The sequence below is a fragment of the Citrus clementina genome, unplaced genomic scaffold, assembly GCF_000493195.1.
Source record: "Citrus clementina cultivar Clemenules unplaced genomic scaffold, Citrus_clementina_v1.0 scaffold_7, whole genome shotgun sequence".
NCBI classification, from domain to species: Eukaryota; Viridiplantae; Streptophyta; class Magnoliopsida; order Sapindales; family Rutaceae; genus Citrus; species Citrus x clementina.
Window position 1 is genome coordinate 3,434,546 of NW_006262075.1, and position 140,545 is coordinate 3,575,090.

At 35.9% G+C, this 140,545-nt stretch overlaps 16 protein-coding genes and 1 long non-coding RNA gene across 25 annotated transcripts in view; 8 read left to right on the forward strand and 9 right to left on the reverse strand.

Annotated features, from left to right (window-relative positions):
• Positions 1-12,268: 12,268 nt before the first annotated feature.
• LOC18036985 (polyadenylate-binding protein 2) lies at positions 12,269-17,058 on the reverse strand. 2 transcript variants are annotated; one of them, XM_024180535.1, is made up of 10 exons: positions 16,517-16,900; positions 15,778-15,798; positions 15,573-15,691; positions 14,797-15,453; positions 14,611-14,688; positions 14,383-14,472; positions 13,959-14,078; positions 13,222-13,383; positions 12,870-13,073; positions 12,269-12,711 (listed from the first exon to the last, which is right to left on the reverse strand). In XM_024180535.1, exons 1-10 carry the CDS (start codon positions 16,794-16,796, stop codon positions 12,463-12,465), a joined length of 1,980 nt encoding a protein of 659 aa, XP_024036303.1. In that variant the 5' UTR covers positions 16,797-16,900; the 3' UTR covers positions 12,269-12,462. The 2 variants fall into 2 exon arrangements, with proteins under 2 accessions (XP_024036303.1, XP_006425948.1); XM_006425885.2 differs by lacking the exon at positions 15,778-15,798 and having other exon boundaries at positions 16,517-17,058.
• A 4,498-nt stretch (positions 17,059-21,556) lies between these two features.
• LOC18036340 (CBS domain-containing protein CBSX1, chloroplastic) lies at positions 21,557-25,994 on the forward strand. 2 transcript variants are annotated; one of them, XM_006425890.2, is made up of 8 exons: positions 21,557-21,934; positions 22,366-22,453; positions 22,537-22,601; positions 23,367-23,415; positions 23,966-24,018; positions 25,216-25,331; positions 25,456-25,505; positions 25,618-25,994. In XM_006425890.2, the coding sequence occupies exons 1-8, from the start codon at positions 21,704-21,706 to the stop codon at positions 25,677-25,679; spliced, it is 714 nt and encodes a 237-aa protein (XP_006425953.1). In that variant the 5' UTR covers positions 21,557-21,703; the 3' UTR covers positions 25,680-25,994. The 2 variants fall into 2 exon arrangements, with proteins under 2 accessions (XP_006425953.1, XP_006425954.1); XM_006425891.2 differs by having other exon boundaries at positions 21,560-21,934; positions 25,456-25,513.
• Positions 25,995-27,815: 1,821 nt separating this feature from the next.
• Positions 27,816-28,936, reverse strand: LOC18036471 (ethylene-responsive transcription factor ERF011). The gene has a single exon (XM_006425893.2). The coding sequence runs from the start codon at positions 28,660-28,662 to the stop codon at positions 28,195-28,197; it is 468 nt and encodes a 155-aa protein (XP_006425956.1). The 5' UTR covers positions 28,663-28,936; the 3' UTR covers positions 27,816-28,194.
• Positions 28,937-38,013: 9,077 nt separating this feature from the next.
• LOC18036513 (U2 small nuclear ribonucleoprotein B'') lies at positions 38,014-42,360 on the reverse strand. The gene is made up of 10 exons (XM_006425894.2): positions 41,936-42,360; positions 41,725-41,787; positions 40,828-40,912; positions 40,653-40,724; positions 40,325-40,397; positions 40,054-40,105; positions 39,566-39,678; positions 39,395-39,464; positions 38,416-38,501; positions 38,014-38,309 (listed from the first exon to the last, which is right to left on the reverse strand). The coding sequence occupies exons 1-10, from the start codon at positions 42,245-42,247 to the stop codon at positions 38,267-38,269; spliced, it is 969 nt and encodes a 322-aa protein (XP_006425957.1). The 5' UTR covers positions 42,248-42,360; the 3' UTR covers positions 38,014-38,266.
• A 2,002-nt stretch (positions 42,361-44,362) lies between these two features.
• On the reverse strand, positions 44,363-47,145 carry LOC18035987 (SUMO-conjugating enzyme SCE1). The gene is made up of 5 exons (XM_006425897.2): positions 46,774-47,145; positions 46,613-46,696; positions 45,310-45,462; positions 45,086-45,199; positions 44,363-44,633 (listed from the first exon to the last, which is right to left on the reverse strand). Exons 1-5 carry the CDS (start codon positions 46,840-46,842, stop codon positions 44,571-44,573), a joined length of 483 nt encoding a protein of 160 aa, XP_006425960.1. The 5' UTR covers positions 46,843-47,145; the 3' UTR covers positions 44,363-44,570.
• Positions 47,146-53,376: 6,231 nt separating this feature from the next.
• LOC18035954 (kinesin-like protein KIN-4A) lies at positions 53,377-64,241 on the forward strand. Of its 4 annotated transcripts, none has more exons than XM_024180771.1 (26): positions 53,377-53,885; positions 54,439-54,585; positions 54,662-54,811; positions 55,015-55,268; positions 55,699-55,886; positions 55,969-56,093; positions 56,683-56,719; positions 56,825-56,916; positions 57,046-57,156; positions 57,245-57,358; positions 57,582-57,675; positions 57,977-58,089; positions 58,373-58,471; positions 58,551-58,664; positions 58,751-58,867; positions 58,991-59,071; positions 59,922-59,993; positions 60,325-60,418; positions 60,534-60,568; positions 60,780-60,877; positions 60,963-61,061; positions 61,282-61,503; positions 62,236-62,398; positions 62,724-62,891; positions 62,972-63,286; positions 63,736-64,241. In XM_024180771.1, exons 1-25 carry the CDS (start codon positions 53,766-53,768, stop codon positions 63,182-63,184), a joined length of 3,120 nt encoding a protein of 1,039 aa, XP_024036539.1. In that variant the 5' UTR covers positions 53,377-53,765; the 3' UTR covers positions 63,185-63,286; positions 63,736-64,241. The 4 variants fall into 4 exon arrangements, with proteins under 4 accessions (XP_024036539.1, XP_006425962.1, XP_024036540.1 ...); XM_006425899.2 differs by having other exon boundaries at positions 62,733-62,891; XM_024180772.1 differs by having other exon boundaries at positions 62,736-62,891.
• A 3,046-nt stretch (positions 64,242-67,287) lies between these two features.
• Positions 67,288-72,018, reverse strand: LOC18036318 (probable inactive receptor kinase At5g67200). The gene is made up of 2 exons (XM_006425900.2): positions 70,217-72,018; positions 67,288-68,229 (listed from the first exon to the last, which is right to left on the reverse strand). The coding sequence occupies exons 1-2, from the start codon at positions 71,652-71,654 to the stop codon at positions 67,670-67,672; spliced, it is 1,998 nt and encodes a 665-aa protein (XP_006425963.1). The 5' UTR covers positions 71,655-72,018; the 3' UTR covers positions 67,288-67,669.
• A 7,929-nt stretch (positions 72,019-79,947) lies between these two features.
• Positions 79,948-81,357, forward strand: LOC18035694 (protein IRX15-LIKE). The gene has a single exon (XM_006425901.2). The coding sequence runs from the start codon at positions 80,168-80,170 to the stop codon at positions 81,122-81,124; it is 957 nt and encodes a 318-aa protein (XP_006425964.2). The 5' UTR covers positions 79,948-80,167; the 3' UTR covers positions 81,125-81,357.
• A 9,927-nt stretch (positions 81,358-91,284) lies between these two features.
• On the forward strand, positions 91,285-95,354 carry LOC18037380 (probable 2-oxoglutarate-dependent dioxygenase At3g50210). 3 transcript variants are annotated; one of them, XM_006425902.2, is made up of 12 exons: positions 91,285-91,432; positions 91,760-91,875; positions 92,461-92,579; positions 92,660-92,723; positions 93,409-93,476; positions 93,933-93,991; positions 94,094-94,259; positions 94,398-94,417; positions 94,502-94,548; positions 94,643-94,723; positions 94,816-94,905; positions 95,000-95,354. In XM_006425902.2, exons 1-12 carry the CDS (start codon positions 91,399-91,401, stop codon positions 95,126-95,128), a joined length of 993 nt encoding a protein of 330 aa, XP_006425965.1. In that variant the 5' UTR covers positions 91,285-91,398; the 3' UTR covers positions 95,129-95,354. The 3 variants fall into 3 exon arrangements, 2 of the variants coding, with proteins under 2 accessions (XP_006425965.1, XP_024036788.1); XM_024181020.1 differs by having other exon boundaries at positions 94,094-94,417; XR_002904695.1 differs by lacking the exons at positions 94,816-94,905; positions 95,000-95,354 and having other exon boundaries at positions 94,094-94,548; positions 94,629-94,648.
• Positions 95,355-96,653: 1,299 nt separating this feature from the next.
• On the forward strand, positions 96,654-97,027 carry LOC112096706. The gene is made up of 3 exons (XR_002904557.1): positions 96,654-96,692; positions 96,785-96,849; positions 96,937-97,027. It is a non-coding gene; the product is annotated as an uncharacterized LOC112096706 (long non-coding RNA).
• Positions 97,028-98,363: 1,336 nt separating this feature from the next.
• On the reverse strand, positions 98,364-101,167 carry LOC18037381 (tRNA-dihydrouridine(16/17) synthase [NAD(P)(+)]-like). The gene is made up of 3 exons (XM_006425903.2): positions 100,523-101,167; positions 99,907-100,013; positions 98,364-99,460 (listed from the first exon to the last, which is right to left on the reverse strand). The coding sequence occupies exons 1-3, from the start codon at positions 100,985-100,987 to the stop codon at positions 98,722-98,724; spliced, it is 1,311 nt and encodes a 436-aa protein (XP_006425966.1). The 5' UTR covers positions 100,988-101,167; the 3' UTR covers positions 98,364-98,721.
• Positions 101,168-107,389: 6,222 nt separating this feature from the next.
• Positions 107,390-109,464, reverse strand: LOC18035710 (probable WRKY transcription factor 15). The gene is made up of 3 exons (XM_006425904.2): positions 108,359-109,464; positions 108,066-108,191; positions 107,390-107,958 (listed from the first exon to the last, which is right to left on the reverse strand). The coding sequence occupies exons 1-3, from the start codon at positions 109,162-109,164 to the stop codon at positions 107,799-107,801; spliced, it is 1,092 nt and encodes a 363-aa protein (XP_006425967.1). The 5' UTR covers positions 109,165-109,464; the 3' UTR covers positions 107,390-107,798.
• A 9,453-nt stretch (positions 109,465-118,917) lies between these two features.
• LOC112096704 lies at positions 118,918-122,258 on the reverse strand. Its single transcript, XM_024180042.1, has 3 exons — positions 122,092-122,258; positions 121,130-121,990; positions 118,918-120,073 (listed from the first exon to the last, which is right to left on the reverse strand). The coding sequence occupies exon 3, from the start codon at positions 119,931-119,933 to the stop codon at positions 118,956-118,958; it is 978 nt and encodes a 325-aa protein (XP_024035810.1). The 5' UTR covers positions 119,934-120,073; positions 121,130-121,990; positions 122,092-122,258; the 3' UTR covers positions 118,918-118,955.
• A 3,911-nt stretch (positions 122,259-126,169) lies between these two features.
• Positions 126,170-130,816, forward strand: LOC18035712 (probable beta-1,4-xylosyltransferase IRX14H). The gene is made up of 3 exons (XM_006425905.2): positions 126,170-127,218; positions 127,581-128,138; positions 130,008-130,816. The coding sequence occupies exons 1-3, from the start codon at positions 126,482-126,484 to the stop codon at positions 130,243-130,245; spliced, it is 1,533 nt and encodes a 510-aa protein (XP_006425968.1). The 5' UTR covers positions 126,170-126,481; the 3' UTR covers positions 130,246-130,816.
• Positions 130,817-133,204: 2,388 nt separating this feature from the next.
• On the forward strand, positions 133,205-135,607 carry LOC18035713 (cysteine proteinase COT44). Its single transcript, XM_006425906.2, has 4 exons — positions 133,205-133,783; positions 134,470-134,705; positions 134,816-134,956; positions 135,092-135,607. The coding sequence occupies exons 1-4, from the start codon at positions 133,297-133,299 to the stop codon at positions 135,344-135,346; spliced, it is 1,119 nt and encodes a 372-aa protein (XP_006425969.1). The 5' UTR covers positions 133,205-133,296; the 3' UTR covers positions 135,347-135,607.
• A 1,319-nt stretch (positions 135,608-136,926) lies between these two features.
• LOC18035714 (UPF0481 protein At3g47200) lies at positions 136,927-139,399 on the forward strand. Its single transcript, XM_006425907.2, has one exon. The coding sequence runs from the start codon at positions 137,215-137,217 to the stop codon at positions 138,814-138,816; it is 1,602 nt and encodes a 533-aa protein (XP_006425970.1). The 5' UTR covers positions 136,927-137,214; the 3' UTR covers positions 138,817-139,399.
• Positions 139,400-139,434: 35 nt separating this feature from the next.
• The window catches only part of LOC18035716 (protein RER1A), a 2,509-nt gene continuing 1,398 nt past the window's right edge, over positions 139,435-140,545 (reverse strand). Inside the window, exons 2-4 of one of the 2 annotated variants that reach the window (XM_006425909.2) lie at positions 140,184-140,364; positions 140,012-140,066; positions 139,487-139,916 (exon numbers count right to left, since the gene is read on the reverse strand). In XM_006425909.2, coding sequence (XP_006425972.1) covers positions 140,013-140,066; positions 140,184-140,364 — 235 coding nt within the window. In that variant the 3' untranslated portion in view covers positions 139,487-139,916; position 140,012. Of the gene's footprint in view, positions 140,067-140,183; positions 140,365-140,545 lie in introns of both variants that reach the window. The other variant, XM_006425908.2, reaches the window with a different exon arrangement.

The window sequence follows — 140,545 nt, forward strand, 5'->3', positions numbered from 1 at the left end:
TCACAAAAATTATTATTTCTCAATAAATAAGAACATACACTTTAATAATAAACTTTCACAAACATGACATTAACAATCTAATAATAAATTATTTTTAACATATATTATTTTTCCCCCTTCTGCTTTTATAATGGCCAAAAATCCCTCTAATAGTATAAGTTTACAATATTACCCTTATTTTCAACTACTCTTTTATTTATATTTATTCTAAATTAAATAAATCATATGAATAGAAACTAAATAAAAAATAAAGCATTAAAAATAAGAAATATATGTTTTGATATGAACAAAAAAATTAATAATAAAATTTTTTTATACTTATTTATTTTGTGAAAATTTTCTTATAATAAATATATAAGGAAATTATTAGTCAAATGATAAAAAAATTTTATAAGAAAACTTGAATGACAAATAAAAATTTATTATAAGATAAATAATAAAATATTTTACCTATACTTTTTACATTTAATTTTAAAATATTACAAAATATTTATTATAAGAAAATGTTCACAAAATAAATAATTACGAGAAAAAATTTTATTATTAATTTTTCTGCTCATATCAAAACATATATTTCGTGTTTTAATACTTAATATGGGCATTACATTCAATTATTGACCAAAAATTAGCCGCCATCTAGCATATCGGATGCAGTCCAAGCCGAGTTATTATTGATCATTAGTAGAGTCTCCTGCTCTTTCTATGATGATCCTTCCATGTGGGAGGAATTATTTTTGTAAATAAGAAAAAAAAATTATTTATGTTATTTACAATAATATTTATTTAATTTAAATTTATTTTTACTGTTATTTTCATTTTCTAACTGTTGACAATTGATCACGCCGTAAAAAATTTAATAGTGGTTTTTCACTTATTTGTGTTCATTTATTTTGTTTTCATTTATTTCATTTGAAAAATTTGAGTGTTGGGGTTTTGTCAATAACCCATGGGTAAACCATACCAAAACCATAATGAAATGATTTTTTTACATAAAACTCATATCTAACCCATTTTCATGATTTACCCAACCCAAACCATTTAATTTGGTTTGAGTTTGGATAAACCCATGGGTTGTGGGTTTATGCTCACCCCTAGGTTAGATTAATAATTATGTTAAATTAATAAGATAATATTTTAATCTGAAAACCTTCATATAACTCTATTGTCTCATCGGCGTCATAAATTAAGAATGTGCTAAAATTACAAATGCAATTACCCATTATATTTAGTTAGATAGAATATGACTCAATCATGACTTATTTTTTCTTGAGATTTAAATGTATGTTAGATCCCGTCTCTAATATTTTTATCGCATCTAGAAGTTCTAGAGTTGAATTCTACCACTACAACAAAAAATTATGAAGTGTTTTTAAAGTTTTGTGTGCTTCTTTGTAACATACTCCCAAACTATTATATCATCATTAGATGGGTAAAATACAATAAATTTTTAATTGATTAAGTATATGCTCAATTGAAATATAAATATATCCTTTTATAAATTACTAGAATATTAATTTATTGATTAATTAATACCTCATACAATTAATTGATTTTATATGATTCCAAAACTATTAATTTATATAGTTTATATTGTAATTAACTCCTTACTAACCACTTGAAGAAGGATAAAAAACAAAAAAAAAATGGTTATCATTAACAGTATATATAATATACTTATATTGTCGAATGACTCTTTCATAAATTATGCTCATAATCACTAATAAAAAAAGTTATATTACTTTCCTAAATAATTAAGATCAATATTTCCTCTTTTGGCAATGTACTTTGACCACCAATATAGAAAGTACATAATTATATTTCTTTACATCAACTAGAAAAAGGATGTAAAAATATGTAATTACATTTTTTATATCAACTAACCAAAAAAAAAAATCTTAATATGAACCTTGTGAACACTAGCTTGATTTTTTATTTTCTTTTTCTAGCCAATAATTGTTTTATTCTATTAAACTCAAATTCGATTAGTTTTAAATTTATCCTAAACAAACTTATATTCAAATAATTTTCTATAAAATAAAACCACATTTGATTCATATTTTGCAAAACTAAATAATTATGTCATTTCAAACTCAAATAAATTTGGTTAATTTCAATCTAAATTTTCTTAGGGTTAATAACACCTGGATGACACATTTTGATAAATTTTAAAATGGTGACAAATGTTTTAAAATTATCGACCATGTGACAATTCATTAACTTTTACTGTTAATTTTAATGGACCAAGGGTGAAATTAGAAAAACAAATAGATTTATTTTACGGTTAATTATATCTAGGAAACACATCTTTGACAAACTTCAAAATGGTAACTCATGTTTTAAAAATATTTGGTCAAGTGACAATCTATTAACTTTTACCATTAATTCTAACAAATCAAGGGTAAAATTAAAAAAATAGATTTATTTTATTTATTTACTTTTTTATTTTCCTCTCTCTCTTTCTTCTTTCATCTTCTCCAATTCTTTTTCTCATTCTTTCTTCATCTTCCTCAATTGATTTTCATGTTTTCTCTCTTTTTCTCTTTTTTTTTTCTTCATCTTCTTCGGTCTCTTTCCCCTCGATTTCTCCTTCTTTCTTCATTTTCTCTGGGCTTCATCTTCGCCACAGCCATAAACGATAGTAGCCATGAGTTTGTGGAACTAAAGAAGTAATTTGATTCAATAGGAAATGTTTTTAAAAAAATTAGTTTAATTTAACAAGAAAATCTTTGTTAATTTAGACTTATGCATATATATTAAAAAAATTAAAAATAAGTGGGCAAGGGTGGAAATGTCATTTTATCACTAATTATAGAGGCAAAAAAAATCATTTTGTAGTTAATTGATTACTTTGATTAGAGTTAATGGATTTTCATCTGATCGATTATTTTTAAAACATGTGTCACCTTCTTTAATTATGTCAAAAAAAGTGTCACCTGATGATAATTAACCCTAAAATACTTTTTTCTAATTTTACTTTGTTAGAATTAATGGTAAAAGTTAATAGGTTGTCACATGACCGAGTATTTTTAATACACGTGTCATCATTTTGAAATTTGTCAAAATATGTATCACCTAAGGGTAGTTAACCCTAGTTTTTTTTTTCAATCGAAACAATATTCAATCAATAATAGAGGATAAGAAATAAAGTTAATTCATAAATTTATTATAAAAACTGCAAAGTAATGGTAAGAAACTTTATATTTTTTTATTTTTACAATTCATTGGAATTTTAGATAATATTAATGAAGTAAAAAAAAAATTCAAACTAGTTAATTGTATTGATTCAAAGCAAAAAGTTAATTATGGTTAAAAAGAGTTTACCTTTTTAACCAATTACTCGCATTGGTATACATATGTTTTTATTGAAATTTAACTATTCAAGTATTGTAATTTACTAATTTTAGGAGAATAATAGAATATGAATAACCGCTTGTTTTTTAATTTCACATAAAAAGAAACCTTTTAACAAACATAAAACATATCCAAAACGAAGATTTTATGCGCGTGTTGTGCACGTTCGATGGGGGGAAGAGCGTGGGTCTAGGTTCTGACAAAAATACCGAGGCCAACTCAACAAATGGGCGATAGATTGACGAATAGATTCGTAGATCAAGAGATATCATCATGCTTGACATCATGGACATCAAAATAAACACCAGAAAAAGGAAACAAAATAATGTCATTGTGAAAAACTGCAATAATTTGTAAAGGAGGAAAAAAGAGTGGAGAGAGTTGTGTTTCAGAAGTAAAACAGACATCGTCTTGAATCGGGTCCCACCACAAAAGGAGATTAAAAATTAGAGAGGAGGAAGGGGCGCCACGTCGGAGTCCTCAGAACTTTAAATTTCCGAAAATGCCCAGCATCGGAATGCGGTGTGATGTTGTGACTGGCTGGGAAGAACGAAACCTTCCCAATAATGGAAGTGGGACGAGGCTATCTAAGCCTGAATAGGGTGTTTTCCCCTTGTTCATGTGTATAGTCTAAGTTGGCCTCCTCTATTATGCAAGCCCAGGCCCACCATTCATTTTCACTCATTTTCATTCTTCGCATTTTCTCTCTCCTTTCTGTCCCACGGGGACTACCAGCGTTAGGCCCACTCACTTTATTATCCTTAACTTCTCTCGCTTCTCTCTCCAACCTAACTCTGGCGTTGGCATTTTTGTAACTTTATTATGAGCACCAAGTTGCAAATTCGAAGCTCTAACTTTAATTTCGCAAAGTTGGGTAGTTGGGAGATTCAACTTCATCGTACTCACCAATGGGTCTTTGGTCCAGTGGGAGAGCCCTTGCACTTAAAATAATGAGTGCAGGGGTTCGAGCCTCCATGAAAGTATTTATGGGGCTTATTTATAATCCTTCCTCAATTATCAAATAATTGAGTGGAGCCAGTCTATTCCTCACAAAAGGTGAGTAGAGTGGACAACCCTCGAATATTTGAGAGGGTTTGAAGAATTTGGGCAGCGCTTCAGAGGAGTACATGCCACGATGAAGGTCCCAATTGTAGAATCTGTTTATAAATATTAATTGTAATACATACAGTCCTGTATAACAGTATTAAAAAAAAAACTTCATCGTACTCAGTTCACTCATCCCATGTGTTATTATTTTTCATTCTTTTTTTCTTTTTTTATGATATACAGATATTAGATTCTCTCTCTTTCAATGGCAATCAAATCACCAATTATTTATGCGCATTTTATAATTTTTTTTATTAGGGAAGAAAAATCAAATGCTTCCTTCTTAATTTCAAAAAAGATTTGCTCGAAACATGATTACAGAATAGAAAATTAAAAAAAAAAAATCTATGAAGAGTCACATTAACAACTTTTCTTTGTAAACATTATGCCACCATGATAAAATGTAATGAATCATAAACGCAGATGAATAAAAAGCCACCCATTCGAACTAAAACTTAGAAGAGGAAAAAGAAAAAAAAAATTAAATGTGGCTCATCTGGCCACTCATTTCGAACGACAAAATGCGATGACATTTTACCCAACACATCAATCAACCGCTATTTAAAATGATTAATTATTTACATTATTAAAAGTGGAAAACTTAGGAAAAGATACGTGATAGCTTCTTCATGTTCACTTCCCATAAATGGAAAAAGATCGTATCGGAAAAATCATTTTATATTATTATTTTATTCTTTTGAAGCCTAAAAACACCTGCCAAGGAATCCAATGAGATAATTTCGCATGATTACAAAATTCTTTGTTGGATTTTATCTTATTTATTTATTATTATTATTATTTTAATGATAGGAGTAACGACAATCTGTTAAAAATCTTCTGAAGATCCCCACCAATCCATCAATCATATTAAGAGACGAAGAGAGAGAACGAGAGCTGGGCCGGTTGAATGATTGGGCCGGCCGGTTGAATTTTCGTTTATAACTCACATTACCATATTTGCGGTTGGACAAAGATTAATGACGACCGTGTTCCCAAAAGTTTATCTCAAATTTTATTGTAAATAGTTTGATTTATATCATATCATCTATTATTTAGTTGATGATTTTTTTTTTAAATTTTAAGTAAATTAGTTATATTATCTACTACTATAAATCTATTTAAAATCTTTTAGCTTACTAATATAATCAACAGTTCTGATATTTTCCACTTAAAACAAATTAGATCTACATTAATATTTTAACTATGAACAAATAGTTTATATATTGGGATCTAAAATATAAGATAAATAAATATGTGTTTATTACCAAATCATTTTTTTTTTTTTGCAAGACTGCTGGTCTAATCCGAAAAAAAAAGTAATTAAATTTCTTTTTTGCATAGCTTCCTTCACTTTTACTCTTTTTTCTTTTCAATTTTTATAGCTTGTATAATATTTCTCTATTATGCCGGCCGCGAAATTAAAATCTTGATTCCTTCTCGTGTTTATTTTTATTTTTGTTGTTTATTAAGACATAGTGGAAAAATAAAAGTTTGACCGAACGTAAATTCCTTATTCCTTAGTGGTAGGGCATGAGAATCACACAGGAAAGAAAGAAAGAAAAAACCAAAAAAAAAGTTGATTTTTTTTTAATGTCTTAATTTATGCAAAACAGGAAAATATGAATATGAATAAAATTAGGGACTATTTACGCTAAATGTTCAATTTAGAAATAGAAATAGCAAATGTTAATTAATAGCTTGTTCGAATATACCGTTATAGGCAGCATATGAGAGTGTCGGTAAATTAAATTTAAAAAGAAAAAGAAAAGTAAAAGACAGAAAAGCTCTTCAAACGAATTTCATTCTATTTACTAATTTTTCCATTTCCGTGCTCTGTACTTTTTTAGTTCCCAAACGGAAAGTGTGAAAAAATAAAAATTCATTTCAGTCAAATCAAAGAGCTTAAAATAGATTAGCATGATTGAAATTTGAAAAAGCAAAGGTGAATACAACAGGGACCGATCAGACAGTAACTGACAATTTATACGGTTCTGAATTCTGGCTTAACGAGACTACTTTTTCTAATTCTAGCCTCACCACCCTTCACATTAATTTTTTTTTTTATCTTTAAAATTTTTCACATTAATTAAACCCAACCTGCTCTCAAATAAAATTGAATCTATTCCCAGCCATAATTATGATAAACCAGCTAATAGTTGAACTATATGATAAATAGTAAAAAAAATGTGTTATAATTTTGAGTTTATAATTATAAAAGAATATTTTGTTTTAAAGCAGTTTTAATAGAATCAGACCTTTTATAAAATGTAATGACTATTTTAAAATTACTTTAAGATAGAGTATAAATTACAATTATATATATAAAATAATAAATAATAAAAAATATATTATAACATTGATTTTATGATTATGAAAAAATACTTTACATCAATTCCAACATAATCGAATCCTTCCTAAAATTATATCAACTTTTAATTAGTGATGCACCTGATACTCTTCTTGTTTTTCGTTTTTCTTTTTTAACTTTTTGATTCAGATTGACAACTTTATCTTTATTATAAATTTATAGTCATGTTTATGAGATAGGGAAAATTACTAATTTCGCCTTCCTGGAACACTTGCACTGACACTAAAAAAAAACTTGTTACACTTTCCCCGTCGTATTTTCAAAACATAACACTTTCACCCCTCGTATTAACTTATGACTTCATTACCATAATCCGCTAAATTTTAGAAATAAGTTCATAATGCCCTTGATTAATTTAAGTGACTTTCTTCATCTTGAAACGATGTAAGTAAGAGTTTTACAGATAATTTACTCATCTAACTTGATTTTGGTTTTTTTAAAAAATGAAATTTTAAACATTTTACTCTCTATTTTATGAAAATTTTATGAAAATAAATAACAAATTTTATTAGAAGGAAATATTCAATTTGGCTGAATTAAAAAATGATTTTTTGAAAGAAAAAAAAAAGAAGAATACTCAAAAGGGTCTTGATTTATGCCTTAATGGCCTTTTTTTTTTCTTTTATTTGTCTAACTTTTGTAACGAAAGTTTGCATGGGGAAAAGTATTATGTTTTGAAATCAAGGGCACTCTTAAGTTTGGGTGTAAGTAATTTTTTGTTATTAATAATATAAAATAATATTATTAATAAACTTAATTTTAAGGGAATAACAAAATTACTCGGGTCTTTTTATTCAAGAATGGAAGGTTGAAGGGTAAAATCCATCGTCGACGAAAATCAAAATATATATAGTCTCACACAAAAGCACCATAGAAAAATAGAAACATCATACGTGTGAGAGTGAGAGTAAGAAACAATGAAAGATTTCTGTACGATGATCTTGATCCCCCCCCCCCCCCCCCCCTGCACCTAATATCATATTAGTATTTGACAATCGTGTCATACAACAAAATCGTTTTTGTGATTTTGCGCATCACACTCGCATTTAAAATTCCCTGCAACGTCACCCTCTGGATGAGCTGGACTATATTGATTGATTTTTCATCACTGCCAATAAATGCAGCGTGGAAACATCGGACGGTGTCGATGGCATCTTAGTTAATGATATTTGGCAAATCCAGACAGTCGATTCCGTGAGCCCCACATAGAGTAATATTTTTTTTTCCCTTCTTCTTCTCGACCGTATAAATTATAAAACGTGAGTCATGTGGGCACTGTCCCACTTCTTTTCTTTATTATTTATTATTTATTTTTGCTTTTACTTTTCTTTTTAATAATGCGATTTATTTAAGCATGTGCGTTACGGAATTTGTTGTCAAAATGAGAAGGATTTTAATCGCGAACAAACTGTTCCATTTATAGATAACACGTGGCGAAGTGGGTAGATGGAGATGTCTTATCTTCAGACCCCACCTTGTCTTGTGATGATGATTTTGTTTTTATATTTTTTTTTTGTTTCGTACTCCAATAATTCAATGAAAAATAACTAGAGGATTCGTAGTTTGCTAGCAGGATTAATTTGAAGAAATTAAAGTGGTAAAGGTTATTAATTACTTTAGAAAAGTCATCATGCATGAGATTATTAGGTCGTGAAAAAGGTTGTTTTGGACTTTAACCGCGACCACATGTTTATATGTTTTATTTTACTGGAAAAAAAAAAACCCTAACTGAGCTAGCGATTGAAGTCAATATCTAATACGTGATTAGAGTTAGCTCCAATCAATTTGGTTATTTGTTTAGATTAATTGTCATGTATATAATTCGCATACTCTTGAGTCTTGACACTCTCTTGTTAAATAACTTTTTGATACATGTTGCTAGCACTACCACTCTCTCTGTTTCTTTTTATAAGATATCTATCATTCAATTTAGTCACTTAAATAAGTGAAACGGGGAAAAAAATATTACAAGCTAAAAACAATAATCTTACCAACTAACTAATACTATTCATGCACATTGAATTTTAACATAATTTGTTGATTTTGGACCCATGGCCACAAGCCAATAAAAATCCTTATTGTACTCTAATTTCACTAAAAATTATTTTTTGCTTAATTAGTAGAATTTTTGACCTCACAACTTATGTTGTAGTTGAATTAATCACTATTATCCTTGACTTGAAAATAATTTGTCTATCAAAATTTGGCATTGAACTACTGTCATTTGGAGACAGTCCATATTTTCTATGTAGATTTTGGATTTTTTTTTTTTTTGTTTTTTGCCACATTTAATATCTAAAAGATACATTAAAGAAGTAGACAAGATATTATGATGGAAAAATAATAAGTTACATGACTTCGAATGGGAGACTTGAGAAGCTGCAGGCTGAAGAGGAAAAAGGCCACATATAGGGTTAGTTAATTTTATTGAATAAACTATTGAAGGAATTTATTTATTTATTTTTTGTTTTTTCTGGAATTGTCTTTAACTTTGGTAATATATGTTGTACAATTGTACTGAACCAATACCATTTAAAGGAGAATATTTTTGTGAAGCGAAGGGTTTCACATTGATAAGTTGTAAATATACGACAAGCCAACTAGTTTGTTGGATTTGCTGGAACTAGAGATCCAAAGTTTTCAATTAAATAAACCCAAACAATAAGGGCAACTCTTTGTATGGAACTGGTCCCAGCTCCGAATTTCTTTTCGCATCAATTAATTAAATGGTCCCAAAGGGCAAAATACCTAGAAAAAGATGAATCCAACTCTAGGTTTTTCTAACTTGTAAATTGATCGAAAAAATACAATTTTTTTTTTTATATATAAAAAAATTCAATCAAGCGGCCAAGATTTTCCTAGGAAAAAAAAGTTGATATATACATATCATACTTATTAAGCATAATGGCGACAACCTTCCATTTCTGAATTGGGAAAAGCCAGAAATGTAAGCTGGAGGTTGCTTGTTTTGGTGTGTGTTCTCTCGCGAAAGCACTTCTTGTTTTGTCAACATAGAAAAGCGACGAGAGAAATCTTAGAGGGGACCATAGAGTAGTGGCAAAGCATGCATCAAGGGCCAAAGCTTAGCTTAGATTTTGTGGTGGAAAAGGAAACAGCTTGTGGAGCTAAGAAAATCAATTTCACATGGCCATACATGGCATTTTCAGTTTTTAAAAAGCCTAGAAGCTACTCCTTCCGTGAATCAAAATTTTTATTAGCCTATGCTTTCATATGATTGCACCTTACCTCATACTTGATTCATACGAGGAAATAAGTTGTATGCTTAAATGAGAGAGTCACATGGTGATGGCATAATATTGGGTCCGTAATTCCATTGATCGTCCTTCCCCCTTCACATATCAATCTTATCCCACCTCAGAAACAACTTTTATGGCTCGTCCCATTACTCACCGTTCCTTCCATGGAGACACGGCCATGACTCGACCTAATAACTTCACATTAATTTTGTTTTTTTTTGTTTCTCTTTTTAATTGTGTTTCGCTAGGTATTAATTAATATAATATAATATCTTATGATATAATTTTAGCAATTTAGAGTCATAAGATGGATTTAAAAAAAAAAACTATACACGTCATAATTTTTCAGTACATTCACGTGAAGGCCAAAGTTGGCGTTCTCAAGCGTTGATGGTAATTAGGGTATAGTTTTGTAGTACTTTCCCTTCGGTTAAAGGGTGCATGTCAAGTCGTAATCCCCATTTTAATGATAAAAGAGGGGACAGAATTTGAGGGTGCATCGCTTTTTGAACGCAACAGCCTGGGTGGTGTCCTCATATTCAATGAAAATAGTAGGTGGGTGGCTGTATTCATTGTCTCGTTCGGGAAAGTTTCCCGTTTTGGCAGTGGGAGCTTCTTTAGTTGATAAATATTGGAAATGAGATATGTGAATGATTTAGATGGTAACAGTCATCCATTGCATCAGGCCTAAGCAAATCAAATCAGTGAAAGAAACAGTTCAAACCAATAATCCATATCTAGCAAAGTACGAAATCAGGATATGTTTATAACCATCAATCCGGCCCCAAGCCCTCTAAGAATGTATGTGACTCTCAAACCACTAACATCTCATAATGATAAATGAGATCTTACGAATTAAATTAATAAAATATCCGCGTAAATATTTATCATTAACGATTTTTAAGAGCAGCAAAATAGTCTTTGTTTGATATTATCACTGAGTTTCTTGTGACTCTCTTAAAATGTTTGATAAATATTTATAAATGTAGTTTGAAAATTATAATGGTTTTAATTCACGAATGTTTGATGAAAAATGCGTCCAAATTATTGTTTAAATATTATGACATATAGGCTGTACTTGAAAATTTTCCAAGTACTCGCTTAATGTTTCTCCAACCATTGTTGGTGAAAGGTTTCACCAAAATATTAAAAAAAAAAACAATGTTGGATCATAAGCACTTAAAAACCAACCAAAAAAAATCCAAACACATGTTTATTTTACTTATAAATAAACAAATTGACCAGCCTCGGTGGAAGCCTTGACTTGAAGAGAGCAGTTAGGCTGTGTGTTACATTCAATTCACTATCATGTTCAGTAATCCGTAGACACTGTCGTTTGCAGTAGGCCACTGGTGGACTGGCCTATGGATGGCCCATCAATAGCACTAACCCCGAGGCCCATAAAAGTTCGTTTACGGTGGCCGTAAGGCGCCAATGAATAAAGTTAGTAGCTTAAGCCGTTAAGCGTAAGCTTAATAAAGTATTCAACATGAACATCTTCCAACTCTCGTCCTTCTGTTGAACACGGTCCATGAGTTAAGTTCAAAAATTACATGAGCTGATGGGCATGCGGGCTCTTTTTCTCCCCCAAAGGCCTATATGGGGAATAAAAAGCCCTCCCTGGAGTTCCACAACAATCAATCCAGTAAAAAATTATTTTGGCCCATGACCTTAAACATCTATTTATAAAGTTCAAAATGAGTGGCTACTTATAGCTATTAAAAAATTCATAAAAAATATTTTGGCCATGGCCCCTGGGAATCAATTTTGGTTTTACCTCCGAGGCTCCAATACCTATATGCATGCTAAAAATCAGTTTGAAATTCAACCGCAGAGCTCTCAAGCCTAGTTTGGGTCCAACATCGTATAATGTATTCTTCGGTTCCTATACTAATACTAGGCTCGGGAGCTTCGGCTTTATTTTTCTAGGACTTTCTCCATCAAAACCACATTTAAAGTATTAAGATCTTCTCTACAGTTTCACAACAATTCACAAATATTCTTAATTTTTTGGGAGCTTTTTCGATTTCAAAGTTTCACCAATACCTACTCTGCGTACAAACAGCCACCTTAAAATTCAAGCGCCCAAAGCTCGCGGATCAGTTTATTTAAGCCCAATGCCGTGTGCATTCATGAATTTTAAAAGTAAAGACGACGGTGCACAAACATTTGATGATCAAGCAAATTAAATTAATACTGGCATAACTTGGGCAAAATTGCGCTGATCTTATATGGTCGCGCTACAAAGAAAGTTCAGTACCAAAGTATTCCCCCGACTTTCTCCAGCAAACTATCGCAAATAGACTCAACCCCACACCAAATTTTATTCCAAAATTAAGTGCTTAGGCTATATTACTAGCATAGATGGGTGCCTAAAACTCAAGAAACAATGTTGTCATTCAGCGACAGTGAGGCCACCCGATCAGTTGGGCTTGGGCCGGTGGCCTGCTGCTGAGCTACATTCCTTAATACTTCCATTGCCTCTGCGACTTTCGCTTTCAAGGCTTCTGGCGACTCTAGCAAGTGCAAAACTTCAGTCTGGTCCATCTCTAAAAGCATGCCTGTTACTTTTGCAGCGTTATCATGCTCCAATTGATCTACAAGTGGGTATAGATTTTCTCCCAGTAACTGAACAGAAAATAAAGATTCCCGTGGTCAAGATGGCTACTACATTTGTGACTTGATACATTATCATGATGTTTTCAGTGTAAGATAAAACCTTCTATCGAACTTCATTAAGATCTAAACATGCGCATCTACAAATGCAATCAGCAGCAGTAACTTACCGTCCTCTGTTGCTCAGGAGACGCATTAGCAAGGGCAGATGCCAAAGCCCCTGTTTGCATAGGCTGTGAAAATGCAGCATCTCTGAACGGCATTCCACCAATGTCGTAAGGACCAGGAAGCATGCCTCCAGGAACACCAGCAACGGGAACATCTGGTATGTTGCAACCAGGAGGGTATCGGTAGATGCGACCTCTTGGAAGCATCTGTTGTTAAACAATAAGATTAAACAGACAATAATCTGAGTAAACAATTCAATATGCATTGAAAAGAAATATTTACAAAAGCAGATGACTAGAAATAACGGTGCAAGGAATCAGCATTGGAACATTCTAGACACTATATTACCCCTACCCGCGGCTGCATAAGTGGAATTGGTTGTTGTGCTTGTTGCATGGGGCCAGTTCCAGAACGTCTACCTCCTGGGCGCTGGTTCTGCTGACCTGGCTGGACCATTGGAACAAAATAGTTTGGCCTCATTCCCGGAACCAGCTGCTGCTGGTACCCAAACCCAGGCTGAGAGATCATAGAAAGGTGATTAGACTTTGGTATAAGACCGTGTAATAATAAATGACAGCATAAAACCTTTTATCACATCCAGAAATGGCATTAAGGATTACAATCTCTTACACAACTTGACATCAATTGAATACAATGATTACAGAAATTAAAATGGGGAAATCTAATATCTATGTCGTATAAAATAGATAACCAAGATAATCAATAAGATGAGGAATAGTTATTTAATATTTATAAAGAGAGGAAATGAGCCAAACACAATCAGAGAATGATACTTAGGAATAAGAACTTTAAACTTTCCAAGGATGAACTCCAAGCCTGAAAGGGGAAGGTATTCATTCTTCTTAAAATCTAATAATTAACTGAGGCTGGTGAATTTAGGAATTAAGATCCTCTCCAAGAAATATGACTAAGTGAGCAAAGACCCATGCATTTTAATTCTACGAAAAACTGAGCAAATTTCAGCAATAGAAAAGAGACAGATAAAAGGATTCAAAGGTAAAGGTTATGCATTAAATCATTAACAAAACCAGAGCATTGAAATAATCAATTAATAAGAAAGAATATATTACTTGAGGTGGAATGATAGGAGGGCCTTGACCATAAAATAGTTGCTGTCCAAGACCCGGAGCAACTGGGGGGTACATGGGCATACGAGGGCCAACTGGAGGGCGCATTTGTGAGAACTGTGCCTACACATAAACAAAAACTTTTTAAGTACCACATGGCTACAATCCCTGCCATAAAAAGTATGCATCATGGGTAGATTTGCACTTAAAACTTGTAATATCCCCTGAAGCAGTTTCCTCCAAAGAAACTAGAAAAACTCGTATGATAATACTGCTGCCACGGGATTTTACAGTGTCAAATATAAGCACATGTTCTTCTCAAGATGTTTTCCCACAGTTATGTTTTCCACAGTTCCATTCTATTAAATTTATCACCCCTTCGAATCCTCGTAGGTTATGATGCAGTGTATGGGTTTAATGGAAATACCTGCAACCTCGCTCTTCTTTCTTCTTTTCTCTGAGCAAGAGCAACATAAAGCGGTTTGCTAACTACCATTTTCCCATTCATCTCTGTCAACTATAATAAGTTTTTCAATGGAATGAAAGCAACAAGAAAAGAACATTAAATAAAGAAAACTAAAAAGCAAATCATCCATGACAAGTTACCCAAAAAAAAGGGAAAAAAAGAGAAAGTTTGAAAATAATCTCAGCTTACGGCTTTAGATGCTTCTTCTGCAGTTGAGAAGGCAACAAATCCTGATCCTCTACTTATACCATTAGGGTCACGCATAACCTGTCAAACCTCAGATGGAAAGAGGGTACTGGTTTATAAAACATATGACATAAACAAAACTAGGTTTATTAGCTTATGTCATAATTCAATCCTCTAGCTTCACTGTACCTTGCATGATGTAATTGTACCAAATTCTGAGAATAATTCCTTTAGTTTGTCATCAGAGATGCTGTCATCTAGGTTCTTAACATATAAATTTAGTCCTTCAAATTTATCAGCTGTCTCCTTTAAGCTCTGCTCAAACTTTCCTTTCAATTCCATCTCTCTTTCATATTTCTTCTGTGCTTTCCCAACATACCACTCCTTATCATCAAACTTCTTTCCATTGAGTGCCTCAACAGATCGAGCTGCATCATCAGGATCATCAAAATTGACAAATCCAAAACATTTGGACTTTCCATCTGCATCTCTCATGACTGCAGTACTAGTAATAATTCCGAATTCACCAAAAATTTTCTTGAGGTCATCTTCAGTTGTTGTTTCCGAAAGATTCTTCACATAAACATTGTTGAATCTTGTCTTATCTGCGGTAGACTCTCTTTCCTGCTTGCGGAGGAAGGGTCCAACAAATACTTGTTTGTCATTCAGTAGCATACCATTCAGCTTATCAATGGCACTTTTAGCGGACTCCTCGTTATCAAACTGCACAAAGCCATATCCTCTTGACTGACCCAAAGAATCAGTAGCTACTTTGCAAGATAAAATATTCCCAAATGTTGAGAATGTGTCATGTAGGGCTTTGTTGTCAATTGACTTGTCCAAATTCTTCCACAACAAGGAAACCAAAAATAAAAACATCAAAATCAGATGCAATAGTAAAACGAATAATGGGCATATAAACAGCCAAGGCTAGCTTAATCAAGAATATCATATAATGCCAATACCTTGATAAATATATTGCCCGCTCCACTTTTGCGGATGGTAGGGTCGCGATAAGAATACATTATCCTAATTGGTTTGCCATTCAGAGGAGTAAAGTTCAATTCATCCAACGCCCGTGTTGCTGTTTTCAACAAGAAAAATAAAAAATTTATTAACAGAAAATATGAGAAGATTAGTAGCACATAAAAGAGCAAGTTGTTGCAACACCAATCAGTTGTTTCCTGCAAGCTGAAAAGCAGCAAAGAGAGTCACATCATCAGTGACCGTCAAAAGTTATTTCCATCTATTTCTGGCCATGTTTGTAATAACGTACGGCAGTATTACACATTTAGCACTATGTACTGAGATATTAACACTAAAACAGCTTGGATTAGGCTTGAATCACTCAAGAAACAGACAGGTCAAATTTTTAGGTAAGATCTATCAATAGCAAAGAGAGTGCCTGCCCTATCAAAATCAATAATCAAATTACTTTCACACCAAGTAGATTATAAGTTCTCTCTTCCCATTTCCATTTGTATAGTTCAAATTGCACACAATTTGCTGTAATTGCTTAATTACTAGGTTTAGTTGTTACCTACATAGTTTAAAGGTAAAATGAATTTGACTTTCAGGCCAACTGAATATGCAGTTAACAGCACTCATCAACAGAGAGGGTGGGGTGGCTAACGTTTGGTTTAATGGCCCCACATTGCTCGACCAATTATAAAACAAATCGTTTACAATTAAATCAAAGCATTTGAACATTGAGATTCTGTTCATATATATATGTGTACACACACACACACACACACACACATTAACCATTAGAAATGCATATTATATATAATGCATATAAGTAAAGTTGAAAATGCACGGTCACTTATAGTTGCAAAAACAAAAATCAGACATTGCATTATTCTAGGGGGGGAAAAATCTCAAATTCAGTAAAGGAAAAAGAACAAACCTTCGTGGGCGGCGTTGTAATTGACATAGCCGTAACCGAGAGAGCGTCGGGTGCTCAAATCTCTGCAAACCCGAACGGAAACAACCTGACCCATCTGGTTAAACAAGTCATAAAGCTGAGAATCGTTGACGCTAAGGTCAAGATCTCCGACATAAAGCGAAGTTGATACGAACTGCCGAGCATCACCAACGCCGCCATTGTTAGCAATTCCATTGGTTGCAGGGGAGGGTTGGGCTGCAGCCGCCACTGGAGCCTGTGGCTGGACCTGAACCTGAGCCATTGATTCTTTCTAAAACCAACAAATTATTGAATGAATGAACAAATGAATGAATGAATAAAGAATGGTTGATGGATAGATTGATTTTGGGGGTGGGGGGGGGGGGGGGGGGGTTGTCAATGTTATAGATAAAATGAGATAAAAGAGAATGATGTAGGAGGAGCAAGATGGGCAGCACGGTCGGCACCGCACCGGCTGGTTTAGAGATGGATAGATTATATAGGAAGGTTTGTTGCTGCTGGTGACAACTGACAAACCCTAGTTAAATTTTTATTTGTTGATAGCGGTTAATCCAATTACTGTACCCATTCGATGCTTTTGGAGTACAACCACGTGGCTTCCATGCAGCTCTCTCACATCATTTCGTTACGTTAGATAATACTCTGTAGTAACCAAACAATAAGCATTAGGATTTGTATTAAATTTGTTTTCTAATTATAGTATTTTCACATGTATGTATAGTATATGTACTTTGTCTTTGTAAGGAAACATATATAAATTTCAAAAAAATATACATTTATATATATATTGTTTGATATTATTCTTAATTGTCGGCTTTTACCTGTGATATTACTCTTCTTATGTCTGCATTTTCTAAATCTTCTTTTAAGTATTACCTATTTCAGATTAAAAAATAATTTATTTAGATTTATAGATTTGTTGCTAAAACATCAATATTAATTCAGAAACTCGCTTAAATGACCATTTAAGTAAGCATCTCTTGTGAAATATTAGCAACACCAAAGTCCTCTAAATGCCCAAACCTCTATTTTTCCCTTATTTTATCCCTCTTTGATGAAAGGTGAAAGGCAACTTCTATTGGTGATCCCTATTCAGCATAAAAAAATTAATAGAATAATATTATTATCATTATAAAAAAATTCAAAGTTATTGTAGATATAGACAATCAATAGTTCCCAACCACATGAAGAATGATACTTAATTACAACTTGTTAAATACGTTTAACAAAATTTACATCAAATATTCACATTCTATTATACACACACATATATAAAATGTTATTTTATCACTGTTATAAAATATACCTATCTACCAAATTATTATACGTTCACACTATTGAAGTTTCAAATATATGTGTGTGTGTTTGTGTGTAAATAATAGTATATATCAATGTATATATATATACCAATATTTTACATTAAAATTCTAAATCTATATAGAATTTATAAATGAAACTTTGTGTATACACTCATCCTCCCCCACCCCCCCCCCAAAAAAAAGAACAATTTCTAATAACTAAGTTTTGACGACAAATAATTATAAGAGAAATTATCATTGCACCACCTTTATTTTACCTTATGTTCATCAAACCACTATAAAATTCTAACATGTATTTTGCACCACCTTTATTTTCACATTTGTATCAACTAACCACTTTTACATTAACACTATTAAATAATTTTAATAAAATGACAATTTTACCCCCAAATAAATTAAAAGACTATTTTATCTTATAAAAACTTTTAAAATTAAAAATTATAATAATAAAAATGTCCCTAAATTTAATAAAAAATAAATCCAAAATAGAGGTGCTCAACTGATTTTTACTAAATTTAGATTTTACAAAATTTTAATAATTATTTTTATTAAAAATTATAATTTTACAAAATTTTAATAAAATAAATGAATTTATTTATTAAAAAATGATAATTTTGTAAAATTTTATTAAAATAGCTGAATTTATTTCTTAAAAGAATAAATCCTAAAATTTTAATAATTCATGGGATTTTTATTAAATCCTAAAATTTTGCAATTATTTTTATAATTATAATTTTATATTAAAATAATTTTTATTAAAAATAAAAATTCTAATTTTGGGATTTATTTTTATTAAATTTAGAGATATTTTTATCATTATAATTTTTTTAAAATTTTTATAAAATAAAATGGTCTTTTAATTTATTTGGGGGTAAAATTATCATTTTATTAAAATTATTTAATAGTGTTAATGTAAAAGTAGTTAGTTGATACAAATGTGAAAAGAAAAGGTGGTGTAAAGTACATGTTAAAATTTTGTAGTGGTTGGATGAACATAAGGCAAAATAAAAGTGGTGTAATGATAATTTTCCTAATTATAAATTGATATTATTCAAGTGTATTGATTAAGTTATTAGGATTGACTAATATCGACTTCTACATCACTGGCATCTCAACTTGCTACCCCTTGTTTCTTTATATATATCCTACAATCCTAACTTTTGATTAATTTTAAATATCAAGTCTGGATGGAAGAAACTCCTTTAAAAATTTAGTGATATAATTTTGCCATAACTTAATCATTTTAACCAAATCTCAAATTAATGAATTTTATTCCTCTTAGCTTAAACCGAAAAAAAAAATTACTGATTCTGGTTTTTTTCAAAATATAAAATCATTTGCAATCTGCATTCTTGATTTTCCTCAATTTTATTAATTTCCAACCAGTTGTTGCATTTGTGACGCGCTTAAATGTTATCAACCAAATTGTTGCATTTGCTAAGCTGTTTTTTGATTGTCAGGCTCACGCTCAACCCAGTGGGCTAGTAGTTGGTCTGCAATTTACCTGCCAATTACCGGACAAAGAAGTAAACCTCAATTGTTGCGTGGCTGCTTCCTAAATCGTTGGATTTCAATTAATTCGTATCCAACGTTCAGTTGACTACCGAACAAAATTGGGGACAGATACGTTAGCAACATATATATTAGCGGAGGAAAATGCTACTTTCCCCGGGTCAAACCCCGAAACTCATCCAAACGACGCCGTTTCATCCTTTGTTTTTTTCCTCTTTCATTCTCCCTAAACAACGCCGTTTTGGCTAAGGCAAAACCATTGCTTTCTCGTTCTCTTCCGTCTTCCCCTTCCTCTCACAGCCATTCACGATCCCTTCATATCTCATCGACAAATTCAGTGACATACACTTGGTAGGTGCAATAGCAAAGCATCTGATTTTGTTCCTCTCAATGTTCCCCAACTTGTCCAGATTCTGAACCACAATCAACACCAACAATGCCACCACCCCTGCCCCCAATGAATGCCCAGCAAATGTCAAAGTATAATTTGGGTTCCTGTCAATGAAGCCCCTTAAAATTCACACTCGGCATCGAAAATTCACACTCACCATCAAACTTTGTCTGCCCAAGTTTGTTATCAAGCAAAACTGCATAATCACCTTCTTTTGCTAGGTTAAGCCCCCTAATTGCCAAAACTATATCAGTTTTTTTTTGTAAAACAACCCAATCTGGATTGATTATAGAAGAGAAGAGAACGAGGAGACTATGCAGGCATCCTGTATTTCAGTTCGATGAAGGAAAATGGAATGAGGCAAACGAAGGGGCAGTTGGGTTCTGAAGGATTTGCAGTTGGATTTGTAAACGAATGTGGCTGTCGGTCGATGAAGAGAACGAAGCAATGGGTCTGTAGTTGGGTTAAATGAAGAGTAGAAAGAAATCAGAACAAAGATAAAAAGTAGAAGCAGAACAATGTCGTTTCAAAACAAATGAAAACAAAAAAAATAAGAGCTGAAAATGAAGACCTGTGCTGCCGTTTCAGGGTTTGACCCGGGACAAATAGCAGAACTCATTAGCGGACGCACATATATTGCCAGTAACTATGGCCAATACGGCACGGCCCACCAATTTGGTGGGCCGTGCCGTGCCGTGCTCGTGCCGTGCCCAAAAAAAGCCCACCAACTTTTTTTTTTTTTGCGTGCTTAAAAAAGCCCACGTGCCTGACGTGTTTTTTTAAGCTCACCAACATAATAATAATAATAATAATAATAATAATAATAATATTCAAAATCATAATCATATTAATTTTTATTAAGAGAGCAATTAACATTTTTCTTGTATATAAAATGAAAAATATTTCATTCACAAATGAAACATATCTCTATTAAATATTAATTAAGTTATGATTTAATATTAATATGAAAAATATTTTATTATTAATTTTGTAAAAAAAATTATTTTTTATTTATAATACATAAATTTATGATATTTATAATCTTATTTATTAAAATCATGATATTTAGTTATTTACTTATTCATTTAATAAATTATAAACGTAAATAAATAATTAAATAAATATCATAAATAAAATCAAATAACATTATTCATTTAATAAATATCATAAATAAAATTATGATATTTATAATTTTATTTATTAAAATCATGATATTTACTTATTCATTTAATAAATTATAAACATAAAAGATTAGAATATTTATTTAAACTAAGATTTAATGATTTAAATTAATTTTTAAAAGTCTATGCTAAAAAATATATTAAAACATTTAATTTTAAGATATTGTACTTTAATTTCATAACATTTTATATTTACTTTTTGTTAAAAAAATTTACTTAAATATATTTTGGCCCACGTGTTATTAATGGCTCACGGGCCGCGTGCTAGCTCACTAATGAACCGTACTTATTACGTACTTTTTTGCGTGCCGTGCTTTGGCCCATCTCTTATCGTGCCGTGCTTTAAGGCCCGCGTGCCTAAAATTCTAAGCCCGGCACGGCCCACGTGCGTGCGGTGCCGTGCCTCGTGCCTCACCGAAACGTGCTCGTGCCGTGCCGTGCCGTACGGACATGTGCCATGCCTGTGCCGTACGGACATGTACCGTACCCGTGCCGTACCACGTGCCGCCCGGCCCATTGGCCATCTTTAATTGCCAGTAAGGAAAATCTGTTTTAGGAAAAAAAGAAAAAGGAAAGAAAGAAAGAAAGTCCTAATCAGTAATCATTTTGGATATTTTTATGACAGCAAAGCAAAGCGCAGTCTTAATAACAGTTCACAATTTCACATAAGGCCGGATCGGTATATCTTGTTCAGCTCACAACAAATCCCATCCTCCTCGAGTCCATTAAATTAATTCCCCAAAACGCACCCGGAGTAAAAACAAAAATGGACTCGATTGTACTCCCACACTCAATCTCCGTCGCGCGCCTACGCGCCCCCCCTGCCGGTCGTACCAGTGGTCGTACTTCATTCGCTCTCCAGCTGCCATGCCTACTTCTCTCTCGTCCCGGTTGTAGAGTGTTCTCAGTGTTGGCGACCTCATCCGATCGCGTCTCGGCGCTTCGCAGGTCGTCGGTTGTTTTCGCCAGTGGTACCTTGACGGCCAACTCCGCTGCGGTCTGTCATCTATCTTATCCCCCTCACAATCATATTCATGTATATTGTGAACTTGTTTAATTGTTGCTGTCTGCTGTATGCTTTTTTATTAGCTTTGTTTAATTAATCAGTTCTCGTTTTGCTTTGCTCAGTTACTGTAATTCATGAAGGAATTGGACAATTTTAAAGCTTCTATTCCTTTGACCTTTTCTATTTTCGATTATGTCTGGGATTTGAGATGTTGTCGCTTTTGTCCACAACACAACTTACATAATTTGGAATCACTGCCCCTCAAAGTATAATTTTATGTTTAGTAGACACTTCAGCTGTCGTGCTTTCATTTTTTTTTTTTTTTTTTGTAACCTTGAACACTTCAGCTGTGTCTCGACATGTATATGTTTGTTGTAATTTTTTATATGAACGTGCTTCTTGACCTGTTAATATACCTGCAGCCGAGCAGTGGAGTTTATACGGTTGGTGATTTCATGACAACAAAAGAGGAGTTGCATGTGGTAAAACCTACAACGACTGTAGATGAAGGTATTTGTTATTCCTGCATCAATGTCACCAAATGTGTAATGATGTTTTCTCATTTTCTAATGCATCAGCCTTTGTGCCAACAGCTCTGGAAATTCTTGTAGAGAAGAGAATTACTGGTTTTCCTGTGATTGATGATGACTGGAAATTGGCAAGTTTTCCTTACCTTTGGTTCTGAGTTTGTCTTGAGTGCTTTTGCTGATATTGATATTAGTTTGATAGATATGTTCATTAAACATAAACAATCATCTGTGTGGATTCTTTATGCCTAGAGGTTCACCCGTAGGCCGTAGCTTGCAAAACTTGAAAACAGCCAAATATTGACAAAGTTTGTATTATCATATTTCATTTCTCAATTCCTTCATTGATCTGTTGGAGAACGCTGGATAATTGGAAGTAAAGGGTTTTCACATTGGGCACACTGGGCTTTTAATTAGAGCATTGCTTTCCAGTTCACTGAAACTAACAACAAAGCAGAGAACTCCGTCTTCTAAAACAAGCATGAATAATTCCTTCTTCTGGTTAAGGATATTGTCGCTTATCATTGTCTGGTTTAGCTTTGATAATATAACCCTTCCCTTTGCTTTGAATTAAACATGCGCGTATTTCAAAAGCAATTATTTTTCCAAGACGGTAATGACACCCCCCCTGGTACAACCAATTACCAAATGAGGAAGTTTAGGATGGTGAGGACGAGCCCTTTTCTACATACAATTACCAGATGAAAATTGCTTTATTGTACTGGGGTGTTGTATCAATTTTAGGTGTTTTCTTCTTGATAAATTCTTGCTTATTTATTTATTTTTTTAATGTAAATCTCCATTTCCTGATGTTTGGTTTAAGACTTGTGCCTTCTATATGTTTGATGTGGAGTTAAGTCAACCTTATGTTTTCTGATACTACTTTGGTGCTGCAGGTTGGTCTTGTATCCGATTATGACTTGTTAGCATTGGACTCTATATCAGGTACACAAAATTTATCTAGATAATATTTCTGTTAGTAGTGTCATGAAGTTTTCTGATATTTTCTGCTTTTTATTTGATTGACATTGTCATAAAAACTTTCTGGTACCAGATATTAAAACATGCATTTTAAGTCAGGGATGGATGATTCAGTTTGTCTGATAAACAGATGGGCCTTTCTATGGTTTTGAATTGTGATATGTTTATAATTTTTTCTCAAAGATATATCATGTGAACGCTTTCTTTTAACTGCATTTCATGCCTAATCATTCACAAAATTTGTTTTATAGCAGCTATCTTAGTTTGGCGTACCAAAAGTACTGTTGCATCTTCTTGTCACTCCCTACTTTACCTCAAAATATGTTTTAAATTTTTAATGCACCAATGACACATTGGTATGAATAAATCTTGGGTGTTACTGTGGCATGTAAAAACATCTTTCCTTTTTTGGTGGATTGTGATCCTCATTTATTAAAATAGTATTTTTTTTATCTGTTCATTCTGTTAACCGATTATTCCTTACCTGATTTAAATGTTCCTATATTTTAATTAGGCAGCGGACGAGCTGATAACAGCATGTTTCCCGAAGTTGACAGCACTTGGAAAGTGTGTGAGAAATGTCTCTCCTTTGAAAATTATATCTGTCTTGGTAGTCTGTCTTTAAAGTTTTTAACATTTCTTCTTATTTTTGTTAATGGTTTAAAGGCGCAAAACTTCTCGTGCCCTAGTTGAACTTGACAGGGATAGGCAATGGTTATAATAGATGAAAGCGAAGTTTCCATAATTGCTTTCCATTGGATAGAATAAAGAGGTCTAGTAAACAATTGTTAGGGTTTTGGTTTCCAGAGGAATTGACCTACACTATGGTAGAGATTACTCACCAAAAAGCATTAGAGCATTAGATAATTCCGTCTGTGGCTTCTTGCTGAGATTATTTTCTTCCTTGCAGCTGTAAGTGATTTATGTGAAGCTTAAGTTTACGTTCGATTTGACTTGAACCTGACCTTAGTAATTAAAGCACCGTATTAATCAAGTCATCCTATTATCTGGGGTCTAAGTTTACGTACTTGGAGTTAGCTGCATAAATGAATCAGGCTTCTTGCTTTTTTACCCACATCTACAATTTGTTCTGCCCTCAGCCTTCTGTCGATTTTATGGTTCTTTCAATTTGAATCAAACAACCCTTCCTTATATCTGCATCCATTGGTTTCTACGTCTTTGATTGCACCATCTTGAACAACTTCCACACAACTTGTTGCCATTCTCTCTGGGAGTCTTTGGAGGCATGCTCTCTTTTCCTCTTTCCTTCACCTTCTCCTGATGCATACAAATCTTATGGTTAAATAGCTTTCGTTCTTGTCCATTTTTCTAAGCAACTTACTTCTGGGCTCCAGCTGTTTGTTGTGTTGAACACTAGGCCCTCTCTTGGACCGCTTTTATTTGGCAAAGCTTCATCAACAAAGTCCCTTATTTCCTGAGCAGGTGTTTCTTATGCTAGGATTATTATTGATATTAATGGGTTTTCTAAAAGAAGGATTATGTTGTGCACAACCTGGTCAGAGAATTTATAATTGAAAGCTGTGACTCTTACTGAGTGTTTAGTTCATAAGCGTTCTCTTAGTCTGTACCTTGGGTTAATCTATAATGTCAAATCAGTATTTTATTTATTTATTAATTGATTACAGTCATCAATGTCGACTAGACTGTCAAATTGAAGTGGCAGTGTTGATTTGTTTGTTAAATTGCTCTCTGGCTGTGAGTGCAATTCTCAATTTTTCTTTTTAATTCTCAAAATTACCACAGACATTCAACGAGGTGCAGAAGTTGCTTAGTAAAACCAATGGGAAGATGGTGGGTGACTTAATGACGCCGGCCCCAGTTGTAGTTCGGGAAACGACTAATCTTGAGGATGCTGCTAGGTCCTCTCATAGTTTCTTTTAAAATTTTTTGGAAATAGCTTCTCTATGCTTGCTTTTGTACCAACGATCTAAATTTTTGCAACCTAAATATTGAATATCTGAATTGGTGTCAATCTAATGTCAGATTGTTACTTGAGACAAAATACCGCAGACTTCCAGTCGTGGATGCTGATGGTAAGCTGGTAAGATGGAATTTTTTTTTTTTTGTTCCATCTCCTCAATTTCTTTGTGGTATCTTTGAATCATTGTTGTTTTTCACTTGACCAACCTTTTTTCACTTTAAAAGGTTGGAATTATCACAAGAGGAAATGTAGTAAGGGCGGCTCTTCAAATAAAACATGCGACTGAAATGGGAGCACAATAGCAACAATTTGTTGAAGAAATTTAGGCAGCCTTTGATTCTGCAACCATCTCGGAACTATACAGATAGAGTGGTGGCGGCGTGTACCCCCCTACTGACCCATTTGATTACTGTTTAGAATAATAAGTAACTTTCTGTAATCTTTATATCTCCACTTCTCTGTTAAAATCTTATTTGCAAAAGATAAAAATTCTTTTGCTTATTGTATTAATGTCTACCTTGAAGTTTTGAGTTTAGTTTATGATTAAAAATATTGTATATTGAAATATCGTTGTAAAGCGCCTAAATACTATTCATGGGAAGTCACTGACGTATATAATTTTTCTTTTCTTTGGGGGAAATATATATAATAGATAATCAAAGTCCTGTAGTCTATTAAATGTATTGGCCAATTTTAAAAATATTATCTAAATATTATTGGCAGGGTGCACAGATTATAGATAATGTGCTGTGCTATGTGCCGGTCCTTGTAGGGTACTTCTTGATTCTAAGGTGCTCGTTATGTATGGGCTGTTCTTTCCCCTCCCCACCACACACCCCCCCCCCCCCTTCCCCCAACACCAAGTTGGATTGTTTCCAATTGTCCCTTAAAGAAGTCGTGTTTTGGCCTGTATGGCAGTAAAATCTCCCTCTTTGACGGCCGAATCCCGTTGGGAGATTCTCGCACAAAGTTTGTGCAAAACACAAATACGGGTATCAGCACCTCGGAATGTTGAAGGGCTTGCAGAGTACTATTTTATTTTTGAAGTTCACGTTATGGGCGTATTGAAAAACTCGATGTGAGAAGAAAAATTGTTGGTTTGTTTGATAACCTCTTGCTTAGATCAAATAGACTCAAATTATCAAAATGATGAGTGCCCATGTGTTAATGCCAAAGTGTTTTCATTGATACAAATTGCAAATCAGAAATAGTTGTAAAAATCCTTTGGTGGCTGTTAGAACTTTTGATAAAAGATCTGGTGGTTGATAGATAATTTTCCAGTTTAATTGGTGCCCAAAACTAAAATTATTGACCGGTAAAGACAGGCCTGGACTGTCAGATGGGCCAACGACACCGACAAGGGTTACTGTGGCCCATTGGACGTTGGAGAATATTCAAATAAAATAAATGCTTCTGTCTGTTATTGGCCAAAAAACCCAAGCAGGGTGGTTGAGCTGAAGTTGTTACTGGTTTATATTTCATAAGCAGTGATGGTGATGATTTTAACTCCACTTAAAAACTCGTGAAATTTGAACTCCACCGTCCACAGGTGGGTGCCATCCACATTAAAATAATATAAATATCAGAAGTTGTTCAAATTTCCCCTTAATAACATTAACATTTAATATCTATCACCTTAATAATAAACAAATTTCTTCCGCTAATTGTGGGGCAGAAAGTTGAGTTGTCATCTAGTCCTCCTTTTTAAGTGGCGTACAAGTTGGGAGTTAAAACAAAATAATAATCGGAGTCAAAAAGCTTCTCATTCAGAAATTGGAATGCCGAGAACAGGTTACCGATTTTATCTCCAAGTTATGGAGGACACGGACGGTGATTTGACAAATTTATGGGAAAGTCTGAAAATAGCAAAACCCAACCAAAATGAATCGAAGCAAAGCCACACACACGGACGCCTCTGCCCCCGCGCACACATTTAAGAATAAGATAACAGCACAACGTATTTGTACAAACTCATGCGCGCGCGCGCACTGCACTAAAACAGAAACAGCGGCGGCGAACCATGAAAATACCTAACTCTTTTAAACTCGAAATCGTATTCATCATATTCATATCCATCAAAACCACTTTTTCAGTAGTTATAACTTTAGTGGTTAGAACACCCACTTGCACCAACTGCCAGGATATGTAGGCCATTCCTGTTCCCAAACTCTCTCACTCTTTTCCTTTTCCGTCCATTATCATCTTCTTTTTATAATTTCATTTTTTAGGTTCCATCCCTATCCATCATCCTCTCCCTATTTTATTTATTTACATCACATGAAAATGAAGACTCGGGATTCAGAAGCCACATATCAATCATCAATCTAACACAAATTAAGAAAAGAAAAAAAAAAAACAAAAAACAAATACCCCACTATCTCAAAATTGAGGAGGAGAAACAAAAAAAAAAAAGAGTAGTGCATATGCTGATAATTATAACTAATATAAACTAATATACAATTACCCCCATTTCTTTTTTACACAGTACAAAATTTATACCGCTACTACTACTACTACTACTTCTACTGTTACTAGTACTAAATATTATTACTAATCCACATACAGTATATGGAGATTAAAGAGAAAAGATGTAGAGACGAATACTAACGCCTTCATCATAATTCATTTTCGTTTCTTCGGCCGTCGTCACCGTACACTTAACTCCTCGGCGCACGTTAGCGTCGCCAACCAGTGCTCAGTGAAAGTGAAAACCAATTTTTTTTTTTTCTTTTTCTTTCGGGAAAACGTCTCGTTTCTTTCGCTATCTTAGTGTAGCGGAGCAGAGCAGAGCTAGTTTAATTTTAGTTTGTTTGCCAGTCGGCGCCATCCAAATCCTCCGGGTCGGGTAACTTATTCAAATCGACCCGGTTCAAAAATCCGGAATCATTATGAGGCGGAGGAATCTCTTGGTCCGGGGTGTTGTGGAGGGCGGATTCGATGGCGTCGACCCGGGCGCCGACTTCAGTAGCCTTCTTCCTAATGAAAGCGGCGGACATGTCAGCGGCCCCGACGGCGCCTTCTCCTCTGAGGAGGTCGGGGAAGTTGAGCCTGGCGGAGGGGCCCCGGAGATAAAAGACGGCCGTATCGTAAGCTCGAGCGGCGGCGACAGGGGTGGAGTAAGAGCCGAGCCAGATTCTGGAGCGCTTGTTGGGCTCCCTTATCTCAGCCACCCACTTTCCCCACTTCCTCATCCTAATCCCCTTATAAGGCCTGTCCATCGATCTCTTCCTCGCCGCCGTAGTCTCCGCCACCGCGGGTCCGCCCTGCATGCTGGCTGGCTGGCTCAATCAACTCAACTCCCTTTCTATTTTCCGGAACTGGCCTCCTTTGAAACTGAAAGAATTAATAATATTCTCTAACCATACACTTGATGATGAATACGCACATACATACACGCATACATATGTATGAATTATGATATGATGATTTTCGTAATCTTGAGAGAGCGGGGGATGGGGGTGAGAAAAGAGAGAATCTAAAAGTCACCGACAAAATCTGGGGCAGGAGTTATACAATATAAAGAAAGGAGGCGTGTGCTGCTGTTGTTGTTTGTTGTTTCCAGATATGTAATAAAATTAAATAAATAAATAATTTTTTTTTCAAAAAATAAAATAAACTAAATTAAAAACATTAGGGAAAGAAGAGCCCAAAGAGACGGACGTAGTAGAGCTTAGAGCTTCGAGCCTATTGCTGTTGTGAGAATGTCTTTGGTGCGTCTCTAACGTTGTTTCTTATCCATTCATCATGACCGCCTGCGAAAATTTCCTTTTCGTTTTTCATTTAAGTTCGCAATTTTGGAAACGGAGACAATAAATAAATTTTTTATTTTTAATAAAATGTTTCACAAAAGGGCAGTGGATTCTCTATTTCTTTCCTTAATATTATTATTATTATTATCATCATCATTATTAATTATTGTGATTTTTATGTGATGTGTTTATTTCTCTTTATTTATTTATTTTTTTATATTTACATATTTGCTAAGTGGTGACTGGTCACTAATTATGGGTGGTGGTGACTCCTGAGTGTGTCGTTTGTGGAATTCTAAGGTTTACGAAAGGCCTTGTTCGTTTGTTAGTCGTGGTGACTCATGAAATAGGATGAGAATTGAGAGGGAGAGAGATCAAAATCCACTGTGTCAATGTTCGAGTACCGACGATTTAATATTAATCTATTAAATATTTAAAATAAAGTGATAAATATTTTTTTGTCATTTAAGATTGTTTTGGGATAAGTTTTGAGATGCTTAAAAATAATTTTAAAAAATTAAAGTTAATTTTAATGTTTAGTAAATTTGTTTAAAATCCACATTTTGGCAAAATCACCATATCCTATACCCAATTTTTAAATTTATCTTTATTCAATTAAGAAATAAAATCACTAAATTTAATGACATGATAGTTATAAACAATTGTGTTAGGATAATAAAAAATTAATAAATTAAAATATTTATTTTAATTGTCCATTATCATATATTCACGGTAAAAAAATATAATTGATACATATTTATAAATGTATAAATAAATTTTATTAAATGCTTAACTTAGTATACTTGAAGCTGATTATTCTTACAACATAATTAATAATTATTATTTTAAAAACTACATCATTTAATAAATGATAATTATTTTAAAAATTACGTCGGTACCAATCTAACTTTTAATTAAAAAAGAGGCATCTAACACAAATTTAAAATTTGAAACTTAAATATTGTTATCCTTAACATTAGTGATGACTGCTTCTCCTCTCGTATGACCTTTACTTGGGTTATTACTTAAGTTTATACATGAAATATTTTTTTTTTTTTTTGGGTCTTTCCAAAATTTGTAGAAGACTTTTTATTGGAAACGGTCGGGTAACCCAAAAAGAAATAGAAAACATAATTTATGACCGCGTATATTCTAGGCAAATAATTGGAGACCTTTTCTAAATTTACTCTATTTGTACCGTCCTCTGGGAATTTGTCCTTTTAGTTACGATTCCATAATGGGTTTATTATTATTATTTTTTTGAAAGATTTTTATTGTTCAATAACCCAAAAAAAAAAAAAAAAAAGAAAGAAAGAAAGAAAGTAGGTCGGTGGTCGGTGGATAGATACCGTTATGAATTGACTTTTCCTCCACGCAAGGACAATTCGCATGAATGGACCTTTTTGTCCTCGTCGAATCCATTTGCATCGTCAGAGGTTGGAAGATACTATGGTCATTTAAGGCGGTAATGGCCCACAGAGGGAAGAAGCGTTGGGCAGCTAATGTTTATGATTGATTTAAGGGTCGGCCTAATTGTTTATTTATGGATTAAGTATTGATATTATAAGTAAATTGGTTTCTTAATGATACTCTGTTTGGTGATAACAACCAACAACACCCGCATGTTTTTGTAATGACATTAGATATGTCGATTCGGCTTGTGTTGCGTATATTTAATTAAATATGTCGAAACACTTGCACGTTAAAAATTAAATCAAGGTGTACAAATGTGAAGAGCCATCATTTGTCGACATACTTTGTCACCGCATGTGATTTGCAAAAACACTCGAGAATTAAGAGTAAAATTGGCTAAATCCTATAACAATTTTTATTATATAGTCATTGGTAATCCCGCTTAATTAAGTCAAAAAGTTGAAAGGCAAAATTAATCTATTAATTTTAGCTTTGTTTGATTTTATATTATATACGGTGAAATAAACGTTAATTGTGTTTAATGATAAAAATTGAGCTGAGTTTTTTCAAGATACTATATGTTAATAAAATAAACTTTGTTAATTCTTTATCAAACAATTTTGTGAGATAAGCTTGCTACGATTTACAAATCACAATTACAAATACAATAGGTATCAAATACTCAATAATTTCTAAACAAAAATACTAAATGGAGCCTTAATTACTAGCTTTATGTGTGTAATCTTACGGTCTATATTTATCATACATACATCATCGCAAACGAACTTCTGACTAAATATAAACAATCTAAAACTACTATATAGAGCTAATAAATAAATTTAATATTTTAGGCATGTTTGATACTGAGGTTGGGTACTTGTAACTTAAATGTTACAATATTAAAGGAACTTATAATTAACTGTTGTATCTTGAAAGTTAAGTTAATTTGATTAACCAATTTTATGATCAAAGACTTATAATATTTTTATTATTTTTGTAAAAATTATGTTTATTACACATAATTAACTTTTATTTAACAGTTATAATTTTTTTTTTTATAACAATTGTTACTTGAAAGTTACAGTACATCAATATTAAACACGACCTTCGTTGACAACGTAATAGTCTGCAACGCTGAGAGACTATTGCTGGAAGGAGTTTAGCATTTGTATAGTCCACAAAAAAATTCCTAGTACCACATATTGCATGATGAGAGGCCATTCTTTTTCAGAATGCGAGCCATAATTATACATTTATTTATTTTTTTTTTATTTTTTTATTTTACAGCTGCATGCTTTATTCGCCCACGTGAATGTAATTGAATGGCATTCATTGATGTATTCTGAAATGATGATACGTGGAATCAGCTTCTCGTTATCATTGCAATATGCTAATACTATACGATGGGATCAAATGTAAGTTCTTCTCATGATAAAAACGGCATTATACTCCATTGATATTTATAATCTAAACACCTAGACTCAAAAGAAGCTCGATTGATTTATTTATTTTTTAAAAAATATTTAAAAATAAAACCAACTAATTCACAACGAGACATAATAAAACTCAAACTATTGACCTTGAAAATGATTAAGATAGATAGGTGCCATCAACTCGACCAAACAGTGATTTAGAAATGGGTACATTTGTATGAATTCGCCATTCGATCAATATAACTTCACATGTCTGTGTATGTCGTTTCTTTAGCAACAGAATCGAACATATTTTATGCCTAAGTTTGGACGCAAGTCAATTGTAATAGAATCGTTCCATTGGGTTTTATTTACTACAAGCTAGGGTATCAATAAGATGTTCATTTTTTTTTTTTTGGGTTCCCCTCCCCCGCAGTGGACCTTAGCTGTGAAACAGTTGGCACATGTAAATGCAAGGCACCATCTATAATATATAATTTTGCATATTAAGGGACCACAGCATATGGAACCAAGGTACGCGTCAACTTATGAGAAAATATTGTTCATGAGAAGACAATATATAAAAATATGAACATATAAGATTACCTGCGATCGATATTGTATATGTGGCTGTTGATAAACTTAAAGATCTTGTCTCTTTTGGGAATATTCAACTGCTTCAATCACCTCTTCGATTTTTCCATCAAATTTAAACCGTGTTATGGATACACGTATACACTAATGACCAGATCTTGTTCATAGAAAAAGAGGGCGAAAAAATTTGATAATAACAATAATAAAAATGGCGATTTTATGCCAGCTGCCCGTGGTCGGTCCCTTCTCTAATGCGAAATCAACAATCATAATAAACGACGATTGATCAATAGAGTCCCTTCTCTTATGTGAAATAAATGGCCTTGTTTGAATACTTGTACAAATGTTGTTTGATTCCTGTTTGAATTCGATTCATGTGCGTTTGAGCTATTACGTGGGATAATTGATTGATGATCCTTTAAGGAAATGATCAAATTAAATGGTTTAATTTAGTATTTAGTTGATAGATTGGAGACAAATCACTTGACCCAAAAGCAAAAAAGTATTCGAATAAGGATTTGTTTGTCAATCCTCTCAAGTTTGAAGTTTTATTAATTTCATTTTTTTAAAAATTTTACTTGTTTGTTTTTAATAACTCATGTCCGATTTCAGACGTTTACATTTAAATGAAAATAGTAAACTTTTGTGATTTTTATTTGAATAAAAAAAATTGAATGAGAAATAAATATTATATCCCAAAAATATTTATATCAAATATACTTATTTTTAAAACTATAAAACATAATCACTTCATTAATTTATTTTGACTTATAAGAATATAAATGTCAAATAACAATTTTTAAGATTTTTTTTATAAAACAAACTAGGTGCTGCTTATATTTAGATATTAAAAAAAAAATCATCCAGACTTTTTAGAAAAATTCTAAATCCTTTCAGATTTCAAACAAACAATAAACGCTATCTAAATTATAACATGTATAAATTAAATCATAACTCTGCTTGTTTAATAAATGAATCAAAATTGTCTAATGATCGGAGCTCTTTTTTAACCTTTAAAAGATATAGTGTCATGTGTTTTAATGATTCTAATAACTATTAAGTGCTGTCAAAATTTAAAAAAAAAAAAAAAAAACTATTAAGCATAAGTAAGTAATATAATACAGTGTGATTGGTATGAAAAGTTATCCTCGCACGAAACATAAAATAATAATAATTGAGCATAATGATTGATACCGTCCAGGAATGTAAAGTTGGACGCGGGAGACGCTGCCTAGCTACTAGTGGATAAGAATGAAAAAATAAAAATAAAAAATCTAATCTTGGCTCTATTAATCAAAGAATTTTCCAATCAAATTCATCAGTATTTAGTTATAGAGATAGGAGCCGGCCAGGCTGCAGCAGTTTGGGGGCCGACCAACGCAAATTGCTATTGCTTGGTCAATCTGCCGTCCAAATATTCCACTCGTACCTATCCAACTGGAAACGACCTGAAATCCTTGGGCAAAATTATTGTCGATCGATGATCACTTTTCATTTTCTCGGCGAACTGTTGCCAGATTTTCCAGCTCTGGCTTTTGGCCTTTTTGTTGTTGACGATGATAACAATAATAATATTATTAATAAACTTGGTGTAGAACTTACAATTTCTAATTCGTATTTCATTAGACTAATATGGTAATGGGTTTTGACTATGTAAAGGAAAATGTTGGATTTGATCATAGGGTACTTTTGGAATTGATGTGCTGTAGTTTTTAAACTGTAGTTGCAGTAGAAAAAAAATTGTAAGTACGAAACAAAAATTAATAATATATAGTAAATGTAAATTTTAAATAATAATTTTGATAAAATTATTAAAGATATAATAAATTCACCATTATATAAGTGAAAAATCATATCAACTTAGTTTTCAAATTACAGCAGTTAGTGTTTACCAAACATTTTACTGCTGTAGTTTTACAGCTATTCAACCTCAATTCCAAACGCACTCATAGTGGCATTGAGAGATATTCATTAAAAAGGAAGAAGATTCCCCGAAAATTCATTCATGACTTAACGTTGTCTCGCACATAAAGTAATAGCTTCCACACTCAACAATGGTGTTTGGCATTGTTTGCTGCCATATTGGAGCTTGCTAAACATAGCCGTCTTAGAATTATTAGGGTGACAACGTAACACTCGTTAGTTGTTATGCCTTAAGAGACAATTCACACGCCCTCTCATTCAAAGTAGCCAAGTCTTTCGGTCAAACCAAAGATTTTTCATTATATAGATAGATTTTTAAATAACATACGGTTAAGAGGGTCTTTGATGCTTCAAGAGCATTAACTATTTGCCATATGCATTAAAATATTATCACTGTTGATTGAAGTGTATGCGTGAATGATAAAAGATTAATACTTTTGAAATATCCAAAAAAAGAAATTTCATTCTCAAGTTATTATATTTCATGTTAGTAGAAAAAAAAAAGAAAAAAAAGAAGATTTACTATCTTCAATAATTTTTCTTTTCTAAAAGGTTTTTATTTCGACCAATAAACGAATTCATACTCCATGGTTTTTCTTTTGCTAAAAAAATTTATATCGATCAATTAATAATTAAATTCGTTACATCATATAACATAATAAAAAATTATCATTGAAATGCGACCCTCTATTCAACTTATTTTTTTTTATGTCTTTTTTATTGCCTTATCTTTTAGGTGGGTATTAAATAACTATAAGCAAACAAATCGCAACCATTAAAATTAAAAGGGGACACGTCTAAATAGATCTTAAAAAGGAAATAAAAGACAAGACGTATAAATGATCTGAAAACATCACCCCCATTACACGGCGTCATAATCTCAAGCAATTAGCGTTGCCCAAAGAGAAAAGGGAAATCGATAATCGTCTTCATCGTTATTAATTTATCAACCAAAAATTGAGTAGTCATATGAGAACTCGACACGTTATGGGGCATCCACATTGTCCACTAGTGGTTAAGTGGAAGTCCGAAAATGATTGCAAAAAGATTATTTGTCTCCCGTTCGCCTGTCTTTATGGTCCATTATATTCATCAACAATTGGCCACACACTAATTTAATTTCACACGCAAGTAGAATTAAATGATGATGAAAATGAATACTCATAGGGATCGAAAAATTTTGGTTTCATGTTACAATCTGATATGAAATTATTGATTAGTAATAATTTGATAAATTTTAAATTTTATCTTCATTATTCCTCTAAAATTTAGAACTGAAAAAAAAAATCTTTATATTTTAGAATTATAAAAATTAGAGACAATAAATGTTGCTCTCCCTCTTTATTATCTTATTGAAACCTATTGAAGAGGAAGAAAGTTTTTGTTGATGAAATGATTTTGACAACCTTTTTTTTTTTTCTAAAGCCAAAGTGAATGTTTTGACTACACGAGCGAAGAAGAAAAAAATGTTTTCTGACAACGAAGAAGATGATTATTGAAACATGAGTGGCTGCCATTGTTCTGTTTTTTTTTAATAATAATAATAATAATAATAATAATAATAATAAAATGGGGTTATTTAATCCAGTTTAGAAACAAAAATGAATACATTTTTATATTTCTTGTTTATTTAACTTTAAATAAACAAACAAATATAAAAATGTAGAGCGTGAGCTTTTGAAGGGGGGGTCGGTTGAGAGGAACCCAGATTACACTTTGACATTTGCTGCGCATTCACTGGGGCAGGGTGGTGGCGCTGATTGTGGTTCAGAATCCGGACAAGTTGGGGAACATTGAGTGGAATAAAATCAGATGCTTTGCTGTTATGCCTATTAGGTGTACGTCACTGAATTTGGCTGTGAGATATGCGGATGTCATCAATTCTGTTCTATTCTATTGCGCTTCGGGTAATTTGAAAAATAGCAATAACTAGATTAAAGATGAAGAAATGGAGAGAGAGAGAGAGCGAAAAAAAAAATTATAGTGAAATACTAAAAAGAGAGTGTGATACTCGATTCGAGACTTGAAAATGCAGGTATATTAAATATTTGTTGAAAGAATTTTATCGTCCTAATGGTCTTGTCTAACTTGAATTTGAATTACCAGATTATTTAATATGCCAAAAATAAAAAGAGAGAATGACAATTCTTCTCTTCAATTTTGGCAGGGTAATACAAAGATGGAATTTTTAAAAAAAATTCCAACATATATTATTATGTGTCTAATTATTATTAATCAATGATTCCACATAAAATTATGATGTAGAACCTCCGATATACTATATAATTTCTCCTAAAGAGTAGTTTTGCATGTACTTTGGCAAAACAACATGGATCACCCAATAAAGCATTGCTCCATTGACTTATTCTTATCGCTACAGTTAAATCTCATTGGTTAGCAGGTTTACGGCACCACGAAAATGGAGAGACTAATGGGCCAAATCCACACACCAATCACGTCAGCTCATTAATTTTTCCAATCTAATATTGTTAAAAGTCTAACAAGAATCTAAAGACCATATATATATATAATATAATATCTTGTCGTGCGTAATTAATGTAGTTTCTTCAATTTGTTTTGTTACTGGAAAAAAAAAGGAATGAAACTGTTAAAAAACAAAAAAATAGAAAAAGAAAACAACTTTGTCATATGTATGTGTGTCTTTACTCTGCTAGGTTTTACAATTGTTTCATTTTTTCTTATAAACTTAGGCACAGAGAGTTGAAGACGAGTCATCTGCCTATTTGGCTGATTAATAGTTTTGGTTTTACAAATAAATTACAGAAACAAGTTTATCTGTATGGGGAACTGGACATGTTCCCTGGCTCCTACACCAAATCGGTGAGAGTTCAGATCATTATTTCAGTTGATAGGTGCGACGAAAAGTGGTCAGGTCAGGTCAGCTCAGCTCAGCTGGATCTTAATCACGGACTCTAAGGTCAATTTGACTTTTTGATGGTCACCGGAGTAAAGATATAATTTCCGAAAGGCAAAAGTCAAAACAGGAATCCTAATTTAAAAGGGCACATGACAAATTCAGTCAGGGTAGTAGTATCAACCATCAAGTCCTTTAATGGAAACTGACAGGTTCATAGAATTCTTCTTCTTTAAGCCCTAGAAAAAGATGGTGGCGGTATGCCCGTCTAATTATTGAAGATAAAAGTCAAATTTAGGTAAGATTGCCTCTGGTAAGACCCATTGACTCCAGTGTTGTTGTTGACTACTAGGCTCAATCAATTTTCAGCAGATTTGTGTTGGCTCGAGAGCGGATAAATATCTTGTGAAAAATCAAGACTTTCTCGGCACATTAAAAGACACGGCAACATAGAGGTTGAACAACTTTCTGTTTTTAAAACCTAACAACAAACAATTAATTGGCTATGAAATGTGCGAGTTGGTTTGATATTTGGGCATTGGCTGGGTAAATTCTGCTTTGAAAAGAAAGTTGGTATGTCAGCCCTGTCCATTCCGTGATAAAAAAATCTTACCCAAAAATAAATAAATAAATAAAAATCCATTACTATAGGTCTATAGCTGGAAAAACAATGACTGAACTTTGTTTCCCACTCTGAAAGTTGACATCAATTCATATTTCATTGTTATGAAAAGACACCTAATTCAATAATGCAGTTGGAAATCTGATAATAGCTATAAATTACTTTCAGCCAACCTAATTTCCGGTAACATAATTCTACAACACGTGTCTACAGTAGACAGTAGTGACAGGAGAACGAGCAAAATGATATTTTTCGTATTCCTTTCACTTGTCCACTCCGTTGCAGTTACTTGGCCTTCCGAGGCATTCCCATCCTTGATTTTGCAAATCTAGATTTCTCATTAAGCGAAACCTTCTTAGGGTAAAACCAAATAATGAAATAAAACTATAAATGCATGACTAGGAACAAAAGAAATAAGCAGTACTAAAGGATACTCCAATCGGATGCCATCACTGGTCGGCGACGAGTATAGGATTGTCCCTTGCAGGTTATTTAGGGCTGCAGTTGAAGAAACAGTATCCTGAAAATTTGATTACAACCGCTTGATGAAACATTTATCGTATATTCAGTGATCAGAAAATAAAATTCACTAAGCAGAATGAGGTCAGGGCAGAGGAGTACAACCACACAACACATCCCCTGACATAAATCTCCAAAGAGCAAGGTACTATTCATTGCAAATAATAAAGAATAATTGCTGGTTATCATACAATGGGTTACTAAATTATGCAGCATGGCATCCTAAAGTCAACTAAACATCTCAAAAAGGTGAGCATGTCCCATAAATTGGCCAAATTTAGTAAAATGCAATCCGGGAAAGCAAACAAGAGCTAGAAATTTAAATCTCTCCCTCCTCGCATAATTCATCAAGAACATGAATAAAAATAATGCATCTTCTTCATCCGACACAATGAAGTAAAAATAATGATGATGATGATATTCGAGCATTCAAACATAGAATAAGAAGTGGATCTATTTGAATATGAACAACTATATTGACTGACTATCCATTTTTTGTTTTTGACAGAAATAACCTACATGCAAATGATTAAACTTCACTTTCAAGTTCATTCTCCAGTTACAATTTTGCTGAATTGAAATCTATAATAAAAATCAAATAGTCAATTGATGCATTAGCAATTAGTGCATATCTTCTCTGATATGCTCTAATTGTTCACAAGAGAAGATAAAAAATGTAAGCTAAAAGAGAAATTGATTTGTTAAATTGCTTAGCATTTTTTCTCAAGAAATCATTTTTTTTCCCCTCCTTCCCTACTTCGCAAATTCTACACACTTGAAGGACTGAATCCATGATCTTAGTCTCCATTGATCCCAATTTGATGAAATTCCATCAGATAACTTTTCCTTGAAAAGTAAGGAAAAGAGAATATGGCAAACACAGACACAAGTTACCTGAAAGTCGACAAATGCAACTGGAGGCCCATATGTGCTCTGTATCTTTAATTTCAGAAACCCAGGACATCTGATAGGCAAACAAAAAATAAAAATAAGAAGAACAACAATTAAAAAAAGGATGACTAGAGTCAAAACACCCGTTATATGATAATAACAATAAATCCTTACTTTGAAAAGACTTGAGTTAACTCTTGCTCTGTACAAGTTGGACCCAAATTTGCCACAAATAGTGTTGCACATGGGGTAACATTTTTTGGACCAGAAGGAGCTGAAGAATTATTCTGTCAATGAAAAGGATCGTTATAAATAATAGCCCATTTGAATGCACTACCATAAAACAATATATTTACATCTGCTCAAGAAGCATTGGGGTAATGTAATTTCACCCCCCCCAAAAAATGATAAAACATGATGACCTGATGCATTAGGAAGCATCTTCATGGAGTGATGACTTTTGGTGGCTATGGTCAAAGTTTCATATTAGATAACATAGCCCTTTTTGGCTAAAGAAAATGCGAAATTCATCTTAAAAAAATTGAAGGAAAAGAAATAATTGACAACCACTCATATGAGGAGTCTAGGAGCCAAACGGAAAAAAATGTAAACAACTGCAGTACTAAACTTAAGAATGAGAATCAGCTGGAAAGTAGCCTTACAAATTTAGCAGTTGTTATAAGACTTCCACCTCTTGCATCGAAGTTTTCATGACTGAATGATAAATAACCAACAATTAATTAAGGTTTTAAGGATACACAAAGAAGTGGAACTTAAAAAGGCAGTACTACACTCTGACAGTCCAACTTCCAAGAGCAGGGCCTGTCGTAACAGCTTTTACCATAAGCAATCACTTGAAAGTAAAAATAAGCTAATTAAGTTAGAAGTAATCACATCCAATTAACAAAGATGTGCTTAAGTAGTGCAGATAACCTTTGTGTATGTGGATAACCAATTGTGTTGAAAGCAGAATTACCCATTCCAGGCATGTGAACGCTGCCAATACCTGTTAGTGCCCAAGCGTGCAAAACATGTGCAATGTGAGCTTCTATAAGAATGTGTCCTCCATGTGACTAAGTAATTCATTTGTAGTCCAAGTGAGAGGTCAGACGAGCACCGCTCGGGTAATATCAAGTACATTAATGATAACAACAGAAAGAGTACAAAATAATCAAACGTGTATAGATCCTGGACAGAGTGAAAGAAAATGATTGCACAAAGATCTTTCCATACAGCCTAATCAATTCTACAAGCTACTTACCCAAATCAGCAGTGCCCCTTGAAAACGCAGAAGGTCCTCTAGCTTTCTTATCTGAGCCAGTCCATTCATCATCTAATTGTAATAGCCAACAAGTAAAAATGACAAATTATCAATTAGTCAGATAAAATGAAAACAAAAACAAATTTAGAAGGATGAAATCCAAAAAGAAATAAACCTGTTCTTGAGCGCTTTGATCGGGAATTGGATTTTGCAAGATCAATATATAGGGTTGATCCTTTCTCAAGGTCAAACACCATCCCCTTAAACAAAAAAGGTTGAAAAGCACTCCCAATTAATTTCAAAATATCTGACATTCTACAGCATTCTTGTGAGCAATGGTTTTTGCCCAAAAATTGAAGATAGCATTAAGCATGGAATACATGAAATTTACTGACAAAACATTTCAGATAAAACAGCATTTAACTGCAACTAAATAGCTTTCAGAATGGAATTAGAAAATGGTGCATATCCATTAGTTTCCCATCTATTTTTTGTTCCTCAAGAAAGACATCGTTAGCAGAGGCAAATACATACATTATGGCTAAACAGATAGACAAGAAGCCAGCATAAACAGGCAATGAGCATCCATTATTATGAATTAACTATTATATAGCATTTTCTTTGATACGAGAGGGATTCAACACCAAGACTCATGCACCACCCAATAGTCAATATCAAATAAAACTAATGCAATCGATAGACCACATAAGATAACATGTAAGGCTTGATAGTTGGCAACAGCCCGGTCTAAACTACATGGCCATAGAGTGAGGAAAGAGTAGTGAGCAAGCAGAATCTGATGGAGCAAAATTCTTCAAGCCAAATATGGTACATGTCAAAGATCACATACTAAGGAACTAATACTTGAGCAAGAAACAGCATATCAATTAATAGCTTTTTGAGCATCTGAATACATCTAGTGACTCGGTGCTTTTTAGCCGCCGCATACAATAGCTAGTTAGCTACATTACATGTGCGGAGACATTGTGCAGCATGAATTGCAGGTGAAATAAATGAGAATCCAAGAATAAGATTTTGTAGAAACGGGAAAATTTATGGCAAGATAACTTACATTTAGTGCATACATTGCACCCAGGGCAGACTGCTGATCCGAGAAGACGGCAAAAGCGAACGGCTGTCAACAACCCAAGACCGAATCAGAGGAGAGAACCAACTGATTAACAGATACAATTCTAAACGTGATTTGATTTGAGAAGTGTAACGAACTAGTAATTTAATTTAATTCCTTAGAATTAATAAATAAAAAGTGCCAAAAAGAGTACCTGAGAATTTTGGGTGGAGCTCCGAAGGTGAGAGGATTCGTAGCCCGGAAATTCACGGAACAGGTTATAAATTTCTCTAGGCTTTACGTCTTCCGGGAGACCAGCGACGAATAGTGTCCGGACCTCGTCGTAAGAGCCGTAAGCGGGAAATGAAGCCGAGTAGGAACCGAGAGGTGGTGGCTGTGGCTGCGGCATGTAAGGCTGCGTTGGAGGTGCCACCACCCCTCCCGGCGGAGGCGGAGGTGGAGGCGGAGGCGGCGTTTGGTAGTAGCCGTAGTGGAGACCCGCAGGTGGAGGATAGTACTCGGCCATGCCGACCGTGTTGGGAGGGTTGGACGTTTAAGGAGGCAAACTCAAATTCGTAGCCTGTTCTGTTTACGTATTTGGGTTTAGATGGGCTGAGACTTGGACCTTAAGCATTTACCCTTCTTTTTTAAAAGGCTACTTTTTCTTCTTATTATTTTAAGAGTAATTTAAACCCTGCCCCCAAATGAATTGACGTATAGCACCACGCACAAAAAAAAAAAGATCAGTTTCACCACGCCTCCAATTCTGTTAGTTTTCCAGTTAATGTTAACGAAACTGTTTGAACTTTAATGAAATGATGAAAATGCCCATTTTTTAAAAGTTAGATAAATTAAGTTACAAAAAGCCTAGTATGTTGTTGTGGTATATGACGTTGTTGTCCTTCTACGAAGATTATGTACAAAATTCATTAGGCGAATGAATTACATTTACATGAATGCCTATGTACTGCATTATTTATATTGCCATGTGGCAGCACAAAAACGAAACAACATTCAACCGAAGAGGATGTTCAAGCCTCAATCCAACGGTTATATGTATTTGTTTTTCATAAATTGTATTTGTTTTTAAAAATTTTTTTTATTTAACTAGGATAATTGTGTAAACAAGTGAGATTAATTAAAAAGTGGCAGTTGGTAAGAGAAATCAAGGAATTCAAATATCACTACTCTTTAACGAATAAAATGAGTGTTATTAGTAAAAAAATAATAATAATAATTTTCATTTGTTAATTAATGAGCCCAATCAAAGTAGGGGTTTTACGAGATTATTAGCGGGTGCTTGTAGCTCTACTCAACTGTTATTTTTCGTAATCTAGCAGCTTTAGATATTTATTTAATCCAATCTAGTGATGAATGTATTTTATGTTGGTGCATTAAATGAGTCAATAATCTAAAATAATCAAATCACATTTTAATCTCCAACTGATTCACTATAACTAAAAATGATTCACCCACACTCAGCATAATCAAACATAGAACAAAGCAGTATGGACGCAGCTTTCAATAGCAATGGTAATGGATACTACCCGCAGTCGGTTTGTCATTACCAAATCAGCACCAGCACCAAATTTAAATTAACAAGCCCACTCGTAACCCATTACATGTCTTAAATTTTTTTAAGAAAACTCACCCGCGGTTTTGACAATTACCAAACCTACAATAGTATTTAACGGATTTTTTACAGGTTTCCTCATTTAAAATCACAAATATCCAATATGTAAATTTATAATAATAACCTAAAATTTCACATAACATACTCAATTTTAAATATAACCAATATAAATAAAAACTTAAAATTTCAACATCAATCCAACACAAGTTCTCAAATTTAAGTAAAAAATACACAAATCCATTAAAAAACTACAAATTAGAATCTAAAAAGAACAATAATCATTTTATATTATCATTCAACATAAGTTCCAAATGAATCTTTCCATTTCATTCATCATCATTAACTCCCATCCAACACGATTCCTACAATAATGATTAAGATTAATATTTTGTAAAGGCCAATCCTTTTTAAATACTATTCCGACACAATTCCCTTTAGTTTGGGTTTCGTTTAGTTTAAGTTATAACTTTAGTCAGCCTATTAGGCACATTACAACTTATACACACGTTTACACTTCGATTCAAATATTTTTTTCAATTAAAATTAAATTAAAAAAAAGTTACGTGTTGGCAGGTATTCACCGAATATTTAGCTAATACCCATGCCAGTATGGCAATATCTACCGAAAATTTGACTAATACCAAACCCACCTACAACTTGGTGTGGGTTTCCATTTATAATAGTAAACCCGCCTGCAACCCACGAAATTTCTCACAGTGGGTGGATTTTATCAGGTAAATCTGGACAGGTTTGCGGGTACCATTTCTGCGGCAAAACAAAGATTTGCCAAGCACAATTGCAAACCATAATACACATTGAGCACAATGCCTGAGCTGTCGCATGGGCTAACCTCCCTGCTATCCCATGTCTATGAATCACATTTTTTTTCCTTTCTTTTTTTTGGAGATCAATGGATAGATTGTACTTAAAAATAACACTAAAGAGAATCAAAATAGATGTGAATCAAACAAAGGAAAACAAGTTTTCAAATTATATGAACTCCGAATAAGTAACAATAACTGACTGGCATAATTAACATCCCAACAAGCCTCCACCAAAGAGACTAAAGACAGGTTCAACCAAGCAGTTTAACATAGGCAACAGTTACAAATGGTTACTTTATTTACAAAGCAAGTTTAGCAATGGCATTTTACAAAAGACAGTTCACAATTACCAAGAGTTTAATAAAAGTCCATAAAAAAACCAGAACATAAATTTAGAGGAGTGCAGGGTATTGCTTGGCTTGCTGCCGAACTCTTCTCTTGTACTCTGCAGCATCCTACAAAAAGTTATTATTCATTAGGATTTTGGCATTACAAGACTTGAAATTGCTGAATTGTCATTTAAGCCTGTATTGCCACTAAAAACATTTAAAATTATTCAATGAAGCGTGGTCAATGAGTTTGGGTACATTGAACTGGTACATTTCTGATGACAATGGTTGGCTAATTGAATGAATTTGATGCAGAAAATTCCAATTGCAATAAAACTTCTCTTATAAATAATTAGATCAACCGCTCAAAATGTAGCATTGTCACGCAAAGGACTCTGCAGCCCTTCACTATAAAAACCTTCTTTCCCCTCATAGTCTTCTATAAACACTATCTGATTAACACCTAGCAAAACATAAGAACAGTATTCTTCCTATGGTACAAGGCTTTGTCATTTTTCTGTTAAGATTACACCAAGGCTTCAAATAAATAACTAAAATACTAATAAACTTACACATACCTGAATGAAGAGATGATAACCTTCTGTTTGTGCAGGATCTGCAGGATTTGGCTGGTCCAACAAGTCTTGGATACCGACAAGAATTTGCTTCACTGTGATGGCTGGTCTCCACCCCTACAAATGACAAAAGTGCGCTGAGTAACCTTTGGATTAAGTAAACACTAGACATTAATCACACCAACATAACTCCAATCTTCTTTTCAAAAGCAGCAGAAGGTACTCACATTGTCCTCATTGAGGATTGATAGACAAACAGTTCCAGATGGATAGACATTAGGGTGGAAAAATCCTTGCGGAAACTTGCACTTTGGTGGCTTGCTAGGGTAATCTTCGCTGAAGTGGAGAGTGAGTGGGAAGAAACCACCCTCCCAATCAGTCTAGAAGCATAACATTATCAGAAATTACTTAACAAATTTGTAATCTTCCCCAGAAAGAACTAGTATATTCATTATTAATTTATATATACATATAGATTTTGTGTGTGTGTGTGTGTGTGTTTGTTCCATCTATCTATTCATCATCAAATCAATGACAATGCTAAGTTATTGACAACATATCTATAACGAAAAAAAAAAAAAAAAGGTAGCATAAACAAAGCCGTATCATCATAAACATAGACATAACAAAGATGAAGCAGAAACATATTCTAAGGTGAGGAAAATGGAGGGGAATGGGGAAAAATAGCAAAAGGTATACCATGCGTTATGGCAAGTGAAAATCAAATAACTATTAAATAGACTAATGAAACAAAAATACAACAACAAGATAATATGAAGCTCTTTACAAAAAGGCAATCACTAGTCAAATAACATTACCAACATTTACTAGTCTACAAACCAAACCTAGATTTGTAGCCCAAACCCAAAATCAACATAAGTCCCATTCTGCACAAATTCATACATTATAAGGACAACTGTTAGAATTGTAGAACAAAAATGAGAGAATATATTTAGCACCAAAACCATAATAAGGCAAAATGAAGGGCGAAATTGTTATTGAACATTGTCGTCAACTTGTCTGATTACGCAACAGAAACATGACAACATATAAACGGAACTTGTAGTGCTTATTTAACAATATAGACATCCGATGACTAACCAACATCCCAGCAAATTGCTTAGATGGAGATCTCACAGCATTGACTTCAAAATGACAGAAATGTAAAACCCCCAAAGAAAAAGAAGCATAAATTGAATCCTATACAACCAAAATAGCCTGATGATCCAAACAGTTAATGTTCAAATCCCATTACACCTACACTGAGATTTTAACTGTTCGTCTACTAATGAAATACACGAAACTATAAATCAGAAACTAACCATTCTTCCATTGAAACCTTAAGCACATAAAATAGCTAGCGTTTACGGTAAAAATGAATCAATTCATATTTAACATAAAAACTCCACCAGCCAAAGATTTCATAACTTGAATTGACCAAGCATTCAAATAAAACAGTAAATAAAAAGGAAGTTAATAATAACAATAATAATTGAAACAGCAGGGTTTCCTTTCCAGTCCGTTACTTACTCCGGCTTTTCCGGGAATAGTGCAATGCCACACCATCAGATTCACCGAACCGTCCGGCAACGTCTCAGGCTTTGCCACGAAACCCTAGAATTCACACAGAAACATTCGTCAAAACGCAAAACAAAAGACAAACAAATAACAACAATTTGGTGCGTACGGACATGAGGATGATTTTTACGCCACGACTTTCGCTCCTCAGCCAGCCGACCACGTGCTATGCCTCCCGACATCGCTCTTTCCTTTTCTTTTACTCGCTCTCAAAAACACTAAATAATGAAAATGAATTATTATTCTCCTTTTTTTTTTTTTTTTTGGGCTATAAGTGAAGATGGGGCTGATGGGCAAAGAAGCGTATTGCTGCAGATTGGAAATTGCTATTTTGCGTCTTGATTCTCTTTATTGTCGTCCAATTATGCCCCTGTTCTGTGAGGTCCTGCCTTGTGGTTGCACGGTCCAGATTCGATCGTCGGGGGGGAGGGTCAAGAAACGTTTCGATGGGTCTTGTCCTCTTTATGTTTTTGGATACAAATGACCCTCGAAAGTCAATGGTATTTGCAATTTTCTATTTCCTAGCGTGGAAACTACGCCATTGTGTGCGCCATCACATGATGTTTGCTTTCTCTATTCAAATCACAATTATTTGCGTTGGCCCCATCCTTATTTGAAGCCCATTTTTGGGCTTGTGCCGACTCGCTTTTTCTGAGCCCAATAATGAAGCGTCGTCAAAGTCGCAATGGGCCATTTGACCACTCTTTCAGCTACCACGTCCCTTTTTTTTTTTTTTTTTATGGAAAAGGAGTATTATTTTTCATATTGTGAAATTTAAAATCTATGGGTTTTCCTTATCTAAATCATCATTATTTTTAAGACCACCTAGATAGGGTTTATTATAAGTGGCCCTAATTATCCGATAGTCCTCAGCTGAATCATTTTTAATCAATTGATATCACAGTCAATATGTTAAAGGATCCGTGTTTTTGAGGATAATCAATCACTCTAATGATGTGATGCTCATGTTTAATTAAGTACATTTAACATTTTCTTTTTCTTTCTCGAGACATTTCAGCAATGAATTCAAAAGTCTTTTAGACTAGAGGTAACATCATGTCTCTCTTATTGCTAACCTTCCCAACAAAACAAGAATTTATATGCGTAGGCTCTACATTATTTGATAAAAATTATTGTGACAATAACATATAAATCAAATGTCCGCAGGCCACTTTTTCATTGTTTTCCCACTTTAAATTTGCATAATTCTGTCGTACTAACCTATTAAATCAAAACAACAAGACTTATTAGTCGTATTAGAATTACAACTATAGGAATTATTGATTATTGATTGATTAAGGTCCTACCTTATTTGTCGTATTAAATCAAAAACTACAAGAATTATAGTTATCCAGTGGGAACTAAAAAATCTTTATGTCATTATAATTATGGGTGCGAAAATTTTTAACTATAAATACGGGGAGAAAGGATCAAGGAACAATAATACATTCTCTGAAAAACATGAACACACCCCGAACATGTGTAAAATATGAATTATTAATAATGGATCAATTACAATTTTCTAATTCACCCCTGCGAACAGTTGTTTACAGTATACGTCTTTGAAGAAGTTGATATTGTACCATATTAATTTTATTGTTTAGGTAAAAGAATATGATCCTCTTTTGATCTGAGCTCAACTAAATTTTTTAAAATCTTTTGTCATGTGTCTTTTAGTGATAGTGTATGGATAAGATTTAACTTTATTTATTAACTACTAATTAATAATCAAATTATTTGTTACACAATCAAATCATGAGAGAATCCTCGTCCTAAGTAAAAAGCACATGTGGCTTGTTGATATATCTCTGCAAGTCTTGCAACCAATGACGTTCAGTTGTTTTTTGACTAGGATATGAAAACGATGAAAAGTTTTCCACAATTACAGAATATCTTTATAAATATATAAAGCAGGAATGCATGATGAAAAAAATGCAGCAACGCACATGCATGGTCAAGTTGTCAAATATTCAAAGCTCGGTTGTAAAGAAGAAAAAGAAAGATAAAGTTCTGAGATACATAAAACGATTAAAGACGTTGCTTTGATCTACAAAACAAACTGTGATGATTGATGATTCACAATAAAAAGTAAAACGAAAGTCTTGGCTAACAAGAGGACCGCTATCGTCAAGTGTTATTGTTATTGATCTGAAAACATCATTTATACGTATAGGATTCCCACAATTCCGATTTCCAATGCTGCTTGAAATTGAATTAGCACAGCGCGTTGCAGAATTAATGCAATAATTATAAGTTGAGAAATTAATTAATCATTCATGTTCTTAATTAGTGCACTTCCACTGGATACCAGTTAGAGCTTATGATAGATTATTAGATTTTGTGTAAAAATCACTGGTATTGACAATAAAGCTAATAATTAGTGGATTGTGGGGAACAATGAACAATCTGAAAAGGGTCAGAAAAATAGGTGATCGATGAGATCAAAATGCTTGCATGTGAGCAGAGACCCACATGAGCTGGAACTGAAAGCAAGCACAATGACATTAATTCTTCCTTCCTTTATTTTCTCAGAAAAGAACACATATACTGCATATTGAAAAAGAAGAAAGAGAGATGAGAATAAAGAGAGCTCTCTCTAATTTCTCCACTTCTTGCTCTTTTAGTGGAACAAAAAGTAGACGGTATATCTTAAATTTTTCTTATGTCATCAAAAGTGAAGAGCTTAATCCGGTAAGTGCGTGCTGATATTAAATCATTTACGTAGGTTTACCAGTTAAATGATCAAATTCACCAAAGTTATAGTCCATGCAAAATTATTGATCAAACACTAGATATTCGTGTTAAACACAGAGGTGAGAATGACTGTGGCGCTTTGATCCTTCCCATGTTTCACACATACCTAAGATTACAAAAGAATTTTGCATTGGATACTTTTTTACAGTTGGGACAGAGGGGCTGCACGTGATCTGTCTGCTTGATTCTTAATTCCATTTCAATACTAACATTAATTATGATGCAAATCTCGGAGTCACTGGCACACCAGTCTCCACCCTCGAAGTTGGATTTACATATTCAGGGTCAAAAAGAGGGTAATATTTATTAATTAACGAATGTCACCTAGGTGTACTTCATTGGAAATCAGAAAATAATCAGGCGATTACTCGATGTTGAATTTTCTTCAATATCGAAAAAATATTTTAAAATTTTTTACTTTTTCACATGGATAATTTGAATATTTAACATAGCAACTTTGAAGCTCTTACATATTCTCTTACAATTCTGCTGTAGCCCCTTTTTTAAGAGGTAAAACATTAGAGAATATTAGCCTTTTGGGGTGATTGAGGAATGACAAAAAAAAACTTTATTTCAGGGCATCTATGATGGAGTAGGTGTCTTAACGACTTGAAAAAAGAGAACACCGTTAGAAGTTGGTACTGAATGGTCGGTGATGACACTTCGAGGGTCAAATTAGGTTGGTTTAAGAGTGAAGAGTGATTAGAAATCAATCTTGCAAAGAAGATTAGTTATTAAGAAAATAATCCCTTTTACTTATGAACTTGATTTTTTTATATAGGGAGTCCCTGAGGGTGCCTTTGAGTTCATGTGAACACGTGGGAGAGATCCATTGTCCAACCCCTCATTAGATATGGGCATGATAGTAAAGTGTTCTTAAACTCAAATGTTGGAGCCCTTAATATATTTATCATGGTCGCACACCTGTACTCCTTTGATTGGTGGCTTCTTTGAGTTTGTTAGGAGTTAAGGATACTTTATAAGTGGTATGCCCTTGTTGGATCATAAGTATCTTAAAGAAGTCACGTACTCTCTAATTTTGGAGTTGGTCATACTTATTAGTTTCCTCGAGACCACTAGTTGATGTGATGTCTCTTTCATCAGTAGAGAATCATCTGAGCTTGCCTGGAGAGGAAGGTGATTAGTTGTAGCGTGCCCATTGGTCTATGAGATGAGTTGTCACAAACATATTGAAAGTTCTGTCACATCAAAACTATGAGTCAATTTAGATAGAGAAAGATAAATCCTGAAACCTAATTTTGTCTGGGTCAATTATGATCTCAATTCTCTTTCCTTTTCTATTTGGTGTTTCCTTGAATATTTTCCACACCCTTATAGGCTCCAAAGTCTCGAAGGGCAAATGTAATAGATCCCTCTAAGAAAGGGGATTCTGAAGAGTGAAGATCTTGACTTCTCTCCATTCCGAGACATGTGACACTCCATCATAAGTAATAGAAATTGACCATCAACAAATTCTAATTAATGATCGTACTTCCTTAAATGAAATATGGTTTGACAATATTTGGCCGCAGTCTGAATACAAACATTTAATTAGGAATTTGTGATCTATGAATTCATGAGACGTTGACCGTTGGTGTTGCGTTCTAGTAAAGAAAAAGAATCGGTCGGTGTTAAGTGGATATGTATCATTCCCCTGCAATTTAAGCTAGCCATTCCCCTTTCTTAATGTTTGTAGTTAGTAGCTATCTATTCTATAAACATTCAAACTATGACTTCTCAACTCTCGTGAAAAGCATACACACATTTGAGAGTTTTTTTGCCCAACTATTCTTATCTGATACAAGAATTTTTCATTAATTAATCTTAACGCCAAGCTTTTTCTGGGACAAAATTTAAAAGTTGGTCGGATATGTCGATGAAGATTATGTTATTGTTAACCTAACATCACATCATTAAACTAACAAATTTGAATCAAAATGACATTATTGGAATGTAAAATATTGAGTTGGGGGTGGGGGCTATCAGTTTATGGTTACTTAGATAGCACCGAAGCTAACGGTTGATACTAAGGAAGTGCGAGTTAGGTGTGATAAAAGGTTTGAGTCGTTAGATCTTTACACTTTATCTCTCTTTTGCTACTTCTAATTCTTTATTTGTTTCTTGCAAACAAAGAAGATTGAAGCAAAAGTTATGTAAGCAAGTCAATTTTGTGGGGTAGTTAATTAGCTTCCCTTCAATGTTACCACAATCACATTCAAGCAATGTGATTATATTCATAATTGAAAAAAAAAAAAAAAAGGCATAGCTTTAGAGAATACATCACTTCGAGGCAGTAAAAGTGCAAAGCGCTGCTCGTATTATTAACCATACAAATATTAATTAACTTGACCTTTTTTTTTTTGCCAAATAGAATTAACTTGACTTGACTATGTTTCAATTTACTACAAAAAGAAACCCACACACACACACACACACAGAGACACGTATGCTTTAGAGCCTATGTATATCATTTAAAATTCCATCGAATTAATTGATGATCTGAATATACATAAATAATAATTGATAATTAACTTGAATTGCAAAAGATGCCAAGAATGCAACTGTTGTGGGTTTTGTGATCATTTTATTTCTGGTAACGTTCAGCATGTAAAGTTCTCTTTAACCATTTGTGGCTGAGACAATTAGACAAACAATAAGATAAAAGTGGGAAGAAACTTATAACTTACCAATAACGAAATAGAGGCTTCTGCTGTAATGCTGTTGACGGTGGCGGCGACAGTGAGTGAATGTCTGGGATTGGGACCAGCTCATGATAGAATAGTGAAATTTTAAGGAGCATGTGATATGGGCCCAGCCCAGATTTCTTTTGCGGTTGCTTAATTTATTGTATGATGTATCCTGTACAGATATTCGTTTGTGCTACGTTTTTATGTTCCTTTCGCTTTCGGTTCTTTCCCCTTTTTCCCATATGCAACACTTCCCCTTCCTTCTCTGTGCCTCGTGCCCCTACAGTTACAAAACAAAGCCACTGCCAGCTTCCGAGTGATCTTTTGTGATCTACTAATTATTTCTTGCATTAAAATCTTAATTTTATAAACTCGAATTCATGTGTAAATAAATTGAAATGGATACAGGTTTGATTTAAAGTCTGTGGCAACTTACTCATTCAATATCAACCATTATAAATAACAGAGATTTGGTACCTGCGCTCGCTGAGCAACTGCCATTACGTGATCCATTAACGATAATAACAGCGACAGTTGTTAGACCTCGCTTGACCCAACACCAACCAACCTATTTAGTGTAACAATTAATTGTTATTACCTACCGCGTCATTAATAAGCCCAAAACGAAGTACACGGTAATAAATAAAGAGTCGACCGCCACCATCATCTCTTTCTTGCAATAAACTTTCAATTTTATTTCGATGTAATCGGGTGAGATTTAAATCAAATGAGTACAGTATGTGCATCTATCTAAGCAAGACAACCCATAGCCTCAGCGGAGGTATCTGATAATGACCCTTCCCTACAAGTCCTACGGTACCCATAACTATTTTTATTCACAATTCAGTTTAATTTTCAGCAAAGTTTTGTGTGTGTTTTAGTCAACATGTATTATAAATTAACATAAATGGGTAGGACCAAAAAAAGGCCACAATTTATGCTTCATCATAATTAGTTTGGTATCGCTAGTGCATCCCTAAATTATAATAACCAAACGTCATCAATTAATAACAAAATACGAGCGCAATAATGATATTAGGAAACAACAAAATCTCTCACTTGGAGGATACAAATAAATTAGTAAGCATCCAAGAAAGAAAAAAATGACTGGAGCAATAAGAGGGAGCCAAGAGGGGCTTGGACTTTAGAGGAGTGGATCCCACGGGCACAGACCGCACAGCCGCTAAATAGGGGCAAAACAGTAAAAATAATAATAATAATAACAATAATAATAAAAGACGAAAGGAAGATACCAAAGTACACACCTAACAGGAAGAGTCAGAGAAACGGACAGTGTTAATGAGAGTAGAAAAGTGAGAGCGGAGCAGTGACGAACAAGGAAAATGAATGATGCCATTCTTTTTTTTTTTTTTTTTAGCAACTTGATGCTCTTATTATCGCCTCCTCCAACCTCTTGTTAGAGTTACTCGTTAGTCTTTATAATTAATTACATTTGTTTTTCCTCCACTTTCCCAATCACCAAACGCAAAAACATTTAGTGATTAACCAACCGCTACTTCTCTCTCAGTTAAAAGCACAGCCTATTTGTCTCTTCTCTTCTGTTGCTGCATCATTTTCTTGGATCCTAATCTCAACTGATTAGACGAAGTCATTCTGATTAATTGCAGCATATTAATCGCAGCCCGAATAATTAAAGTTTGTTCATGGATACGGCGTCGGAGAATTGTAGTGTGAAGGTGGCCGTTCATGTACGTCCGTTAATCGGCGATGAACGTGCCCAGGGCTGTAAAGAATGTGTCGCCGTTACTCATGGAAACCCTCAGGTGACTAAACGCACCTTCGGACTTCAGTTAATTAAACGAATCCACTTTGTTAATTTCCGCCTTCGTTCTCTGCTTAGTTGTTGTGAATGTTTACTCTGAATATATATGCATTGTGTGGTCATGAGGTTGAAGAATAAAAGAGGTTCTCTGCATGGTCATTTTCTTTTGTTTCTTTTAATATTTTATTATTTTTAGTACTTAATTTTGCGGTATCGTGCTTGCTTTTACGCAAGTGGAGGAAGTTATCCGCTGAGCTGCTTTTTATGGAAAGTTGGATATTGAATGTTGAGATTTTAAAAATGCGTCAACAATTTATATTTGGTTGAAGCATCCAATTGTTCTGGTTAATACAATTATGGAGGCAAAGCTGGCTCGTTTGAAGCCTTGCTCTTTTTCGGTTTCAAGAATGTCTAGCTCATTTCAGTATGTTGCATGGACGGGTGATTAAACGGATTTTGATGTAGTGTATATTTATGTAATTAGATTTCTGTGGATTTTCTTGCTACTTGTAATGCACAGCTTACTACATTAATGACCGTGGAGCGTGGTGCAGGTACAAATTGGAACACATTCGTTCACATTCGATCATGTCTATGGGAATGGTGGTTCTCCATCATCTGCCATGTTTGGAGAGTGCGTGGCTCCTCTTGTTGATGGTTTATTCCAAGGATATAATGCTACTGTGCTTGCTTACGGTCAGGTAATATCCATCCTGTTCAAAAGCGGTCTTAAGTTTAACAAAGTTTTACATGAGTTGATGTGTAAAAGTCCTACAGACAGGATCTGGCAAAACATACACCATGGGTACTGGCCTCAGAGAAGGCTTCCAGACAGGATTAATTCCGCAAGTTATGAATGCTCTATTCAACAAAATTGAGACATTGAGACATCAAATGGAGTTCCAATTACATGTTTCTTTCATTGAGGTACTTTCATCTTATGGTTTGCTTTTCTATTGTGTGCCAGAGATTCTCTAAGTCACTTGCCGTTTATATTTTTCTTGTTTCTGATCCTATTGGTTTCTTGCTTGAATATGATGGCTTGACCATCTATGTTTTGTCAAAGACTGCTGTTTTGTTGGTTTTATATTTCCTCACCGAGGAATTAATTAGAGGTTTTAAATTTGAAGATTTTGAAGGAAGAAGTGAGGGACTTGCTGGATTCTGTATCTGTAAGCAAGTCAGTGACTGCTAATGGACATGCTGGGAAAGTTTCCATTTCTGGGAGGCCGCCAATACAAATTCGTGAATCATCAAATGGAGTCATAACACTTGCAGGATCAACTGAGGTTGCTGTTAATACGTTACAGGAGATGGCTGCTTGTCTGGAGCAAGGATCTTTGAGCCGTGCAACAGGGAGTACAAATATGAACAACCAGTCGAGGTAGATCATGAAAATCCAAAGTTTTCATCCCCCACTAGTTAAATATTATGCTCAGACTAACGATTGTATACTCATTTAAAAACTTTTTTTTTAATTTCCCCCATAGATCCACTGTAGTGCTGGCTTGAGAATGTTCAATTATGGTCATGTCATAATTGATGTTGTTACTAAGGAAACTTAGCTCTAGCATTGATCATGATACATTTTCCCTTTGTATACTTAGCTCCAGAAATAGCTATTTTTCCCGAAGCAAGAATCTATATCACATTGTCATTGATAAAAATGTAATGTATCCATCCTGTTTTTGGATGAGGAAATGTAGATTCGAATGATACTTTCCAATTGCATGAATGGTTGGTATCTTTGTTATAACTAATCAGTGAATCTTCATAATCTAATAGTATGTGGTTCCTCTGCATGTTTACAAAAGTCGGTCCCATGCAATCTTCACAATCACTTTAGAACAAATGCGCAAACTCCATTCAGTTTCTCCTGATAATGGCACTCCAGATGAGGATATGGATGAAGAATATTTCTGTGCAAAGCTCCATTTGGTTGATCTGGCTGGATCAGAAAGAGCTAAAAGAACAGGTTCTGATGGTCTTCGATTGAAAGAAGGTTGGTGTATCTCTTTTTATCTCTTAATATTCATACATGTTCTAATTATGGTGATAGTTTATTAATTTTATTTTCTGAATAGGTATTCACATTAACAGGGGGCTTCTAGCACTTGGTAATGTCATCAGTGCGCTAGGAGATGAGAAAAAGCGTAGAGAGGGTGTGCATGTTCCTTACCGAGACAGTAAATTGACTCGACTCTTGCAGGCAAGATTCATATTATATTGATATGTATTTCACACATTTATTGAGAGCGAGTGTGTAGGTTTACTGCTAAATTTCATTGCTGGGATTGTCTTATTAAGTGACGACCTGATATCAGAACCATACAAGCGTATATCTACCTCTAGCTATGTCAGTTATATCATTGGTACACAATGCCATGCATATATTTTTCTTCACAATCTAAATGTGGCCATTCATCCTATGTAAATCATATATATCTGGCATCTGGATGACTAAGATGCTTTTATAGATCTTCTGGTATGTTGTTTAATAGCGTATGGTAACTGCTTGTCTTGTATCTGTCACAAATCTACATGAATTATGTATGCAAAATCATTTTGCAATCAGATACAATCAGAGTACTGCTGTGTTTATTGACGGCACAGATAAGGTCTTTTTGTCAATAATGGTCTTCAATTCTGTGTTATGGGCCTTTAGTTAATGAAATATGATCTACTTTTATCTATGAAATGAAGAAGAAACTAAATACTGAGATTCGTTTCTGGTTGATTCATTTTATCATCTTCATTCTGAACTCTCTGATTTATGTTTTACTTGTGCGTTTTGGCAGGATTCACTTGGTGGGAACAGCAAAACTGTTATGATAGGTAAACCTTCAAGAGATTAGTCGGACACTTGATTGGATATAAATATAAGTCCAAATTTTGAAATAAAATAATTCTTTCATTCTGCCTTACTATCACTTCTTTCAGCTTGCATAAGCCCCGCTGATATCAATGCTGAGGAAAGTCTGAACACTCTCAAATATGCAAATCGTGCTCGCAATATTCAGAATAAGCCTGTTGTAAGTTTTTTCATGTGACTTCCATTAGTTTTGACCCTACAATGCTATATGTGGATTGAGAATCTTGATCGTTTCTAGTTCCTATCTCATTTGTAGGATAAGAAAAATTAAACTTAAGTTTTTGTACAGGTCAATAGAGATTTAATATCCAGTGATATGCAAAAGTTGCGCCAGCAGCTAAAATACTTGCAAGCTGAACTTTGTGCTCGTGCTGGAGGAGCTCCGTCAGATGAAGTGCAGGTATTATGCTTTACAGAAAAATATTGTTTGCTCAAAGTTAGTTGTTTGTTTTGATTTGGTGGTGTAAATAACGTCTTTGGTTGAACAGGTTCTAAAGGGAAGAATTGCTTGGCTAGAGGCTACTAATGAGGACCTTTGTCAAGAACTTCATGAATATCGCAGCAGACGTGCTGTTGTGGAGCACTGTGAAACTGATGCTCAAGTATGTCCATTGGAACCCTACTTATTTAGGTTTTGAATGTCAATGAAACTTCTTGTTTTTCCGAAACAATTATTCTCCTCTTGTATGAATTTCAATATTATCCATATTCTTTAATGCTAATAGAATATAGTTGTTTATCTTTATTATATTAGTTAGGTGTCATTTTGGCATAATTTAGGTTTCAGGGTTTATATCATTTTTTTTTCCTTTTGGTACATTCCAGGAAGGTCCAGTCAGTTTTGTCAAAAGTGATGGACTCAAGAGGGGCTTTCAGAGTATAGACTCATCTGATTATCAGATGGATGAAGCTGTATCAGGTAAACCACTAATTTAGTTCTATGAGGAAAAACCACGTACAAAAATTGTATAAGAAGTGAAATTGAATGAGTTTCAACCCAAGCTCCCATTTGTATGTATTGCGTGGCCATTGTTTTGTAGAATCTTTTTATTGATCCCCACATAGGTGCTTTTGTTACACTTTGCCAGTTTGGGTTGCAGAGTAAGTGAGTCAAAGTGTGCCATATTGTCTATCTGTTACTAGTTTGATTTGTTCCACTGTTCGCACTACTTTTCTGTCTTTCTTCTTGTTCTGCTTCTCACCATTGCCTATTTGTGCAGATGGAAATTCCTCAGAAATTGAGGAAGTAGCAAAAGAATGGGAGCATGCACTTTGGCAGAATACCATGGATAAAGAATTGAATGAGTTAAACAAACGTTTGGAGCAGAAAGAGGTTTCATTTATAGTCTTTATTTTAGTCACACTTAGTTGTAGGCATGAAGCCGGAGTACTTGTAACCCCAACCAACATATAAACAGCATCACAATGAAATTTGTTTCTGCTGGGGATTTCACCATGTGATCTGAAATTTGTCTAGAATCAAGCCTATATCATCCTTGTGGCAACCCATAAGATCATTTTACATAAACCAAATCTTGCCTCGTCCTAAACATCCCTTATGTTTTAGTTAACATTTAGATACAAAAGCATCTGCTCTGACCATTTTACTTTTGCAGTCTGAGATGAAACTTTTTGGTGACGTTGATACCGAAGCTCTCAGGCATCACTTCGGGAAGAAAATTATGGAACTTGAAGGAGAGAAAAGGATTGTGCAGGTTAAGTTGTACATTCTAGTATTTTCAGCATCTAGTATGCTTAAATGCTTCTAGCTGATGTTGTAAAGTACCACCGCAGCAAGAGAGAGATCGTTTGCTGGCTGAAATAGAGAACCTTGCGGCAAATTCCGATGGACATACTCAGAAAATGCAAGATGGTCATACTCTGAAATTAAAAGCACTCGAAGCTCAGGTGACATTATGTTTTATTTAGTCTTATTCTGCTGTCATTAATTAGATTTCTTGCTTAACTGTTACACGATATCGTTGCACGAGCAGATTTTAGAGCTTAAGAAAAAACAAGAAAGCCAAGTTGAGCTTTTAAAGCAAAAACATAAAAGTGATGAAGCAGCAAAGCGGCTACAAGCTGAAATTCAGTCTATTAAGGCTCAAAAGGTTAGGTTTTTTTTTCCCTACTTTTTAGGTGCTTATGCCAAGTTCAGATCAGATATGCAGGATATACTGTTATATATTGACAATCCTTGGATCTGTTGGGCCGTTCCACATTTCATGTTGTAGGTTCAGTTGCAGAATAAAATCAAACAGGAGGCAGAACAATTTCGACAGTGGAAGGCCTCCCGAGAAAAGGAATTGCTGCAGGTGATTCTGTAACAATGGTTATGCACTTTTTCCTTTTTAATATTGGCAAAACAAAGAAAGGCTTTTTCTCAAAAATTGTTTCATAAATGTATTTTAATTTATTGCAAACTCAAGATCTTGGGTGAGCGAAAGGGCATTCTCTGTGCCACTAATGCTCTTGTTTGATTGGAGTCTGTTTAGCTGATGCAGAGGTTTATTTTGCATGGCTTGGAAATTTATACTGTCTGATTGAAGTAACACAATGTAATACTTGTTACATGTCCCTGCCAACAAGAGCAGATTTCTTTCTTCATTGGGACTGAAACTTGGAGTTAATATTACTTTGAAGTAAACATATTGTTTTAAATTTTAGGAACTTTCTGACAAAAAAAGGTATATCTGCTGAAACTCGAAATGTAGAAATTTAATCATCAAAAGAAGAATATTTATTATTTTGGTATGGGGATGTTATTGTGTTTTAATGGATCTCATTATGTGATGTCAATATGTGAACTGGCTGCACTTGTCTCCAAATTTTCACATTTTATGGATTTTTTTTGTAATATTTCAAAAGATCATATCATTTAAGGACTTATTTTGGACTAAAAAGAGGGACTTATCACAATCCTAAATCTTTCATTGCTTTCTTCAACCTAATCAAGCCTTTAATATGTTACTTAGTAATACGTTGATGTACTTTTTGCTATATCGATTTTTATACTTATGATTGCTAAAAAAACATTCTATTTTACTTATTCTGGAATATTTTAGCAATCTATTTTTATTATGCTGGCATATCTTTTATTTTGTTTTTTTGCAATTCATACATATAGTTCTTACCATAGTTCTTATTTTCATATCTTCCAAGCAGCTCAAGAAGGAGGGGAGGAAAAATGAGTTTGAGCGACATAAACTTGAAGCACTGAATCAACGCCAGAAAATGGTAATGTGTTTTGTCTGGCAAAAGTTTATGTAGACATTGAAGTATCATTATCTTTTTGTCTTGATGCATGTAAGATGAAAACAACCTTCCATTTGTCTTTAGGAATATCCTGATATTTTCTGAAAAGATGAAAAATTAGAAAAAGAATAAAACAATAAAGCCTTGCTGAAAGAAGAGTGAGGAATAAGATAGAAGCTGATACAGAATAAGTCTGTTTCTGCCAAAATTGTCAAGACTCTCCCCTTTTTTTTTTTTTTTGGTGGTGCATGTGTGTATTAAATATGTTATAGAGATTCATATTATTGCTAATCATCTTACTTTTCTCATGCAGGTTCTTCAAAGAAAGACAGAGGAAGCAGCAATTGCTACCAAAAGGCTAAAAGAGTTGCTGGAAGCTCGCAAGTCATCTGCACGTGAAAACTCAGGTGAATTTCTTTTCTTCTTCTTCTTCCCCCTTTTTTTTTTCCTTTTTTCACTTTCAGGTTTGTAATTATTCATCTTTCTGTATTTTCCTAAATGATTGTTGTGCATTTCTTTCAGTTAATTCCACTGGATATACGACACCAACTGGGCAGGTAGACTATTTGCACTTAACATTAGTGTGTCATCTATCTACTTGAACTATACGCAATATTTGAATTTGTAGTCTTTCTAACCTGATAACTCTTGGACTGGGTTGTTCAACCTAAATGGCAGCCACCTGAAGTTCTCTCATTATAGAATTTAATACTACTTATGCTACAAAGATAACATTAGAACATATTTATTTTTTTGTTTTGTTTTTAGAGCAATGAAAAATCTCTGCAAAAGTGGCTTGAACATGAGCTAGAAGTTTCTGCAAATGTGCATGAAGTTCGTTTCAAATATGAAAAGCAAAGCCAAGTGTATGTTTCAATCCTTTATTTTCCTTGTACTTGCTATCTATTGTGAGCTTTCACGAAATGCTAATTGATTTAAATAAAAATGCAGACAAGCTGCATTGGCAGATGAGTTAACCATACTGAAACAAGTGGACCAGCTATCTTTAAACGGGCATAGTCCACAGAGAGGGAAAAATGGACATTCCAGGTACATAGTATTCCTTTTTCTTTTCCTTTTCCCTAGTCTACTTAACTTTTCCCCATATGCCATGTATGAAAGTGGAAATTCTGAGAAGATACCTTAACCTTGTACTTTATACTGTAAGTAACTGATCACCAATAGAAGTGTATTTCTGATTTTTAAGTGTGTTAATTTCTAAAAAGAATAGATTCTCTTCTTCTGACATGTTTGTTTTCTAATCATTTAGGTTGTCGTCCTTGTCACCAAATGCAAGAATGGAGAGAATAGCTTCTCTGGAGAACATGCTGAACATGTCTTCAAAAGCACTCGTGGAAATGGCTTCTCAACTTTCAGAGGCAGAAGAAAGGGAACGTGCCTTAGTTGGTCGTGGACGTTGGAACCATTTACGCTTTATGGGAGATGCTAAAAATTTGCTTCAATATATGTTCAATGTTGCTGCAGAAACAAGGTATACACACAACCTAGAGGATCTGAATTATTGGACTAGTGAAGTTCTTTCAAAACACCCTCTCATGATCTTCATTAAAGATATTTGATTAGAAAAATTTCAACATTTCTGAGTTAATAAAAACAACAGAAATTGTACAGGTAAGAAACAAGAAATAACACAAGCCTTCTCATAAACTTTTATGTGAATCAGCAAGTCCATTTCTGCTTTATTCCTGTCATGGCCGTTACTGTATCTTATCGGGTCTGTGTTGATTTATTCACACTTACCTAGGTGATAGAATTTAAAATCGAGTTATAATATGACTGCCAGAAGTTAAACTATTAATTCCTAAAATGATTATAAAAAATTCCTGATTTCCAATGTGAATCTACTATGGATAATTTCCGTTCTTCCCCCTTTTTTACACAGTAATACTGGCAATTTATAGTTGCAACTTTCCTGGACCTCTATTTACCTTTAAATTGCCATGTTTTTATGTCGTGCCTGTTAGTTAGAGAACAAGATTTTAGATCTCTCTTGTTTTTGTCTGGGTATTCCACATATACAAAATGTTGACTGTACTGTGAGAACAAATTCATAAATTAAAAAGAGAAAAAAAAACTTGTCTTTCTTAAGTGATGTAACGAATCTTTGGCTTTCGGCATCATTGGTTGGGATCAACTATGTGCATTTTCTATGAGTGTATTCCTTTCATTTATGTTGATGTTTGCTGTGCTCATCTGTTAACAGATTCCAGTTGTGGGAAAAAGATACAGAAATTAAAGAGATCAAAGAGCAACTAAATGACCTCGTAGCTTTACTTAAGCAAAGTGAAGCCCAAAGAAAAGAACTAGTGAAGGAGCAAAGGATGAGAGAGCAGGCTGTTACCATTGCCTTGGCTAGCTCAGCTTCGGTTAGATTTTCTGCTCAACATTTTATGTTTACATCGTTACTTATATTGCACACTGCACCGGTGCACCCTGTTCTCACAATAAGTTGGCACGAGGAAATTTGATATTTCTCTCTCGAGTTAAACAGCAAGGTCAACATGTAGAGCATAATGATGTTTGCAAGATTATCTTCTATTAACTTTATGTCCTTTATTCATCTGGGACAATACACAATGATGTAAAACTAGATGTTTTACGGCTAGAATGAGAATCACCATCACGTTCTGTCTGAATTTTGGATTTTCATCTCCGTATTTTAGTTCTGTTGTTGCTCTTACACTTCTGAAGGGAATCCAGCAGGGAAGCTCATGGAATTCATCGAAGCACTTTGCAGATGACATGAGTGGACCCTTATCTCCTGTGTCACTTCCAGCACCAAAGCAACTCAAATTTACACCTGGGATTGTTAATGGTTCAGTTCGAGAGTCAGCAGCATTTGTAGACCAGACACGAAAGGTAATCTTTTTGCAAAATTTTGTCTTTTCAATTGTAGTCTTTCGTCTTGATCAACAAGCTAGAGATGATTTTTCATGCAGATGGTTCCGGTTGGTCACTTGTCAATGAAGAAACTGGCAACTGTAGGACAACCTGGAAAACTCTGGAGGTGGAAGAGGAGCCATCATCAGTGGCTGCTTCAGTTCAAATGGAAGTGGCAAAAGCCATGGAAACTCTCGGAATGGATCAAGCACAGTGATGAGACAATCATGAAGTCTAGACCTCGCCCACAGGTTCTAGTTGATATGATGTGAGATGATAACCACATATTCACCGGCTCTCTTTTTCCTGTATATACATCTGGACTGTCATATATTATCTGACCTATCAACAAGTGAGAATGGGAAAGGCTGCAGGTAATTTTCTTACTATTTTTTTTTTAATCGAGATTGATAGAGACACTGAAACTCTTTATTCGTGCATACGTAGAGTTGATTATTTTTCTTGAATTCAATGACTTTGAAAATAAGATTTTGGGAAAAAAAAAAAAAAAAGGCTGGTATAACATTCTAGGTTGAAGAACATGATTAAGCTCTTTTTTCCTTGGGTAACTTGGAAGATGTGTTGCTCAAACCTGAATCGACAGAAATCCTTTGACATGTTGATAACTAGTTCTCAAGCTGCCATCTTCGGTTACCAAAATAATGTGGCTTCTAACAGTTGTTTTATAAGTGGGGCAATTATTTATCTAATTATTTTTTGGACGATGGTGGAAGTTGATACTCACTTTTACCACATTTCTATTTAAAATTCAAAAGAAAGCTAAAGCTATGTCTATGAACATTTTTTTCCCTCATGGATGCAGGCAATGCATGTTATGAAATAGGGAAGAGGAGGTTGGTTCTTCCATGGTTGTACGGCAGAGATACGTCAGTGCAAAGTGGGGTATCTCTGCTGACGTTATTACCATGGGTTTGTTTGGTGATCATATCGTATCAAAGCATCTTGTCAAGCTGATGGGCTCGCAAAAGAAACAGGAGGTGATAGTAGGGCATCGTGGCGTACAGTCGTATTGGGCTAGTCCATGTTGTTGTATTCTGTTTTATTTTTTATCCTTTTTTTTCTCCCTTCTCTTGGTGATGATGAAGGTGGTGAAATTTTTTCTGCCAAATCCCAAAGTTTTGTGTATAAACTGTCATTCCAAATTGCATTTTTTGTGTACATAAGATATTTTAAGAGCTTGCCAAATGCTATCTTAGACGTGTAATAATTGTTTTCTAGCTCATAACTATGGCTTTTTTTTTATCCCTTGTATCATGCATCTATGCAAAGATGGTTCTTGTTTACGGTGAAGATTCATGTCCAATGTAATATCTTCAGTCCTACAAGCTCAGTTGGAGATTAAGAGCTGCCCGTGGTGTGTCAATCTCGTCCTTTGAAGAAATGGTTCTAGTTTTACCAATTCTAGAAGACTAGAACGCCTCTACTACCAGTTTTACAATGTTAATCATATCATATGGATCAAATAGCTTCTGTACCCTCTTATGCAAATGGGTAAATTTTAAATTACATATTTCCTAAATTGATTATTTTCAAATAATCTTTTTATTAAAAAAAACCTCCAGTTATTCTTTAAAAAATCGTTATTTTTAGTAGTAAAAAACGTAAAATGGTATCTATACATTCTTTTAATAGTGAATTGACAAAAGGAAAAAAAATAAAATAAAGGTCAAATTTCTATGTGACTGACTTTCATGGGTTTTGAAGCATTTCAAAACACAAATAAATATTTTAAATATTTATAGTATGCACCCATATACTATAAAAAAATTTCGTTTTGCACCTATATAGTTAATTTTTTTGGAACTGATTAAATTTTGTTTTTATTTAAAAATTATTTTTAAAAATAAATAAAGTAATTAATTATAAGCTACAGATAGAAAAATAATAATATTTTATCAATTATTATTATTATTATTATTACAACAACAACAAAGGTATTAGAAAATGAATATGTAAATATAAAAAATTAAGGAACAAAAGAAAAATGCTACAGAGACTTAATCTAAAGCTTCAAAACTCACCAAAATTGACCGTCATCGAATGCAATCCAGAATTCTTCAAAGTCTTTACTTATTCACCCAACCAAAATAATAAACGATAATAAAGTAAAGCCAATCTATTATTACTAATATGATTAATTCAAGATTAAATATTATTCATAATCTTACAATTAGGGGTTGTCACGGGTCGCGTTGATATTCAACCCTCGTATCCTAACCTGACTGCGGATTGGGTCGGGTCGGGTTGATTCGGTTGGGCTTTTGAAAAAATCTATTTTTATAGTCTAATTAAATAGTAAACAAAAATAAATAAATTAATTAAAAATTCAACCCGATCCAACCCACATATAGAACGGGTTGAAATTTTTCAACCCAACCCAACCTGACTGTGGGTTGGGTTGGGCTTTTGAAAAAGTCTATTTTTATAATCTAATTAAGTAGTAAATAAAAATAAATAAATTAATTAAAAAAATATAAATATTAAAATCCTTAGAACAAATTCAACATTTTAAATTTTTTACATTTATATTTTTTTAATTTTTATATAAAATATCATAATTTATATAATAATTTGTATATATATACGAGTTGATGGGTTGGGTTGGGATAAAAATTTTTAACCAAACCCAACTCGTATATTTTATCAGCCCAACCCAATTTATAAAAAATCACACGGATTGAATCCGCTTCATGGGTTGGATGGGTTGATGCCCACCCCTACTTATAATTAAGTAATCTCAAATGTTAAATTACATTGTTTCCTAATTTTCTAATAACAATAGTTCAATTAAACAATCAAAACAAAAATTTGAAATAACAATCCCAAACCTTATAACAATTATGGGTGGCCGGGGTGGCAGAGAGCCATTGGAAGACAATGTCCACGACGAACTACGGTTCCCCGGCTGTCGCAACCCTACAATACTATTGTCGCAGCAAAAGAAGATGGGTCTCACCGCTGAATAGTTGTGATAAGAGGAAGATCAGTGAGGCTTTTGACTGTTGGAGAACAAGAACAATGACAAAGCTCTTAGGGGTGCTATGGCAGTGCTATCGCCTGAGATTGTTGAGTTGATTGGTTGTTCGTACAATGAATAACATGACTAAATCGGCAGGGGTTGGATGGTTCTGCAGCAACGTTAGGGAGGCAGATGATTTAGGTTTTGGTCTCTGCCAACACCCATTTGCAAGCTGTAGATTTTGGCTTTAGGGTTTTTGGATTTTAGTACGTAGAATTTAAGTTTCAATTTTGATTCAAATTAGGATTGGATTTGAATAATAATTGTACGATTATTATGTAGATGAAAGAAAAGAAATTAAATGAAGAAAATGATGAACATGGAGTAAGGAAGATGAAGATGAATTACAGAAGAAGAGAAATTTAATGTATTATTTTTTTTAATATTAATTTTTATTGTACCTGTGGACTTAAATGCATGACATAAGAAAATAAATGGGTGATACTGTGACAGGTATTTTTAAGTGGACGAAGGATATATGTCTTTAGATTGTACAATAGTAGAGGCGTAACGATCTAAATTAACAAATTCTTTTATTAGTGAGGGTATTATTGTACTTCAATAGGTCAACAACGGTCAAATAATAATTTTTAAAGAAATAATTAAGATTTTTAAAAAATAAAATAATAATTTAAAAATAATTAATTTACTGGATATAAATTTCCAAATTAATTACTTCCCCGAGAGGGATGTGACTTACGTTGGGAATTACAATCATAGAGAGAACTGAGAAACTTTTGTGCAGGCTCCATATCAAATTGGCCTCTCTACAATCTATGGGCTGACTCCGTCGTCACAAATGGGCACAAACAAAAGAGTCGAACTTTGACACCACGACCCATCATTCTCAATCCCCCGTTGAGGCACATGCGCAAAGGAGAGCTTTATTCAATACCCACCTTTTAGTCTCTAAGTCAAACAGCAAACCTGACTCCTGCCCGCACCGCTTCTGATCAATCCAATTAACTGTCTGTCAGAAACACCATTGTAGTAGTAGGCATGAACAGTACAAATGGCCATTGCAGACGGGATTGGCCAGCCCATTTGCCCACCAACTCATCGCTACTTCCACCAATTTTAGCATCATCCATCAATCCCTGCAACCGGGGGTGCCGCCGCCGCCACCTTTTTATTTTATCACAATTCACAGCGTTCAACATTCCTTTCCCTTGCCCGGTTTGTGATTTGCCATCATTTATTGATTTATTTAACAATTATCTCTTTAGAGTAATTCAAGTTTGTTTTACAGCAAAGTACTCCATAACGAATATGAATTGATTGTGCATCTATAAGTTGACAGTACATAAAATCATCAACCAGAATCCATCAGTTAGATGGTGCACTTAAATTTAAAGCAGGAGCAAATGACAGAATTGATAACATAAAAGCCAAAAAAACCAAAAAATAAAAGTAAAAAGGATGAAAAACGCCTTCATAAAATTATGATGCATATATGTCACTCCAAGGTGAAATGAAACAATTATTTATAGGAGACCCAAAAAGGGGGGAAAAAAATACCGAAGCCAAGCCTTGTGAGATTAATAAGATTTTCAAATTTTTAGCTCCTCCCTTCTGTTCCACGCCCGACTCCTCTTCATCTTCTGAGCAAATAATAACATTCAAATATACAGTTGAAGGACCCTTCTGACTGTGATTGAAGGACCCTTACTGAGTGTGATTTTCTCCAATGTCCCCAACCTTCCAAATGTATGAAAAGCTATGAATAACCAAAAGCTGCATTATCTTCTGCCATTACACTCTCTTTTATTTCTTGAATCATCTTCAACACTTGCCACATCGCTGGTCTCTGTTCTGGCGATTTCAAGCTACAAACACTAGCAACCTCAGTAAGCATTCCAAGTCGGTTCTCTTCCCTGCCATCGTCTACCCTCATTGTTCTGACCCATTCTAGCATGTCAGGAGGTGCAAGGTATGGATGTTGTGATGGATGTTTACCAGTCAAAAGCTCCAGTAACAGGACACCAAAAGCATATACATCAGACTTGGAAGTGGCTCTTCGGCCAGACTTGCGAGTCTCAGGGGCTTTATAGGCAACAGTATCAGGATCTTCAACAGAAGAGGAGTCAGAGAGGACAGAAAGGCAATAGTCTGTGAGACGAGCCTCAAAGTCAGCCCCAAGGAGGACATTGGAGGACTTCAAGTTGCCATGAATTAGCCATGATGCTCGATGGATATAAGCAAGGCCCTGGGCCACATCTTCGGCTATCTTTAAGCACGATGTCCAGTGAAGAGGCTTTGCCCTTATTGATCTAGAACCTGCCACCATTGCACTTCATCTCAATTATATTATATAAGATATAAAATCAATCTGTAAATTGTTTACGAATGGAAAGCATGCATCCATCACTTGTTCAAACAAAGATGAACTAAGAAAATGACTACTAAACTCATAAGATTGAGATGAGGCCCTCTAACGTAAAATTGAGTTTGTAAAACAAGAGATGAAGAACGAAGGTTGGGATGGGATGGGTGAATTCGGTTCAAGTGTTCATCAATCGGGTGGCTCAAATTGTTTGTTGACACTGAAAAGCCAGAGAAAACCTATAAAATTATTTCAATATTGGACCTTGGGACATATAATAGGTATGCCATCGACAAAAAGATCACCCTAAGATGATCACCTCATGGCTGTTGAGAACAAATCAAATCAGATGGTTTTATTTCTCAATCTTTTCAACCTTGGTTTATAACACGGATTCTTATTTCTCAATGTTATTCCACAATCAAGACAATTGGCTGAATCCTAAGGAACCATTTCATAGAAATCCATTAATATCTTCTTTTTATAAAGCAAACTGACTCCGATTCTAAAATAATCCACATCACTTCCGCTTCTATTGTAACAAAAGATTCACTTTTTACATATGGCCCTCCGTACCAAAAGGAGATGCACTGACCAGTGTTCCAGACCTCGTCTCACCAAAGGCCACCACCCTTGATGTGGTATTCTGAAGGTGTGCACATTCTATATAGGCTACAGAATGCAGATGCATTCATCATCTTGGACAATGATCATCATGTCATCAAACTTACCTTATTCTTCTACAACTTTTATGCAAACTATAGAAGTTATAAGAGTACAATCTGTAACTTGGGCCGTACTGATGATGTTGTAATGGCCTTAGTTACAAATGTAACAACAGTACAATACCAATTCAATAAACAAATTTGAAAATCACAATTTCATGATCACAAATACATAACACATGGTATGCGTCTGTTCAATTACCAATAATATTAAATTTTCTATATTAAAAATGTAAAACAAACACACTTCAAATTTGTCCATAAAAACGTGGGGACAAGAAATTAACGAACTCATTATTGCATATTTAAACTCAAGTGGACAAGATAAGTCTGCTGCCACTAACCCTAAAAAATGTCTTAATGCCGGTTCATACTAAGTTACATATGACGTAATATACATTAACCTAAAATTTAACTTTTTTGTAAAATTCAATTAGTACTTATCAACCAACTAAAGAGTCATAGGAAATTACTTTTGAGTCAAATATAAATTACAAATAATGTAACTTAGCAGCAGCCATGTCTTAAACCACTATTAACAAGAACCAAACTACACAACAGACACCTACACCACACATATAGCGGGTAATTACCCTTATATGGAACAAAGTTTTTGCGCCTTGATATCAGGGAGATTTCAAATTTTGATAAACCATTATAGCGTGTCCCAATGTTTGTAACCTCAATTTTATTGAAAACGGCGCCGTGATTGTCGGCACTAGAAGAGAATCGTTTGGTCCCAAAGTCCACAATCTGAAAAGATGCGACACTCTGCAGGACTCGTCACCATTTAATTTACCCAGGGGTAAAAGACGCCAGCAAGGCACTTCCCCTCGAACAGGGGTTTCTTAATAAAATAAGTAGTGGGAGATTGAATTTTAAATGATTAAAACTGAATTTGGTATTAATAATTAAGTTAATTCATTTTATTTATAATAAACTATTCTTTTTACTAAAAGGACTAGGAGATAGAAACATATCACAAACACACTAAGGCAGAAACGCAACTACACGTGTACTTACTTTTTTTCAGTTTTTCACTAATATTTTTTTCAAAGAAAAATGATCCCCCCCCCCCCCCCCCGCGCCCAAAAAAAAAAAAAAAAGACCGACCGGGATTGGAGAGAAGCCGGCTGAACGAGGAGGGAGCAGAGTAAAAGAACAAAATCGGAAAGGAAAAAAAAAAAGAAAGAAAGAAAAGGAAAAACAGACGTACCATGAATGAGATTGAAGAGACTGCCATTAGGTTGATAATCATAAATAACAAGCCTTTCTCCCTTAGCTTGAAAATAAGCTCTAATGGGCACCAAATTAGGATGGCTAAGCCCACCAACAGCTTCCATATGTTGCTCAAAAGCTTCGGCGCTCGTATCAGCGGTCTTGTTCGCATCAAATCTTTTGACGGTGACAATCAGATGATTATCAAGCACAGCTTTGTACGTAGTTCCTATGCTGCCTCTACCAAGCAACTCGGCCGAAGCTCTCATTAACTGCTCTAAACTGTACACCTCTGATTCCCCCGCACAAAACACTAAGCTACCGCTCCTTTTTATCAGTGTTTGTGATCCTATTGCCATCTCCTCGACTTGAACTTTATTGGCTTTCGTTTCTACTTTAATTTTGCACTCTCCAACTTGCGTTGTGTTTGCAGTTCTTGAGCTTTCGGGTTCAGGGTAGGTAGTTCCTTCGTTAAACGACGCCGTCGACGGTTCTTTCGAGTTCCTTCCTTCGCTGCTTCTCCTAATCAATAAGAAAATGCACACAAGGAACGAAACTAGCACTGCAAAACCAATACTCAACCCGAGAATCAGACCCCTTCTTTTGTGATCATTTCGCGGTGAAGGTGGAGACAAAACTAATATCCCCTGCGACTGTGCGCTTTGTCCGAGCGGTCTAGGCGGTGACGTGGCGTTCGGTGATTCGAAGAACGGTGAGCGGGGCCTGCACGCTTTGTTGATAAGCTTTCCGCATAGGTTCGGGTTCATCGAGAACGACGACGCATCAAACTTCAACAAGGTAGGCGTCTCCGGAACCTGTCCCGTGAGATTGTTACCCGAAACATTGAATACTACAAGAAATGGCTGGTTTAGCGGCGGAACCGTTCCACTAAACCGGTTCCACTCGAGCTTAAGAGAATACAGCCGGTCCAAAGCGGTCAGATTAACCGGAATCAAACCGGTCAGATTATTAAAAGACAGATCAAGAATAGTTAGTCTGTGAAGTGACAAGATGGAAAGCGGGAAGGCTCCAGAGAAAAAGTTGCGACTTAAAGAGAGTGATTTAAGGTTGATGAGTGAAGACAAATCGGGAATGGGACCGGTGAGGGAGTTGTTGTGGAGACTCAGAACTCGGAGCTGGTCAAGCCGAGTTAAAGTGTTGGGAGGGAAAGTGCCACGGAGGCCGAAACTTTGCAACACGAAGCGAACGACCCGGCCTTGGGCGCATTTCACGCCTTGCCACTGGCAGTAGTCGAAACGCTCGTTGAGGGCGTAGAGTAGCTTGTTCTCAGAATCCGCCTTAGATTTGAATGAGAGCAGGGAAACGGCGTCGGATGGGAGAAGCGAGTTTGTTATTGGCGGATACTGGGCGGTGGCTGTGGAGTGTAAGAGGGAGAAGAGGAGGAGGGAGAAGAACGGTGCCGTTTTAGTTGTCATTTGTGTAGTGGCATTTGTTGTGGCTGGCCTTTGGCAGTCGGTTTTACAGCGTTGGGCTTGTGGGGCGGGGATTGAATGTTGCGGAGCAGCTGGAGCTGAATTTTAAGTGGGTCTCGACAGAGTATGAGTCACGTGAAAGTGGGGGATGGCCTGGGGGCATAGTTTTTATTTAAAAGTCTGGCTTTGCCCCAAGGAGCGCGTGTGCTGCATTTCTTTCTTCAGTTTTTAATTGATGGCGAGTTAAAAATCCATCCAATAGCTGCCACAATTTTCTATTTTATATATGCCCCTTTAATTTTTGTGAGACCAAAAAATAAAATGCACGAATTACTACTGCCTTGTCATTTAAGGCCGCACATATACAATAATAACGACAATAGTAATGTGGAAAGCTCTACATGTTACGTGCCTGTCTTATTATGAAGAGTCAAAAGTTTATACTGTAGAATAATTGTTGGGTCCGTTGAAGAAGACAAACTCGAGCACTTTTGCCTAATACATTTGATTACCCACAATGTAACATAATTTCCTTCTTATGTAAGCGAGTAATTCAAATTTCATATCTATCATCTTCACTTGCGAAGGAAATTTTACTAATTAAATTAGGTTGCACTCATAATGTGACTTCCATTTAAATGCAATCAAGTGAAAAAAATCGAAATTGCTGAATTATTGAATAATTCATAACAATAGAAGACGGGTCAAATCATTAAACCCAAATAGTGATAAAGATTTGCTATATTTTAATGAATACGAAGTACTATCTAAATGTGAAAACTTTAGAATTTGTGCTCAATACATAAAAGCATTGGAAATTTGTTGACATAAGTATAATCCACGAGTGCTCTCTATTTATATTCAAAGTCATTGTAAAAATAATTTATATGGGCCATGGCAAATGTGGTGATATGGGAATAGGTAATTACACCGTTGTAAAATTACAACTTGTATGACCACAAAAAAAATACATATTAATTTTAGAAAATAGCATTTTTCTAATATATATTTGCAGCAATGTTTGATATATAAAAAATTTAAAGAGCAAATATCTACCAACCACCTAATGTTTTGCATTTTATTAAAAAATATATGAATATTTTTAATAATTTTTAACCTAAAATTTATAAAATATATCATTTTTCTACTTTTTCATTAATACCATTAGAAGATTTAACAAAATATTAAAAAATAACTATTTTCCCCCTTAATGTAAAAAGACTAGTTATTGATTGTTATTTTGGATACTTTCAAAATATATTATTGTTTTGGATTCATTGGAACAAACTGTAAACTCTAAGTTCCTTATAATTGGTTTTTTATGTTGTTATTTTTTTATTGATGGGAACAAATTGTAATGTTTAAAATTTACAATAATTGGTATTATGGTTATTTTGAATGTATTTTGGATAACTATAACTTTTCTATTTATTATTGTTGATGAAGATATGTTATTTAGAATGGATTATATGAGTAGAGGTTCTTGATTCATGTTGTAAATGAATAACAAATTATTTAGGGTGTTTATTTTTAGTGAATTTATATCTTTAAATTAGCAGATTTAATGAGTTTATATGGTTACTTTTGCGTTCGTTATTGGTCCCAACAACTACAAAAATAATTTTTTTTTGTCATTTAAATATGATTAAATAGTCATTTTATCTTTAGATGATTTTTAATATTTTATTAAATTCGCAAACAATATTAATGAAAAGATGAAAAAGTGATACACTTTATATGTTTCAACGAAATAGCTGTAAGGAAAAAAAAAATAGTATAATTTTGATAAAGTGTGAAACATCGCAAGGTGGTTGAATATTTATCTAAATTTAAAATCTTTTGTGCTGTGCCGAGGAGATATCGAAATACGTAGCATTGTATCATTAATATCGGTCTTTTTCAACGTCAGTGATTACGTGATTAAGCAGTGCACATAATTGTAAACACCAAAAGAAGCCTAAATTTGCGCCCTATATGAGTATGGAACAGTCGATAAATAATATAATAATACAAGAACTTTGTCAGCTTTTACGAAAAAGCTGCGAATCCCACGCCAAAATTCTCCTAATGGACAATGAGACGCGCGCACTCGCGTACATCACAATTCAGAAAATACATAATCGAATCATCGCCAAATTTCTCAATTCAATGGAATTGAAAATTTGATCCACCAGAGCTAAAAAGGATCACGCGCCCGCCGGCGAGCGTATACAATCTTAGACGCATAAGACCCCATGCATTGACAAATTGAAGACCACCACACGGACCGTTTGCGTCTCGACGGCATTTGGTCAAAACCAGCAACAGTTGCTGCCAATTATTTTGGTGATTATTTAGCGAGTAAATTGAGTGGCTCGTGAGTCACTGAGTCGGAAACTAGCGAGCCAGCACGTGAAGAATTATAGGGCCTGGAGAAACGGCTAAGCTCTGTATCTCGTTGGACACGAGTGGAGGTAGAGTCTGTCTGAATTATTAGCCTTCATTTCGACTTCAGTTTCAACTTTCAACATTGCAATTATAACAAACAGATCGACCGTGAGCTTTAAGTGCAAGTTAAGGATCGATCGTAGTGAATCGTAGTGACGTATAAAAGGGGTATAATAATTATATAAGTTTTGATTGATCTAATTATGATTAGTTTACTATAAGTTGAATTATAGATATTTGGTAGAATCAAACAGAACTCTTTATTTTTAAGCGTTAAAAAAATCTTTTTTTTTTTTTTTCATTCAAACTATCTTATTTACTAATTATCAGTGACAACCTCATTGGAAGATTGGGCTGACAAGCACAATACTCATGTCGTCACTAAATCCAAATAAAAATATCGATAAATATATCAAATTTCTTTATTAATTAAAATAAATCATCAATAGTACGTTACTAACTATATGTGACAAATAAGTAATATATTTACTATACTACTAAAGAAACACGTAAATATAATATTATCTAAGAGTTGAAGATATATTTTACGACAGTTATTATATTATGGCCCAATGTCTCTTGTGATGAAAGAAAAAGATAGATTGATTCTCCCCGGCATCAATCTTTAATAGTAGAAATTTTATTGATTTTGTAGCGTGCATGAGCATGGGTGAGATTAATATGTGTATGCATATTGATTTATAGAATAATTAATCAAAGAATGCAACAAGAAAATCTATCGAACGACGTAACGCCTCACTTTCCTTGCAGGCGTGGTATGTATGCAAATCCATCATCTATAGAGAGCCGAAGCTAATGACGGCGACTTGAGTCTTGCGGGACTCGTTACTGCTCCGAAGAAATTTATGTTAAAGGTCGAAAATTCTCGAAAGCTTTGGAAGTTGACGCAAATGCTTGTGCTTTGTGGCGATTAATTTGTCTTTAGTCGCTTTTATTGAGTACTGGGTTGGTGGGCAGCGAATGGTGATGTGCATATTTTGCCAATTCCGAGAGTAATTGAGCACTCGACTCGAAGATAACATCTTGTCATCTTTTAGAAAAGCAATTCCATTCGCTCATCTTTCCAAGCTAATAATGCCCACTAACAAGTAACAAGAAATTTTTGTTTTTTTTCCCTCCCTTCCTCTTTCTTCCTTGCCTGGTTTGCGCATGGCCACTACAAGCGCGCAAAGTTGATATGTTATTGGGACCATAAAAAGTTTATTTAATTTTTATATTTTAAAATTAGTACTCATTTAATTTATATATTTTTTAAAACTATTTTAAAATATTTTTACTGTTAAACTATTATTACTCTTGCAGTTTTATTTCTTTTGGTTTATTTTTGTAACATTACTCTCTTATAATAATTTTTTTTAGATATTAATAAAACAATTAATAATTTAATTTTTTTCTTTTTATTGATGTTAAAAAATTAATATTATTGTAAGAGGATAATATTATAGAAATAAATCAAAAAAAGTAAAGGTAATGACAAAAATATTAATAGTTTAATAACAAATATATTTTGAGATATTTTAAAAAATAAAGAGATTAAATAAATACTAATATCAAAATATAAAGACTAAATAAATTTTTAACGCTTAAAAACATAATAATCATTTGACAGAAGCGTCACGTCTTAGTATTTAATTTTGGAGAATTTTGGATGCTTACTGGGCCACCAAGTATGAACAGGGCCCACAGCACAGGAGGAAAGGCTTGTAACTTCTTTATCTCGAATTTCTTTTTGCAATTTTAGATAAAAAGGCACTCAGAATTTCACTTTTGTGCTATTCGGCGAAACGAAAAGGAAAGGGCATTAGATTAAAACCAAAACTTGCCAAATTTTTTTCTTTTAACCTTCATTGATTTGAAAATTGAAAAATACACATTACACCTGCTGAGAAAGAATCCATCTAAATGATAAGACTTCACAAATTCAAAAGTAAACTTGGCTAGACTGATGAGTCTTAACATTACAAAGTTTAGGAGTGAATTGAACTATACACTCAGTGAACTCATTAATATAATCAAACTACATATCATGCCAATTTAGGCTCTACACGAATAAGCAGCTCGATCTAGGAGAACGCCACATAAAATCACTCAATTGGCTGCGAAGTTAGATATATATCTAACACACAAAACAAACATGGCTAATAAAGAGTCTTCCTAATTGAAAAGAATTCTCCATCATTAATGAGATCTAATGATTGCACAATATAAATTTACGGGTATGTTGGACACACCTCAACTACAATAGATGAAGGTTCATTAAAAAAAAAAAAAGAATTCTCCATAATGTGTCACGCTTGATTTAAGATCGAAAGCACAAAGGATCCCAGATCAAAATCAATGACTATAAGTGACAACAAAAATATTAAAAACAACCACACAACAACAGAAACCAAAAAAGAAAAAGAAAAAAGAACTCACAACTTGAAAATACAAATATTATAAAATAAAAATGAATCATCCATACAAAAACTTATCGCCGGAGAGCCTATACAAAGACTACTATTATTGGACTACCGAAATCTCCACGGACCACCATCAAATTCGACACAACCGCCTCCAGTATGAGCACATTGTCTCCATTCAAACACCGAAAGCGACATTGTTGCAATGTTTACTACGAAAAAGATTAGGATTCTTTCATGATTTGATCATGTCATGAGCAAATAAATTAATTATTGATTGGTTGCTAATAAATAAAAAAGTAAAAAAAAGTTAAATCTTACTCATACACTACTACTAAAAGACACATGGCAGAAGATTATTAAAAGCCCAGTAATGCTGATAAGGAGAGGATCCTATTCACTACGAAAAAGCATCGAGAGAAACTAATAAAACTAAAAAAGAAAAATAAAATAAAAAGGAAAAAAAATTGTCGGCAAGAAGACTACATGTTATTTTTAATACCCATAAATTGGTTTTCGGGTTCTTTAATTAAATTAGAGGAAGACTCGATATAAATTGTTGTCCTATAATAATTTATTGTTGACAGGACCATTAGAACTCAGATTCAATATGTTTAAGCCAATTAACTTATTATAAAACGAATCAATAAAACTTGATCATATTGATCTACATGTTTAAAAGTTCAAGATGACCAAGTCTAATTATCGACTTCTCGTTCCGTTTGGTTATAGAAACAAACTATTTAGTAAATTCTTCTTGTGGGCTGTTTTAGGCCCGTGGATGAGCTGCGTCTCTCCTTCAAATTCGACCCGTTCATAGGAACTTGGCAAATGAAGCATGTGCCAATGCTGTGGGCCTTCTGTTCAATGACTTTTCACAGAAGATTAGAATGTTGAACAATGTTGTAACGACAATGCTATTTCCCCCAAGTCGCGGCCCGAGTCAAATCCCAGAATCAAAACACACCGTTTTGATTAAGCTAAAACCGCACCGTTTGATGTCAAAGCTATTTTCCCTTTTAATTACAGCCACCATCGATCTAGTCAACTCCAACCACAATCCAGAGCCACCATCGATCCACTCAACTCCAGCCACAATTCACAGCCACCATCACCCATAATTCACATCCCCCATCGCCCACAAATGCTCACATTACCCATTATATCAACGGTGCGTTTTGATTAAGCCAAAAAACACACTTATTTTTTATTTCATTGCCACCATCGATCCAGTCAACTCCAGCCGCAATTCATAGCCACCATCGCCCACAAATGCTCGCATTACCCATTATATTATTATTAAGTTAACAACAACGGCAATATCATTTCACAGAATAAGACAACAAAATTCAACTAAAATTCAAGCTTTGCAAATATTCTGTTGCCAAAGGAATCGAAAAGACAATACCTTACCTTATGGCAAAGCTCACGTAAAGCTTTTTCATATTTATCTAAGCTAAATCCAGTTGCCCAAAACGAAGATAATAATTAAGGTGGGTTCTGTTCTTGGGGTTCCGTAGTTGAAACGAAAATTGAAGGAGAAAGCATATGTTCGACACAACGCTCAAATTGAAAAAATTAATCATCAAAATGACGTCGTTTTTTAGAATTTTTGGGGTTTGACTCGGGGTTTGACCCGGCAAACATCAGCGCTAGGAACAATGCTATGGGCCTTCTGTTCAATGACTTTTCAATGTTGAACAATATTGTAATATTAAAATCCCATTGAGTGATGATATACATTCACCGAATGGGTCCGTGCTAGCCTGCTAGGCCCTCCCAAAAAAAAAAAATAAAAAAAAAAAATTGGTCAGAGTCAGTCCGGGGGTTCCATTCTAGGTGAACGTCAAGTTCCACTCTCCTTTCAAAAAACGCTTTCTTAGTGCCAAGACCACTAGATTACCTGCTGATGTAGTGGTATTTGCTAATTGTTTTGCGTCATCTGGCCGCGACACGACAAGCACCTTTTTTTTTTTTTGGTTCGAATGAAATTACTGCATATAATAATGTTGAACGGGATAAACCAAATCTCCTTAACAAATCATAAATAAAACACACCTGAGCCCCACCTGCCGCCATCACCAGACCATTATGATTTCGTATCACTGCTCGATAGCCCATCATACCCTGATTAGCATCCACAGCTGCATCAATACCATTGAGCTCAAACCACCTCTCACAAGGCACCACCATCCGGTGGATATCCATCTGCCCATTTACGCGCTGCAAAACCAGGGTTCTTGATCCATTACTATTGTCTTTGGGGATTCGGCACATCCACAATTACACAAACCAGTCATTATAAAACAAGTCAATGGAACTAAAAGCATCAAATAGTCCTTGTAATTTAGCTACCACACACGAAGGCTGGACAAGAGAATCTTCATGTAAGAACTTCTTGCGAGCCCCACCTTCCAAATGCTCCACATAATCACGATCAGCAACTGAAATCAGAACCCGAGAATACTGAGGCAGCAAACTCAAATAAATCCCAAATTTTCAAAAAAGGACGACGCAGTACAACCTCAAAAAAATAATTTGCTTAATGAAAATTTAATTTGCTGAGCAAAGGCAGATGCAGTCGGCCGGTCCAACTAGGCGAGCCAGCATAAAATTTAGTGTTTTACAAACGTTTCCGTTTTCAAAAGCAGGCTCCGAATCAAGCCAACTTGTTTCGAAGTACCCTAAACGCACGTTTTTCTAAAAAAATTGGTTATAGTTTACACGTATTACATTGAAATGAAATCTACTATCAATCTAAGTATATATGCAATTTGAAAGTTCATCAGACATGTTCAGCATCTCCCACTAATATTTGAGAAGAAAATTATTTTCACTTACATTTGTGTTGTTTGGGGGGGGGGGAATTAGTCTTTATAAAAATTCGAAACAAACCTATTGTTACGCCAAAGCCTTAGTGGCCGCTGAACACATGTTTGGTTCTCAGGATCCACTTAATTACATTTACAATTACAGTCAACGAAAGTTTTTGACAATATTAACTCGACAAAAGTTCTTAGGATCCACTTAATTACGTTTACAATTACAGTCAACGAAAGTTTTTGACAATATTAAATCGACAAAAGCCTAGACATGGAGTGCAGCAGGTAGATTGTCCCCTTCAACTGAAACTAATTATTCAAGAAATCCCGCAACATTATAGAGGTTACTTGAGAACTAAACCTGATACAAAGAAGGAAAAGCGACTTTTGGCTTGTAATTAGTTATCGGGTCGCTGCAACTGTTCCCATCTAACCCTAATTCCCACCAGCTCCAGGCCAACCACCTTGTCTTCTGCTCCCAGTCCACATCAAATTCTGTCACTTCACACCATGTTTGCCAATAAAATAACCACAATTGCCCAAATACATTTGCATGCAAACAACCCGAGTAATTTTTAAAATATAAAAATTATATATTCTTTTTGTGTTTCATATGCTATCATTTTGGCTTCTAGAATATATAATAGCATTATGTAGGTTGATCATTGTAACGTCACCTTCAACATATGCTACCTATTCTCTCATATTGCTTCAACCTTGTGTTTGCCCCTTGAGCAAACCTATCTTTAAATCAATCCCTCTTTCTCAAACTCTTCAGGATTCACAATCTCCTCCCCCATTTTGCAACAGAAGAAGGAAAAAAAAAAATAATCTCCAAACAAAAATGAAGAACAGTAATAGCAACACAAAGCTCATTCTGCTTCATCCTTATATACAAAAACAAGGAACCTCTAATCGTCTGTGGCTGCTTGCCTTTGTATCATTCTTCACTATAGCTTTCCTTCTTACGCTAATCTACACAAGGGAATCCATTTCTCTGAAAACAACTTCAGGTAGCGCCGCCACCATGGATACTAAAAGTACTTCTTCCGTCTCTGCTGGTTTTGGCAATCCGCCATTGCCAACAACAGTCATCAACACTCTCCTCCTTTACGCCTCAAGATCCAATGATTCTTACCACATGACACACTCCGAGCTCAAACGCATCTCTGATGTTATCCGAAAATGCTCATCTCCATGCAACTTTCTTGTATTTGGCCTCACCCAAGAAACCCTTCTCTGGAAAGCACTTAACCACAACGGCCGCACGGTTTTCATCGATGAGAACCGATACTACGCGGCGTATTTTGAAGAGTTACATCCAGAAATCGATGTGTTTGATGTCCAATACACGACCAAGATTAGAGAAACGAAAGAACTCATCGCATCCGCAAAGGAACAAATACGCAACGAATGCAAGCCAGTGCAAAACCTACTGTTCTCAGAGTGCAAACTGGGCATCAATGATTTGCCTAACCATGTTTATGAGGTAGATTGGGATGTGATACTAATCGACGGGCCACGTGGTGATGGGCCGGATGGGCCAGGGAGGATGTCGCCGATCTTCACTGCGGGAGTGCTTGCTAGAAGCAAGAAAGGTGGCAACCCTAAGACTCATATTTTTGTGCACGACTATTACAGGCATGTGGAGAGAATGTGCGGTGATGAGTTCTTGTGCAAAGAAAACTTGGTGGAGTTTAATGACATGCTTGCACATTTTGTCCTGGAGAAAATGGATGAAAATAGCTTCGAGTTCTGTCGCAATAATAATGCATCATCGAGAGCTTCAGCATCATCTTAATGGTTTGGATTATTGTCAAATTTGTGATCAACATAAGCATAAAGAGGTAAAAATGGTTATTTATCATCACATAAGTTTTTTTTTTTTCCTTTTAGATGTATTCTATGCTTTGGCGAGGCATGTAAAAAATAATTTTTTGGCAAATGCAACATGTAATCATCGGTGAATTTATCACATTTGAAAGTTTCAATTGTAACGTGAGTGTCACACTTTATGTTCAAAAGCACACTTTTAGCCGATTAATTAAGCCTTTTTTTTTTCTTTATATACATATATACAAATCCAGAATGGGTGTGATTGGCTGAAAAACGTTTCAATTTTTATTATGTTAACTCTCTGGATGGAAGTCACACATTTGACGTTTCACCAGGAATAGCACAAAGATGCCACAATGCCCCCATGGATTGGCTTAAAGCCTTAAACTACTAAGAATTTGTTCAACACTCCCCTAATTCATTGAGGGGTAGTAGGTGTAACATCTACGTGGAGAATCAAGAAGATTAGATTAGACAAAATACAGCTAATCTATATTTTACTTTGTTTATAAGTTTTGAATGCCAAATAACAAACAGTTCAGAGAAATTCAGATAAGCTTTTGATATTCTTATAAGTTATAACCTTGTGGTCAATCCATTAACAGAGAAACATCGGCGAACAGATTTAAACATAGTATTAATTTGATTGAAGAGGACAGAACCACTGATTATTGAGGTGCTTCTCAAAGAAGCAGTTACAAAAAAATTTGTCAGAATATAACCGAAAACGTTTCTCCTATGAACATTCTCAAAAGTACACCCTTTTATGAAGAAACTTTACTACTGTTAATTTTGGCTACTGAGTTGCTGTGGTCTGCTGCCTCGACACCAATTAGCCAGTACGTATGGAGTATGTTCAAAAGCAAATAGATATGATGAAAAAAGATTTCAAAGGCTCGGGAATTTTCGCCTTTTTACTTCATTTTTATATGTTATAAAATAAGATTTCATTCAAATCTCTATAAAATGGTGTAAAAAACACCAGTTAAACGACATTTTTTATCGTTGTTTTTTTAGAAAAAATAATCTATGAATAAAAGCATGATAAATTATCTTATCTTTTTGTGAATTTTTTTTTAAAAATAAAATAATTAGATTAAAATTTCAGAATTCACAAAAAAGCAAAAAAAAAAATTCCTTGTCCACGTGTCATCCTATGACTGTCCTTTTATTATGACCAAAACAATATTATATATCATTTTATGTAATATTGTAACTTTTGAAATAATTGAAAACAAAAATTAAAACACTTAAACTAACTATATATTAGATTAAACACTTAAACTAGAAGAATTATATATGTAATAAAGGAGCATATAGTTCATTCTTTTCTTTCTTTAAATACCTTATTCTTACTACGCATATCAGCATGGCTACTGATCGACTTCGATTCAAACCCAATCATCGGTAAACTCTATTCTCCCGCTTCACATTTTACCGACGGGCGGTTCTATTCTTTCGCACGATCACTTTTCTTTTGAAACCTGTTCGTTCAGGTCCTATCTTTTGGATCTTGTGTCTTTAATTATATGGACAAAACAAAATCAAAACTCACCGTCGTACGTATGACATGTTGCAGATATAAGTCCCAAGTGTGATGATCTTGAAATGGCTGAAGATCCGGGAGAGTCTAAAGTTATTAAACAACTGGATCGGACCTGTAGAGAGGCTGGTTTCTTCCGAGGTAATTAATTTATTAATTAATATCTCAGTGCATTACTGCTACTCCGGTTATCAGTTTTTTTTCCTTTTTTAAAAAGTAATGGGTGGGCAAAGCCCAAATAATATTGTTTTTTTTTTCTCCCTTGCTACCCCCTTAGGCCCTTACTCCGGTTCTCGGTTAAACCAATGTGGTTTAAAAAAAAAAAATTGCAGTTGCTCCTAAATGCAAATGCAAACGCAAACGATGATGTGATTATAATTGTACAGAAGGGCCATGGTACTCCTGAGACGCTCATCAAAGAGGCAAAACATATTGCACACAACTTCCTGGATCTTCCATGTAAAGAAAAAGATCAAGATCAGTTGACTCCGGGAGCTGGATACAGAGGATATAAAGAATTCGAGAAATTATAACCAAAGGCAAACGTGATTTGCAGGAAGCCAATGGTGTAAGAGTCTTGCTTGCTTTCTTTACCGTTAATGATGTTTGTGTGCGAGGTACGGTACCGGGATGGTCTGATTGAAAAGCATTTTCTCCTGCAATACACGGTGCCAAAGTTGAAACTCTAGGAGGACCCAAAGTCATAGGGTCAAAAGTATAAATAATCTATATATATGGGTCAAAATTACTAAGAAAAATTTGTATATATACTTCATATGATTTTTATTTAATCGTGGTGGAACTTCGACGGAGCTTTGATTCTTATGTAAATCTGGAATGTTATTTTGGAGCTGTGATGATTTTCATGATGGCAATTATTTAAAATGGCGAAGCTATATGTCATGTATAAAATTTGCAATATCGTATTCAAAGGTCCTCTAGACGAAATTATCATCGTCTTTGAAACATGTTTAACCAGCCCTTTCAGCCTTTCTGACATATTTATACGTCCATCCATTTCCGCATAAAGAAGAATGAGACTCATGATAGAATTTAAAAATACTCACTACAAGAAAAAAGAGATTTAACAACGTGTAATTTACGTTGTTGAAGGCATTCAACAACGCTCGCGCGCATGCTGTTAATGTTGATGTTGTCTTAAGTTGAATATTTTCAACAACATTCTCTGCGCGTTGTTAAAAGTTTTTTGCTTGTTGTTAAAATTTATTTAGCTACATTCAATAAATGTGGCTGAAACCCTATTTTGCTTGTATATTTTCAACAACATGCAGACAAAAGTTGCAAATAACATTTCGCTTTAAGAATACACACACACGTTTTATACAAATTAATAAAACTAATAATATATTGATATAAAAGATTCCATTAACATCCTCTTGTAATTGTGAATACAATATTCTTAACAATTGTGAAATGTACAAGAATTTAATAACGCAAAATAGTAATTCTTATAGTAGTCTCTTTTTCTCAGTGGTAATTGATCAAAATATTACAAAAAACTCTCAACCAAATCCAGTTCTTCAATCTCTCCATGATAGCATTAGCAATAAACCTCAAAATCTCCCAAAGTGATCAATTCCTGCACAAGCAAGACCAAATTCACTAAACATTGAAAATAATTTAACACAAGCAACTAATAAAAAAACAAAATCAGCAATGGATATTACAGAGATGAATTTAGTTTTGGTACAAAAATTTAATTGAATTGTGACATGTTTCGTGATAGGTTTTTTCTATCATAATTTTGTATTTACAAAAAATTATCAAAAATTTTAATTTTCTGTAATTCTCTACATTGTAAAATTTAAATTCTACAATTGATAAAAAACGAACAAAAAATAAAATACTATCAATCCAAAAAATTTATAATATTAATAATATATTAATCCTCGTACAAAATCTCAAACGCATTAGAACAAATGTAGAGTAAAAAAGAACTACATCAACAAAATGACATTTAGTAATCACCATTCAAATTCAACTTGCAACTTAAGTTTCCCATTAACCTCGAGAATACAAGGGCGGTTGGTCGTGCCACAAGTGTGGTAACTCCAAATGCTATTCCTGTTAAGATAAAATAGGTAAAAATGAAAATTCAAATTAAAGGAACAATACCATTTAACTATCATTGAGGAATGATGCATTAAATAGGCTTAAACTTCTGACAGTGGCTTACATTTTTCAAGAAACTACATGATATGTAATGACATTCTGATATGGTTTGAAATACAACTATCAAACTTCGGTTATTTGAAACAATGATTAATCTATTTTGGAAAAAAGATAAATCAAACTTCAGTTATTTGAACCAAGATCACAATTAAAAAACTATAGTATTTGTTGCATGCCATGACTTTTAATTCGATAGAATGGTTGAATTAAAAAACCATTAAAAGTAATTAAAAAAGAATTAAACTTCCACTGGTTTCACACCACTTCCACCTGCAACCAGTCTGCCAACGTCTCTGCAAGTGTAACAAATAGAGCAAGTTCTGATAAAACCAACAATAATAAGAAAAATAATAAAAGTATGAAGTTATAATTACACATGAATAGAGCAATGTCTCATGTAGTCATAGAATACAATGAAGAGTCCAAAATCCACCAATTAATTAATTCTAGCCTCAATTTCATCACTGGAAGCATGGGGACAACTGAACTGAGGTTTCCACGAAGGTCTTAAGCCATGCAGGAATTAGAAGCTATTAATTATATTTTATATGTCTACTTGTCACGTGTTGATATAAACAAGAATAGAGAGAATAGAGATGTAGATTAAATGATACCTCAGCAGAAACCATGGGTGCATTTACAGCAGTAGCAGCTAGCTCCCATTTCAGGGCCCCAACAATAGCTTCTGATATTTCAATGGCCAAACCTTCTTGATATGTATTTATTGATAAAGCATATATACTTGTGCCTCCATAGTGCTAGCACCAAGATGTGGAATCCCAGCGAGGTTTCTTTTCTTCTTAGGTGGCTACTACAGCTGTGGTGAGCTAACAATTAAACAACAGGTTTTCAATACTTTACAAATTCTATATATGTATAATAGTATGCATCTTAACAGAATTAATAACATAAGCAACAATGAAAAGAGTGAAAATTCAGAAAAAAAGCGTAAAATCAGAAAATAATAATACCATCAAATTTGAATTAACAAATTAACCAGATATATTAGAAATTAAATACCTCAAAAACCGAATCTAGATCAAGTGAGGAATCGGCTGGTGGTCGCGAATCGGGAAATGTTGAGGTTTTAATTGGGGGAATTCGAGATAAAGTGAAAGAAATAGAGAACTGGGAGGCAAAACGAAACTGACCAAACTAGGAGAGAGTGAGAACTGCGACAGAGTGATGAGCCAAAGGCGAGTAAATCCCGACTATTCATTGCAAGAACTTTGACGCGGCGGCAACGGACTATGTTTCCTCAACAATACATCGAACGCGGCAGCAATGGGCAAGGGTGTTCAAACAATATTACCGGCATGGCAGCAACATAGTTGAACGGTGATAAAACGACACTGTTTTCTCGACTGATTGAGTGCATGATTGATTTTTTAGGGTTTGGCCTTGAGAGAGTGATTGGTGTTTGGGTAAGAGTGTTAAATGGAGAGAGTGCTCGCGAACTGGGGGTATAAACATTAGGGAGGAGCATTGGTCACGAACGTTAAACGCACCGTTTTTGTTTCACATGTATATATGTTAAAAAGAATTCCATTTTAAAACACATTCCGTTCTTTGTCTCGTATTTTAATTTTTTTAATTTTACAATAATTAATTAAATTTTATATTATTTTTTTACTAATTTATTAACAATCAAATAAGTAATATTTAGTAATAACAAAAAGGCAAATAGATAATGTGATTATTGATTCGCCATTTCAAATTAATATTTGATAATTTAGTTGAATTAATATATAGATAATTAAATACTAAACAAAGTCTATTAGCAGCATAACATTTATCTATTATTTAATTGGATTTTACTTAATACAAAATAGTATTACAAAATCTGAAATCTAATCTGATAAGTATTTATCATTTAATTAATATATTCAAATTTTGAATACCAAATCCTAAACTTTTAAATTGAATTATTATATAAAAAATCACTTATTATATGAAATTAGCGCTTTGTTATTATTATTTTTTAGGCTTTGTTACTATTATAGACGTAAAAATGGTAATAAAAATAATCAAGTGATTAACAAAATATTTCACAACATACTAAGAAGCATGCTGTTGAACATAAATAACAACGAGCAAAAGAAAGTTGTGATATATTTTTATTAACAACGTAACCTATTTGAATGTTGCTGAAGATAAAACTTTTAACAATGTACTTAGTTTGCGTGTTGTCATTTGGTTTATGGAATCCACCACAAACATAAAATTGTTGTGATAATGTGTTTAACAACGTGTCATTACGCACGTTGTTAATGGTAAACTTTTAGTAACTTTTAGCAACATACGATCCTAAAACGTTGTTGAATACCATATTTTACAACAAGCATAGCATGCTTGTTGCTGAATTCCTGTTGTCTTATCTCATTTTTCTTGTAGTGACTATTGATACATCCTTACAAAAGTTTGCCTTAATTTGCTCCAACCGGCGAGAGATGTTGCTCACCACGTGTGTGCATAAATAAAAGCTCATGAAGGGATAAACACAGTTGTTCTCAGCACCAATACAAATTGTTTGTTATCATTGCCTGCCGCTCCTTCTAGTAGTTCTTAGCTAGAGTTAGTATGTTATTTTCATTTTTGTTGGAAAACAGTGCTATCAAGAAATAAAAGATGGAATCTGCGGCACCCTTGGGAAACCTATGGAAAGATGTATTCAGTGGTGCGCATAATTTGTCCTTTCAATTTCTCACGTATATACAACACCCAACTGTAGTAAATGACTAAATGATCATTGTACAAATTGTGCTCTGCAACTTTAGATTTACTTGTTCATGTTTCGGAAACGAGGTGTTGCGGAAAAATAAACTTTACATTAACCTGAAAAAGTGTAACTTTTTACAAACTAATATAGAGTTTTTGGGATTCTAGCTATTGAATTGAATATACAAGCCATTAGAGAATAATCTATTCCCAAGATTGTGCGTGAAGTTAGGAGTTTTCATAAGTTAACGACATTTTTTAGGAGATTCATTCGTAGTTTCAGCACTGTAACGTGTTGATCATTCAACTAAAGAAAAGAGTAAGAGGCAAGTTTTGGTTTATTAAAGGAGAAGTTGTCCACTGCTCCTATGTTAGCTTTATTAAACTGTGACAAGTTATTTAAGGTTGAGTATGATGCTTCTAATAAGGGTATAGGGGCCGTTCTTTCTTAAAAAGGTCGACCAATTAAGTATATAAGTGAAAAGTTCAATATTGCACGACATAAATGGTCTACATATGACTAAGAATTTTATATGGTCTTTAAGACATTGAAGTTGTGGGAGCATTACTTGATTCAAAAGAAATTTGTGTCGTACAGTGACCATCAAGCGTTGAAGTACTTTAACAACCAGCAAAATTTGAGCAAAATGCATGCGAGATGGGTGACTATATGAAAAGTTTACTTTTGTTCTAAAGCACAAGTTTAGTCAATAGAATAAATTGGCAAACACGTTAAGCAGTGAGCAACATTACTAGTGACTATAGACAATGAAGTTAATGGTTTTAAGTGCTTGAAGGAAGTGTATGTTGAAAATGAAGACACACATTTGGGATTGGTGTATGAATCATTAGAATGCAGAAGACCTCATTCAATATAGGTATCTGTCCAAAGCTAATTAGTTATGTGCACCTCGGTGTTCTTTAAGGGAGCAAATTATTAGTGAGTTGCATGAAGGTGGTTTAAGCAGACATGTTGGTGAGATAAGACCAAAGCACTTGTCTAGGAGTAGTATTATTGGCCACAATTGAATAGAGATGCAAGCAAAATCATTCAAAGGCGCCGAATTTGTTAAGAAGGCAAGGACAATCAAAGAACGTGACATTATTTACACCGTTACCTGTTTTGGAGAATATTTGATTAGATTTGTCTATAGATTTTATGTTAAGATTGCCTCCTTTAAGAATTAGTTGAGACTCAATACTAATTGCTCTCAACAACTCCAGTTTTATTTATTTAGACTTTTTTAATAAAATTTTCATTGTTCAGAAATTTAATTTATCTTATATATCAGTTTTTTACGCTTTTCGTACCGTCATGAGCTATTTGGAGAATGCAGATATCAGCTTCTCCTATCCCTGGAAGACGTTCTTATATCCCTATTTTGTTTGTATTGAATTCATGGGACCATTAATCTCAAACTCATTACGATAAGCATTGGAGGAATTGCATATATATTCCATTGGTTTATAGGAATCAACGGTGCATAGAGTTATTGACAATGCTCCCAAAGATCGGGTCTGTGTGGCCTATTTCTATGAGGTTAACCTATTTCTCCATCTTGGTATATAGAATGGAGTCTCTCTCTTTCCTTGCACATGTTTGGTTGCATTAACAGACCAAGTACGATGCGCCAGTAGATCATCTGGATTTCTGTAAGCAGAGGACTAAAACGTATGGGAGAGCAGTTTATCAGGGAGCATTTAGTAAGTAAAGTCACGAGAAACTTTGTGAAGCACGAAATCAAAAATGGTGTTAGCTTCGCCCCTGTTGGTTCGTGCATGAAATTCTAAGCGTTCATGTCCCCTTGCTCAGTTTTGGGAAAGAATCAATATAGAAAGTACGAGAAAGTGAATAATATTGAAAATTGTAAAAGAAAACTCAGAGAGAAGATTCATCTTATTATAAAATTTCTAAAAAATTTGTATTTGTAATCTTTATAATTTAGAGCTTAAGATTTTCTCGTAATAAGAATTTCTCTTAAAATATATAAATAATCAGTGGCTAAAAAAGGGAGTAATCAAATCTCAACAAACAATAATAATATGGACTATGAAGCACGGAATTTTTAAAAAACAAGAGAGAATCTTGAGGTACTCGAAGCTACGTGGTAACTACTAAGGGTAATTTTTAAAAACCTCCCCTGAGGTTTGGGTTTGTTGCAAGTAGATAGCGAGAATTGATTTATTTGTAAAAAACTCCCTACCGTCAGTTAAGTTTAACATTGACCGTTAGTTGACCGTGCAAAGACAATATTACCCTTAACAATAGTTTATAAACGAAAATAACTAAAAAAAAACCCAAAATTATTGGTGCAAAAAGCACAAACCCTATTTTTTGACAATTTTATCCTTGTCAATTCTAAAAATTTACAATATCATAGGTAAAGATTATGACTATTTCATTTTTAAATTTTTAATTTTATCTTTATTGTAGGAATTTTAAGGAAATATCAATAATTTAAAGAGGATTTTTTAATTTTTTAATTTTAATTTTTTATAAGAACTTTAAGAAAATATCAATAATTTAAAAAGTGTAAAATAACTAATAATTTTAGTTTTTTTTTAGTTATTTTCGTTTATAAACTATTGTTAAGGGTAATATTGTCTTTGCACGGTCAACTAACGGTCAATGTTAAACTTAACTGATGGTAGAGAATTTTTTATAAATAAATCAATTCTCGACATCTACTTGCAACAAGTCCAATCCTCAGGGGAGATTTTTAAAAATTATCCTAACTACTAACCAATTCTAGGGCGGGACCGTGCCGCGTTACTGCAATCCTTGGTTTCTGGAAAAGTACAAATAGCCCTCCACTCTGACAAAACTATCGAAACCTCCAAGTGTCGCCAACAAAACTCCTGTGATGCGTGAACCTGTCCTTAACCAGATTAATAGGTGAATACGGGCCCCAAGTTCTTAAAAAAATAATAACGTATAATAAATAAAGATAAGATAATTATTTTAGTTTAGTTCTTTTTTAATTTTTTTATTTTTGAGAGATTGTCAATTTCTTTCTTACAGTAATTAACATATATTATTTTTTTCTCTGTTATTTTTATAATGACCAAAAATTTCCCTAATAACATAAATTTATAATATTATTTTTATTTTTAACTACTCTTTTATTTATATTTATTATAAATTAAATAAATCACATGAATAGAAACTAAATAAAAAGTTAAGTATTAAAATTAAGAAGTATATATTTTGATATGAATAAAAAAATTAATAAAATTTTTTTATACTTATTTATTTTGTGAAATTTTTTATAATAAATATATAAGAAAATTATTAGTAAAATGATAAAAATTTATTATAAGAAAACTTGAATGACAAATAAAAATTTATTATAAGATAAATAATAAAATATTTTGCCTATACTTTTTATATTTAATTTTAAAATATTATAAGAAAATATTCATAAAATAAATAATTACAAGAAAAAAATTTATTATTAATTTTTTTACTCATATAAAAAAATATTTTTTTAATAGTTAATTTTTTTATTTAGTTTCTATTCATGTAATTTATTTAATTTATAATAAATATAAATAAAAGAGTTATTTAAAAAATAATATTATTATAAATTTATATTGTCAGATAAATTTTTGGTTATTATAAAAAAAAAAAAATAAATAAATGATCTATATTAATGACTATAGTGGGAAAGTGTCAATTCCCTTTGTGTTTTTTATCAAAAACGTCATCCTGTTAGCTTTTGGTCTGGGAATCTGCAGAATCTTTGCTCCTAAAGCCAAAATAGTGAAACAAACGGATCACGAATATGGCCACCGATTTCAAATCAATCCCAATCATCGGTAAAGCTCTAGTTTCTGATTCTGATTCTGATTCGATTCGTTTTTCTTAAATTTAACCGTAGCTTCAATTTTCCCACAATACCTGTTCAGTTCCCGTTCTCTCTGTATTCATAGGCATCCGTAACTCATCTACACGCACCGTTTCGTTTCTGTCGTTTTGCGTATCTAATTTCATCATCATTTAACTGGAATTACTTTCCTTTTATGTTTGTGCGATTGAATAAAATCATGGTTTGTTTATCTGATTATTGAAATGTGGTTGGTGTAAGTTCTTCAATTTTTTTCTTTTTATTTTTTGGCGCGACTGTGTGACATTACTTGCTGCAGACGTTAGTCCACTAGTAGCCAAGTGTGAGGATCCAAAAATGGCCGAGGATCCAGGCGTCTCTCAAGTTGTTAAACAATTGGACAAGGCTTGTAAAGAAGCTGGATTCTTCTATGTGGTAATATTTCAATTTCCAGTGCATGTATTGTGACATACGCTAAAATTTAAAATTTTCTTTTCAAGTACAAAGCTATTCAATGCATTTGTGAGGTTACTATGGTGAGGTTTAACAAGATTTATACAATAATGATGTCTCTAGCTATGACACATAGCATGAATGTGTGAAAGATTACTGAGATATTGTTTTTGATTTCTTTATGTTTGTTATGGTTTTAGTTTGATAATTTTGTCCCTCATGCTCTGTGCAGAAGACTAAAATGTGAGAAAAGACGACATCTTAATTATCCTATATATGATCACACTAAAACAGCTGCTCAAGTCTCTTTTCAATTCAGGCTCTCTTTTTTGCTTCTATTTTCATTTTTATTTTTCTTTGATGGGTTGGTCTTAGTGAGGCTGTGTTTCTGATTTACATACATTATATATCTTTGACGTTCTGCGGATTGCAGCGTTTACTTCAATCCCAATTGTGTTTGGTTGAATTCGTCATGTTGTCTTCACTTCAATAAAATCAGTGTACAAATTTGACTTGCCAGTATATTTTCTAAACATGAAATCTTCTTTGCTATTGAGATTTGAGCAGAAGGGCCATGGTATTCCTGAGTCTCTCATCAACGATGTAAAAAATATTACACAAAAATTCTTCGATCTTCCTTATGAAGAAAAAATAAAGATCAAGCTGACTCCAGCCACTGGATACAGGTTTGTTTACTGGAATAGCTTACAACATTTTTTTTTTTTAAAGAAAAAATACTAACTAGATGAGAATATTTTGTGTGCAGGGGATATCAAAGGATCGGAGAAAATATTACCAAAGGCATACCTGATATGCATGAAGCTATTGATGTAGGTCTTGCATACTTCCGTTTGTAGTTTGTGTTTGAGTATATGCAGTCATTTGATTAACATTTTCTCCTTAATGCAAGTTAGCAGCTTTGGCAAAAAATGTCATGCTGGAATTTTTACAGTGCTTTCTTGAGTGAATTTTTGAGTCATAAGAGGATATGCACCAAACGAAAGTACTAAAATATATGTTGTACATTGGCACATGGCTTATGTCTAGCACATAAAACCTAATGTTGTCATTATGGAGCTACATTTAATTTCCTTATGACAATTTGAACTATCAGAGTTATGTTGTGAATAAAATTTGCAGTACAGTTTCCAAAGGTCCTTTATAAGAAGCTATTCAGTATATTTCTTGCATGTTATCACCAATCATTTTATCATATGTACAAGGTCTTTTCTACTACAAATTTTATATGTTACCCATGAATTATAAAATTTTTGTCACATCTTTAAAGAGCTTGCTGTTACTTTTTACTGGCTAATAGACTACTTACCACACATTTGTGCTTAACTATTACATGTTACTTGATTCCTAAATAACTCATAGATTGATAAACTTAGTGTCCATTTATATGCTATGGCAGTTTTTGCACCATTGTCATCATTTCTATTTTTGCTGCAGCTTCTTGGGCTAATTCTTTCTGTCAATGTTGTTTTTTTCCTCTCGTTTGGGAGGCAACAGTGCTATAAAGAAATACAAGAGGGGATGTATGGAGCTCTTGGGAAAACTATGGAAGGATGTAACCAGTGGTATGCGGAAATTAGTGTTTTATTGACTAGATCTATAATTTGAATTTCTCATTGTGGTGTCTACTGAATCTGATAATCTGGAAATTACAACCTTAGTATTTTAAGGTTTCTCTCAAAGAACACTGAATTATAGTGTATGACCATTGGATGGTTTCAAACAGATTACAGTTATTGCTGCTTGATCTTGAAAATAATAATCTGCATTCTTATCTGAGAATTCTGCTCTTGTATGCTAAATTCTGTCATACATATAACATTTAGTTTGACTTGTTAATTTGTTTGGCACCATGATGCAACCATTCATATTTGGAGAACTGGTAATGCCGAACCTGACGTTCTACACTCCAATGTAGTAGTATTTTCTCCTTTTGCATTTGTAATTGTTGGTTGGATGGAGATGGTTTTTTAACTATTAATGCATTATCTATCTCTTTCTTCTGATGGCTCCTTTGGCAGGCCACTTAATCCTCCTAACTTCAGAGCATTGATGGAGGAGTATGTCAACCTTTGCACAGGTATGTCTTCGAGAGCAGAATAATGCTCGTTCCGTCGTTTAGGTCTTGCTACATTCATCTGGCAGAAACTTTACTGCACCTTTTGGTTTCTTGTGCCGTCAGACCTTTCGAGGAAAATTATGCGGGGGATTGCTTTAGCACTGGGTGGATCACCATATGAATTTGAAGGTGTAAGAGCAGGAGATGCGTTTTGGGTGCTTCGTATTATTGGTTACCCAGGCTTATCTGGTGCCAAAGACCAAAAGAAGCCGGAAAATAATAATGGATGGTATTGCAATAACACTGAAGTTGATGTTTTCTTTCTTGCATATGATAACTGGGAACATATGTTATGCATCATCTCTTTTTTTCTTTATTTATTTATTTATTTATTTTTGTGGTCCAAATTGTGCTTATGCAATTTCAGCGGAGCGCACACCGACTATGGTAAGGAATTCTTAAACTTCTGATGATAAATGGCTTAGGAAATAGATACATTAATCTCAGTTTTCACATGATGTTGCTTAACAGGATTGCTGACCTTGGTTAACCAAGATGATGATATAACTGCACTTGAGGTACAGTTCCATCTATTACTACTTGTTCCTGGGCTAGGGGGATCTATGGATTTCCATGACAGTTTTATTCCATAATCTAGTAATTTTGTTGAAGGTGAGAAACATGTCTGGGGAATGGATATCAGCTCCTCCTATACCTGGAACATTTGTCTGCAACATCGGTGATATGCTGAAGGTAGGTGGTTTTTGGCCAAATGATTTTTCCTATATTTCTGTTTGTTTGTCTGACATTTAACTGATCAGTATCATATGCATTGAGAACTGCAGATATATTCCAATGGTTTGTACGAATCAACACTTCATCGAGTTGTCAACAGTTCTCCAAAGTATCGGGTCTGCGTAGCTTACTTTTATGAGGTTGGCCTATTTCTCAACTGAGTTCTTTTCTCTTCCCATCTGTATCTAAAATGTAAAAATGGTCTCTTACTCATGCTTTTGTTTGCAAAAATAGACCAACTTTGATGCAGCGGTCGAGCCTCTGGATATTTGTAAACAGAGAACTGGTGAAACTAAACAGTTTGGAAGGGCTGTTTATGGTGAGCATCTAGTCAGCAAAGTCACAACCAACTTTGTGATGTAGACTTTTGAATCCGGTATATATGAATTGTATATATGGATAAATTATTTTGCATAAATATTTGAAGTTATTTATGAAGTCCATCTGATGCTAGTGATCGTAAAACAAATTCTTAGCTGTGACTTTGTAAGAGAATGCTGCAGTTGGCAACCTTTTCATGTTTATGGCGCGTGAGTGAACTGGTTCTGGAATTATGGTGACAAGGTTTTAGACTTAATTTTAAGCATTTTCGCCCATATCGATTATCCAACCAAACAAAATTTTGGTATGACCATGGACTCCCTAATTTTTTGGTAAAATCCCAAATGAGGGCACGTTTTGCATGCTTTTTCACAGTTAAATTTTCTTTTTATAAATTTTTTCGGTTATCACACACCCTTTTGGCCCCCATCCCATTTCCAAATAAGTTCTTCAATTTGCAAACTTTGATGTAAAGGTGGCCAAAACTCAGGTACCAATGATAATACCTACCTATATTCTACTACTATGGATCGAAGGTTAATTGACTTTATTCTATGCCACTACGACCTTTACCGGGGAAAAATATCATTTTTTTTTTGAGAGGGAGAAAAAAATTCTAGTTTGAGTTTATCCCACCCCCGGCAGACGTGAGCTCTCGATATTTGGGAAACGGTAATTAATGTTGGCTAAATGGGGATGGTCTCAACTCTTTTCATTACAATTTACAAGTACCGATATCCTGTGTCTACGTGTGGGAGCTGACTGCCGAAGCTGAGGTATTGAAGTCAAACTGATATCTTCTTCCAACTCCGAATGCAAACGCTGACAACGAAGTCCTCTCGCTCGTTCCCGCAAAACCACTTCAATGGGTTTGATGAATCCCTGTTGCTGCATGTACCTGGAAATATCTTACTTCGAGCAACTTTTGGTTTCCCCATCTTCAAAACAATTTGGGTGGCTTGACACTTGTTTTCTGGTGCAATATTAGCTTGCATGTTTTTAAATGTATGCATAATGCCAAGGTACTAGGGATGGCAAAAATCCCCACGGGGACGGGTACCCTCGGGGATTTTCCCTATTCGGGGAGGGTACGGGGATAATTTTATACCCAATTTTTTATTCGGGGAGGGGACAGGGAAAATTTTTTACCCAATTTTTTATTCGGGGAGGGGACGGGGATGAGGTGGAATCCCCATCCCCTACCCATTTCCCCATTTTAATTTTTAATTTTATTTTTATTTTTAAAATTACTAATAAATAAATAACAAAATTATAAATATTGTTAAAAATAATAAATATTAAAATAGTTATATTATTAAACTTTTAAACTTAATTAACTAATTAAAGTCTTAAATTTTTAATCCAAACCACAATGATACAGGAGAGAGCTGCCTAATTATAATTTACAACAGTTCTAATCCTAATTCGTATCCTACATTAGCTCGAATTGCTAGAGATATTTTGGCAATTCCAATTACAACAGTTGCTTCTGAATCAGCTTTTAGCACCGGTGGTAGAGTTGTGAGCTCACACCGTAACAAACTTCATCCAAGCACATTGGAGGCCTTAATATGCTGTCAAAGTTGGTTACGAGCTTACAATAGCAGTATGAGTTTATTTTACATTGTAATTATATTATACAGTTATTAATATTTGCGCTTATAAGTTACGTTACTTATATCATTTTCATTGTTTTAGGTTTGAAATCTGAGGTTAGCTCTCAATTTGCCACATTTCTCGAGGAAGAACTGGAGGAGCAGGAGGTAAATAGTTTTATTAAAAATATTAATTAAGTATCTACATTTATTTTATTGTCGATATAAAAATAATTTTTTTTCTTTTTATTGTAGGATTATGAAGATTGAGTCATTGACAAAGATAATTATTTTAATAATTTATATTTTTGAATGTGACTTTGAAATGGATCAATATTAATGCAAGATATATTTTGAACTTTATTTTTATCTGAATTTTTTATTTTAATATGAATAATTTAAAATCGAAAAAAAAAATGTATTAGACTATTAATTATTCGGGGACCGGGGACCCTCGGGGATCCCCTGTTAGTATTCGGGGAGGGGATGGGGATTCACTTAAGTAATTCTGACGGGGACGGGGAGGGGACGGGGACATAACAAAATATCGGGGATGGGTATGGGGAGATTGGTCCCCTCCCCTCCCCTCCCCATTGCCATCCCTACAAGGTACTACTTAATTGGCAAATTGAAACTTAGTAGAAATCATCAGATTAGAGGTCTTAGAGGTCATATACTTGTTTTATCTGGCACTTAATAAACAAATATTCGGGAGTTCTTCGGTGTGCTTTGGTGGGTGCATTTGTTTTCTTCCAGAATGACCGTTCAAATTGTTGATGATAGTCGATCGTGTGTTCTCTTTCTCCATTATCATTAGGAATCTGATGATAGAATCTTATGAAGTGATTGGTGCCAGTTCGTACAGCAATACGAGAAATGCTTTCTTCTTTGCACGCTTTCAAGTCCATATTGCAAGAATGACGGTTGTGTCCTAAAACATTGCAGGAACATCAAGTTTGGGAATCTTGATATGATAAAGTAAAATGAAAAACGAGATTCTACTGCAAATCAAAACCAAAAGCGACATCGGACAAGCTTAGGTGGATAGGCATGGATGTAATATAGATTTGTGTTCGCTCTCATTACTTCGAGCCTTCGAGGAAGCCAATATCATAACCTACTGCTTTTCATATCTTTACCTTAAAGACAGCCGGGTTTGCTTAATTTTGTGGTCAACCGTTAGCCAAAACTGGGTCATCCGTAAAATTCTGAACGTTAAGAGTTCTATTGATCGATTCAAATACACGATCGGACGGTTAAAAAGTTTGAAAGAGCTGTATTTGTAGAGCATTTAGTTAGCAAAGGCAAAACGACTTTTTGTGTTCTCAAATTTGATTTAGAACATGATGGTTGATACGACCTTATCTGAGTTATGTCATTTCGACGCTTGTAATAGGTGGAACAATACTCGCCTGTTGAGCCACCATTTCTCTGATATTCGTATTCTGTTGGCTAGAAATCCTGGTTACAAAAGGGCTCTTAACTTAACCCTCTCTTGTTCCGGAGCTTTTGGCTTTCCATAAAATTGATCTTTGACGAAATGGTCTCTGCATTATTGACTTTTCCAGCTAAATGCTTCACTCTGCAGCATGATAACGCAAGTTCACGCCCCATAGAAATTGGTTTCTGATTGCAAGACTTTGTATTGAATTATTAAAAGAAAACAAAATAACAAGTAAGAGTAGAAACTTTAAAAGGTATTCCAATAAACATAGTAACTGGAGAAAAAAATATAAGTTTCAAAATTGATACATGTAAATCTTTGTAAAATTAATACACCAATAAATCAATCATATAATCACTACTGAGAAACAGAGTACAAGTGTGCAAGCTTTCCTTGCTCATTTATCTCTCCTTCCTCGATGTACCAGTTAAGCTATAATTGCATCATTTTGATAAAGGCAATTTTCCTTTGGAAAAATGAAAGGTCATGGAAACAAAATGCACAGTTAGAAACAAAATCTACTGCATGCTTGAGCTTCACCACAAAACAAAACTGCAGGCAAATGAAACCCATTTAACTTCCTAGCAGCAGAGAATTCAAGAAGCCAAATCATCAGCCAGAATCTCTGCATCATCAGCGTCCTTCTTATAAAGTGGAATTCTCACACCTAGTTCTCTAAGTCGATCCACCAAATTATAAAGAAATTCAAATGTCAACCTGTTCTGTGCATTGAGATCCCCTCGAACACCGGGTTGAATCCTAAACCACTCCCCCAACAATTTGTGTACATGAGAGCGGATCATTCTCCAGGGCACGGGATACTTTTCACAAAGCTTCAGGTACTCCACAAGTAGATCTGCCTGGTCGAGATTTCCATCTTTACTAATTTCTTCACTTCCCACTATCCATTCAGCGGTTCGAAATCCAGCAAACAGCGCTGGATTCTCGAGGAGAGACTCAGCCGAAAGTACCCCTTCACATCCAGTCTCCTCCAAACATTTCTGAACATCCTCCATGTGCCTTACATTCCCGTTAGCAAGGACTGGTATTCTGAGAGCATTTTTAACGGCCTTTATGGCATTCCAGTCAGCTCGGAATTTCTTCCCATCTTTCTCATCCCTTGTTCGGCCATGGACAGCTAAAAGAGAGCACCCAGCATCCTCTAGCATCTTTGCATATTTGATTGTATCTTGCAAATTAGGAAAGACTCGGATTTTGCACGAAACAGGGACATTAAGGTTTAGAGCTAACTTTTCTACTAGTGATTTTACAAGAGGAAGGTTATCCATCAAGAATGCACCATAATTTCCCCGCCTAGCAATACGCTGGGGACACCTACAACAAACCAAAGGAGAAAAGGTATGAACGCATGGACAGCATAGAACTAGAAGAATTCAAGCTATTTCAGTTCTTTCAAGCACTATTGGTGTCGTGACTTAGATTTAATATAAGCACTCGCTAATTTAATGAAGCCAATATGAGGAAAAAAAAACAAAGTCTGATGTCAAATTAGAAACCAGAGACTGCACCTAATCCTTTTTATCTTCACCTTACAGGTGATTGCATTATTGTTTCATAATGACAGGTGGTTATGATGAACATATCCTTTGACAGCCTCACGCCCACTATAAATTGAGTCAGAATATGTGTATCTGATCCCAAATTATCGAACTTATACTGATCTCCATACATAACTCCCAAAAAACTTCTTCTAAAAAAAAAATCATTAACCTACTGAAATTAGTAATGTTAATTATTAATGAGGAAACAAAAGGTATTACCCTAAATTAATGTCCACATAATCGCAGTAAGGTTCCACTCTTCTTGCAGCATTCAATAAAATTTCGGGATCATTGGCACAAAATTGAACAAATAATGGTCGGTCCTCCTGCAACAATTTCCAACATTAAGAAACGCTGAAAAGCAATTACCAACATCAACTGCATCAAATTGACATTTTGTAACAGAAAGAGATGAATCAAAACTCAAAACCCTCCAGAACTTCACCAGAAATAAACATCAGGACATGCAGAATCTGCAAACATGAAGAATATCTGCTTATCAACAACTCAAATAAAATAGCCTAGTATCGCCATTGTTCATGTTCACTAAAACTAACTTACTCTTAACTTTTAAAGCTCAAGTAAATCTTCAAAGAATTGACAGAAAAGTTCCTCAAAATCCCCTTTAGTATTATGAAGATTACATTAATAAAAGCCTATCAGCTGTGCAAATTTCTTTCACTAATTGTTTTCAAGTTATAAAAATCCAAGAGTTAAAATTAACACAAACCGGCCAAGCAAACACAGATATCTGCTATTTGTCGAGTATGACCCTTTTTTCTCTGGAAAATTAGGAAATCAAAATAATAGGGAAAAAGAAAAAAGGACGCCGCACCTTACAGGTGGCAAATTCTTCATTCCTATACTTCTCAGACTCGGTAAAAATCCTAGAGTGCAGCATCGGCGTATAAGCAGCCTCAGCACCGTACCTTCTGCAAAGCATCCGAAATGGAAGCTCCGAATTATCAACCATCGGGGCGACAATCAACTTCGGTCGGCCCAATTTAGTCCAATGAGCCCATGCTCTCTCAGCACGCGCCTCTCCAGACAAGTAACCCCTCGGAGATGGCAATGAAGACGACGCCGTTTCGGGCAAAGAAGAAGGTTCTTCATGCTCTGGTTGTTCCTGTTGGTTGTCGTGATTGTTGCTATCGGAGCAGAGGAGGTCGTCGCTGTCTTGTGAAGGATCCGAATGGAGAGTTCGGGTCCGAGTTTGGGCCATCGTGGGTTTTACTGTTGGAAGAGGAGGGTAGAGAGAGGTGACGCGTAAAGGAATCATGGTTATCGGTTTGAAGTTCATGAGCGGACGATGGGGATTGCTGAGAAGCAACCCATCGCCGCCGTTGGTTGTAGGGTTTAGAGGAGGCCACGAGATCGGATGTTATGCGTTTGTTTTCACTTCAAATTTCGGGTTTGGTCTGTGTTTAAGGGAGCCTTTCTGGTTTTGGGCTTTGGATTTAGGCCGACCCAGTATTTTTGGGACTCATTGGGATCTATATTTAAATACAGTAAAATTTAGATACATGAATGTAACCTCGTTTAAATAATAATTTTTTTTATCCCGAATTAGGTCAGCGTACTAAAATAATAATTTCGTTAAATGTATGAGATAATAATTTTTTTCAAATCCTTTAAGGTCCAACGAAAACATAAATTAATAATTGATCAAATATAAAAATATATTAACAATAAACAACGTATAAAATTCATATTAATAAAAGATTTTTTCTTGATAACTTACATTTCTCAATTCAATTTTTTTGAAAATATGCACTAAAGTTGTTTGTTTTTTCTTTGTTTCTAAATTAAACTCAGCCTCATCCTTTATTTTTGTAAAACATGCACTACATGTGACACATTTTTTTCTTGCTGTAAAAAGTATGTATTTAAGATTGCCATTGCTTGAAAAGCCTCTTCTGTGGAAACATTTGGTAACTATAACTGACATTTGGATCATGATCATTATCAACGGATGTACCCATTACCTCTTGAATAATTTTTTCATCAGTAGAAGATTTCATCATTGCAACATTTTCACAGTGATAATTCAAAAGATTCTCAATATCCATAGCATTTCCATAGCGTAGACAAAAAATAACTTCATGTAATCTATTGATGCCTTCATCTTCGCTAACTTGCTGTTTAATAGCCACACCTTTGACTGACCGGATTTTACAATGTCAAAAATAATTTGCAATGGTTGTCGTCTTCACATCAATGTTCCAAACCGCATTAATAAAATTGATAGCATTTAGTATATTAATTTTTTTTTCTCGATTTGTTGCTCATATCCTGTAATCTTCCAAGATGCTAGAAAAAAAACAACGTCGATACTGGATTTTTAGTCCTCGAATGATCTCAGCATTATATGGTTGAATCTTTGGGGTTGTATTAGGAGACAAGAAAAATAGTTCAACATTACTCAAGCCTTCAATAACCTTTGGATGGGCTAGATAATTGTTCACAAAAAGTAGATATTTTCTACCATTCATTCTCTTATCAAATGAATAAAAAAATCCTTCAAAAAGTAATCCAGTTATCCATGCTTTCTTGTTAGTAGGGATGGCAAAAATTCCTACAGGGACGGGTACCCTCGGAGATTTCCCCATTCGGGGAGGGTATGAGGATAATTTCATACCCAATTTCTTATTCGGGGAAGGGACGGGAAAATTTTTTTACCCAATTTCTTATTCGGGGAGGGGACGGGGATGAGGTGGAATCCCCATCCCCTACCCATTTTCCCATTTTAATTTTTAATTTAATTTTTATTTTTTAAAATTATCAGTAAATAAATAATATAGTTTGAATTATAAAATTATAAGTATTGGTGAAAATAAAAAATATCAAAATATTCATATTATTAAACTTTTAGGCCTAATTAACTAATTAAAGTTATAAATTTTTATTTAGGACATTAAAAAGACTGGACATATTCTATTAGTCCAAAACTTTTGTTTTAATTTTAATATTCATTAAATATTTTAAACTTAAATCTATTTTTTATTTATCTTAAATCTAGTTTTTATTTATTTTTAGATGTTATAATTGCCCACAACAAATCAAAATTTTAATATCTAATCTAATCTAATATTTACTCTTGATTTGCTTTGACTTAACTATTGTGCTGTAAAGGGAATAGTCCACATTTATAAAGTGCCCACGCCACCATCGAAAAGTTAATTTTGAATCTAAATTTGATTTTATTTGTAACAATTTTGTATTAGGCTATTAATTTGTTCATGATAGTTTGTATCCCTTGCATGTTGCGTTACTTACTAATTTAATATATGTGACTTTTGTAATGGATATTAATGTAAGATATATTTCGAACTTTACTTTTATTTGAATTTTTTATTTTAATATGATTAACTCAAAATCGAAAACAAAAAAATGTATTAATTATTCGGGGATCAGGGACCATCGGGGATCCCCTATTATTATTCGGGGAGGGGATATGAATTCTCTTAAATAATTTTGACGGGGACGAGGATATACGTAAAATATCGGGGATGGGTACGGGGAGATTGGTCCCCTCCCCTCCCCTCCCCATTGCCATCCCTACTTGTTAGCTCGATAATGAATATTAAGATTACTAATCTTTACATCTTTAAAGTATCTAAGATTAGGGTACTTACCAGTAATCGAAAGTGGTACTTTGTCAGAATCATCACCATTGCAACAAACAGTAATTAGTAGTTCTCTCATTGGCCTTCTTCCGTCCTTCCAATTGCTTTGTAGCAAGTGAATGATTTGTTCCCAAACATAGAATAAACATTTTTCATCCATATTTTAGATATCCTTCCATTGAAATTGGTCTAGTTTATCTTTTATACTTAGTAAAACATCTTCGATATTCTCCATAGCTACAAAATCACTTTCACCAAACCTTTGATAAGATTTAATTCCATGTCTCACCTTAAATCGCTTAAGCCAACCACTTGACAAGTTAAATTCTGGATTAGAGTTGCCATACATTTTCTGCAAAAGCTCTTTTGCTTTGGTTTGAATCATTTCTCTAGTTATATTCACTTTCTCTTGATATTAGAGAAACCACTCATATAATATTTTTTTCAACTCGGGATATTTTGTTGGTTTGTGTCTCTTCACATTTTTATTATTCATCTCATTTGACAAATATTCAACTAACCTTTTAAGAGTATTTGATATTGTTGACTGATTTACGGAGAGGTGAAATTTTTATTAAACCCATTGGTGCAAATCTTTTTGACTTTAGGAGGGATGCTCATTTTTATATTCGCACAATGCTTTTCTCATCTAATCAGTCAATGTAGATTTTTTTACTCCTTTCAAATGAGACATCATGATTCTAATGATTTGAGTGTAAAATTAAAAATAATGGATTATGTATTCATAGAGTTTGTGTTCTATGTTCTATGTACTATGTGTAAAATGACAACAATATTACACAAATCTTGTGGCTATTAAAACCAAATACCAAGGATTATTTGTCAACCACATCCCTCCTTAAATGGGCTGCTTACTCCATGATTTCTTCCCTTATAATGTGTATACAAAATATATTCTAGACCAATTTTAGCATATTCTATGATCATAGCAAGAATTATTATTATTGTTATTATTTTTATTTTTACACACTTCTTTTATACATGTACCAAGAAAACTCTTCATAAATTAATAAATTACCCAATTATCAATAAATAAATAATCTTGCTAAAGTAATATTTTTGCGGGAGTCCCAACAATATTATTTTATAGAGGTTTTACTGTATTTTGGTAGAACAGTGATATTTGTCCCATAATTACCCTTACGCTCTCAATTTTTCAATTAATTTCGTTAATTTTTAAAACTAACCTTATAAAAATAATATGGGTCGGATTATTTGAAACTTGTTTACTTTTTAAACCCATCATTAAAATAAAAAAATTAAAATTTTACTTCGCATACCTTCCTAAATACAAAATATATTCTTAACAAAAAAATTTTATCCTAATGTAATTACTAAATAAACTCATTAAAAATCATTAACCTAGAGATATCAACTGATTGGATTTTTCAAGTTAGTTTAATGATAACATGAAAAAAAAAGTTTAATCTCAATGAATCAAACAAAATACAAACAAATATGTGCAGTTTATTATTAGTTAATGAAATCAAGCATTTGGGATTGAATTGATTTAAACAAATCGAACAAAAACTGTGAAAACAACTTTCTCTCCATGTTTCTTTCTCTAGCCCTCACTTCCAGAGTTACCTCTAACCAAGTAGCAAAATTAAAATGAGAATTGAAGCCATCATCTTCAACCGTAGCTTAGATTAATTGCATGAGTGGACGATGGGGCTTGATGAGTCCAGACTCCAGAACCAATTCATCTCTTGTATAATTATTCATGCTCGAGTCATTAAGGGTGCGTTTGGGATTGAGGTGCTGTAGCTTTTAAGCTACAGCTGCTGTGAAAAAAAAGCTGTAATTATGAAACAAAAGTTAATAATATATAGTAAATATAAATTTTAAATAATAATTTTGATAAAAATATTAAAGATATAATAAATTTTATATTATACAAGTGAAAAATCATATCAACATAGCTTAAAAGCTACAACAGTTAGTGTTTACCAAACACTTTAGTACTGTAGCTTTTAAGCTACAGCTACCCAACCTCAATCCCAAACGCACTCTAAAACTACCAATTGCTGGACTTACACGAAAAAACGTAAAGAAGCAAGCATCTCATTCTCCCTTAGGCCTCCACATCATCATCTCTCACCACAAGTTTTTTTTTTTTAAAAAAAAAAACCTGTGATTTCTTATTTTCTTTTTTTGACAATACTAGAACCTGTGGCTTTCTTTTATGGATTTTGACAATACCTATCATGTTTACTGTATAGTAATGGCTTGGTGTCAATGATTAACTTCCATTTGCATGTATCGAGACTTATCACCAATAATTTTTTTTTTCCCCAAAAACCAAACATATAACAATGCCGACAGAGACTAAACTGCCAATCTCAGCTTTTGCTTCTAAATGGAGCAAGTAAAACAAGCTCAAACTGTTTTTGTCGTTACATCTCTTCTTTTTCTTCAACGTCAACTATTCAACACTATAGCTTACGAAAATATAAATACATGTATAATTCAAAAGCTTTTCGCGAAAATGGATTCAGCAGAATCTTTCTGTGCGGAAACCAGAGTTCTTATCATCCATATGAAGAGGGTCATTTCCATTTTCCACGTCGATGTTGCAGACTGGATCGGATCAATTATTTGGTGAGGAGATTTTTCAAACTTGTGTAGCCCTACGCCTTATAGAAACAAAATAAAAGACAAACCTGTACATTCGATGCAGTATGCATGATCTGACAATTGCGGGTGGGTCAAGATAATGGACTTTCAAATTAATAATTATATCCTTCCTAAAATACAATCAACGTTTACGGTTGTTTTTGCATTAATTTTTGTTTCGTTGTCCACAAGTGTGTTTTAAGTTTTATTATAATAATAAGGGTGACATGATAGGATATGTACGTAGACGTATGGTCTAACCCATTTGCTATTCAAGATGTGACGTTTAGTTGTTTAAAGAATACTTAATTTCCTAATTTATGGCAAAGACAAATGTTTTGATGTTGGCATGGTCATATTGTTGTGTATACAAATGTGAATCTAACTATAGTTTAACATGAAATTATTGATACGAGAAAAGGCGACGCCCCATGGGAATACTCTAAACAAATTATTCGAAATTTGGCTTCAATATTAAAGTGTAGATGCTACATGCAACTACTTGCAAATTAAATATGTTTCTTATATATTCTAATGTCTTAATGTTGCATATAATCCTTTGTAGGTAGCATAACGTTTCCTGAGGACTCAAACAAACTTAGGATATCCGATTTTTGTAATTGAAAGTCATGCTTATCTTATAACTTTATATGATTAAATCATGAATGTGAATTTTGTCGTGCTTGTGAAGTGAGCGTGTATGTGCATTACATTGAGGCCCGCATGTGTGAATGATTTTCTTGGGTTTTCGGCCATACACACACACACAATGTTTGTGTGAATGAATAATCAATTAAAAATAATTTAGCAAGGACTTGGGGACCATCTCTCATGACAAAGTTGACGTTAAGCAAAGGCAAAGCCAAAGCAAAAACAAATTTGAGTACATTTTCGTAGGTCCCTCGGGGGCCACAATTGATCAAATCCCCCACCCACCCATTTTGACTTTGCCTTTGATTTTTAATTCTATCATTAGAATTTAATAAGACCAACCTAGCATCCTTCATCCTTTTAAGTTTTACCAATAACTTAAATGCAACAAACAATGAAGCAATCCAAACAAACCAAACGCAAATAGCATTTATTTATTTATTTATTTTTTCTTTTAACTACATCTATCTTTCTCACTAACCAATACCCACCAAAATAAAATAAATTGGCCGTCTCAACTGGCAACTGCCAACCACTTTCGTATTGGTCAACCAGCTCAAAACACGACACGCTGGCCCACTTCTTTTCAGTTTCCACTAATTGTTTGACTAAGTCGAGAGTCTTTTCCTCTCTTTCTTTATTGCTTTTGGCTTTTGCCTTCCACTATATGTATTTTATTTAATCAAGGGAAGCAGCTTTAAGTGATGTGAACAAAAGATGCAAAGTAAGCATCCAATACAAGAAGCAAAGATAAAGCAAGCCAAACCACAAATAATAAAATTTTAAAGTAAGTCGACCGAGAGAGAAGTAATGAATAAAAGCGCAGCACCTCATTACTTAGCTTTAAGATTCAAATCCTGGGAAACATAAGAACAAATCCAACATCTTCCCTAGCTTTTAGTTTCTAATTAACATTGGAACACACAGTGCTTGGGTATAGAGACAGGTAGAGCTATACCAAGAGGAATCCCATATTATACAGACAGGGGAATGAACAAAATGAACCCAGAAATCTCCTTCGAGACAGACAATTCCAAGCTGGGCTTCTGCTGAATTCTTAACTTTAAAGCAAAAGCTAGCCAGCCAGACAGTTCCCTAGTTCTGTTAAATATAATATATAATATTGCCACCACCGCTATGTAATTCCCCCCCTAACCAATGATCTAATTTCTCACGACTGGTTTTTTTGTTGCGTGTCTAAGAAGATTCCAGGATGAGATTTCTAGTATCTGCAACAGAGAGTGAGTGATTGTGCTCGCCTTCGTAGGTGACTACAAGCATCGATGGATCATCCAACGCTCTCTCCACGTGCTTGCGTGCAGGGCAGCCTCTCACACTGCTGCACTTGTAGTAACCCCTGTTCAAATAACCACATCCCAAATAATTAACATAAAATTAGGCAATAATAGCAGGGTGATTATTAATTAGCTTGCAATCCATTCAACATGCAAATGCTATGCATACCTCGGATGAGGAGATCCTTTGATGGGTTTCTGTCCATACTTCCTCCACGAGAAATCATCAGGTGGAATATCAGACAACCTTAAGCTTACAGCCGGAACCCTAACAACTCTCTTCACTCGAGATTTTCTGTTTGTAATTATATGCAAGTAACACGATCAGTCCAGGGCCAACAGTTTTTTTTTAATTAATGTTTTTTTTCAAATTTAGCGTAGTTTTGGGGGAAAGAGAAAAGCACACATATCAATTTAATTAATAAAGCATAGAGAGTGAGAGAGAAAGAAAAGATTAAATACCTCTTCTTGGTGCAATGGCAACGACCAGAGGAGACGCCACATGACTTGGCGGAAGCCAAGTTGTCAGAGGCAGAGCTACACTTCCTCTTGAGAGAAGATGAAGAGAGAGGCGGCTTCCCAGCTGAGGAAACCTGCTGAGAGAGATTCGTAAAGTGGAAGGTAGCAGATGCACTTGAGGATGAAGGCTGTTGCTTGTTATCATTATCACCAGTCACAGTCAGCGAAGACAGAAACGAATTCCCAGCAGAGGTATAATTAGAAAAGTTGATGGTAGTAGCAGAATCTTTCCTCTCAAGATCAACCCCATTTTTAGGCACCACCAAAGTGGAAAATTCATGTTGATGATAATTACGAGGCGGCGGCGGCAGTGGTGGAATCTGCTGGATCGGCCTTGCATAATAAACTTTAGTTTCAGGAACAACTTCAACCTCCTGCTGCTGCCGCTGCTGCAGGTTTTTATCTTTTTCTTGGTTCTGCTGGTAATCAACACAAGGAGCCGCAACAGGGGCTCTTCGAAAACGAGCGTGCCCAATTCTGTTACGCCCTAATAGAGAGATCACTCTCTTGAACTTTGAAACGGCGACGTCTGCTACAGCCTTGCAATCATTCTCTAAATCCATGGATGATCTAGAGCTAGGAGAGGATTGGTGACTATTATTCTGCTGCACCTGTTGCTGCTGTGAAAGCAAGTTTATGAGCTTTTCAACACTCTCAAGCCCTGATGCGGCTTCTTGGACAGCGCAATCTTCAACTTTGTCAGTGAAATGACTAGTGTTTCCGTATTCCATCATGAGCTCCACGGCCATATTCACTCTAAAACACCATGAATGAACTAATAATAATAATAATAATAATGCGATAGAAAAAATAAAATAAATAAATAAAAGAAAGAGGGGGTAGCAGAGTTATTGATAAAGGATTATAGGGAGGGATTGGGATTCAGTTTCTCTGGTCGAGTTCAAAAATCAAAATAATGGCCTCAGTCAGCCTCATCGGCTAATAATGAAAGCTAATTGGTGTAACGGGTCAGTCACCCGTCACTTTAGTCTTGCCGTCTCATGTAGGTACGAATAAGATACAACCACATCTTTTACTTCTTCATTTTTCTTTACTTTATTTAAAGTCCTGACTACAGTGGTCGAATAATTTGCTTTTTTTTTTTTTTTTATTGAATAGCATTATTTTAAGGTTATGTGATATGCCGGGACATTGACCTTCTCTGAACTGTGGGGTCCAGGCTGGTTATCGGGTCAAAGCTTCGTCACGAGCCGTCTGATTTACGGCTATGTTTTGATTAAAATAAAAATAATGGGGGGACCTTGTTTGGTGCCCGCATGATGCAGTTGACTTAGCTTTTCTTTAAATCAGTCTGGTGAGAAATTTTAGAATGCATTTAAAGTACCATGTCAATATATAATTATTAAATAATATTATGATATGTATGTATTTATTTAAAAAAATTATCATGTAATTAGTGGTTATATTAAATTTAATTTCATAAATAATGCATGTATTAATTAGTTATAATAATTTAAAGATATTCTAAAATTTTTCCTCTCATAATGATATTTTATTTGTTCGCATTTTCTTGAAACTCTCTCAATCTTTTACTTTATTACTATTATTATTATTTCGTGAATTGGCATCTTTAATCTCGTCTCCACTCATATAAGGGTAACGAGTCAAAATTCTATTTTTTTTTAATGCAAAGATTTTTTTAATTTATATTGATTCATGAGACAAAATTATGGTGCACTCAGCCATTAGGTCCAGCCCACAATTATCACCATAATTGGATTCAATAGTTGGGTGCAGTTGTGGTATGGTAGCATAGTTGTATCATTCATGTGGCAAGTTTAAACAAATTCGAAAATAACAAATGGAATTCATTTTATTTTCTCGTTTATCCAGGACAAAATAAATGAAGAGTAATCATCTTTTCTTTATTGCTTACGCACTCCTTCCTTTCGTTTCACACCTACACTTTATGAAAAGTAAAAGCTTGCTTGTAAGTTCTGGATGGCTGGGTCAAAATAGCCTCTGCATCTTAAGAGTAGGCGGTAAAAGTTGTTACACATTTCAGAATCTCATGGTCTGAAAATTCTGGTTCAGAAATTTCATTTTGCTCGTATGATGAAAACTTCCCCAAAACACAGTGTCACGGCTCTGGCAAAATTATTATTAAGTTCTTGCAGAAAATAAGGCACTAGATTAGATCATAGATAGGCAAAATCATGGGGGTATTGTTTCCTGGAACCAAGGGTGTGATTGGCGAAGGTGAAGAAGGCGTGAACCAAAAGAAATGGAGGGGGAGCAATAAGGACGAATATTTCTGTCGTAACACGTGCATTTATACGACTCCCAGGTCAATCAATCAGACAGAAGAATCTCGCATTATCTCGGAAGTGACGCGCCATTTTACACTCTGCCCGTTACGTCCTGTCACGCTGAAAAGTGGCGGAGCAAGGTACCAAATGCGATCGCCCACTCGCTCTGTCCAAATAAATTTCTTTTGAGTCACGGGCATGCAAAGTTAAGTTGCATCAATGTGAATTCTGTCCTTTCGCGGCCAGCATCAGCATCAGATTGGAGCCAATTAAGTCAGAACCGTCCGATTCAAAGATTGTCTTTTCTGATAACTTGCGTTGAATCGTAGACTAGTCTGGCTGCGTAATTACGTGATTGAAATTTGAAGATTTGATTTTTATTTTCTTTTCTTTTCTGCTCCCCTTCATGGGGTGAAGTTGGTATTAAATTTTTGAAAGCTGAGCATCGTATACGTGAAAGTCAAAGACAGGAAAATTAATAAATAGTCAGTGGACAGAGAGGACGAGAAAAGAGTGCTCGAGTTAGCTGCCTAAATGTTGACCTGCCACCGCAAATTTTCCATCGATTATGGATACACATTAATTAACGCAAATTTCAGGAAAAATATGATTATGTAAGATGAAAATGCAAATCTATGCTATTTATTAGAATAAAAAGAAACAGTATCACTTTGTGAAATAGTTGGTATTCCACTAACTTGTGGACGCAAGAAAATCTAATGAAGTTTAATGGTGGGATATTCACTGGGGGCTGTCCCCGTCTCACGGTCAAAGGGGGCATTCATCGTTTTAAGATTCATAATTGTTTGGGAGGGATACTGTTTGGGACAAATGCGTCGAAGGGACCAGGAATGACGAGCAGACATCTGATGGCGGAGTTCTGCGCACCGGTGTTTTCCGTTAAAGCCTGGCGCGTGGAAGAACAGGAGCAGAAACATCCTGCTCGTCCACGATGTTGTCGTCCGCGAGGCCAATTCCTATAAAAGGCATGAGGCCATTCCGGCTAGAGACCGAGAGGCGAGGAGACCCGGTCGACGGCAGTTGGCAAGACGCGCTCTCCAGCACGAGAACCTAGGCACAACAGCCACGCTTTCCCCAGAACCGCGACGTAACACGCAAGATCTCACGGAGCCATGACAGCCACACTTTCCCCAGAACCGTGGCGTAACACGCAAGGTCTCACAGAGCCGTGGCAGCCACGCTTTCCCCTGAACCGTGGCGTAACACGCTAGATCCCATGTTTTGCCCATAACGCAGCAGTTGGAGTCCCATACCGTCTCGAAAAGAGCGGAAGACTGAGATTCAGAGGAAGCCTATAAAAAGGTAGCCAACGAAGGTAAAAGGGTTAGCATTTTTAAGATAAAAGAGAAAACCACAAAAAAGCCATAAGACCTGTGGCAAGCGTTCCCCGAACCTTCATATCTGACTTGAGCGTCGGAGGGTTTGCGCCGGGAGAACAACCGGCGTACTCTGACTTGTCTGTGTGTGCAGGGACATCCGGAGAAGAAGCATTACTAGGAGACCTCCTGGTCGTGGTAGAGTTGATCGAGCAGGGATCCTGGTCGTAGAACGAGGAGAACCGGAATCTCGCATCAACATTTTGGCGCCGTCTGTGGGGATCCAGAGCAAAAAGCTTCTGTCGGTAGCAAGAAGAGGGGTGGAGTAAGCGAAAGTCAATGGAGATAGGAGGAAGTAGCGCACAAGGGGGTGACATAAGGCTTAACGATTCCGTGACGCTGAGGGAGGTGATCAGCGAAGCACGGGAAAAAGTCATGTTCGACCGGATGGAGCGAATGGAAAAGCAGATGGAAACCTTGACAACCATCCTGCATGAGCTGCGGAACGAGCGAAGGGTAACCCAAGAGGGAAGGGTGAGAGGCGGTGGAGCGGCACCAGGTACCGATAGTGCGGAGAGAAGTCGAACCGCTGGGAGATTTGGCGGTGAGAGAGGTAACGTACCTCTGCGGGGAGAATTTCATAGAGAAAGAGAGCAGTCCCCGGTAAGACAGACTTGTGACGGGGGCGACGGGGTGGTGAACGCAGAGGAAACAGAACTGAGGCAACACTTACATGATGCAGAGCGAGAGCGGGATCAAGCTGCAGCGCGCGACCCTGGTCGCGCAGGACAGCTGGAGGAGGAAGTGCGAAGGCTAGCGCAAATAATTGATGACATGCAAGGGAGGAACAGAGCCCCTGGTTGGAGGATAATGCTGGACGGGGAATCACCGCTCGCAGCAGAGATCATGAGGGCAGTTATTCCAAGAGATTTCCGCCTCCCCGACCTCAGATACTCGGGAAGAACTGACCCGCTGGTGCACATAGAGCGCTTCAACGACTTAACGGGGGTCCAGGGATTATCTCCATCCCAAAGGTGCAGGGTGTTCCCACTATCCCTTGAGGGACGTGCACGAGAATGGTACAGGAAACTTCCTCGGGGCAGCATAAAAACCTTCGAGCAGATGTGCCAGGAATTCGCAGAGCAGTTTAGTGGGGCAATGTCGCCGGAAGATGACATGATGGAGCTGAAGAGCATGAAACAGGGGGAGCAAGAAACCCTTCGGGAATTCATCAAGAGGTTTCATCGGGCTGTCCTCGACTTGGGAGCCTTCAACCACCCTCAGGCGTTAAGGGGACTGAAAGAAGGGGTGAAGATAGGAAGGCTGTGGTACAATTTGAGAAGCCCAGCTATTCAAACGTATGCAGCCGCATACGAACAGGCTAAAAGAGACATCGAGATTGAGGAGGAGAAGGCTGCACGGATCAAGACAGACCAGTTGGAAGGGTTAGGGAGGAAAGAGAAGAAAGCATTACCAACTAATGGACCAAACAGGAGGAGGGACCACCAGATCTCCGGTAGTGGAGCAGGAGGTAGGGTAATTGCTTACCAGCCTCATCAGAGGCCGCCACAGTATCAGCGCAGCAGGGCGCCACCTCCTCGCTCCCCAGCTAGGGAGCCTTGGAGAAGACATGATTCGGCATCCGGCGACCTTCATCAACATTCCCACGGTAGCAGGACGAGCAGACCAGAAGCACTCCCACCGCCCCCAACTCACAGTGGGGCAAACAGAGAAAGAGCAGTGCATCTGGTCGACCAGAACCAGGACTATGGGCGGTACACTCCCTTGAAGATGCCCCTGGATGAGGTGTACGAGGCCATAAAGGGTCGAGGGCTGCTGCACCTCCCCACACCAATAACAAAGCTACCCAACAGGAGGGATAGAGGACGTTATTGTAAGTTCCATGGCACCCATGGCCATACCACAGCAGAGTGTAGAGATCTCAAGACCCAGGTCGAAGATTTGGTGAGAAATCGGTACCTGGACGAGTTTATGGATGGGACTTTCCCGATGGTGGCCACCATGGATGAAGGGGAGCAGAGTGATGGAATCTTGAGACGCGAGCCGCCCGCAGCGAGGGTGATAGCTGGGGGCCCAACGTTGGCTGGAGATTCGAACAGATCGAGAAAAAATTATGCCAGATACGCCATGACCAGTAAAGAGATACTCTTCAACACCCCAGCAGCCAAACGAGCAAGGGTCAGGCAAGTGCCAATCATGTGGACGGATGAGGATGAGGAAGGGATTCTATACCCCCACGAGGACGCTTTAGTCATCAAGGCCACGATCGCTAGCAAGAAGTTTGACCGGATACTGGTTGATACGGGGAGCTCAGTTGATGTGCTATTTAAATCAACTTTGGAAGAGATGGGAATAGCCGACCGGAAGTTGGAATACACCAACACCTCCTTGAAGGGGTTCGGAGGAGGGAAGCTGGTCCCTCTGGGCGTGGTCGAACTGCCTATCACAATCGGGAGCCCCCCGTCAGAAAGAACAATGATACTGGACTTCGTCGTAGTGGACGAGGAAGGTCCTTACCAGATGATCCTGGGTCGGCCATTTTTAAGGATGAGCAAAGCGGTGCTGTCCAACCATTATCTGTCTCTAAAGTACCGGGTGAATGGGGTAGTCGGAGTGGTACGAGGAGACCAGAGGATCGCAAGAAGCTGCTACTCCTCGGCAGCAAGGGAGGCGATGCAGATAACATCCCTCGATACCCGAGTGGAAAACAAGACTGGCAGACAAGAACCCGTAGAGGATCTGGAAACAGTAAGCATGGGACCGGAGAACCCGGGAAAGACGATCAGAATCGGGTCGAGACTTGAGGGAGAGCAAAAGCAGGAGTTGGTGAAATGCTTACAGGCTCATGCCGACGTGTTTGCCTGGACACATGAGGACATGCCAGGGATTGACCCAGAGGTAGCATGTCATAGGCTGGCAATAAAGAAAGGTGCTCGGGCAGTAAGGCAGAAGAGGAGGTGCTTCAACCAGGAGAGGTATGAGGCTGTAAGTGATGAGGTGGAGAAGCTTCTGAGAGCAGGGTTCATTCGGGAAGTTAATTACCCAGAGTGGATATCGAACGTGGTGTTGGTAAAGAAGGCGAACGGCAAGTGGAGGATGTGTGTGGATTTCACAGACCTCAATAAGGCGTGCCCAAAAGACAGCTTCCCTTTACCAAAGATCGATCAGCTAGTAGATTCAACGGCTGGACATGGTCTGCTTAGCTTCATGGACGCATTCTCGGGATACAACCAGATCCCCATGTACGAGCCGGATGAGGAGAGCACGGCTTTCATCACTAACCAAGGTCTGTTCTGTTACAGGGTGATGCCATTCGGTCTCAAGAATGCTGGGGCCACCTATCAAAGGCCGGTGAATAAAGTCTTTAAGCCCTTGATCGGGAAAACCATGGAGGTGTACGTGGACGACATGATCACCAAGTCCAAAGTCCCGAAGGAACATGTCAGACATCTCGAGGAGACGTTCGAGCTTTTGAGGAAGTATAAGATGAAGCTCAACCCGGAGAAGTGTGCTTTCGGGGTCGAGTCCGGGAAATTCCTGGGATTCATGGTGAGCCATAGGGGGATTGAAGCAAATCCCGAGAAGATCCAGGCGATTGTGCAAATGACGTCTCCTCGAAACCTGAAGGAGATGCAGAGCCTCACGGGGAGGTTGGCGGCGTTGAGCAGATTCATATCCAAGGCTACAGATAAGTGTCAGCCATTCTTTCAAGTGATAAGGAGGGGAAAGAAAACGGAATGGACCCCAGAATGCGAGGAAGCCTTCCGGAACTTGAAGCATTACTTGCAGCAAGCTCCGCTACTGTCCACACCGAGGGATGGGGACAAGTTGAATCTGTATTTGGCGGTATCTGATCGGGCCGCCAGTTCCGTTCTGGTGAGAGAGGAAGAAGGAATTCAGTATCCGATATACTACACCAGCAAGGCCCTGCTCGACGCTGAGACCAGATACCCAACGATGGAGAAATGGGCACTGGCCCTTGTGGTTGCTGCTCGGAAGTTGAGGCCGTACTTTCAAGCATTCCCGGTCTCGGTAATCACCAACCAGCCATTGCGTCAAATTCTGCACAAGCCGGATGCCTCTGGTCGGCTCGTCAAATGGGCTGTAGAACTGAGCGAATTCGACTTAGACTATAAACCCCGCGCGGCGGTAAAGGCCCAGGCAATGGCCGATTTCGTAGCTGAGTTCGCGGAGCCTGAAGTATGCTTGGATCGGCAAGATGCAGATATAGGCAACGACGAAACTCAAGTATGGCAGATATCTGTGGATGGGTCATCAGGAGAGCGGGGTTCAGGAGCAGGGATTGTCCTGGAAGGCCCAGAGGGGGAGGAGATCTCTTATGCTGTAAAGTTGGAATTTGCAGCCACAAATAACCAGGCAGAATATGAAGCCTTGATAGCAGGGCTGGAATTGGCTAGGGCCGTGAAAGCGGACAGAGTTAAGATCAGAACCGATTCCCAGCTGGTTGCGAATCATGTCAGTGAAAGATTCCAACCAAGAGAGGAGAAGATGGAACAGTACCTAAGGATAGTCAGGCAGATGATGGGGAAGTTCGAAGCAGTGGAGGTGATACAAATCCCCAGGGAGCAGAATAGTCGAGCAGACATTTTGGCTAGGATGGCAGCCGTCGCCGACCCAAAAATGCCAAAGTCGGTCCCCCTAGAAGTAAAGTCTCGCCCGAGTATCGAGCAAAATTTGGGGGTGTTGCGGATAGAACAAAAAAGCTCGTGGAGGGACCCGATAGTTTCGTACCTTAGAGATGGGGTCTTACCACCAGATAAGCTACGGGCTCGGAAGATTAGAGCTCAGGCCTCGAGATACACGATGATCGATGGGGTACTGTATCGACGAGGATATACATTACCGTTCCTTCGGTGTTTGGACGATGACGACGCGGATTACGTGCTGAGGGAAGTGCATGAAGGAATTTGCGGAAATCATTCTGGCGGGAGGTCCCTGGCCCACAAGGTCTTAAGGCAGGGATATTTCTGGCCGACGATGCACCAGGATGCGCAAAGGAAGACCAGGAGCTGTGCAAGCTGCCAGAGTTTTGCAAATTTTTCTAACCAACCACCAGAGAAGCTCACCTCCATGGCCTCCCCTTGGCCATTCGCTCAATGGGGAATTGATCTGATCGGCCCATTGCCAAAGGGACGAGGAGCAGCAACACATGCGATAGTCGCTATAGATTACTTCACGAAGTGGATAGAGGTAGAAGCCCTTAGCAGGATCACAGAGAAGAAAACAACAGACTTCGTGTGGAGAAACCTGGTCTGTCGATACGGGATCCCATATGCCTTGGTAACGGATAATGGCAGGCAGTTCGATAATCACAGCTTCAGGGATTTCTGCCAGAACCTCGGGATAGAGCTGAAGTATTGCTCGCCTGCTCACCCCCAATCGAATGGACAAGTAGAAGCAGCCAACAAGACAGTCAAGAGGCTTCTGAAAACCAGGCTCGGAGCAAAAAAGGGTGCGTGGGTTGACGAGCTGTCAGGTGTGCTATGGGCATACAGAACAACCCACAAAACCGCAACGGGGGAGACACCGTTCGCTTTGGCTTTCGGACATGAAGCGGTCGTGCCGGCTGAGGTAGGAACGACCACACACCGGACAGACCATTTCAATGAGCAGGAGAACGACGAGCAGATATGTTTGAATCTTGATCTGCTAATGGAGAGGAGGGAACAAGCAGCCGAGCGATCAGTCACTTACCAACAGAGGGTTGCTCGGTATTATAACCAGAAGGTGAACATACGGCAATTCAGGGTCGGAGACTGGGTACTGAGAAGAGTGAATCAGAGCACCAAAGATTCGACTCAAGGAGTGCTGGGACCGAATTGGGAAGGGCCGTATAGAGTCAAGCAGATAGCGGGGCCCGGAGCTTACAAGCTGGTTCGCGCGGACGGCCACGAAGTGAAACGCCCATGGAACGCAGCACACCTCCGAAAATACTTCCAGTAAGACTTGCTCACATTTTAAAGCAATTTCTGCTCATGCTGTCTATCTTTTATTTTTATGTTTTATGTCCGAACAATTTCATGTAAGTCAAATCCTGCCATTAATGTAACGTCGACGAATTTATTTCGCTTAAAAAAAAAAAAAAAAAAAAAAATCCTGAGGCATGCAAAGGCTCGCCAAGTCTCAGAGCCTGTCTTATGGCGAGACAGAAGCCAAGCATGCCAGGATCTGCTCGGCCACGAGAAGGCAGCAGAATCCAAATCGTTTGAAGAAAATCCTAAGGCATGCAAAGGCTCGCCAAGTCTCAGAGCCTGTCTTACGGCGAGACAGAAGCCAAGCATGCCAGGATCTGCTCGGCCACGAGAAGGCAGCAGAATCCAAATCGTTTGAAGAAAATCCTGAGGCATGCAAAGGCTCGCCAAGTCTCAGAGCCTGTCTTATGGCGAGACAGAAGCCAAGCATGCCAGGATCTGCTCGGCCACGAGAAGGCAGCAGAATCCAAATCGTTTGAAGAAAATCCTAAGGCATGCAAAGGCTCGCCAAGTCTCAGAGCCTGTCTTATGGCGAGACAGAAGCCAAGCATGCCAGGATCTGCTCGGCCACGAGAAGGCAGCAGAATCCAAATCGTTTGAAGAAAATCCTAAGGCATGCGAAGGCTCGACAAAGTCTCAAAGCCTGTCTTAGGGCCAGACAAAAGCCCAGCATGCAAGGATCTGCTCGCTCGCGAGAAGGCGAGCAGGCTCCAAAGCATTTGGAAAGTTTTCTACGGCACGCAAAGGCCTCACCAAGTCTCAAAGCCTGTCTTACGGCGAGACAGAAGCGATCAGCGTTTCAGACGAAAATTAATTCATGAGTACGACACGAGATAGTAATCAACAACATTTTTATTAATGGCTAACAGAGGGGATAAATTTCATAAACGTTGTTCATTACAATACAAGAAGAAATATATCAAAAAGATGGTGGGTCAGTGAGCCGAGCAGCATCGGTTGGCTGGACCTCCTCGGGTGCGGGAGGGGTATCACCAGTTGCGTCCGGGGGGGTGCTCGCCTCGCCAACATCAGCAGGGACTGCACGAGGAGGAGAGTTACCCTCCTCAATCACGATCGGCTCTAACCCCTCGGCATCTTCCTTGGCCGCCTCCTCGTCCATATGTTGAGCAACACCAGCTGCAAGGTCATCCATCTTCAGATCAGGGTGTTGCTTCCCGAGGACGGCCATGATACAACGATACGAATGCCGAAGTCCCTGGTCGTACTGGTTGTCGGCCTCCCTCTCCAAGTTCTCTACATGAGCTCGGTGGGAATCGCGGAGAGATTCGAGCTGAGCCTCATACATAGCCCTCTGCCCTTGGAGGTCCTCCTTAACCTTGGTCAGCTCCTCCTCGAGTGTAATGGCTTTTGCTTGAGCAAGGGACTCTTGCTCTATCAGCTTGAGGTTCTCAACGTTTAGCTCCCCCGCCTTTTTCTCGGCAACGTCAGCTCTGGTCGTCGCCGATTGAATGTCCTCCTTCATCTTCCTGTCGTAACGGCCAACCTTGGCCTTATAGTAGGTGGCCATGCAGCTGAGATGGAAAGCACTGTACTGCATGGCTCCCACCAGCTCGCCCAGGGTACAACCGTCAAAGCCCTCCAGGTCCTTCTTGCTCACGAGTTTAGACAACTCATTGAGATAGGGAACCAAGTGTTCTGGTCGGCTGTCGGGTAAGCGGGACCGAGGCACAACAGGTGGAGAAGAGGAAGCAGGATCAGTGGCCGCTCTACTGGATTCCCCGACTCTAGCAGAGGCAAGAGGGAGAGCCTGCAAGGGAGGAACCTGCTGCACGATGTTCTTTCGCTTCGCAGCGGGAGCATCTTTGTCCTGGTCCCTATCGGTTGTTGGAGGCCGAGAGCGTTTCCTGGTCAGAGCTCCAATCACTGCGTCCTCCATCTTATGGCCAGGAAGTATCAACCGAGACTCGAGGAAGTTGTATGTAGATAGCAGTTCTCGGCTCGAGCAGGAATTGGCCAATACAGCCTCGACCCGTTTAAGCAGACCAGGTCGGAGCGGGAAGTGAACACCCCAGGAAACTACAGCACAAACAGACACTTGGTTAGAGACAAACCAATACAGCAGGAACAATTATGGATACAAGACATCTAAAGCGAGCAGGCAACCTGGGACCGTGAAACGGGGTGGGACGCGACAATCCTTCCCGTCTATTTGTGCAACTTGACCCCAGGGACCCCCAGCAAAAAAGAATTTCCTCTTCCAAGTCCCACCACCACCAGTTGGAAGATCAGTTATGGGTTTCCTGCTCTTGGTACCAGATTGGAAGTAGTACCAGCCGGCATCTTTAGGGCTGCTCTTCAGCTGGTACAGATGCTTCACCTCATCAACCGTGGGCTCGCTTTGGCAACATCTGTCCCACAATATGAACAGACCAGAGAGCACTCTCCACCCGTTGGGGTTCAGCTGACCAGGAGCCAGATTTAGCCCGTTAAGTATCCGGGCAAAGTAAGGCTGCAAGGGACACCTCAGCCCATACTTAAAGCTCTCCAGATACAGGGTAACGTATCCCCTGGGAGGCCGGCTAGGTGTATCCTTTTTTCCTGGGATCCTAAGAGGTATCTCACCAGGAATACTATACCTAAGTCGGAGGTCATTGAGCTCGTCAAACGTGGTCGTACACGACATGTAGTCAATGGCATAATCACGCGACAAGGCTCTACCCCCTACTGTACCCCGTTCTTCTGGTCGTGATGCTCCTGATGGGGACGCCTCACTAGAATCATCCCCTTGACCCTCACTCAAAGTGTTCTCCGATCCAGAAGACCCTTCTTCATCGCTACTGTCGCTCGAGGAGGTTGTTTGGGGAGACATCCTCCTAGCGCTAGTACCAACACTAGACCTAATGGGCTCTAAGGGGATCCCGGGATCAAAAGCAAAATCAGCGGGCAGACTAGGCAAAAAACCTAGTTCGTCGTCACCAACCTCAACGACCTTCTCCTTACCCTTCGACATATCCTAAGTTCTAACCAAAACACCACCGCCAACTACAACCTCAAGCAAAGCAGAGAGAAAGGAGATTACCTACAACTAACCGATACCAAAAAAAAAAAAAAAAAAAAAAATAGAAAAAATACCTGAAGCAGGGACTCGGTCAGAGAGAGACAGGGATGACAGCTTTGGCGCCGAGGTTCATTCGCCGGAGAGACAAGAATGGAGAAAATGACGAGTTCGTGTTTGAAGATTTTGGGTTTCCTTACTGAGAAGCAAACCCTTGGGCTGCCAGCATTTAATGACGCATATTCCGAGAATCCCGTAACCGTCGGTTTGAAATTCAAATGGAGGGGGGGATTTCTGCCACGTCACCTCGTCCGCAATTAAATGCGACATGACTCCTGGCAGCCTTTTCCAAACCCACGCGAGCGAGTACTATCGAGTTTCTACTGCTGGTCCACTACATTACCCAACACCAGAAACTGGGGGACCGGTGTTTGGGAGGGATACTGTTTGGGACAAATGCGTCGAAGGGACCAGGAATGACGAGCAGACATCTGATGGCGGGGTTCTGCGCACCGGTGTTTTCCGTTAAAGCCTGGCGCGTGGAAGAACAGGAGCAGAAACATCCTGCTCGTCCACGATGTTGTCGTCCGCGAGGCCAATTCCTATAAAAGGCATGAGGCCATTCCGGCTAGAGACCGAGAGGCGAGGAGACCCGGTCGACGGCAGTTGGCAAGACGCGCTCTCCAGCACGAGAACCTAGGCACAACAGCCACGCTTTCCCCAGAACCGCGACGTAACACGCAAGATCTCACGGAGCCATGACAGCCACACTTTCCCCAGAACCGTGGCGTAACACGCAAGGTCTCACAGAGCCGTGGCAGCCACGCTTTCCCCTGAACCGTGGCGTAACACGCTAGATCCCATGTTTTGCCCATAACGCAGCAGTTGGAGTCCCATACCGTCTCGAAAAGAGCGGAAGACTGAGATTCAGAGGAAGCCTATAAAAAGGTAGCCAACGAAGGTAAAAGGGTTAGCATTTTTAAGATAAAAGAGAAAACCACAAAAAAGCCATAAGACCTGTGGCAAGCGTTCCCCGAACCTTCATATCTGACTTGAGCGTCGGAGGGTTTGCGCCGGGAGAACAACCGGCGTACTCTGACTTGTCTGTGTGTGCAGGGACATCCGGAGAAGAAGCATTACTAGGAGATCTCCTGGTCGTGGTAGAGTTGATCGAGCAGGGATCCTGGTCGTAGAACGAGGAGAACCGGAATCTCGCATCAACAAATGGTACAACTAATTAGAGCAATATGAACTTTGGTTCAAACTCATCCCAAAAAACATGAAGCAATTATGAAAACTGTATTGACAACTTTATAGTTTTTTTGTTTTGGGTAACATGTGACGTCATATTCATGTGAAAAATTTGATTGTTGGCCAAACATCCAGTTTGCTTTTTCATGTGATATAATTATTTATGAGTTGGTGGGGCTGGCTTACTACTCCCGGTTATTTGAAATTTTGAGGAGTTTGGATTTTATTCTTCGTTTGAAGCTTCAAACTTTTCGATCAATTGTGTCAGTTTGGCTCAAAAAATATGATTTATATGGAAGATAATTATTTTGTGGATAAGGTGGGCAATTTCAGTTCCGGTACTGATTAATTTACTTGGTCTAACCTTCATAGATTTTATTTGAAAGAATAATGATCACACACACAGATATATATATATATAGACACACATTTATGTATGTATACATGTGTGCGTGTGTGATGTATCATTCCTTAAATGATTAATATTTTTCACAAAATTGAGTGAATTTGTAAATTAATAAAAATCAAATTATAGATTACATAAAAAAAAATATATTAATATGTTTTGTTGTTTTTCATTCTTATTCTGTCCACATTATGGATATTATAATATTATTATCCTGATTTAGGTAATTCTCGCTTCATGGTAAAAGGCCCAAATAGTCAAATGAAACGTTATAAAATAAGAAAACATCTTTAAACGTTACAGACTGGTTGATTTATTATATCATATATCTAAGAGTTAGTGGAGAAAAATCATCAAAATTTCTGATCTAGATGAAGATCCACTCTCAATCAAAGAGAAGAGATGAAAGAAAATCAAATAAAAATAAGAAAAGTTTAACAATTTCCTATCGGGGAAAGTGCTCTTTTTCTAGAGAAGGATCGAGTGGTTTGTTTAATTGTACATTGTAATGGATCTACGTTAATTGAACTTGATGTGGTGTACTGGGATATTAACAAAGCCTCTCGTTATGCGATTTACTACCAGAGCAAATGCAATTACACGTTATGGGCTTCCACGTCGAATCTTGAGGATTCGGGATGGCAAAAACTTGGGTTGATCTGGCTCAACTATGTTTCGTAAACATCTAATCTGGGCCAACTTTTTTATTCGGGCCTAAAAAACCCCGAATTTTGTGTTTTATAAATTTTACATTTTATAATTTTATTTTAATTAAATTTGACTGAAAAATATGGAATTTAAATGTATAAAATTCCAAATATATGTAATGTGTAAACTAAATAAATATAACTATTTAAAAAAATATTTATTTTTAATTTTAATATGCATTTTAATTTTTTTCATAAAATTTAGATTTCTGGTTATACCGTAGACTTATCAAGTGAAACTTTGGTCCGAACTGGGTATTACCTAACCCGAATTTAGGCTGGGCGGCTATTTTTGAAAACCCTAATGAGAATTACATTGAGGGGATGAATATGGATAAACTACTTGAATTTTACTTTTTACACCCTTTAAAATCCTCATAAAACTCTATTTTTTAAACGATGGTTCTCTTTCTAGTCAAAATTACATCAAAGAACAAATATGAATTTAATTAAACTAAAGTCGTTACACCTGCAGATTATGAATCTTACTGTCTTTAAACCTTACTATATGATATAATTATTATTTTTCCCCTATAAACTCAAATTATTTTGAAACAATGATGAAATGCTTAACTAAGGAAGGGCCATAAATATAAAAGTGGAGTTTCATAAGAGATTCAAAGAGGTATTAGGAGCTCCAATAAGCTACTTTGCAAGATACAGCTGGTAGGCCCAAATTTATCATTTCAAGTCACCATATCCCAGTATCCAACTAAGAAAATGAATTGGGCCACGAGTAGTAATGACCTTTAATGTATTTACGAAAAGGGGTTTTAAAAGAATTCTTGGGGCTGTGTGAAAAGCATTACTCTTTATTATATAAGCAAAACATTTTTTTTAAAAAAGTTTTATTTGTTGTAATGTGTCGTATTTTCTGATTATTTCATAAGTATCGTATCTCATCTCATTTTATATTAGCCAAAAAAAAAAAGTTATATTTTCGGATTGATCCTATCGTATCAACCAGTCCCGTCAGTCCTTAAAATTTAAGGCCCAGCTCACATTAAACTTTGATAGGCTCTAGCCATAAGCCATGCAAACGTTCAAGAAAGTTTTTGCATGCCACACGATTGGAACAACTAATCTGCAGACGTCATTTGAATGAAACAGCCATATACAAACAACATTTACTTGCTTCTTCTTCTTCTTATTATTATTATTATTTCTTACTCTTTTTTCTTTCAGCCTTGGGATGGAAGCTTTGTTTTTTCAAATAGAACAGAGCCAGTCAGCCAGATACCTTGCCGCACCCTAAAGGAAACAAGTGGTTCGGATGTTAATCATCATCCTCTTACCCTCTCCACCAAACCCTTTCTCCCTTTCGTACTCCACCATTGACAGTAACTTTTATATTAAAAAAAGAAATTGTTTTGTTAATTTTTTTTAAAATTATATGTTACGTTATTTCCCTTCAAAATATTGACTTTAAGTGCTTGTTCTTATTGAAATGAAGTGTCATTTTTCATGCATATAACTTTCGCATGGGTGGTCAATAGTAAATATCCAGTCGCTGTGCATTGATGCTACTTCAAATTTAGAATGGAAGATTACTTAATAAGGAAAAAAAAAAGGTTAACTAGTTAATTCTGAACACCAACGAACATTCCTTCTTGATTTCTTATCGCTGTGTTTTAGATTTCAGTATGTTTTGGTATTATAAGTATTCTTTTAACTCTCACAAGACTACAGATGGTAGCCAGCAGCCCGCAGAGTACAAGTTTGATAATAATCTTTGATGTAACTCAAATCTATATTATCACCACTAATCAAGTGAATGAATTTAGCTTGTCATTACGATTTTACCAACATCTCACTTCAATTTGATTTTTAACTGCCAATATATAATTTGTTCGTGCTAAGTGCTAGCTCAATTCTTCATCACTACTTCAGCGATGAATGACGACTTTTACATTGTGAGAGAACTTTTGCATCAAATGAAGTTGAGATTTTATATCGCTGATATGTGATCACCTTTATCGTCAATGTTTTTCAATTTACTGATAAATATTCAAAATACGATGCTGTGGTAAATAATGAAATCATTAAAAAGGTCATGTTATGATACGCTTGAGCAACCAGTTAGCCTGTTGCCTTCCCCACGAGATGGCAACTTCACAAGTCGTGTACATTGTCCATCCTGTCCCTGCTTGTCATGCTTAAATTAAACGACTGGCCATGTCACTTGAACAGGTGAAACTTCAGAACAGTACAACACCAACCTATTCGCCATTGGTGACTCATTCGTAATGATGAGCCATATCACACTTCAAATTCTCCCTTAAATGATTATCCGCTTAACGGCTTTCAATACCACTTTGAAACTAGTCAATAATCTTTTAACTCGTATAAGACAATTCACTACCAGTACAATTTTTCTCACACACACGTGTCCCGCAGCATGCCCCTAAATTTACATGGGAATGCCTCACTTTTCCCTAAAAATTAATTTGCTTTAATGGAGACGCACAGTCGTCGTATATAGTATGTATCATAGTCTTTTAACTTAAAACTAAGTGTTAAAAATTAATTTGTATTTATACAGTTGCTAGATTAGTCAACTTGAATTCAAACAACTAGATTCGCTTCAAATAATTGCAAAATGCCAACCAAAAGAAATCACCTGGTGTCAACTTCCCGTCTCTTTAAAATTTGCAAGTAATCGTACTCATACGTTGACTGATACAGTACATTGTAAAATCGTCTACGTCTAAAACAAAACAAATACATTTCCTCATAAATTCAATAACCAGAGGTTGCCTGTCCAAAATGAGGCCACTGGGCCCTACTTCAAAGGCCTAATGTCCCTCTCTCTCATTCATCACCGTACCAAAACGAAAACGGATAGCAGCAAATCAACGATACGAGACGATCTCCATTCGCCAGTCTCACTTTAATCTTAAACCTAAAGTAATCATTTTGATTAATATATACATTACCTTAAAACCATCCCAATCCTTCAAACCAACTCAACAAGCAAACATTTCAATCAACAAATCAAATACCCCCACAGCGCTTCGCTTTCTCTCTCTAACCGCGAGGGACCTGTGAGAGGGAGGGAAAAGAGAATGAAGCTCTCGGCGTTGCAGCAGAGCTATCTGAGCCGTCGGAGCAACAGCTTCAGGGCATCAGCGCCGTTGGATTCGTCATCCGACAGCGCGATCAAGTCTCCCGCCGCAATCTTCTGGCTCGTCCTTCACGGCCTTTGTTGCTTAATCAGCTTAGTCCTCGGCTTTCGATTTTCTCGATTGGTGTTCTTTTTCATCTTCTCGACTTCCACCACTTCCACAACGAACCTCTACACGGCGCCGTTTCGGAACTTGGCTAGTGACATCACGACACCTTTTGTTTCGTCGTCGACTCCGGTTGAGATTCCGGTTTTAAACAGGACGACGCCGAATTCAAACTCCAGAGTGGTGGTGGGCCGACACGGGATCCGGATCCGGCCGTGGCCGCATCCGAACCCGACTGAGGTCATGAAAGCGCACAAGATAATCGAGAGAGTGCAGAGAGAGCAGAGAGCTCATTTCGGGTTCAAGAATCCAAGGACTCTGATTGTGGTGACCCCGACTTACGTTCGGACTTTCCAGACGCTTCATTTGACCGGTGTGATGCACTCGCTGATGCTGGTGCCGTACGATCTGGTTTGGATCGTTGTCGAGGCTGGTGGCGTGACCAATGAGACGGCTTCTTTGATTGCCAAGTCAAAGTTGAGAACTATTCACGTTGGAGTCGATCAGAAAATGCCAGCTTCGTGGGGGGGAAGACATCAATTGGAAGCCAAAATGCGGCTTCGCGCCTTGAGGTCATTTCTTGCTTCATCATTAGCTGCTTATTTTATTGATTAATTCCTCACTAGTTCTAAGTTTAAAAGACCTATAGTTAATCAGTCATAAGGACAAAACAATTACTAATCTTTAGCACAACTAACATCACTATGGGGCTAATTCTGTTAATGTTGCAGTGTCTTTGCTTTCTGCTTTTCTTTTATTATTGTCAAAATTGAGTGAGAAATGAAGAAATATCAAATGATATTGATTTAGGAGAAAATAAGTATGTTGATTGCTTTTTGTTTGTATATTGTGATATTTACACTGCTTTCAAGTGAATTCAGTATTGATAGGTTATTAGAATATCAATTTATTAAGTAGGTGTTTGGTGTTCCAGAATTGTGAGAGAAGAGAAGCTGGATGGCATTGTGATGTTTGCGGATGACAGTAATATGCATAGTATGGAGCTCTTTGATGAGATCCAAAATGTAAAATGGTTCGGAGCTGTTTCTGTTGGAATTCTGGCTCTTGCAGGTAATCAGGACGAGTCATCATCAGTGATAATGGAGAAGGAGGAGGGTGGAGAGAATACTGCAATGCCTGTTCAAGGACCTGCTTGTAACTCATCCAATAATCTGGTTGGATGGCATACTTTTAACTCACTGCCATATGCTAGGAAGAGCGCAACCTACATTGATGACAGGGCAACAGTGCTGCCCAGGAAGCTGGAATGGGCTGGATTTGTTTTGAATTCTAGGTTGCTTTGGAAGGAAGCTAAAGATAAGCCGGAATGGGTGAATGATCTAGATTTATTGGATGGCCTTGAGGATATAGAGAGTCCTTTATCTCTGCTGAAAGACCAGTCCATGGTAGAACCGCTAGGAAACTGCGGCCGCCAAGTTATTGTTTGGTGGCTTCGTGTTGAAGCTCGTTCTGATAGCAAGTTTCCTCCTGGGTGAGTCTTTATTCTTTTCCTCTCACTCTTATGCAACATTTTACACTTTGATGATATAATATGTTTTGAGTAATCACCAGTTGCATGCTTACTTTTATGTGCATTAAAGCCTCTTCTGGCTCTCGTGTCAACTCATTTTAAATATCCAGACTCCAGTGTGCAGTGTCTGTTTTCTTTGATGTTTGTTGACCAAGTCTTCTGGAAAGTTAAATTATAGACCGATTGATTCAGACTATTAAGTAGACAACTTTGGTGGAAATATGTTGGGATTAACTTTTTAATCAGTATTCAGGCTTATCTGAACTCTTTGAATGTTGCAATCTGTGGTTATAGTCGTGTAGTGACTGACGCTGACTAGCAACATCTTTACCACTGCTGCTTTACGATTTTATAAATTTGCATGCAAATGTTTCTTTACTATAGAGATGTTCTTATTGATCTTTAATTCTTATTGATCTTTAAGTAGAATTGGTATGCAACATAAGAACTATGCCTATAGTGTTTCATGTGGACATTTCCCTTCATACTTGTTTGTCACATCACATGCCCACGTATCTGAACTTACCCTCCTGAGTACCTAAAAAATAAGTAAAATTTCTTCTTTTTCTCAACCAATGTTTTTACTTGTTACGACACCTGTAATGCATATATTACTGTGCATTGACGGTTACAGGCACATGTTAGTTCGAGGAACCCAAATAACTATTCTGCTTTTTTTCTTATTGAGTAGCTTTAGTTATTTGGGTTACTTGAATGCCTTTATTTAAGAATCAAGCTTAAATTATTTGGAATGCCTAAAAGGAAAGAGACTTTGCGGTTGTGTCTAGACCGCCAAAAACCATACTGGGACAAGAATGGGTGTCTAGATTAAACAACTGTTTCTTATGTATTAGGGTATACGTTTAATGTCTCATTAATATAGTTCAATTGAAATAGGTTGTAACAAGTAGGTGGGTGCTTACACACATGTTTATGCTAGAGCAAGTTGCATGTAATTAACTTGTGGCAAACACCATGTTATGAAGGTATCTTCATAAGCTCTAAGAGCAAATTCCTTTACAATTTCTGGAGTTTCAACATTCATTTCTTGTGTCTGCATGCTAGTGGGATTGAGTTGAATGCACAAGTAACAGTTTAATCAGAGACACAGCTACATCTGCCTAAAACATTATCCATGAAAATTGAAGAAAATGAAGTCCATCCAAACTGTCATACCTTAAGGTTTTGTGGGTTTCACAGGAAATAATAATCCTCATGGTGCTGTGAGTGGCTTTTATGCATGCAAGTTCTTTTGTTTAGCATCAATCTTCTGTTTTGGCACCCAAAAAAACAAAATAAATAAATAAAATCAGTAAATTACTTGTCTGTGCTTGGTTCAGTTCTTATTAACAAAGGCTGTCATGCTCTAGTATGAGTTTGATGGCCAACGTATGTAGTTTTCAAATCCTCCTACATAAGAAACAGGCAAATACTCATTTATCGATTGAACTTGTGTATGTGCTATGGGCTAAGCACACCTCCCTTCTGGCAATTTAGCACTAATTTATGGCCTCATACTTCTGTAATTTCTTTGCTAAACCAAAGGTTTTGGCCTTTAACGAATTTTGATTTATGCATATCTGTAGTTGCTAGATTGTGCGTGCTTTGAACTCGAGACTACTTTAAATTCACGAATGAATGTAACTCACAGGAAATATTAAATATTTTTTGCGCTTAGCATAACCTACTTTCATTTTGAGGTAATAGGATATGAGTGTAAAGTTTGTTTTACTTGATTCTTAATCTCTTCTGCATTTATTTTGATAACATGGTGGGTTGTTAATGGCATCTCGTGACCAGATTAAAATGATTTCTTTGTATTTCATACAGATGGATAATTGACCCACCATTGGAGATCACTGTCCCATCAAAACGTACACCATGGCCAGATGCTCCTCCTGAACTCCCTTCTAATGAAAAAGTACTGGTTGGCATCCAAGAGCATACAGTGAAGCATACTCCAAAGAATCGATCATCCAGATCGAAACGAAGTTCTCGAAGTAAGAGAAAGCATGAAACAAAAGTGGTAGACATGCAGGCTTCTGCAAGGAACTCTGGAAGAAATTGAAATATTAGCCAAGGATATTCACAATATATATGCCGTGTGAATTTGGACAGCTGCCCTTCGGTGCCAAGAATTTAATCTTGAGGCAGACATTCTGAGGGGGATATACCTGGTGGTCGGTACATAGAGTAGGCACATGTTACAGTGGTCCATTGGATACGTGCTCTTGCAGTTCCAAGTTAGTATTAAGTATTACATTTTTCATTTCCTTTAATTTTTTTGTTGGAGGTGATTGGGTGGGTTTCTGCTTTCATGGAAGGAGCTGGCGTCATGTCAACTAAGAACTGCCACATTGTTATTTTGCAGGAAGCTTGTATCTTACATGCTTCAATTTTTTTATTTTATTTTATTTTATACATAATCTTCTGATAGGAATCAAAAGGTGGTGTTAAGTTGTTGGCCTTGGTAGAAATGATACTCGTTGTAATAAAATTTCCATTCTTTGTGAAAAGTTTGAGCATGCTGCATGCTGGAAATTTTATCTTCACTTTCTCAGAAGAATCCACGGAAAGGAAGCAGCGCATGGAAACTGACCAGTTTTTAACCCGCCCCACGCTTTCCCAATCCCGGCCATTCTCTGCCCATTAAGAAAGTTGAATATATTATATCTTTTAACATTTGTCTTTTTTATCCATAGAATCAGGTAATAGAATATAGAGAAGCCAGTGCAACTTGTTCGGCTGAGGTGTTTCGAATGGTTTCTTCTTCCTTGTGTGGGTTGGCCATACTGATCAACGTAACATTCAAATTAAAAGCAAGAGAACCGAGGTTGACCTGTCATAAGTGATCTGCTGAAGAAGCGGGTAACTTGGGGAGAGCAGCCCAGTTCTTGTTCCAACGGATAAGGAGGGAGATTGGGACTGCTCTTGCTTCGCAAGGATGACATTGAATATTCAGTCGTATGGCACAACTTTGGACGAATTCACTTGTTGATTTGGCACCGGCAAAATGATACAAAATGGTAAAATTAAAAATTAAAAATTTGAAAGATAGTAACTAAAGAACCTTGAAAGCCGAAATGTTCGATTTTTTTAACATCTTGAGAAAATTAGTCCTAGATACTACCTACTGCACCCTGGAAATACAAAAGCTTTAATTGCGATGAATTTGAACAATCAATTAGAGTTTATTAATTAAGTTCACAAATAAAAGCCCTCTTGCATGATAACTCCTCGGAGCACAAAAATCAAGCGCAATCTAGTCCACCACTTCGTAGCATAACATGATATGAACGTGCAGCAATCAGGCTTAACGTCAAGGCCAGGCTTAGATGATGAAATTTGATGGTTTTCTTTTTTGGGCATTACAAGTCCCCGTGACAGTTCCGCCCACCGGATACTAAATTCATTCATTATTTCGCTGGCAATTCTGCCCCACTTGCTATTTTATAAGTGATATTATCATTTTCTCATCAAAGGTATTTTGACACATCATGTTAGTATCATGGTTTGGTAAAATTATTAATTTACCACCAAACGTTTAAACTGTCAGCATTTTCCCACTATTCCGTTAAAACTCAGTTAATATGTAACAAAAAATTCATAAAAGGTCAATTTTACCCATGGAGCGTAAAAGACTATGTAATTAACCTTTTATGAATTTTGTAATTAAATCATCATTTGTTGTTCTTCCTTCTTAAAGGATAAAAATTACCCTTTATAAATTTTGTAAAATTAACCGTGTGGTGCTAGGTACTTCATAATTTGATTTAATTTATTTAATTTTTAAAGGACAAATTTATTTATTTAATTTTTTGTGTAAAATTATTATTATCATATCAAAGATTAAATTGCTTCTTTTGCATATTCTTTTTTTTTTTTTGCCCTTTCATAAATTGAGTTTTAGTAGTAGAATAAATTGTCTTTCGCTCGTCAATTTAATAAATAATTTTTTCCTTGAAAAATTAAATAAATTAAATCAATTTATGAATTACCTAACACCACACGGTCAATTTTATAAAATTCATAAAGTGTAATTTTTGTCCTTTAAGAAGGAAGAACAATAAATGATGATTTAATTACAAAATTCATAAAAGGTTAATTACATGATCTTTTATGCTCTAGGGGTAAAATTGACCTTTTAAAAAATTTTCGTTACATATTAACTGAGTTTTAACAGAATGGTGGGAAAATATTAACAATTTAAATGTTTGATGGTAAATTGATAATTTTATCAAATTATAGTACTAACATAATGTTTAAATTATAGTACTAACATAATGTGTCAGAATACTTTTAGTAGAAAAATAATAATATCCCTTATAGTAATTTTAAATTCTACGTTTGCAGACTGACACCCATTCATTTTATCTCCCACGATGATGGATATCGATTTTTAATAACTGCACTGAATTTTAGATGTCACCACTCACCAGTTGCATGGATGATGTTAGGCAACAGGTTCTGAAAGAGATTCATTTAAGATCCCCACTGCTGAAATATTCTGCAACAACTTATCAATGAAAATTTTACCTCAGGCAAGAGGCAAGCACATGCTTTTCTACTGTTTAAATCCCAATTTTAGCATAGCCCAGCTCCTTTCATAGCAAGTTAGCAACTTTAATGTAACCCTTATTTCATTGGACCAAAAATATCCCTGTCCGTTAGCACGCATTTCGAGTCTGACTTAGTGGTTTGAAGCGAGCACAAGCAAAACCCCCAGCTCTAAGGAACCTGTAAAGTTGTCAGACGTGGCAACAATCCATTGGTTTGAAGACTGATCTCGTGACTTTTCTGCCACTCCGGCCCATTTCTCATTATTGCTTTTCCATGACCGTTGGCCAGACAATAGCCTGTCCTCGTATTTTAAGTCCAAAACGACCAATTGATGCCCTCATTTTTATCTCTTTTCACCAATTTACACGACAATTATTAAAAAAAAAAAAAGTCAATTACATTAATACACTCTTTTTTATATTATTTTACATTCTATACACTTACCAAACCCCTACTATTAAGTTATTTTCTTTTTCCTATAAAAACCCATCAACTTTCTCCTTTATCTTCACCACCTCTTCCTCAATTCTCTTATCTTTCTGTTGAAAGAAAAACAAAAATGGCAACCGCTTCCATGTTTCTAGCCATATCCACTCTTGTATTCCTGTTCTTCATATCATCATCATCCGCCGCTGACATGTCGATAATCTCATACGACAACAATCACGACCATTCATCAAGCTGGCGAACAGATGATGAGGTGATGACAATCTACCAAACATGGCTTGCAAAGCGTGGGAAAACTTCTAACGGGATGGGACACAACGAGAAGAGGTTTCAAATTTTTAAGGATAACTTGAGGTTCATTGATGAACATAACTCCCTGAACCGCACGTACAAAGTCGGCTTGAACAAGTTCGCTGATTTGACCAACGAAGAGTACCGTGCCATGTATTTGGGCACCAGAAGTGACGCTAAGCGTAGACTCATGAAGTCCAAAGTTGCGAGCCAGCGTTACGCTTTTAAGGCCGGCGACGAGTTGCCGGAGTCTGTTGATTGGAGAGAAAAAGGGGCCGTTAATCCCGTTAAAGATCAAGGATCTTGTGGTAATTTTCTTTTTCCCTTTTTAACTTGCGTTCCATTTATTTTTTTATTTTTCTTTTGTTCCATATTACCCATATTTTCTTCTTTTTATGGATATTATAAGAAGGATGGATATATATATATATATATCTAAATTGATTTTATAAAGTTTTGTTCATAATAATAAGCTGAATTTCCAAAAATAAAAGAAAGGGGAATTTATGACTTATCAAGTATCTATTTCAGTCTATTAAAAAAAAAAAAGGTATCTATTTCAGTTAAAGATTATTATTGATGCTTTTGAGCATATCGACGAGGAAGCGGCGGTGGGTGGCAGGCGGCGGACTGGTAGTTAATACTGGAATTGGCAGATTTAGACTTTTCAGTTGAAGCCACGTGGGTTATTTTCTCAATTTTTTGCTTGCAGTTGTTGGTCGTTAAAAATTTATTCCTGAATCAAAGAATACATAATTGTTATTATTTTTTTTAAATGACGTCATGTGGGCTAAGTCGAGGCTACTAGACAAAACAGAATCTGACGTATGAAAACAGAATTGGGCATCGATCCAGGCCCAATCTGCAGTCAAACTGGGCTAAGCTAGGACATCAATTTGGCCTGGATCGACCCAGTTGTGCGCCTTGAATCTCGTTTGGAAGTAGTAGGTTAAAAGATGTATTTTTGTGATTCGCATTGATGTGTGGTGAGCAGGAAGTTGCTGGGCATTCTCAACAGTAGCTGCAGTAGAAGGAATAAACAAGATTGTAACTGGGGAGCTAATCTCTCTATCTGAGCAAGAGCTCGTGGACTGTGACAGAAAAATCAATGCAGGATGCAATGGCGGTCTCATGGACTACGCCTTCCAGTTCATTATCCAAAATGGTGGCATGGACTCTGAACAAGACTATCCTTACCTCGGCGCTGAAAACAAGTGTGACCCATCTCGGGTCTGTAAAATCCTTTAGCCTTTACTCTCTCTCTCTCTCTCTTTTTTGTTTTTTTGCAAACAAAATATTGAATTCCGATTTTTCTTTTTCCAAAAATTTCGATGTTGCAGAGGAATGCTAAGGTTGTTAGCATTGATGGGTACGAGGATGTATCGCCTTTCGATGAGATGTCGCTGAAGAAAGCTGTGGCAGATCAGCCTGTGAGTGTTGCTATTGAAGCTGGTGGCAGGGCTTTTCAACACTACGAGTCGGTAAGCTTTTCTAGATCATTATCACGTACAGTAACTTTTTATAAAAAAAAAATCAGAAAACCCCTCAAAAAAAGCACAAATGCAAAAGTTTCCAAGAAATTTATTTATCTTGTTTTGGATATTTGGTTTTTACAGGGTGTTTTTACTGGAGAGTGCGGATCGGCACTGGACCACGGTGTTGTTGCAGTTGGATATGGCACAGAAAATGGTGTGGACTACTGGCTTGTGAGGAATTCCTGGGGCAGCGACTGGGGTGAAAACGGATACGTGAAATTGCAGCGTAATCTGCTGGATACAAACACTGGCAAATGCGGAATTGCAATGGAGGCTTCTTATCCCGTCAAGAATTCCCAAAACTCTGCTAAGCCTAAGCCTCACAGCAGCGCTTGAACATCGTTTGTATGTGTTGTGGCTGATGGGTTCGGAGAAGAAGAAAAAGGTTATTAAAGTTGCAAATAATGTTGTTTAGTTTATCGTCATATTTGTGTCCGCTTGGTTGTTTACAATTCATGCCCTCTGTTCCTTATTTTTAAGTTTGCGGGAGGACGAGCAGGCTATCTATCTTATTTGGATAATGTTTCTTGTACTGTACATAGAGTCTCATTTGTCAAACTGGGCATTGAAAATTGATATTGTTGTGATTCAATGTCATTTCCTTTCGGAGTCTGTCATCAATTTCTCAAAGTTGTTGTTTCATTGTCTTTATATGATAATTGGTTGCCAAGACTTCCTTTTCATGATCTTTTTTTTTTTTAATATTTTTGAGAAATATAATACTGATGTGGTGATGTTATATAAATAATCACAATTGAACTTCTGTAACACCTGTTATACATGTAAGTATATTGTGGTAACCCAGGATTGAATTTGGACCTTCTTGTTAAAAAGTTTATCTGAGTTCATATATTGAAAGAGGGGAGTTGTTTTCATCAGCAGAAACCATGATAAGCTTTGGTTAAATTGTTAAGATGGGACATCCACACCCAAGAACAGAGGCGGGACAAGAGTTGTAGCGACATGCCTAAAAGCTTTTCCCTACCTATCTGCATGCAGAAAAAGGGAAAAAAAAAAGAGTGACTTACTGAAGTCTTCCAATAAGTGACTCTTTAATGGAACCCTTTTCTCAGCTGTCTGAAACATTTTATTTATTTATATCATTAGGTTTTGTTGTCAATAAATAAAAAATTATTTATTTATCAATAAGGTGCTGTCAAATTCAGTTGCTAAATCAGCTTCACACTCAAGTTCAAAACACATTGTATAAGAAGGGGGAAGCAGAGTATCAACGTTAACTCTCGACAATTTTTTAATAAGATAAGCCTATCAAGCATGAGTCCATATGTTTAAACTATAGTTGTTATCAAAGGCAACACTCTTCCCACTTGCCCCCTTGCAGAAATCATATGTGATTAAATCAAGAACTCTTCCATAGGCAGACATTTGAGATTTGTAAGTCGTAACAGGCAATGGAAATCTCTAAACTAACCTTGTCATGGCATGGGAAAGGTAAGGCATATTTTAAATTCGCACATCCTCCCCACTACTCTAGCATGTATCAAGTTCGTGTCACACATGATTTGCATAAATGGGCTCTCTTCTGCCCCTTGCATTTTACAGGGGCAAAAATTTCAAAACAATCTGGTATGTGGGTCAACTGCAGATTTCCATCTGCATATTAATTAAAATATTAGAAAAACTACATAACTTGGAGATGACTTTCGTGTTTAACATTTTTTTTTTGGTGGAGTCAAGATTTAATAATAGTATCAGAACAATTTTCTTTTCTTAAGCTTTGAACTGAATATATATATTTGCTTTTTCATCAAGTTGCTTATTTTAAGCTTTTAAGCCATTCCCAGGTTGCTGAAATGATTTCTTTTTGAAGCATCTCCAGCACTTTTTAAGGCACTTCTCCATTACTCATGTGGGAATGTTATTATTAGTATAGAACAAATGTAACAAAAGGGTGTAGAGTATTAAAAAGTAAAATGACTTTTAAGCTAGAATGAAACATTTCACCTAATAGCTGATTGGAAATTATCATTAGAAGCCATGGGGCCATCGCCATGGGTGTTACACAATTGGTTCAGTCGATTAAAGGCACCGAATAAATTACGTATATCCAACTTCTTTATATCATGAACAAGTGGAACAACTTTTCCAGTTTAGACTCTTATCTTGATCTTGAGGGAAAATAATTGCTGTGGTGGTCTTTCCTGGTGAGAAATTTTGTAGCCACATCAATCCAGAATCAAAAAATGGTTGCTGTGTTCAACAAAGAGCTTCTGAGCTGGTATCTCATTACTGTAAAACTTAGAGAAACTGTAGAATCTGGAATCCCCAAAACGTCTACTTCTTCTGGATTGCTTGAATTGCCAGAACAACCTCAAGAGCAGCTTCAGAAACAGCAGCAGACGCCGTCAGAGAGCCTGCATATTGTGATCGGAGAAGATGCTGAAAACTGTGAAGACGCAGCCACTTCTCCTGATTCTGAGTGGGTGATATCAATCAAAGAAAAACTTGAGCAAGCTCGCCAAGATGATGAAGCAGGATCATGGGCAAAGCTGAGCATATATAAAGTCCCTCAACACTTGAGAGAAGGTGGAGATGACAGGGCTTATGTCCCCCAGATTGTGTCCTTAGGGCCTTACCATCACGGCAAAAAACGCCTACGCCAAATGGATCGCCATAAATGGCGTTCCCTTCACCATGTACTCAAGCGTAACAGTCAGGACATAAAGATTTATCTTGATTCTATGAAGGAACTTGAAGAAAAAGCTCGTGCTTGTTACGAAGGTCCCATTTCTCTTAGTAGCAATGATTTTGCGGAAATGATGGTTCTTGATGGCTGTTTTGTGCTTGAGCTCTTCCGCGGAGCTTCTGAGGGATTCACGCGACTCGGCTATCCTCGAAATGACCCTGTTTTTGCCATGAGGGGATCTATGCATTCCATTCAGCGGGACATGATAATGCTTGAGAACCAGCTTCCACTCTTTATACTGGATCGGCTCCTTGGACTTCAGTTTGGGAAGCCCGAGCAGAAAGGACTTGTTGCGAAGCTAGCACTCAGGTTCTTTGACCCATTAATGCCAACAGACGAGCCATTAACGAAAGGTGAGAGGAACAAGTTGGAGTCCTCTCTTGGAAATGCAAACTTTTTTGATCCTTTATCAGATCAATGTGGCCTTCACTGCCTTGATGTTTTTCGTAAAAGTCTCTTGCGCTCAGGGCCTAAGCCTGAGCCCCCCAAGATTTGGATCAAGCGATGGTCACAGACTAACCGCGTTGCGGATAAAAGGAGGCAACAACTTATACATTGTGTGACAGAATTGAGGGAGGCCGGCGTTAAGTTCAGGAAGAGGAAGACTGATCGTTTCTGGGACATAAAATTCAAGAATGGGATTCTAAGTATTCCAAGGCTTTTCGTTCATGATGGTACCAAGTCACTCTTCCTCAATCTCATTGCATTTGAGCAGTGTCACTTTGATTGCAGCAATGACATTACATCATTTGTGATATTCATGGACAATCTGATAAACTCCCCGGAGGATGTTGGATACCTCCATTACTGTGGTATTATTGAGCACTGGCTAGGTAGTGATGCTGAAGTTGCAGACCTCTTCAACCGCCTCTGTGAAGAGGTGGTTTTCGATATCAATGACAGTTATCTTTCTAGATTGTCAGAAGATGTAAACCAATATTACAATCACAAATGGAATGCTTGGCGTGCAAGCCTGAGACACAAATACTTCAACAATCCCTGGGCCATCATCTCACTTGTTGCTGCTGTTGTGCTGTTGTTGCTAACCTTCGCACAGACATTCTATGGAGTGTATGGTTATTACAGGCCAGTTTCCTGAGTTACAGTCCGGTGTGCCCATTCCATTTTCATAGCCACATTGTTTCCGTTAGAAAAGATACGGTCATACGTCAATGACACCAGCTCGTTTCCAGATTTTTTGTTGGACATTGTACACCGATTGTTCAGTTGACCGAATGTATTTGCGTCTTCCATATAAATTTGACAGTTTTATCTTATCTATTTTTGCAGCTTTAATGGATTTTCCTTCAAGTACGGTTATCATGCTTTTCTTTGGTTGAGACGTGTTTCAGCAGAACTGGGAGAAAATAACAGAGCTAATATTATAACTTTCCAGCCAGTCTCATCTAGCCTTACAAAGCTCTCCATGCATCATACCATGCCAGAACTACACAATACTTTCCACCAGCCATCAGATGCAGTGCAAGAAAAATCTTCTGAGACCATTTCTCAAATCAATTGCAATTTTCAACCATTCTGGGGCCCTTCGGGGCCAAGAAAGAGACATTTGCAGCCATAGCCATTTTATATAGGCTAATGTCAATATATAAGAAGTGAGCCACATACTCACCAGTAATCCTTTTTAAGATAAAAATACACTCGCAAGTGAACGGCATGGCAAAGAATTCATTATAAAACTAGCATCTATAGCCTATAATTGTTTAAAACATATCACTTCCATTTAATCAATAGTCAAGCTATCCTCTATCTAAGAAAGGAAAAAAATAATGATCAATTGCTTAACAGAACTTCAGTGATTATTCTCAAGAATGGACCTCTAAAGGAGAGGATGTCATTTGTAGCTGAACAAAACAAATAAGTACAATTCAAAACCAAATTTTAATGGAATCCAATTGCTCTTCTTGACCACCATTTTCCTTAGTAGGCATAAAGTTACTGGCTCAACTTCTAAGCAACATGAATGGAGCATGGCCCTCCTATACAAAAGGATTGTTATGGGAAAAAGACGATGGGGTGGGGGGGGAAGGGATTAGTGACCACTTTGATTCGCTACTCTAAATTTACTAACAGAGCATACAAAAGCATGAGAAGAAAAATCTTGGGAGACAATAATTGTTCTCAAAAAGATTCTTACTACCACCAAACCTTAAAAGAGCTCCTGCTGTCAACTAAAGTGGGCTGGGGACAAAAAAGAAGAAAGAAATTAGGCCACCTCTGCCTGTGCGAATTTAAAAGAAGCATATATAATTATATAGTTCCCTCTATCTGATCACCTCAGTCCTCAGAGCTCGTGGCGTCCGATGAAGATGGCCTCTTTCCATCATATCGCTGTAAAAAGAAATAGAGAACAAGGTGTAAAATCATGAGAGCCAGAGCATATATCAAAAACCAAGAAACATAAACATATGGTAACTGCAATCAGAATGCAAGATAAATTAACAATACCTGTTTCCCAAGAGAGAATGGAACATATCTATACTTGATCATGTGCATAATCTGTCTCCTCATAGTGAGAGTGAATAGCATCAACCAGTAGAAAAGAAGTATTGGCCAAAAGACAGGCACATCAAACGCACTGAAGAATGTCAACACAAAACCAATGCAGAAGGACCTTGTGACACAGTACCTTCCATGAGAAAACCAAAACAACTTCAATAATGTGTTTGACCAACCAATAACATTGGCATAAAACAATTGGTCAATGACATTATACGACAAAGAGACACAATTGAATCGATTGATTCCAATTGCCTTGCACCATGCAAACAGAAGGAAAGAGACACTAAATTGTTCTGCTTCTTCATCAG

Excerpts from the sequence above, each read along its gene's own strand:
- LOC18036318 (XM_006425900.2), bottom strand. The coding sequence starts at position 71,654 with ATGACAACTAAAACGGCACCGTTCTTCTCCCTCCTCCTCTTCTCCCTC. Across the intron at positions 68,230-70,216 it reads TCTCTTCAATCTCATTCATG|GTTCTAGATCAATAAGGGCA; the intron begins GTACGTCTGTTT and ends CAATGGTGGCAG.
- LOC18035714 (XM_006425907.2), top strand. The coding sequence starts at position 137,215 with ATGGTTGCTGTGTTCAACAAAGAGCTTCTGAGCTGGTATCTCATTACT.
- LOC18036471 (XM_006425893.2), bottom strand. The coding sequence starts at position 28,662 with ATGCAGGGCGGACCCGCGGTGGCGGAGACTACGGCGGCGAGGAAGAGA.
- LOC18037380 (XM_024181020.1), top strand. The coding sequence starts at position 91,399 with ATGGCCACCGATTTCAAATCAATCCCAATCATCG. Across the intron at positions 94,549-94,642 it reads ATGATATAACTGCACTTGAG|GTGAGAAACATGTCTGGGGA; the intron begins GTACAGTTCCAT and ends ATTTTGTTGAAG. Across the intron at positions 94,906-94,999 it reads GCGTAGCTTACTTTTATGAG|ACCAACTTTGATGCAGCGGT; the intron begins GTTGGCCTATTT and ends TTGCAAAAATAG.
- LOC18036340 (XM_006425891.2), top strand. The coding sequence starts at position 21,704 with ATGGACTCGATTGTACTCCCACACTCAATCTCCGTCGCGCGCCTACGC. Across the intron at positions 21,935-22,365 it reads TGACGGCCAACTCCGCTGCG|CCGAGCAGTGGAGTTTATAC; the intron begins GTCTGTCATCTA and ends ATATACCTGCAG. Across the intron at positions 25,332-25,455 it reads AATCTTGAGGATGCTGCTAG|ATTGTTACTTGAGACAAAAT; the intron begins GTCCTCTCATAG and ends ATCTAATGTCAG.
- LOC18037381 (XM_006425903.2), bottom strand. The coding sequence starts at position 100,987 with ATGAACTTCAAACCGATAACCATGATTCCTTTACGCGTCACCTCTCTC. Across the intron at positions 100,014-100,522 it reads AAGAATTTGCCACCTGTAAG|GAGGACCGACCATTATTTGT; the intron begins GTGCGGCGTCCT and ends AAATTGTTGCAG. Across the intron at positions 99,461-99,906 it reads TATGTGGACATTAATTTAGG|GTGTCCCCAGCGTATTGCTA; the intron begins GTAATACCTTTT and ends GGTTTGTTGTAG.
- LOC18035987 (XM_006425897.2), bottom strand. The coding sequence starts at position 46,842 with ATGTCGGGAGGCATAGCACGTGGTCGGCTGGCTGAGGAGCGAAAGTCG. Across the intron at positions 45,200-45,309 it reads CAATCCTCAATGAGGACAAT|GGGTGGAGACCAGCCATCAC; the intron begins GTGAGTACCTTC and ends TGTCATTTGTAG. Across the intron at positions 44,634-45,085 it reads GTTATCATCTCTTCATTCAG|GATGCTGCAGAGTACAAGAG; the intron begins GTATGTGTAAGT and ends AACTTTTTGTAG.
- LOC18035954 (XM_024180771.1), top strand. The coding sequence starts at position 53,766 with ATGGATACGGCGTCGGAGAATTGTAGTGTGAAGGTGGCCGTTCATGTA. Across the intron at positions 57,359-57,581 it reads ACTGTGAAACTGATGCTCAA|GAAGGTCCAGTCAGTTTTGT; the intron begins GTATGTCCATTG and ends GGTACATTCCAG. Across the intron at positions 58,868-58,990 it reads AGTCTATTAAGGCTCAAAAG|GTTCAGTTGCAGAATAAAAT; the intron begins GTTAGGTTTTTT and ends TTCATGTTGTAG.
- LOC18035694 (XM_006425901.2), top strand. The coding sequence starts at position 80,168 with ATGAAGAACAGTAATAGCAACACAAAGCTCATTCTGCTTCATCCTTAT.
- LOC18035713 (XM_006425906.2), top strand. The coding sequence starts at position 133,297 with ATGGCAACCGCTTCCATGTTTCTAGCCATATCCACTCTTGTATTCCTG. Across the intron at positions 134,706-134,815 it reads ACAAGTGTGACCCATCTCGG|AGGAATGCTAAGGTTGTTAG; the intron begins GTCTGTAAAATC and ends TCGATGTTGCAG. Across the intron at positions 134,957-135,091 it reads CTTTTCAACACTACGAGTCG|GGTGTTTTTACTGGAGAGTG; the intron begins GTAAGCTTTTCT and ends TGGTTTTTACAG.
- LOC18035712 (XM_006425905.2), top strand. The coding sequence starts at position 126,482 with ATGAAGCTCTCGGCGTTGCAGCAGAGCTATCTGAGCCGTCGGAGCAAC. Across the intron at positions 127,219-127,580 it reads ATGCGGCTTCGCGCCTTGAG|AATTGTGAGAGAAGAGAAGC; the intron begins GTCATTTCTTGC and ends TTGGTGTTCCAG. Across the intron at positions 128,139-130,007 it reads GATAGCAAGTTTCCTCCTGG|ATGGATAATTGACCCACCAT; the intron begins GTGAGTCTTTAT and ends TATTTCATACAG.
- LOC18036513 (XM_006425894.2), bottom strand. The coding sequence starts at position 42,247 with ATGGCCGAGTACTATCCTCCACCTGCGGGTCTCCACTACGGCTACTAC. Across the intron at positions 41,788-41,935 it reads GCTCCACCCAAAATTCTCAG|CCGTTCGCTTTTGCCGTCTT; the intron begins GTACTCTTTTTG and ends GGTTGTTGACAG. Across the intron at positions 38,310-38,415 it reads AGTGATGGCATCCGATTGGA|ATTTGCAAAATCAAGGATGG; the intron begins GTATCCTTTAGT and ends TGAGAAATCTAG.
- LOC112096704 (XM_024180042.1), bottom strand. The coding sequence starts at position 119,933 with ATGGAGGACGCAGTGATTGGAGCTCTGACCAGGAAACGCTCTCGGCCT.
- LOC18035710 (XM_006425904.2), bottom strand. The coding sequence starts at position 109,164 with ATGGCCGTGGAGCTCATGATGGAATACGGAAACACTAGTCATTTCACT. Across the intron at positions 108,192-108,358 it reads TGCCATTGCACCAAGAAGAG|AAAATCTCGAGTGAAGAGAG; the intron begins GTATTTAATCTT and ends AATTACAAACAG. Across the intron at positions 107,959-108,065 it reads AAAGGATCTCCTCATCCGAG|GGGTTACTACAAGTGCAGCA; the intron begins GTATGCATAGCA and ends TTATTTGAACAG.
- LOC18036985 (XM_024180535.1), bottom strand. The coding sequence starts at position 16,796 with ATGGCTCAGGTTCAGGTCCAGCCACAGGCTCCAGTGGCGGCTGCAGCC. Across the intron at positions 13,384-13,958 it reads CTCCTATCATTCCACCTCAA|CCTGGGTTTGGGTACCAGCA; the intron begins GTAATATATTCT and ends ATGATCTCTCAG. Across the intron at positions 13,074-13,221 it reads TTCCACTTATGCAGCCGCGG|ATGCTTCCAAGAGGTCGCAT; the intron begins GTAGGGGTAATA and ends GTTTAACAACAG.